The sequence below is a fragment of the Cherax quadricarinatus genome, chromosome 50 (assembly GCF_038502225.1).
Source record: "Cherax quadricarinatus isolate ZL_2023a chromosome 50, ASM3850222v1, whole genome shotgun sequence".
Classification (NCBI taxonomy): Eukaryota; Metazoa; Arthropoda; class Malacostraca; order Decapoda; family Parastacidae; genus Cherax; species Cherax quadricarinatus.
In genome coordinates this window covers 24,248,610-24,392,788 of record NC_091341.1, presented here as the reverse complement: position 1 = coordinate 24,392,788, position 144,179 = coordinate 24,248,610, and the positions used below count along the sequence as shown (strand labels likewise).

General features: G+C 40.9%; 4 protein-coding genes, 1 long non-coding RNA gene and 1 other non-coding gene across 17 annotated transcripts in view; 4 read left to right on the top strand and 2 right to left on the bottom strand.

Moving 5' to 3' along the window:
* Positions 1-15,606, top strand: part of LOC128684442 (uncharacterized) — a 39,296-nt gene extending 23,690 nt beyond the window's left edge. Inside the window, exons 4-5 of one of the 2 annotated variants that reach the window (XR_011393357.1) lie at positions 15,167-15,266; positions 15,450-15,606. This is a non-coding gene — a transcript (uncharacterized protein). Of the gene's footprint in view, positions 291-15,166; positions 15,267-15,449 lie in introns of those variants that run through there. The other variant, XR_011393358.1, reaches the window with a different exon arrangement.
* Positions 1-21,075, bottom strand: part of LOC128695279 (uncharacterized) — a 23,746-nt gene extending 2,671 nt beyond the window's left edge. Inside the window, exons 1-3 of one of the 4 annotated variants that reach the window (XR_011393355.1) lie at positions 20,786-21,075; positions 20,063-20,246; positions 2,494-2,612 (exon numbers count right to left, since the gene is read on the bottom strand). This is a non-coding gene — a long non-coding RNA (uncharacterized lncRNA). Of the gene's footprint in view, positions 1-2,493; positions 2,613-15,706; positions 16,312-20,052; positions 20,247-20,785 lie in introns of those variants that run through there. The other 3 variants (XR_008407979.2, XR_011393356.1, XR_011393354.1) reach the window with 3 other exon arrangements.
* Positions 21,076-41,165: 20,090 nt separating this feature from the next.
* LOC128695457 (erythroid differentiation-related factor 1) lies at positions 41,166-86,604 on the top strand. 4 transcript variants are annotated; one of them, XM_053786092.2, is made up of 19 exons: positions 41,166-41,865; positions 44,524-44,586; positions 45,210-45,518; positions 46,673-46,803; positions 47,771-48,026; positions 48,772-48,924; positions 49,759-49,972; positions 57,917-58,144; positions 61,888-62,141; positions 65,183-65,430; positions 66,273-66,683; positions 67,860-68,104; positions 68,779-68,952; positions 70,937-71,166; positions 71,512-71,658; positions 74,153-74,307; positions 74,616-74,764; positions 81,006-81,384; positions 85,559-86,604. In XM_053786092.2, the coding sequence occupies exons 3-19, from the start codon at positions 45,213-45,215 to the stop codon at positions 85,707-85,709; spliced, it is 3,831 nt and encodes a 1,276-aa protein (XP_053642067.1). In that variant the 5' UTR covers positions 41,166-41,865; positions 44,524-44,586; positions 45,210-45,212; the 3' UTR covers positions 85,710-86,604. The 4 variants fall into 4 exon arrangements, with proteins under 4 accessions (XP_053642067.1, XP_053642066.1, XP_053642062.1 ...); XM_053786087.2 differs by having other exon boundaries at positions 41,173-41,865; positions 85,556-86,604; XM_053786090.2 differs by lacking the exon at positions 41,166-41,865 and adding an exon at positions 42,680-42,933 and having other exon boundaries at positions 85,556-86,604.
* A 1,239-nt stretch (positions 86,605-87,843) lies between these two features.
* On the bottom strand, positions 87,844-110,629 carry LOC128695461 (uncharacterized). Its single transcript, XM_053786102.1, has 5 exons — positions 110,471-110,629; positions 99,672-99,808; positions 94,288-94,392; positions 93,620-93,789; positions 87,844-89,187 (listed from the first exon to the last, which is right to left on the bottom strand). Exons 2-5 carry the CDS (start codon positions 99,769-99,771, stop codon positions 89,101-89,103), a joined length of 462 nt encoding a protein of 153 aa, XP_053642077.1. The 5' UTR covers positions 99,772-99,808; positions 110,471-110,629; the 3' UTR covers positions 87,844-89,100.
* Positions 110,630-119,942: 9,313 nt separating this feature from the next.
* Positions 119,943-124,047, top strand: LOC128695460 (NPC intracellular cholesterol transporter 2). The gene is made up of 4 exons (XM_053786101.2): positions 119,943-120,108; positions 120,741-120,848; positions 122,730-122,899; positions 123,144-124,047. Exons 1-4 carry the CDS (start codon positions 120,006-120,008, stop codon positions 123,228-123,230), a joined length of 468 nt encoding a protein of 155 aa, XP_053642076.1. The 5' UTR covers positions 119,943-120,005; the 3' UTR covers positions 123,231-124,047.
* A 1,655-nt stretch (positions 124,048-125,702) lies between these two features.
* Positions 125,703-141,117, top strand: LOC128695459 (uncharacterized). Of its 5 annotated transcripts, none has more exons than XM_053786099.1 (6): positions 125,703-125,792; positions 132,141-132,292; positions 132,943-133,014; positions 136,171-136,284; positions 137,295-137,460; positions 138,480-141,117. In XM_053786099.1, the coding sequence occupies exons 2-6, from the start codon at positions 132,270-132,272 to the stop codon at positions 138,792-138,794; spliced, it is 690 nt and encodes a 229-aa protein (XP_053642074.1). In that variant the 5' UTR covers positions 125,703-125,792; positions 132,141-132,269; the 3' UTR covers positions 138,795-141,117. The 5 variants fall into 5 exon arrangements, with proteins under 5 accessions (XP_053642074.1, XP_053642073.1, XP_053642075.1 ...); XM_053786098.1 differs by having other exon boundaries at positions 125,721-125,803; XM_053786100.2 differs by lacking the exon at positions 125,703-125,792 and adding an exon at positions 126,692-126,783.
* Positions 141,118-144,179: the final 3,062 nt, after the last annotated feature.

Sequence of the window (144,179 nt, the reverse complement as noted above, 5' to 3'; positions counted from 1 at the left end):
TGGGTCAGTAGAAGTTGATACAGGTGGAACTGCAGAGGAGGCACGAGCATGTGTAAGGCAGTATTTTGTACAGTTGAGAGATCAACTTAACTAGCAGGAAACACAAGCAATGACCTACTAGACCACATCTGGATCAACACCATATCCCCTTTAAAATCAGGTATAATCACAGATAATACCCCAGACCACTACCCTACCTTCCTCATAACTAATCTAAGTAAATTACCCCAAGACACTACTAAAGTCACTTTCAGACTTCAATTAGGCAGCCATTAATAACTTCACAGCAGCAATGACAAACATCGACTGGCACTCTTGAGCTAGAAATCTTTACAGATACTGACGAATGTATTAATAATTTTCTAGAAAAGACCCAATACCTCTATAACAAGCACTGCCCTAAAAAACTAAACAGATGACAGCTAAGAGACTGAACAGTCCCTGGCTAATACCCAGCATCCTCAAATCCATAAATACAAAGCACCTATACAGAAAACAGTACAGAATGGGTCACATCACCAGAGACCAAACAAAATGTTACTCGTCAGTCCTAACCAGCCTGATAAGAAGGGCTAAAAAATTGTATTATGAGAACAGATTATCCAACTTAAAAGGTGATATAAAAAAGACCTGAAAAACCCTATCAGAAATACTAGAAACAAAAAAGATATCAGGAAATAACACAATTGAACTAACAAAACCAGATGAACTCCAACTCCCACCAACAGAAACAGCAAACAGACTCAATGATTTCTTCTCCATAGGAAAAAACCTTGCCAATAAAATCCCAAGCTGAAATACCACAACCCAATGACTACCTCACTGGCAACTACCCGAACACACTGTTCCTAGCTCCTACTAACCCAACAGGAGTCTCCCTTATTATCAACACACTAAAAAACAAGACAGAAGATTTAAATACCTTACCACCCTTTATATACAAAAAAGCGTCGCAAGTGCTGTCACCAATCATTGCAACACTCTTTAACAAATCCATCGAATTCTCTACCTTCCCTACAGTTCTCAAAATAGCGAGGGTCACCCCCATACATAAAGAAGGTGACCAAACAAACTTAAATAACTATAGGCCAGTATCCAACTTACACCCTCTCTCTAAAATCTTCGAAAAATTAATTCATAAGCGAATCTATTCCTACCTCATCTCCCACAACATACTCAACCCCTGTCAGTTTGGGTTCAGGCCTAATAAAAATACAAATGATGCTATTATACACATGCTAGAATAAATATACACTTCACTCGAGAAAAAAGAAGTCCCACCGGGGATCTTCATTTACTTACGTAAAGCTTTTGATACAGTTGACCATGATTTGCTCCACATAAAATTGTCACACTATGGTATAAGAGGGCACGCCCTCAACTACCTAAAGTCATATCTCAGCAACAGAAGCCAATATGTGTACACAAATGTGGCAAACTCTTCCGCACAGCCAATTACAGTTGGTGTCCCACAAGGAAGTGTCCTTGGCCCTCTTCTCTTTCTTGTTTACATAAACAACCTACCAAATGCATCACAACTACTCAAACCCACACTATTTGCAGATGACACTACATACGTCTTCTCTCACCCAAGCCCAGCCATGCTAGCCAATACTGTAAACACCGAATTACAGAAAATATCTACGTGGATGATGACTAACAAACTTACTCTCAACATTGACAAAACCTACTTCATTCAGTTTGGTAACAGAGCTACAGATGTCCCTCTTAACATAATGATAAACGAATCACCTATCACAAAGCTCACAGAGGGAAAATTCTTAGGAATCCACCTTGATAATAGATTCAAATTTCAAACACACATACCTGGAGTTTACCTGGAGAGAGTTCCGGGGGTCAACACCCCCGTGGCCCGGTCTGTGACCAGGCCTCCTGGTGGATCAGAGCCTGATCAACCAGGCTGTTACTGCTGGCTGCACACAAACCAACGTATGAGCCACAGCCCGGCTGGTCAGGTACTGACTTTAGGTGCTTGTCCAGTGCCAGCTTGAAGACTGCCAGGGGTCTATTGGTAATCCCCCTTATGTATGGTGGGAGGCAGTTGAACAGTCTCGGGCCCCTGACACTTATTGTATGGTCTCTTAACGTGTTAGTAACACCCCTGCTTTTCATTGGGGGATGTTGCATCGTCTGCCAAAAAAATTTCCAAGACCATAGGCATACTAATGAAGATACAGTACTACGTTCCACAGTCAGCCCTCCTGGCCCTATGTCACTCACTCATTTACCCCTATCTCACCTATGGAATTTGTGCATGGGGCTCAACAACAATAAATCATTAGATCATTAATTACCTAACAAAAGGCTGCAGTCAGAATGATAAATTCCCACTACAGGCAGCACACTCCACCAATATTCAAAACTCTAAACCTACTCACCGTACAAAACATCCATACTTATTATTGTACCTACTACATACATAGAACACTTAACCCGGATATAAACCTTCCCCTCAGATGTCTCCTTACCAACCTCAACAGAACACATGACCTTAACACAAGGCACAGATCACTCTTAGATGTTCCTCGTGTCCATCTCATGCTATGCAAACTCGATGCACATAAAAGGCCCAAAAATCTGGAATTCATTACCTGTGAATATAAAACACTGTCTGTTTATAAATTCAAGGCTCTTCTTAAAAACCACTTACTCACCCACAACTAAATAAATACAGAATAACTGTATCTCATAAATGTATAACCTATGACCCTATCAAACTTTGTTTTTTTAACTGCATTAACTAATAGAATACAGTACTCCATTCTATTGAATGCTCAGCAACTCAGCAAATGACCATATGACCTGTCTTTGAAATACTCATTTGTGCATAATTGTTATTTGTTTACTATAATTTTTACCACTGAATATATCATTGCTTAGTTAATCTAAAGTTAATTTTAAGCTGCCCATAATGCTCTGCATACAAGGGCCTTTTGGCATGTTACACTTAACCACTGTATTTCTTTGTATGTCTATGTATCATGTCCAAATTAATAACAAATAAATAAATAAAAAAGACTGTGCTCCATACTCCAGCAACAAGAAGATATGGCCACACTCTTATCTCAGGTACATTTGATTTGTTTTTGTATTAGGGTTCCTAATTTGAAATGCTTTGAGTAGCATTGTCACCCCGGTTGCATGGCTTCATGCATGGAAGGAGTGTGCATCATTGCATTACCACCTTTCTCACTCTGCACACTGACAGCTCATACACTACGTTCCTTGACCTTAAATCCGCTTTTGATGTAGCCAACAGACATGTAATCATTAGTGAACTTGCCAGAATGGATGTTGGAGGATGGCTTCTCCGCTGGATTAAAGGTTACCTGTCCAACAGAAAGTCGTCTGTGTTGTTCCAGGGACATAGAAGTGTAACTAAAGATTTTGAATTAGGAACCCCACAGGGAGGTGTGCTTAGTCCCACCCTTTTCAACATTTTGATTAATGCCTTACTTAATGCCATGCCTAGCCAGCCCCATCATTATATGGTTAGTTTTGCTGATGACATAATGATTCACACTACCGGATTCTCCAACACCCAAAACATTCTTAATCATGTACTAGCCTCGTGTCAGGACCTGGGGTTAATAATCTCAGGGGATAAAACAAAGATACTCAACAGGCGTCCTCCTCGGCAGAGAGGCACAGTTCGTCAGATCCAGTTGCATGATGGGTCTCTTCTAGAATATGTAAGCAGATACAGGTATCTAGGCTTTGAGTTTCCACTACTTGGACCTGTTGTAACGAGACTTTGTCGCCAATACAAAGAAAGGCTGAGAGCACTTAGAGTTGTGGCAGGTTTTCATCCCAGGTATGGTGCTAATGTTAAAATTGTGAAAATGATGTATCTTGCTTATATTAGATCATTGGTTGATTATGCAGCACCACTACTTGCACTCGTGTCTGACTGGAAGCTTGGAGGGCTAGAAAAACTGCAAAATGAAGCAATGAGGATCATCCTAGGATGCCCTCGTACTGCCAAAATTTTAAATATGCAGAAAGAACTTAATATTCCAAGCATTAGAGATCGTGTTACTGAAAGAAATATCCTTATTGGGGTCAATATGCTTAGGCTAGCCCATTCAAACCCCTGCACAGTAGCCCTCCAAACTTTCCTCAGCACTGGTAAACATCCTTCCAGATGGATCGAAAAAACTGGAACCGACCTCCGCATGAACCAGCTACATGATCTATATCAAGTTGGACAACAGAGACATTTCCCTGCTCCATGGGATATTACCCCATTCCAAACTACCATTCCTCCATTTCCCCCCAAAACTCTTCTTAAATCACAACCAAAGCTTCGTCTTGAAGCCAAACACGATGCCTTAAGCTGTATTGATAACTTAGTCACACAGAACAATCTTTCACAAATTATTTACGTCGATGGTTCTGTTCACCAGTCCACTGGTGCAGCTGGTAGTGCTGCTGTCACACAGTGATGGCTCTCATAAAGAAATTGGAGCACGCATCAATAACTGGGCCTCTACCCTTCAAACAGAACTGTTTGCCATACTCCTTGCACTCAAATGTGTCCATGTTCTAAGGTTGACACTTTAATTGTAACTGATTCTCTGTCATCCATAAATGCTCTCAACTCATTAAGTATAAATTGTGGCATGCTTTTGTCAGAAGCCAGACATAGATATGGTAAGATTGTGGACAGTGGAGTCAGAGTGCACATGCTGTGGATTCCATCTCACATTGGTCTTCAGATGCATGATAGAACTGATAAATTGGCTAAGCTGTATGCTTTCAAAGAGGGGGTAGATTACAATCTTGGGTTGTCATTTAGCAGTTTGAGAACAATAATACGAAAAGAACTTCAAATGAACTTTATTGACTTAAGACTTAGGGAGATTGACACAAGTCAGTCCATCTATCATCATTCCATCATGCAGGAGGAGCCACATGTCTATGGTGCATCCAACAAGATAAGCAGACTCTTGGATGTCACTACTGCCCGGCTCCGGCTGGGTTACAAGTATCTATGGCAGGTTAAATCACCACCAACAGATGTAGACCAAACGAAATGTAAACTTTGCCAGATGGACTATTGTCACACATTGCGTCATTATGTACTGGAGTGTGATAAATTTAATGAATTTAGAAACAACTCACTCAGAAATGTTCAAGAAATGGCAAAGTATTTTATCCACAGTGGTATATTGCAGACCATTCTGGAGAAATACCCTGACTTTGCTAGCTGTAAATAAAGCATTACCACATGTGTGCATGTGTGTGTGTGTGTGTGTGTGTGTGTGTGTGTGTGTGTGTGTGAGGGTGTGTGTGTGTGAGGGTGTGTGTGAGGGTGTGTGTGTGAGGGTGTGTGTGTGTGTGTGAGGGTGTGTGTGTGTGAGGGTGTGTGTGAGGGTGTGTGTGAGGGTGTGTGAGGGTGTGTGTGTGTGTGAGGGTGTGTGTGTGTGTGTGTGTGTGCGGGTGTGTGTGAGGGTGTGTGTGTGTGTGTGAGGGTGTGTGTGTGTGTGTGTGAGGGTGTGTGTGTGTGAGGGTGTGTGTGTGTGTGTGTGAGGGTGTGTGTGTGTGAGGGTGTGTGTGTGTGTGTGTGAGGGTGTGTGTGTGTGAGGGTGTGTGTGTGTGTGTGTGAGGGTGTGTGTGTGTGTGTGTGAGGGTGTGTGTGTGTGTGAGGGTGTGTGTGTGTGTGAGGGTGTGTGTGTGTGTGAGGGTGTGTGTGTGTGTGTGAGGGTGTGTGTGTGTGTGTGTGTGTGTGTGTGTGTGTGTGTGTGTGTGTGTGTGTGTGTGTGTGTGTGTGAGGGTGTGTGTGTGTGTGAGGGTGTGTGTGTGTGAGGGTGTGTGTGTGTGAGGGTGTGTGTGTGTGTGTGTGAGGGTGTGTGTGTGTGTGAGGGTGTGTGTGTGTGTGTGTGTGTGTGTGTGTGTGTGTGTGTGTGTGTGCGCATGTGCGTGTGTGTGCGTGTGCGTGTGTGGGTGTGGGTGTGGGTGTGTGGGTGTGTGTGTGTGTGTGTGGGTGTACTCACCTATTTGTACTCACCTATTTGTGGTTGCAGGGGTCGAGTCCTAGCTCCTGGCCCCGCCTCTTCACCGGTTGCTACTAGGCCCTCTCTCTCCCCGCTCCATGAGCTTTATCAAACCTCGTCTTAAAACTGTGTATGGTTTCTGCCTCCACTACGTCATTTTCTAGGCTATTCCACTGCCTTACAACTCTATGACTGAAGAAATACTTCCTACGATCTCTCTGACTCATTTGTGTCTTCAACTTCCAATTGTGGCCTCTTGTTTCTGTGTCCCCTCCCTGGAACATCCTGTCCTTGTCCACCTTGTCTATTCCACGCAGTATTTTATATGTCGTTATCATGTCTCCCCTGACCCTCCTGTCCTCCAGTGTCGTCAGGCCGATTTCCCTTAATCTTTCTTCATAGGACATTCCCCTTAGCTCTGGAACTAACCTTGTTGCAAACCTTTGTACTTTCTCTAGTTTCTTGACGTGCTTTATCAAGTGCGGGTTCCAAACAGGTGCTGCATACTCCAGTATGGGCCTGACATACACGGTGTACAGTGTCTTGAATGATTCCTTACTAAGGTATCGGAATGCTGTTCTCAGGTTTGCCAGGCGCCCATATGCTGCAGCAGTTATCTGATTGATGTGTGCTTCCGGAGACATGCTCGGTGTTATACTCACCCCAAGATCTTTCTCCTTGAGTGAGGTTTGCAGTCTTTGGCCACCTAGCCTATACTCTGTCTGTGGTCTTCTGTGCCCTTCCCCTATCTTCATGACTTTGCATTTGGCAGGATTAAATTCGAGAAGCCATTTGCTGGACCAGGTGTCCAGTCTGTCCAGGTCTCTTTGAAGTCCTGTCTGGTCCTCATCAGATTTAATTCTCCTCATTAACTTCACATCATCTGCAAACAGGGACACTTCTGAGTCTAACCCTTCCATCATGTCGTTCACATATACCAAAAATAGCACTGGTCCTAGGACCGACCCCTGTGGGACCCCGCTCGTCACAGGTGCCCACTGTGATACATTATTACGTACCATGACTCGTTGTTGCCTCCCTGTCAGGTATTCTCTGATCCATTGCAGTGCCCTTCCTGTTATATGCGCCTGATGCTCTAGCTTCTGCACTAATCTCTTGTGAGGAACTGTGTCAAAGGCCTTCTTGCAGTCCAAGAAGATGCAATCAACCCACCCCTCTCTCTCTTGTCTTACTTCTGTTATTTTATCATAAAACTCCAGAAGGTTTGTGACACATTATTATTATTATTATAATCAAAAAGAAGCGCTAAGCCACAAGGACTATACAGCGCTGCAGGGCAGGAAGGAAGCGAGGGCATCAGGTGGCAAAAGGGAGATGAATGAGTAATAGGTTACGGAAAACAGCGGGGCAGTGGATGGTGAAAGGGTAAAGGGCAGCAAGAGACTGAACTAGAAAGGGCTGAGGGGAGTGCGAAAAGTATCATCAGAGTTTGTGGAGTAAATCAGTCGTTGTCAAGAAGTCAATGAGAGAGTCAGGATTAAAGGAGGGTCCATCAGCAAGAAGGGAAGGTAAAGAGAGAGTAGTAGAACGAAGACGACGTTGGAGGTAAATTCTGCGTGCTCGTTGATAGAGAGGGCAGTCTAACAGAATGTGGCTAATCGATACTGGAACTTGACACTGCTCACAGAGAGGAGCAGGGTGCCTTTCCATGAGATACCCATGAGTAAGACGAGTGTGGCCAATGCGAAGGCGGGAGAGAGTGGTCTCCCAACCTCGGCACTGATGACAAGAAGACGGCCAGTAACCTATGCTCGGTTTAATAGAATGAAGTTTGTTACCGAGCAGAGTTGACCAACGTTGTTGCCAACGGGTGCGAAGGTGGGTAGCTATTGTAGCAAAATAGTCAAGAAATGGGACACCTCGATAGGAAATTGGTAGGTCATGTACTGCTGACCGCGCAGCAGTGTCTGCCTGTTCATTGCCCTGTATGTCGACATGACCAGGGACCCAACAAAAAACAATATCTTTATGTTTGGTAGAGATACGGCGTAGCCAAAGTTGGATACGGAGAACTAGGGGATGAGATGTATCAAATTTTCGTATAGCCTGTAGAGCACTAAGGGAGTCTGAGACTACTACAAATGATGACATAGGCATAGATGCGATACGAATAAGTGCTGCAAGAATGGCATACAGTTCAGCAGTAAAAATGCTAGCTGAAGATAGTAAATGTCCCCGCACGACGCTGTCCGGAAACACTGCTGCGAATCCGACGCCGTCTGAAGACTTAGAGCCATCTGTGTACACAGCAGTGGCATGAGAATGGGAATGGAAGTGATCAAGAAAAAGAGAGCGGGAAGCCACCGTAGGCAGTTGAGCTTTCGAGCAAGGGAGTGAGAAAGAACAGACCCGAACAGCTGGAACTTCCCAGGGGGGTAGGGAAAAGTGAGATGCTACATGAACATATAAAGGTGGTAACTGAAGGGAAGACAAGAGTGAATGTAGGCGAAGAGAAAAGGGACGGAGCAAACAGGGGCGGCGAACGAATAAAGAATGTCTACTAATATCGGTGACGATTCTATAAATGGAAGGATTGTGTAGATCGTGAGAGCGTACATAGTAGCGAAGGCAATGGGCATCACGGCGATCAGACAAGGATGGAACATTCGCTTCTGCATAGAGGCTCTCAACAGGGGAAGAGCGAAAAGCACCAAGGCACAAACGTAAACCTTGGTGATGGATAGAGTTAAGGCTAGAGAGAGTAGCAGGAGAGGCCGCGGAATAAATCTGGTCACCATAATCGAGTTTCGATAAAACGAGGGCTGAATGTAGGCGAAGCAGAGTTCGACGATCAGCTCCCCAGGAAAGATGAGCAAGGGTTTTAAGAAGGTTTAGCCGGCTGTGACAAATTGCCTTCAGAGAGGTTATGTGAGGTTTCCAGGACAACCGACGGTCAAAGAGAAGGCCTAGAAACCTGACTGTATCACGTTCGGGGATACGGGAGCCATAGAGGTACAAAGGATGATCGGAGATAACAGAGCGTCTAGTGAAAGTAATTTGGTGAGTTTTGGTACTTGAAAATTTAAACCCATGCGTGGTGGCCCAAGTGGAAACACGGTCGACCGCATGCTGGAGAGAAACTGCAATAAGATGACAGTCAGCGCCTGCACAAGCAATAGCGAAGTCATCAACATAGAGTGATGACCAAACATTGGGTGGAAGAACAGAGGCCAAATCATTTATAGCAAGGAGAAAAAGTGTTGTGCTTAGAACACATCCCTGAGGGACACCTTCAGCTTGGACGAAGTCCGGGGAAAGAACATTATTGACTCGAACACGGAAATGTCTGTCAGTTAAAAAGTTCTTAAGGAAGGATGGTAGATTGCCTCGGAGGCCTAAGGAATGGGCCTGGGCCAAAATATTATACCTCCAAGTTGTGTCATATGCCTTCTCAAGGTCAAAAAATATGGCAATAACTGAGTGATTATTCGCAAAGGCATTACGAACATACGTATCCAAGCGAAGTAAGGGGTCTATGGTAGAACGACCCTTACGAAAGCCATATTGACTAGCGGAGAGACTGTTGTGTGTCTCTAAATACCACATTAAACGTCGATTTACGAGACGTTCCATCACTTTGCAAACTGCACTAGTAAGAGCGATGGGGCGATAGTGGGAGGCATCATGTCCAGTAGTACCCGGTTTGCGGAAAGGAAGAACAATGGCAGATTTCCACAGCTGGGGAAGAACTCCTTGTGCCCAAATAAGATTGAAGAGGTGTAAGGGTTTGTGACACAGGATTTGCCTTCCGTGAATCCATGCTGGTTGGCATTTATACTCCTGTTCCGTTCCAGGTGCTCCACCACTCTCCTCCTGATAATCTTCTCCATAATTTTGCATACTATACACGTCAATGACACAGGTCTATAGTTTAGTGCCTCTTTTCTGTCTCCTTTTTTGAAAATGGGAACTACATTTGCCGTCTTCCATACCTCAGGTAGTTGCCCAGTTTCCAGGGATGTGTTGAAGATTGTGGTAAGGGGTACGCACAACATATCTGCTCCCTCTCTAAGGACCCACGGAGAGATGTTGTCCGGTCCCATTGCCTTTGAGGTATCGATGTCCCTTAGCAGTTTCTTCACCTCCTCCTCATCTGTATGTATGTCGTCCAACACTTGTTGGTGTATTCCTTGTTGGTGTCCCCATCTGGTCTGTCCCCCCAGAGTCCTTCCTGTCTCTACTGTAAATACTTCCTTAAATCTCGTGTTGAGCTCCTCACATACCTCTTGATCGTTTCTTGTGAGTTCTCCACCTTCTTTCCTCAGCCTTATCACCTGGTCCTTGACTGTTGTCTTCCTCCTAATGTGGCTATACAGCAGTTTCGGGTCAGATTTGACTTTCGATGCTATGTCGTTTTCATACTGTCGCTGGGCCTCCCTCCTTATCTGCGCATACTCGTTTCTGGCTCTTCTACTAATCTCCTTGTTTTCCTGGGTCCTATGCCTCCTGTACCTTTTCCATTCTCTGTTGCACTTAGTTTTTGCCTCCCTACACCTTCGAGTAAACCAAGGACTCGTTTTGGTCTTCCTATTATTTCTGTTTCCCTTGGGAACAAAACTTTCCTCTGCCTCCTTGCACTTTGTTGTCACATATTCCATCATCTCGTTTACTGATTTTCCTACCATTTCTCTGTCCCACTGAACCTCCTGCAGGAAGTTTCTCATACCTGTGTAGTCCCCCCTTTTATAGTTTGGCCTGTCCCCTTCAGTTCCTGTTACCTTCTCCACTTGTAACTCTACTATATAGTCAAAACTCAGAACCACATGATCGCTAGCTCCAAGGGGCCTCTCGTAAGTGATGTCCTCAATGTCTGAACTGCTCAGGGTGAACACAAGATCCAGTCTTGCTGGCTCATCCTCCCCTCTCTCTCTGGTTGTGTCCCTGACATGTTGATGCATGAGGTTTTCAAGTACCACATCCATCATCTTGGCTCTCCATGTTTCGGGACCCCCATGTGGCTCCAGGTTTTCCCAGTCGATCTCCCTGTGGTTGAAATCGCCCATTACCAGTAACTTTGCTCTGCTCGAGTGAGCTCTTCTTGCCACCTCAGCCAGTGTGTCCACCATCACCCTGTTGTTTTCTTCGTACTCCTCTCTTGGCCTCCTGCAGTTCTGTGGTGGGTTATACATCACTCCAATGACTACTTTATGTTCTCTGGACTGAATTGTACCTACAATGTAGTCTCTTTCTCCAATCATGTCCATGCCTTCCATTTCCTCAAATCCCCATTGGTGTTTTATGAGCAGTGCAACCCCTCCTCCCCCTCTACTCCTATCTTTCCTCAGGATCTGATATCCTGTTGGGAAGATTGTGTCTGTTATTGTCTCAGCGAGTTTTGTTTCTGTGACTGCTATGATGTCTGGGGATTTTTCACTGATTCTTTCATTCCACTCCTCATGTTTATTCGTTATTCCATCCGCGTTTGTGTACCAAACCTTTAATTTCTTTTCTATCATTGTGGTCATGCAAGTATATTGGGGTTGGGGGAGCGAGAGCCTTGGTGGGGGCCTATATGGGGCTGTGGTGTAGGTGGGGTTTGTGTTGATGGGGGTGGGGTCAGAATACCCATAAGGGACAGCTGTTGGGGTGAGGTTTGTGATATGGGGGTTGGTGGCAGAGGGAACAGTGAGTGGGTTGTAGTATAGGTTGCTCAGTTGCGTTGGGAATGTCGTGGGTGGAGTCTTTTGGTGGGAGATTCTGTGGGGTGTGTTTGCCCTTCCTCCTGTGTCTGGGTCCTGCTCATTTTCACCGCTTCTCGTTCCTCCTTGCGTCTCTGTACCCTCTCTTTCAGTATAGTCCTTTCTTCTTGTGTTCTGTCGCGGTCGAGGTATACTCTCTGGTACCCCTCTTTGTCCCTCAGTCTTGCTTTCTCTTGCAGAATCCTGGTTCGAACTGATTCTTCCTTGAAAGTTACTCTGACAGGCCGTATCCTTCCACTCGCAAACCACCCAATTCTCTGAAAATTTGTCACCTGGGTCATATTGCCCTCCCCTATTGTTTTCATGATGCCTTCAATCATTTTTTTTCCTCCTGTTTTATTTCTTCAAAGTTGGCCCCCTTGGCTTCTTGGAGCCCGTACACAAAAACTGACCTCGCCCTTTCCTCCTCCCACTGAGTCTCCATCTGCTTCCTCTGAGGCATTTTATTTCCTTCCATTGACATGTTCTTGCCTTCAGTCCCTGTCATATCTGAAACTTCTATTCTCAGTGAACTGTCTTTCCTGACCAGCTGTCCCTTGCTACTGCAGTTGGCTGTTAGAATCTCTGCATATAACAAACCTTCATTGTCTTCGGACCTGTCGCTTGATCTTAGTGTGCTCATCGTCTTTTCCCTGGCCCCCACGTGGGTCTGATAGGGCCTTCGTGTACGGCATGTCTCCGTTGTTGCTTACCATCCCCTTGTCTGCGCCTGACTTTGAATTTCCTGATGTCACATCTGAATTGTCATTTGTCTCTCTAATCTGTTTCAGGCTTTGCAGTTTCTCTTCTAAGCACTGTATCCTAGCTTCTGCTGCTAAGACCTGTACTTCCCACTTCCTGCACTCTTCAGCTATCCGCTCCTCCATTTTCTTACCAAGCTCTACTATCTTCCTTCCCCACTCTTCCTCCCTTTTTTGGAGCTCTAACTCCCAGTCTTTCCTCCCTGGTTCGTCTACCAGATCTCTAGTTTTCCGTCCTCTAAGGTGTGTGTGTACTCACCTATTTGTGGTTGCAGGGGTCGAGTCCTAGCTCCTGGCCCCGCTTCTTCACCGGTTGCTACTAGGCCCTCTCTCTCCCCGCTCCATGAGCTTTATCAAACCTCGTCTTAAAACTGTGTATGGTTCCTACCTCCACTACGTCATTTTCTAGGCTATTCCACTGCCTTACAACTCTATGACTGAAGAAATACTTCCTATCTCTCTGACTCATTTGTGTCTTCAACTTCCAATTGTGGCCTCTTGTTTCTGTGTCCCCTCCCTGGAACATCCTGTCTTTGTCCACCTTGTCTTCCACGCAGTATTTTATATGTCGTTATCATGTCTCCCCTGACCCTCCTGTCCTCCAGTGTGGTCAGGCCGATTTCCCTTAATCTTTCTTCATAGGACATTCCCCTTAGCTCTGGAACTAACCTTGTCGCAAACCTTTGTACTTTCTCTAGTTTCTTGACGTGCTTTATCAAGTGTGGGTTCCAAACAGGTGCTGCATACTCCAGTATGGGCCTGACATACACGGTGTACAGTGTCTTGAATGATTCCTTACTAAGGTATCGGAATGCTGTTCTCAGGTTTGCCAGGCGCCCATATGCTGCAGCAGTTATCTGATTGATATGTGCTTCCGGAGACATGCTCGGTGTTATACTCACCCCAAGATCTTTCTCCTCGAGTGAGGTTTGCAGTCTTTGGCCACCTAGCCTATACTCTGTCTGTGGTCTTCTGTGCCCCTCCCCCATCTTCATGACTTTGCATTTGGCAGGATTAAATTCGAGAAGCCATTTGCTGGACCAGGTGTGTGTGCGCGTGTGCGTGTGTGGGTGTGTGTGGGTGTGTGTGGGGGTGTGTGTGGGGGTGTGTGTGTGGGTGTGTGTGTGTGTGTGTGTGTGTGTGTGGGGGGGGGGGTGCGTCCTTGTGTGTATGCATATATTTGTACGCTCGTGTGCACATGTCCGTGCGTGCGCCCTCGTGTGTGTATGTGTGCGCGTGCGCTAGTGTGAGTGTATGATCCACTTAATATTTGTATTTATAACTCATTACAATTGTGACCAGGTGTGGACGTATCAGTGGCTCATTACTTCGTAATTTGTTCATGTCTGTAACCATGTATAGGAGTGAAGCTGATTCATTACCTTTGTAACTTGCCATGATTGTGACCAGATCTACCTGGAGTTCATTACTTTTGTAACTAGTTCAGCTATCATAACTTTGGGGTCCAGTCACTGGACCCATTATGTACCTTTGTAATCTTTTGACTACCGCCCACAGGATGGGTATGGGGTGCATAATAAACATATTAAACTAACTAAACTAGCCGACATGTACGTCGTTGCCCCGCATACGTTACATAGACTTAAGTCCGTAATTCCTTCAACACAACATATGAAGGAATAGGATGTCGTAGAGTCATTTTAACAGTATATGTACCTTCCAGCATACCTGCATACGGTCCAGTTGCCCATCTCCCTGCTGTGGCTACGCGAACAGTTCCATAATTATGCAGTTCACTGCTAATGTCAAAATCAGTCGCCTCAAAAGGCACATTCCTGATTTTCACCCAAGTGTATTGTCGAGATACATCATGGAGTCGCACCGACACATTATTATTATTATAATCAAGGGGAAGCGCTAAACCCGGAGGATTATACAGCGCCTGGGGGGGATGTGGAAGGCATTCAGGCTTAATTCGGGGAACTGGAGCACAGATCCAATTCCCTAAATCAAGAGCCCCTCACCAACATCAAGGAACCTTCCTTGAGGGGCGCACCGACACAGCTGTATTAACCGGTATGGTGGTCTCCTGATACTTGTCGACCACCGCCTCGTAGACTCGTGCAGACGTCATTTTAACGAAGTTTCTCGTCGTTCCATTGAGTGCGACACCACATATCTCCTCATTTGCTATACCATAGGTATCGCGAATGATCGCTGGTAGCAATAAATCCATGTTGGATCCCGTGACAGCCCCATGGATCATCTCAATGCAGACAGTATTGATTCGTCTTCTGCTATTCAGCGCCATGTTGGAGAAAATAAAGTTTCCACCAACCAACGCTAGGGGCAGCTCAGTCAGGTTATTATTATTATTATAATCAAGGGGGAAGCGCTAAACCCATAGGATTATACAGCGCCCAGGGGAGGGGGGGATGTGGAAGGCATTCAGGCTTAATTCGGGGAACTGGAGCACAGATCCAATTCCCTCACCAACATCAAGGAACCTTCCATGAGGGGTGCTCAGTCAGGTAAACTGCGCAAAAGCCAACTCAATCAGGAGCGTCTGCGCAGCAGGTCCGCACGGCCCGAGCGCGATGCGAACAATAGAGTAACAACTAACGACTCAACCCAAAATCCTCCACCAGCAGCCAACCCCCGACCCTTCCCCTAACGACCTTCCCACTCCCCACAAACAACCACTGACGTCATCACCCCCCTCCTCCAGGTCAATGGCGCCATTTAGCCATGGAGGTCAAGAATAGTGGCGCCACTAGTCACTCCTCTGCCATCCACCACACCAACACCTCCAGTTCCATCAACCTCTGGTAATTTAAAAAACTTGGATTACTCCAATTTCATGGTAATTTTTGATAGCTCAGCTTTGAAAAATATTTTAGCAATTTTTCTTACTATAAACTGCTGAAGGAAGCATTCTAAATACATAGACTTCAAACTATTGTTTACTGCAGTTCATAAATCTAGTAATGTCCATACTTTTATCTTTGCAGACATTTTTGGGCTGATGCTGCTAGTGATAACATCTCTGAAGACTTGTAGCTGCCCACAACACGGCCTTCACCACACAGCAACTGCCCACAACACGGCCTTCACCACACAGCAACTGCCCACAACACGGCCTTCACCACACAGCAACTGCCCACAACACGGCCTTCACCACACAGCAACTGCCCACAACACGGCCTTCACCACACAGCAACTGCCCACAACACGGCCTTCACCACACAGCAACTGCCCACAACACGGCCTTCACCACACAGCAACTGCCCACAACACGGCCTTCACCACACAGCAACTGCCCACAACACGGCCTTCACCACACAGCAACTGCCCACAACACGGACTTTACCACACAGCAGCTGGCTACAACACGGAGAATATCTTCAACCTACAAGATTCGATAAACTTTAGATTAATTAAACTGTAATACATAGTGTCTTTATCACAGTAAAGAAATATTCAAAGAACACACACTAAGGTGTTCAAGGAACACAAAAGAAATTAAGAAGTAACTGAGACAAGCCTCAACTGCTGTATTTGTCAGCAGGACGACAACATTCACACAATTCGGGAGCTTTAAGCTCGGGGAAAAAAAAAAAATACCTACCCCAACCCTACTAACAATAGTAATAATGAGGCGGACAGCCTCAATACTGCCATTATTAATAGTTTGAGGTATGATACATTTTTAAAATTTCATAATCTTGTTTGTATTGCCATAAAGCTAAGTGTTGTGACGCTGGGCAGTCATGTACAACACTATCTTCACTGCAAACACTTCCACGTGCACAAGTCTAACACAGGTTATTGTGATCACCTCTTGTCTTCAGTGTTGTCTTAATTGTCAGGATTCTGTGGCAATTAAAAAAAAGTTGGAGGATAACTCCCTAACATTACAACCTAGATAAACCTACGCCTATGTTTAAGGTACATAGCTGGAAAAAAAAATCTATCAACTTGCACTACTCTCCTCTGAAACCTGACTGACTTTAGGGGCCAGGTCAGCTTGTCTATACCGTCCCCCCCCCCCATTCAAACTATTTTACATACGTGCCCATTTGCCCAAATAAAATTTCATAAACCAAATATATTATCCATAAGGTTTATACACAGCTTGGGTAGTGTTAGGCAATCAGGTTTGATGCAAGAAATGGGATGGTACTTGCAACTGCTTGTATCAAGATACCTTCACTAATACAGCGACACCCCTTACCTGGAGTTTACCTGGAGAGAGTTCCGGGGGTTAACGCCCCCGTGGCCCGGTCTGTGACCAGGCCGCCTGATGGATCAGAGCCTGATCAACCAGGCTGTTATTGCTGGCTGCACGCAATCCAACGTACGAGCCACAGCCCGGCTGCTCAGGTACCGACTTTAGGTGCTTGTCCAGTGCCTGCTTGAAGACTACCAATAGACCCCTGGCTATCCCCCTTATGTATGCTGGGAGGCAGTTGAACAGTCTCGGGGCCCCTGACACTTATTGTATTGTCTCTTAACGTGCTAGTGACACCCCTGCTTTTCACTGGGGGATGTTGCATCGTCTGCCGAGTCTTTTGCTTTCGTTGTGAGTGATTTTCGTGTGCAAGTTCGGTACTAGTCCCTCTAGGATTTTCCAGGTGTATATAATCATGTATCTATCCCGCCTGCGTTCCAGGGACTACAGGTTCAGGAACTTCAAGCGCTCCCAGTAATTGAGGCGTTTTATCTCCGTTATGCGCGCCGTGAAGGTTCTCTGTACATTTTCTAGGTCAGCAATTTCACTTGCCTTGAAAGGTGCTGTTAGTGTGCAGCAATTTTCCAGCCTAGATAGAACAAGGGACCTGAAGTGTCATCATGGGCTTGGCATCCCTAGTTTTGAAGGTTCTCATTATCCATCCTGTCATTTTTCTAGCAGATGCGATTGATAATGTTATGGTCCTTGAAGGTGAAATCCTCCGACATGATCACTCCCAGGTCTTTGACATTGGTTTTTCGCTCTATTTTGTAGAAGGAATTTTTGTACTCTGAAGGGCATCCAAATATAACATTAAGGTAGTTAGGATCATTAAGACAACATTGTACACTTCCATGTCCCTCAGAGCACACTAGACTAAAAACCAGCACCATGGGTTATCTAACCAGTTGGAGACCTGCCATATACCAGTTTCCTAACACATACTACTATGCTAGCCTGAATTCATAACCTACCTTACCTGCCAGTTATGGCTGGCATCCTAGACAACCTGGGGACCACTACATTCAACTCTACCTCTATTTTTCTGTTACTAACCCAGCAGGATTAATAATCTTACTAATACCAATCTAAATCACCCCCTAACTATACTCATCAGCATCAGTCGGCAGAAAGTATTCACTAACATCTAACACTTCAATTCAGATCAGAGGTTTTCATTATTTTCATCATTAATATCTGCTGCCAGAAGCGTTAGACTTCACTACTTAAACTATCAACCAACTGCAATTCTGAACGATAATACTTTTATATTCATAGGAACCTGAACGTCGCTTAAATTTTCCAAAATGATGAATCAATATTTAACTTCACACAGTGTGGCCAAAGGCATAAAAAACGTAGAACACCCACCACAACCACTACCCAAAGCCCGAAACCCACCAACATCCCCACGGAAACCACGTGCAATAACAGATTTCACACAGCTACTGAAGGTCGTTGGTGGGTTCCCAGGCCAACAGTTCTACGTAATCTATGCCTTCAGGGGAGATTACTCTCCCCTGCTATATGCATTCATAATGCATATAGCAGATTCTCCAGTTCTATACCTTACCTATCCTACTTAACACCACACAATTCTATAACTTATTTTGATAGAAACTAAATAATTATAGGTCAAAGTTTTATATACACCACAACTATGCAGCATACTCCAGGTATAGGCCTTACTAATTTGCAGAGCAGTGGCGGCGCAAGGGGGGTGAAGGGAGGTAAAGGTAAGATCAAGGGGGGTCTAGGTAAGATCAAGGGGGGTCTAGGTAAGATCAAGGGGGGTCTAGGTAAGATCAAGGGGGGTCTAGGTAAGATCAAGGGGGGTCTAGGTAAGATCAAGGGGGGTCTAGGTAAGATCAAGGGGGGTCTAGGTAGGATCAAGGGGTCTACAAAGTCAATGTAAATATATACTGTATAACCCAGTTTCAAAACAAACGCTCCCCCCCCCCCTCCCCGAAGCAGCTCTAATACAGACTCTGGAGTCGTAAGCGCTAAACCCACAAAGTTGTAATACTAAAAATATTTTTGGGGCTTCAAAGCTATTGAACATAGGAAGATGTGGTTAATTCCCCATTTCAGAGGAACTGTTATTGATTTTTCTGGCTATAATATATTCTGCCTAAGGAAAATTTATCCCGTCATGTGAAGCTAAAACTTGGGCTGTGTAGTTTCAAAAATAGTTTAGACAAATGAGTGGTTCAGAGTTGGACCTGCCTAGCACGGGCCAATAGGTCTGCTCCAGTGCTCCTTATGTCTTAATAATGTATATGCCTGATTTAATAGGCTGCCCTAACACCCGGCATCAAGACCTCTACCATCACCCTCACCACACTCGACTATCTCGGTATAATTAACCCGGTAGATTAACACACAATTACACAATCACGTCAGGATGACATCTATGACATCTTTATTAGGGTATTTATGCTCCCCCAGGATGCGACCCCTACCAATAGGCCTGCTGCAGTGTTCCTTTGTGAACAGTGCCAATGAATTTAAGGGAACATGCCCACTTGTGCCCGGGATCGAATCAGGTTCTTCAGTTGATACCACTACCAACTGAGTCATGATATATCACTTACACATTTCATCTCTGCTTCCTACAATCTTGTAGGATGGGTATAGACTGCATAATAGATATTACACTAACAAACTTACTAAAATCTAATCAGTCTTCAATTCTAAGCTTTAAACCTATTTCTCCAATTTTTATCTCCACCCCAAACCTGTATTCCCTGGAACGCAGGAGGGAGAGATACATGATTATATACACCTGGAAAATCCTAGAGGGACTAGTACCGAACTTGCACACGAAAATCACTCACTACGAAAGCAAAAGACTTGGCAGACGATGCACCATCCCCCCAATGAAAAGCAGGGGTGTCACTAGCACGTTAAGAGACCATACAATAAGTGTCAGGGGCCCGAGACTGTTCAACTGCCTCCCAGCACACATAAGGGGGATTACCAACAGACCCCTGGCAGTCTTCAAGCTGGCACTGGACAAGCACCTAAAGTCAGTTCCTGATCAGCCGGGCTGTGGCTCGTACGTTGGTTTGCGTGCAGCCAGCAGCAACAGCCTGGTTGATCAGGGGCTGATCCACCAGGAGGCCTGGTCACAGACCGGGCCGCGGGGGCATTGACCCCCGAAACTCTCTCCAGGTAAACTCCAGGTAATTCAAGATAACCTATAGAATACATTCATTATCTCCCGACCAGAGATGAAATCTCTGGTCGGGAGATACAATACTTCTCACTAAGCTACTTCTGATATCAGTTGCTTACAGTCTTTCCTATACTCTCCCCACCACCTTTCCCACATAATTCATTTACTATCTGCTTCAATAACCAAACTTTAGTGGACTTATAACCTGGAAATACCTTACAAGTGGGCCCTGCCCACCTCTAACGACGTCTCCAACTGCTGCATCTCCATATAACACTATGTTATGGGTCAGACCATTTACTAATGTGGTTGTCTCCACCCCTCAGACTGGTCAAAGTTGCTGTGTTGATCAATGTTGCAGCAGACACAGCCAGGCACAGCACTCCTCAGTTACCACACCTGAAACAAAACACATTCACATTATAACCATGAACATTACACACATTTATAGGCAAACATTACCACGTAATATAAACTAGTAACATTACTACCTGACTGATATAACCATTAATGTTTAACATAGTAAAGCTATCTCTTTAATATTTCTTTCAGATAGATCTAATGACTAACAATGTTTACATGGAAATCTGTATCTGGATCACAAGGCCCAAGTTCCTTGGATCAAGAGACCTTCACTAAGTTATTTTTCAATACTGGAAAAAAAATAGTCCAGAACTGGATACACCATTATAGGTTATGTAGTGTGAGAGTTATTGTTTGACCAGAGGAAGAGGAGTAGCTCCAGTTCCCCGCATCAAAACCACCTCCACTAAAGTCAATCACCCCTCCCCCCCCCTCCAAGACATTATACCCCAAAGAAAATTAAACTGTGACTATTAAAACGTTAATAATTTGGTGACTAAACTGGTGGTGGGGACCAGGAGCAGCAGCTCAACTCTGCTGTTGTACTGACAAATACGTCACCAGACAATACTTACGTTATTTAGGTGTATTAAAAGGATGAGGAAGCGGTAAAGCCGGCGGGGGTTGGCAGGAGGAGGAGCAACACGCCCATTCTGTACGACCACTGAAGTTCAACTGACCTTTAGTGCCCTTGAGGTTGGTCACTGTCCTGACCTTCACTATAACACCATCACTGATAACCTGACTAACTCTTACTTGACTACCTCCACTAGATGGCACTACTACACCAACACTAGATGGCACTACTACACCACCACTACCACCACTAGATGGCACTACTAACCACCACTACCACCACTAGATGGCACTATTACACCACCACTACCACCACTAGATGGCACTACTACACCACCACTACCACCACTAGATGGCACTATTACACCACCACTAGATGGCATGCCACTTACACCCATACTGCGTGTGTCTAGTGAGGTGAATGTCCTTTCCTCGACTTTCCTATTCACCGGTATCCCTTAACTAGTCGCCATTATCTACATATGGGATAAGGGCGAGTTTAGCTGATCCAGGCTAAACAACGCTCCAAGCCAGCCAGTGAAGGCCAAGTTACACTGCAGCTACATCTGTTCTGAGTCCCAGAATGCCTTTGTGAACGTTCTACAGTGTTCCGGCCGTACCTTCGTTGTTGTGAGAATTAGTTCTTAGGTAGTGAAAATTTGTCTGTCATTCCAAGACACGTGTGCTAGATGTGTTAAGTGCTGCGGGTTTGGAGTAATTAACAAGTAGTACAGTGTTGGTAACTCTCGAGATGACTGTGGGCCCAGTGAATGACCTTTAAAATCGCACTGCGACCTGCAGGCCACTACACCCATATTGTCTGTGTCTAGCGAGGTGAATATCCCTTCCTTGTCCCTTCTCTCTTATGGAATAAAGGCGGTTTCGCTGACCCAAAAGTAACAGACTAACTCTTACACCTCAAGCAGCTGAACTAGAAGTGACCTATGGATGTGAACGAAGTAAATGATGGTGAAGGCGAATTCGTACGTTTTAGAAGTAAGGGAGCTTTGAAAAAAGGAAGAGGATTTCAAAGGAGGCTTGCTGCAAGAAACAACGAGAGCAACAACAACCATCGCAAAACGCTTAGGCTTGATTTCCCTGCTAACACTGAGTTTGAGGTCAAGTTTAGATGGTTTTACGAAGCTTCACTAGACAACCCAGAGGAAAACATTCGGATTCGCTTGCGTCATGGCGAGGATAATTACGTTTTTGTTACTAACGACCCAACATTCATAGAAAAACTTCTTACTCATAAATATGCTAACATCCAACTCCAAGCTGCCCCACCAAGATCACCTAAAGTGCTTATTGTTATCCACAATAAGTACTTGGATCCTAAATTCCTGTTGTCAGATCAAGTTGCAAACCCTCGTCGACTTCCAAATGATCTGATATTGGCTGAGTGGATTGGCCAAGGGATTCCACCATCATATATCTACTCTCGTGCTGCGCTTAACAGGAGTTATAAAATAGCTTTGTACAAACCACCTCACCGTAGATGCTACAAGTGTCAGCGCTGGGGTCACATTGCTTGGAAATGCCCATCTAAGTCACACTGGTGTGCAGTGTGTGCCAAGGCCCATCCTTCTCACCAGTGTTATGATATGATCAAGAAACACCAGACCGTTGCATTACAATGTATCAATTGTGATACTCAAGGAGTCACAGCTGCTCATGCTGACTGCAGAGCGAAAGCTGTTCACATCGCCAGCCGCAGGGCTCCCGCCTCACCCATCACCCCCCATGATGAGGCAGTAGGCCTACCAGATACTTCATGTCTGAATACTGACCCATGCCTGATTTCAGACAATATGGTTGAGCGAGTCACTCTGGGAGTACATCAACAGAGCACGATCACGTCTGCTATCAACACTAGTAATGCTGGTTTAGAAAGACACGTAAGCAAACACTATAACATATTTATTAGAAAACGTTTCGGTCCTGGGACCTTGATCACTTCTAACCGTGATCAAGGTCCCAGGACCGAAACGTTTTCTAATAAATATGTTATAGTGTTTGCTTACGTGTCTTTCTAAACCAACTTGTCGGTATTTATTACCAAGGTTTATACCACTAGTAATGCTGCTGGTGTTGACACCACCTGTCTGGCTGAGTCAGCTGTCAGTCAGCCACCTGACTCAGCTGATCGGGACTTCATACTTCCTGATGACGCTAGTCTTTCTGGGGTGGTACACAACATGCAGCTGCGCATAACAGTACTGGAGAAGCAACAATGGTGTTTGAAACAACAACTTGAGCACCACGAGGAAAAACTTAGAGGTTGCAAATGAGTACATCAACCCACAGATTGTCAGCCATTATGAAAATGAGTGTGGTGATGATGAACAAACTGATGATTGCAGTGGTGTTAATAATTACAAAAATGATGAATCTGATAGTGGTGTTTACAACCACAGTGAAGATGATAAGGGCAGTGAAGATCATCATGATAGTCAAACTGATGAGTGTAATGTATTGATAGATACTGAGTGTGGAGATGACCCGGTTGTTGATAATGGTGTATGTATCACTGGTCATAATGATGAGGGAAGTGATACATGTGATGATAGTGATGAGTGTAATAAAAGCGGAGAGTTGAGTGCGAGGGATAGTGTCACCTTCCATACATTCACAGACAAAGAGCGCTGTGTCCTCTGTGTACAAAGACTCCCAAGAGGTCTCACTAATGGAAGTGCACTTAGGAGACTCATGGATAAGGATAATACTGATGATATTGATATTGATTATGTCTGTTTGTTATTTAGTAAGTCTTTTCATTTTGCTGAGAAATTGAAATCTATCCCTGGACTTTTATAATGGAACCAAACTCGTATAAACTATCCATTTTAAGTTGGAATATTGCGTCACTTAGAAAAAGATTTTCTGAATCCATTGATATTGTGTGTCTACAAGAGTGCAGAGTCCCTGAAAAATCCCAACCCCCTAAATTGCAATCATTTGTTGCATATAATCTCAAATCTACTAATTCTTGTGTTCTATATATTAAAAAATCACTTCCCCATCAACTTCTTGCACATAAGAAAACAGAGGGGCTACAGTATCACGGTGTTAGTATTTATATTGGGAACTCTGCTCTCAACATATTTAACTTGTATGCTCCTGCTGATAAGTTTAATTACTTGGAGCTCCCAACTTGTGCTCAGTCTGAACCTACTCTCATTATTGGTGATTATAATGCAATACACAAAAGCATTGGAAACTCTCAGTTTGGTAATCGTAATGGCAATCAACTGTTGTCACTCTTAAACAGTCATGATAATGTGCAAATTGTAGGTGACCTTGAACCCACACATATCTATGGAGGTGTTCTTGATCTGTGCCTGGGCTTCAACATTACTTCTGCCAGCTGTGAGTCTTCCATTGTAACAGATATAGCGTCTGATCATTTCCCAAGGCTAACCTCTTTAGATATTGGTAATGCTATCCTCCCTGGTGGGATATTCAAACGGAAACGTCTTAATGTTTCCCCTGATCAACATGATGACTTTGTTGCACATGTGACTGACTGGTATAATTCCTATGAGTGTACCTCTGTCGAGACTTTTAACAATGACCTTGTGAGCAGTATTCAGAACTACTTAGAGCCGCCTCTGAAACCTCCTACTACTCTAAATCCAAATGACTTCCATAATAATCATAAGTCTTATAAAAACCATACCTATTACAATGATTCTAAACTTCGAACACTGAAACGTACTGCTCGCAGACTAGGCCTAGCCTATAGAAACCATCGTACCCCTGAAATGCTGAGCCTCTTCCAAACTGCCCTTGCTGCTGCCAGAGAGCGTATGACAGAGCTGCGGCAAACAGACTGGGAACAATTTGTCAATGGTCTCAATGCTCACACCCCACTTAGCCGGGCATGGAGGGACATAAATAGATTTTTTTTTTATATTTTATTGAAAAATGCAATACATAGTTATACATGTGGACAGTGTAAGCAATGAAACGTATCCATTATATATAACAAAAGAAAACTCCACATTCCCTACACCTGGAAAATCCTAGAGGGACTAGTACCGAACTTGCACACGAAAATCACTCACTACGAAAGCAAAAGACTTGGCAGACGATGCACCATCCCCCCAATGAAAAGCAGGGGTGTCACTAGCACGTTAAGAGACCATACAATAAGTGTCAGGGGCCCGAGACTGTTCAACTGCCTCCCAGCACACATAAGGGGGATTACCAACAGACCCCTGGCAGTCTTCAAGCTGGCACTGGACAAGCACCTAAAGTCAGTTCCTGATCAGCCGGGCTGTGGCTCGTACGTTGGTTTGCGTGCAGCCAGCAGCAACAGCCTGGTTGATCAGGGGCTGATCCACCAGGAGGCCTGGTCACAGACCGGGCCGCGGGGGCGTTGACCCCCGAAACTCTCTCCAGGTAAACCGTAGCACTAAACTTATACATAAGAACTAAACTAAAGACAGCCCACAGCTTCATATACAGGTGGGTTTATTACATCCAAAATTGCAGCCATAAACACAATATGCAATATAACCCAAAGAATGTCACAGGTATTGACATTTTACATAAAACTGTATGTACGAAGACACACTTACTATTGTTGTATATTAAACTTCAAATCAAATACATAATACGTAACACCCCAATAATTATGAAACAAATAAAGGTTAGAAAATAACAATCTCCACACCTCACCACAGAAAAACTAAACACAGTATAATATAACAAATGATTCGTCCCACCTCACTTCCACACACTACATTCATCCCACCTCACTTCCATACACTACATTCATCCCACCTCACTTCCACACACTACATTCATCCCACCTCACTTCCATACACTACATTCATCCCACCTCACTTCCACACACTACATTCATCCCACCTCACTTCCATACACTACATTCGTCCCACCTCACTTCCACACACTACATTCATCCCACCTCACTTCCATACACTACATTCATCCCACCTCACTTCCATACACTACATTCGTCCCACCTCACTTCCACACACTACATTCATCCCACCTCACTTCCATACACTACATTCGTCCCACCTCACTTCCACACACTACATTCATCCCACCTCACTTCCATACACTACATTCATCCCACCTCACTTCCATACACTACATTCGTCCCACCTCACTTCCACACACTACATTCATCCCACCTCACTTCCATACACTACATTCGTCCCACCTCACTTCCACACACTACATTCATCCCACCTCACTTCCATACACTACATTCGTCCCACCTCACTTCCATACACTACATTCGTCCCACCTCACTTCCATACACTACATTCGTCCCACCTCACTTCCACACACTACATTCATCCCACCTCACTTCCACACACTACATTCATCCCACCTCACTTCCATACACTACATTCGTCCCACCTCACTTCCATACACTACATTCGTCCCACCTCACTTCCATACACTACATTCGTCCCACCTCACTTCCATACACTACATTCGTCCCACCTCACTTCCATACACTACATTCGTCCCACCTCACTTCCATACACTACATTCGTCCCACCTCACTTCCATACACTACATTCGTCCCACCTCACTTCCATACACTACATTCGTCCCACCTCACTTCCATACACTACATTCGTCCCACCTCACTTCCATACACTACATTCGTCCCACCTCACTTCCATACACTACATTCGTCCCACCTCACTTCCATACACTACATTCGTCCCACCTCACTTCCATACACTACATTCGTCCCACCTCACTTCCATACACTACATTCGTCCCACCTCACTTCCATACACTACATTCGTCCCACCTCACTTCCATACACTACATTCGTCCCACCTCACTTCCATACACTACATTCGTCCCACCTCACTTCCATACACTACATTCATCCCACAAGCGAACTTACACAATCACGTATATTTAGTAATATTTTTCAAATATAATTTCCAGTTTTGAGTAACAAACTTCTTCTACCATATAATGAAATATACATAGTCATTACTATTAAACATTAACTTAAACGAGACTATATTCTTATTCTACAGACCTCAGCAGTTCTTGCCTCACCATCCTAACCCTACTTGACACATTGTACATCAACACATCCTTATATACCCAACACTCGTCATTAATATTCATTGAACTTCACCGAATACCAATATACAACCCATACTGAGTACATGAAATTCTCTCTTACATACTGCTATATACACTTGATGTATGATAAAAATCACACACATTACATTATCTCATTATTAGCAGTACATTTGGTACACAGACATATTTATCACGCCCGCATGTCCTTTGCTTTAATACAACCACCAATCCTGATAATACATTACAACATATTCCATAATTAACTTATCCATAACATACATCAGTATACCATTCTGAGTATGACCGTATACTTTTCACATGCACACAAATATTGCTCATTTCCATGTCCATAAAAATCTTAACAACTTTTCCCTTACGAACCACCACAAACTTACTTAAAACACACTCCACAACTACGCTGCCATTTCACACCATATCATGGAACTCCTCATACATTCCCAAATTCTGAGACGAGCCCGGTGCAACCCCTGAAAATCCAAACACATCCCCCCCCCCCTTTTTTTTTTTTTTTTTTTTTTCTTTCCTCACTCCGCCAACAAACCTCTGACATTCATACTTCGATATCCTCCAGGAAAAGCCCTTTCCCATCTACTTCCATATATCCCCCTATTACGACTAAGTGTTTTGTACATTGTTGCAGCCAATACCTTCTTTCGCACCATCCAATCCCCATTACCCCTCATGGCCCATGATACGAAAACAAAATCAGTTATGATGTACACCAAAGCACGCTGCACAGACTCTTCCACACCTCCCACATCTAAACTCAATGCCCTTAATACCGATATCCCTCCCCCACCCACCCTCCTCAAAATCCCACCCATCCACTCCCGTATACACTCCAAATTTTTACAAAAATATACTACATGAAAAGCTGTCTCCCTATCCCCACACGCCCTACATACGTCCTCCACCATCAACCCTCTCTCCCGAAGCACCACACCAGACGGCAATATTCCATGAAGGAAACGAAACATTACCTCTCTCACTCTTGGTCTGATGCGCACCAACCGCAACCTTACCCAAATGTCTCCCCATGCATACATTGGGTATATGCCCTCAACATTTGCAATCACCCTCACCCCTACAGCACGCTCCAGAACACCTACCCGTATCCTAGACGGATCTCTAACATACAATAAAGCTCGCAGCACATCCTCACACTCCCTCATCTCTGATCCCACCCACCACCTTCGTGCCTCCTCATATAATGCTTGCACACCCTTCCCCACACGACCTTCCACTCGGAGAAACCCCCTCTTCAAATATATACACTTAACCCTTAATCTTATATCTATTAAACCCAATCCACCTTTGTCAACCGGTAGCATAACATTTCTACCTAACCAATCACACCCAGAACCCCATATATATCGAAAAACCTTTTTTAGCATTCTAGTTATGTCCGGTCCTGCCAACGGATATACTGCTGCCACATGCCAGACCATACTATATAACATCACATTCACCACTATTACACGTTGATGTATCGTCAAATGCAAGGGTCTCAAAACATTTAACCTACCCACCAACCTATCCACTGCCCTCCCAGAATTAAGCATCCGTGCCTCCCCGGCATTCCCCATATAAATTATCCCACACACCTTTAGTCTATCCACCACACACCAACGCACAGCTGTTTCCCATCGCGCCCTCCCCACCCAATTCCCTAAGACCAATAATTTCGATTTCTCCACATTTACTTTTAAACCTGTAACACCTTCAAAACCACCAATTACATCCTCCACCTCATGTAAACTTTCCTCCCTGCTCATTAGAATTGTTGTATCATCCACATACCCTATTATTCCCATCCCACCATTCTCCACACCACGTACCACCCCTAAACATCGCCCCACTGCCCTATAAAAAGGGTCCTGTATACAAGCAAACAACAGTTGAGACAGAGGACAACCCTGCCTTATGCCTCTACCCATTGAAACCCACTCACCCAATTTCCCATTCACCTGCACACGTACACCTACCCTATTATACAAAGTCTCAATCCAACATACCATCTCTTCCCCAAAACCCTGCCTCCGTAAGATATGCCACAGTGCCTTTCGTTCTACGCAATCGTACGCAGCCTGCCAATCCAATGCTAAGACACCTCCCCCCTTTTATTCTCCCCCTCCATACTTTCCACAAAATTTTTTATTATTCCATGTCCCTCATACATCGTCCTTCCAGGCACCCCATACTGACCTCTCGCAACAACTCTATCACGCACTTCAGCCTGTTCCCCAAGATTTTTGCGAATATCTTATAATCAGCACATAACAACGACAACGCCCTGTAGTTCTGCACTGTAGTAGGGCCTTCCCCTTTTGGAATCAATACTACTACTGCAGTACGCTGCAACTCACCCATCCTCCCCTCACTTTTCATCACATTCATCAGGTTCACTAAAAAATCCTTCAACACACTCCAATGCTTCACATAGAATTCACAAGGTAACCCATCTATACCTGGCGCTTTACCTCTCGCCATATTCTCCAAAGCTCTCCATACCTCCCCCTCTTCAATATCCCCTCCCAATGCCATACGATCACTTCCACTCAGCAAACAAGATACATTCTCTCCCAATTTCTCTAAATCCTCACCGTTCACTCCTACACTCCGCAAATATTTTCCAAACCAACTATCCATAAAACCACTCATACCCTCAGTAGTTCGCAACTCCTGACCCTTCGTATACCCACCTAAGTTCTCGTGTACTACCAGCTTATCAATTTCCATTGCCAACTTGCATCTCCGCTGACCCCGTAACACACAGGCTGACGGCCTGTCACCCCAAATCGCCTCCTCTAACCCACCTTGCACCCTCGCCTCATCAAATCTCTCATTGTGCATATCTCTTATCTGCCACTTTAATGCTTCAATTTCCTCCATTGGATACACACCTGTCACAGCACCCCTCTGATAACAACCCTGCAACCGCCCCTCTAAATACTGTTGAAACCCGTATGTCATCCATGCCTCATTATTTCCCCTTCGCACATAATATTGCCTGATCCTCGTCTTCGCAACCCCATCCCACCACCCCAATAAATCGCTTGCACTCTTACCCCCACCCCATAAGTCCTCCCACAAACTTTCAAAATCCCCTCCCTCCACCCCCTCACCCAGTAGTCGTACATTCAGCTTCCAGTACCCCAAATATCTCTTAGGCAAACCGTCCCAATTTAAATCAGCATAAACCGCCCTATGATCTGAATAAACGACATTCACCGTCTGCACCCGCGTCACCCTCACTCCCCTTGTCACATACAACCTATCTAATCGTGCAGCATATCCCTTTCTATGAAATGTGTGCTCTATCTCGCAATCCCCTCCATCAGCTATATCCCTCAATCCCACACCTCTCAATAGATCCCCTAAACCTGCCAAAAAACACCCTGCCCCTCTCGGTTCCACATCCTTCCTGCGCACCACACAGTTCCAGTCGCCACCAACTATTGTCACTGACGGTAATGACCGCAAATAATATACCAATACGTTATTCACAAATTCATTCTTTACCCTTACATCATTCTCAGCCGGCACATACACACATACGACTGCCATCCACTCACCTCTCCACCACCCATCTATTCTTAACACACGACCCCCCCCCCCTTCACTCCTAAGAACAACAAATGGGCTTGTCTCTCGGATCAGGATTCCCACCCCTCCCTTCATTCGCTCCGAATACATCACAAACACTCTGTACCCATCCACCTCCAATTCCTTTCCCAGCTTGAAATTATGTTCCTGCACAAAAACAATGTCTATAGCATAACGTCTTAAAAATCCCTTTACCCACAGACGCTTCTCACTTGCACACAATCCATTAATATTCACTGTCATGCACCTGAAACCTACTTATGTGATTTCACCCTCTGCCCCTTTTCACCTTTCACTGACACGCTTTCAGTGTGTCTGCTTCATCCATGTTGTGATAGAAACACAGGCCTTATCTCTAGGCTTTATTGAACATAGAATCTTCATAGTACTTCTGCAACAACAAAATATAATGACTAGTACATCTAATAATGGCTTCTACAGGGATGGTGATGTCTTGCATATGTCAAGAGAAAAGTTATAACTACAGGCCACATATTTAAACTCACCATGTAATCTGCATCGCTGATAAATGGATAAAGTAGGAGAGAATCACACACCATGTGTTGGTGCCCATGACACACACCAAACTGTTGTTGTTGTTAAGGGCCCCTAGAGGTGGTGCAGTATTATCCTGCTGCTGCTCCCCACAGGACCAGTATCACTACAATCCACTTTTCTCTCCACTGCCCACTGGTGGCTTCCCCTGATCCAACACCGGACCAGGCGTACCTTTAGTGCTCCCACGCACCACATCAACCCACGGCTTTTTCCCCGGTCTCTGTGCCGGGGTCAAAACATCATCCGAGTCGGAATATGTCGCCGCCCTCTTTCGGTTGATACCTGGAGTTTACCTGGAGAGAGTTTCGGGGGTCAACGCCCCCGCGGCCCGGTCTGTGACCAGGCCTCCTGGTGGATCAGCGCCTGATCAACCAGGCTGTTGCTGCTGGCTGCACGCAAACCAACGTACGAGCCACAGCCCGGCTGATCAGGAACTGCCTTTAGGTGCTTGTCCAGTGCCAGCTTGAAGACTGCCAGGGGTCTGTTGGTAATCCCCCTTATGTGTGCTGGGAGGCAGTTGAACAGTCTCGGTCCCCTGACACTTATTGTATGGTCTCTTAACGTGCTAGTGACACCCCTGCTTTTCATTGGGGGGATGGTGCATCATCTGCCAAGTCTTTTGCTTTCGTAGTGAGTGATTTTCGTGTGCAAGTTCGGTACTAGTCCCTCTAGGATTTTCCAGGTGTATATAATCATGTATCTCTCCCTCCTGCGTTCCAGGGAATACAGGTTTAGAAACCTCAAGCGCTCCCAGTAATTGAGGTGTTTTATCTCCGTTATGCGCGCCGTGAAAGTTCTCTGTACATTTTCTAGGTCGGCAATTTCACCTGCCTTGAAAGGTGCTGTTAGAGTGCAGCAATATTCCAGCCTAGATAGAACAAGTGACCTGAAGAGTGTCATCATGGGCTTGGCCTCCCTAGTTTTGAAGGTTCTCATTATCCATCCTGTCATTTTTCTAGCAGATGCGATTGATACAATGTTATGGTCCTTGAAGGTGAGATCCTCCGACATAATCACTCCCAGGTCTTTGACGTTGGTGTTTCGCTCTATTTTGTGGCCAGAATTTGTTTTGTACTCTGATGAAGATTTAATTTCCTCATGTTTACCATATCTGAGTAATTGAAATTTCTCATCGTTGAACTTCATATTGTTTTCTGCAGCCCACTGAAAGATTTGGTTGATGTCCGCCTGGAGCCTTGCAGTGTCTGCAATGGAAGACACTGTCATGCAGATTCGGGTGTCATCTGCAAAGGAAGACACGGTGCTGTGGCTGACATCCTTGTCTATGTCGGATATGAGGATGAGGAACAAGATGGGAGCTAGTACTGTGCCTTGTGGAACAGAGCTTTTCACCGTAGCTGCCTCGGACTTTACTCTGTTGACGACTACTCTCTGTGTTCTGTTAGTGAGGAAATTATAGATCCATCGACCAACTTTTCCTGTTATTCCTTTAGCGCGCATTTTGTGCGCTATTACGCCATGGTCACACTTGTCGAAGGCTTTTGCAAAGTCTGTATATATTACATCTGCATTCTTTTTGTCTTCTAGTGCATTTAGGACCTTGTCGTAGTGATCCAGTAGTTGAGACAGACAGGAGCGACCTGTTCTAAACCCATGTTGCCCTGGGTTGTGTAACTGATGGGTTTCTAGATGGGTGGTGATCTTGCTTCTTAGGACCCTTTCAAAGATTTTTATGATATGGGATGTTAGTGCTATTGGTCTGTAGTTCTTTGCTGTTGCTTTACTGCCCCCTTTGTGGAGTGGGGCTATGTCTGTTGTTTTTAGTAACTGAGGGACGACCCCCGTGTCCATGCTCCCTCTCCATAGGATGGAAAAGGCTCGTGATAGGGGCTTCTTGCAGTTCTTGATGAACACAGAGTTCCATGAGTCTGGCCCTGGGGCAGAGTGCATGGGCATGCCATTTATCGCCTGTTCGAAGTCATTTGGCGTCAGGATAACATCGGATAGGCTTGTGTTAATCAAATTTTGTGGCTCTCTCATAAAAAATTCATTTTGATCTTCGACTCTCAGTCTGGTTAGCGGCTTGCTAAAAACTGAGTCATATTGGGACTTGAGTAGCTCACTCATTTCCTTGCTGTCATCTGTGTAGGACCCATCTTGTTTAAGTAGGGGCCCAATACTGGACGTTGTTCTCGATTTTGATTTGGCATAGGAGAAGAAATACTTTGGGTTTCTTTCGATTTCATTTATGGCTTTTAGTTCTTCCCGCGATTCCTGACTCCTAAAGGATTCTTTTAGCTTAAGTTCGATGCTTGCTATTTCTCTGACCAGTGTCTCCCTGCGCATTTCTGATATATTGACCTCTTTTAGCCGCTCTGTTATTCTTTTCCGTCGCCTGTAAAGGGAGCGCCTGTCTCTTTCTATTTTACATCTACTCCTCCTTTTTCTTAGAGGAATAAGCCTTGTGCATACATCGAGTGCCACCGAGTTAATCTGTTCTAGGCATAAGTTTGGGTCTGTGTTGCTTAGTATATCTTCCCAGCTTATATCGGTTAGGACTTGGTTTACTTGGTCCCACTTTATGTTTTTGTTATTGAAGTTGAATTTGGTGAATGCTCCCTCGTGACTAGTCTCATTTTGTCGGTCTGAGGCTCCACGCATACATGTCTGAACCTCAATTATGTTGTGATCTGAGTATATTGTTTTTGATATGGTGACATTTCTTATCAGATCATCATTGTTAGTGAAGATGAGGTCTAGTGTATTCTCCAGTCTAGTAGGCTCTATTATTTGCTGGTTTAAATTGAATTTTGTGCAGAGATTTAAAAGCTCGTGTGAGTGTGAGTTTTCATCAGAGCTGCCTCCTGGTGTTATTACTGCAACAATATTATTTGCTATATTCCTCCATTTTAGGTGCCTTAAGTTGAAATCCCCCAGGAGCAAGATGTTGGGTGCAGGAGCTGGAAGATTTTCCAGACAGTGGTCAATTTTTAACAGCTGTTCCTGGAATTGCTGGGATGTTGCATCCGGAGGCTTGTAGACTACCACAATGACTAGGTTTTGGTTCTCGACCTTTACTGCTAAAACTTCCACTACGTCATTTGAGGCATTAAGCAGTTCTGTGCAAACAAGTGACTCTGCAATGTACAGGCCAACACTCTGCATCCATTTCTAACTCACTGGATGCCTCCCTGTGAATCTCAGCATTCACCTCAATCACTTCCACCACTCCTGGCGAGTCATCTGCCATGTTTGCCAATCTTCCAAGTTGCTCATCTTCAATCTGAACAGTACTCCTCACCATACTCAAGTTATCCTCAGAAACCTGCTTCTCAAAGGATTTTTCCTGCACGTTCACCAGTAGACCTCCCTCTACCTGCACGTCACCAATCTGCACAGTCTTCCCGTTCTCCAAGTCAGATGCCTCACTTCCCACTAACTGTGACAGTGATGGGCTGGTACCCACCAGTGGCAGTTCACGCTCCACTTCCTCACTCCAGGAAGTGCCACTTCTATGTACAGGTGACTCATCAGCATGACCCACCTCTGGTTCTGTCTCTTTCACCATCTCACTACCTAGGTCCTTTCTCCGCTGCCATCTCCCACACTGGGCCGCCATATGGTCATATGCACCACATAACCTACACGTCTTCTGCTGCCCAGCGTAGGACACCATTACCTGTGTCCTAAATGTGTCCAGGATGACGTAAGACGGGATGGCATGCCTCAACGCCATCTTGATCGTGAACGTACCATCCGGCAAGCCGGCATACGCCCCATCCGTCCATTTACCAGCCATAGCCAGGTGTACAGGTCCATACTGTTCAAATACATACCGCAGATCAGTCTCGTCCGCCTCAAATGGCACATTTCGGACTTTCACCCATGTGTAATGCTTAGACACGTCGATTAGTCAAACACGTATCGCTGAATTAACGTCCACACTCCTGTCCTGGTACTTGTCAACCAGCCGTTCATACACTCCAGCTGATCTCAGCTTGACGAAAATACGATAGGCACCATTTAGTGCCACACCATACAGTTCTTGATCCGCAACACCATAGGTGTCACGGATAATTTGCGGTAAAAGCACTTGTGCAGACTGAGGCGTTATCACACCACGCAACAATTCAATGCACACCGTGTGCATACGCCTTCTCACAGACTGCGCCATGTTGTGAAAATATAAGTCTCCTCCAATGGCCAGCAGAGGGCAGTAGTCACACGTCCGCACTCTGCTCAGGTCAAGCGGCGAATGACATAAATAGAATTAAGGGTAACAGAACTGGGCAGATCGCGCACCCTCATCCCTTGCATAGGGCGAATGAGTTAGTCAGTGCTTGGGCTGCTACATCTAGCTATGATAGTCTTCCCAGTACCACACAGGAGAAATTAATGGACAAATATGATGCAAGGGAGAGACTTGTTTGCTTTATGCTCAGCAAGGCAGATGACTGCAACATTCCTTTCACTAATTATGAACTTGATGCAGCACTATCTAAGGGAAACTCCACGTCGCCTGGTGAGGATGGTATTACTTACAACATACTCAGATTGCTGTGTCGAGTACCAGGTAATCCTTTACTTGAATTATATAACATGAGTTATGTCACTGGGGAGCTCCCTAAATCATGGACCAATAGCCTCATTGTTCCCATTCCGAAGCCCAATCAACAAAACTCATTTCGCCCAATATCCCTTACTAGCTGCTTGTGTAAAACATTCGAAAGGATGATTCTTAATCGTCTTATGCACAGAATTAAGCAATTCTTGTCTCCCCGGTTGCATGGCTTCATGCATGGAAGGAGTGTGCATCATTGCATTACCACCTTTCTCACTCTGCACACTGACAGCTCATACACTACCTTCCTTGACCTTAAATCCGCTTTTGATGTAGCCAACCGACATGTAATCATTAGTGAACTTGCCAGAATGGATGTTGGAGGATGGCTTCTCCGCTGGATTAAAGGTTACCTGTCCAACAGAAAGTCGTCTGTGTTGTTCCAGGGACATAGAAGTGTAACTAAAGATTTTGAATTAGGAACCCCACAGGGAGGTGTGCTTAGTCCCACCCTTTTCAACATTTTGATTAATGCCTTACTTAATGCCATGCCTAGCCAGCCCCATCATTATATGGTTACTTTTGCTGATGACATAATGATTCACACCACCGGATTCTCCATGTGGAGAAATTTTCTCCAGGAGGGGGCTATCAGCCCCCTTCAGCCCCTTTCAGCCCTTTCAGCTCTGAGGGGCCCAGCCCTCTCAGAAGGGGCAAGCGTCTTGTTTACTGCTACAGTGTGTAATTGATCACAGATGCCGTACGAGTATGCGACGTGGTCAAGCGACCGTTGCTCCTTGCAGTCCAGTGTTGCAGAGTGTATTTTAATAAGAGACAGTTCATCTCTTACCTTAACAGGACAATTAAGGAAAATCCTGCTTCCACTTTATTACCATAGTAAAGATAGTGGACATTGTTGTCTATGCTTAAGACAGCAAGAATCAAACATTCTGCTTTGCTTCATCGAGGAAGTGGCAAGGAAGCAAAAGTACTATGTCAGCTTTTTTTTTGTGCAAGGGGCAGTGACGGCATGGGGCACTGTGGCGTCTTCAGATTACTTTTGACTCTACTGAGAGTGACACTGACGCCAGGATAACCAATAAAGAACGATCTGTGCATTAGTGTGAACAAAGTGTCTCACAAAACACAATAAACACTTAAGAGAAGTGTGATCAGCTTCTTTAGTGATAAGATTGTGAACAATAAAGACAAATCTTGTGGAACATAGTGTACCAGTGTGCATTTTCCTAGACTATGGAAGACGTGGACATCCAAGGACACTTCAGCTTCTATCAAGTCACCGATATCTGTCGAAGGTGTGAAGAACACCATAGCTCACGCTACAAGAGCAAGGTAGGTTACGAATTTCCTGTAGTATGGGGGACTGCGCAGTTCTTGAGTCGCAAGGAGTTTGTAATCAACCTATAGTCAGCAGTAAGGTGCGGACTTTTGAGTCCAAACAAGTATGTAATTTGTCAGCCATCAGTGAATGAAATATGCTGACATAACACCCCCTAGGGGTAATTTATAATCTTACAAATTATAAATCTTTACAGCCCGTTGAGAGATGACTTCGACAGCTTCTCAAGACCTCGCCTGCAGGGGCGGCTGTGCAGGCGATGAGTTGTCTTTCTAAGTTAAGTACAAACTCTTTAAACTTAACTGGTAATGCCATTTCTCAACACTCCAACAACCAAAACAGTCTTAATCATGTACTAGCCTCGTGTCAGGACCTGGGGTTAATAATCTCAGGGGATAAAACAAAGATACTCAACAGACGTCCTCCTCGGCAGAGAGGCACAGTTCATCAGATCCAGTTGCATGATGGGTCTTCTAGAACATGTAAGCAGATACAGGTATCTAGGCTTTGAGGTTCCACTACTTGGACCTGTTGTAACGAGACTTTGTCGCCAATACAAAGAATTCAAATTCAAATTCAAATTCAAAGTTTATTCTCTATAAGGATTACAATGCTGAGTTTACAGAAATTTGGTTATTGTTTGGTTTACATGTAGTAAAATTGTGATTACAGAGTGTACCACTAGAACGCTTAGCATGGCTAGGCATTTCGGGCATACTTAGTTTTATTCTTAATTGTAAAATATTACAAATTATGAGGTAAGTTGGTATTATGGCTAAGTGACTAAATACTAGTTTGTGAGTTTAGCAATGTGAATGCTTTTGTTTTGGCACAGTATATAGTTTTAGTATTGGAGTATCACAGGATTCATTATTTTAAGACTGAGATTAATATTTCTGTTTATGGTCAAATGAGTGAGCGAGTGTAAGTGTGAACCACCAGGTTGTATTCGTCTAGTTAGTTGACGGGGTGTATCAGGGAGATAAGATGTTTTCTAATGGTAGTTTTGAAGGTGATGAATGTGTCTGCAGTTCTAGAGTTCTCAGGTAGGGTATTCCAGATTTTAGGGCCTTTGACATACATTGAATTTTTGTAAAGGTTAAGTCGGACACGGGGAATGTCGTAGAGATGTTTGTTTCTGGTGTTATGCCTGTGGGTTCTGTCACAACTATCAAGAAAGCGTTTTAGGTCAAGGTTGATATTAGAGTTTAAGGCCCTGTAGATATAGATTGCACAGTAGTAAGTGTGGATGTACTGAACTGGGAGTAAGTTTAGATCTTTGAAGAGTGGGGGGGGGGGTGTGCTGCCAGGGATGGGATTTAGTGATTATTCTTACTGCAGCTTTTTGTTGGGTTATTATTGGCTTTAGGTGTGTTGCTGCAGTTGATCCCCAAGCACAAATAGCATAGGTGAGGTATGGATAAATAAGTGAGTGGTATAGTGTGAGAAGGGCATTTTGCGGCACGTAGTATCGTATCTTGGAGAGGATCCCAACCGTTTTGGATGCTGATCCACCAGGAGGCCTGGTCACAGACCGGGCCGCGGGGGCATTGACCCCCAAAACTCTCTCCAGGTAATACTTTTTTGGCTATATGCTGGATATGGGTGCTGAAATTCAGGTTGTTGTCAAGGTATAAGCATAGGAATTTTCCCCCATTATTTCTGGTAATTAGAGTGTTGTCAATCTTAATGTTAATTTGTGCATCTCCTGCTCTGCTACCAAACATAATGTAGTAAGTTTTGTCAGTGTTAAGCGTAAGTTTATTGGCTGTCATCCAAGTCGATATTTTAATCAGCTCCTCATTCACAATGGTGTTGAGGGTGGCAAGATTAGGGTGAGAGATGACATAAGTCGTGTCATCAGCAAAGAGAATGGGTTTCAGGTGTTGGGATACGTTTGGAAGGTCATTGATGTATATGAGGAAGAGCAGGGGACCAAGGACACTTCCCTGCGGTATTCCAGTATCAAGTGGCCGTGTTGCTGATGCTGTGTCTTTAATGGTGACATACTGATACCTATTAGTAATGTAAGATTTGAAATAAGCAAGCGCATGGCCTCTTATACCGTAATGATCAAGTTTGTGGAGTAGGATGTCGTGGTCTACTGTGTCAAAAGCTTTTCTTAGGTCAATAAAAATTCCTAGTGGATATTCCTTATTTTCCAATGCTGTGTAAAGCAGATCTAGCATTTTTATGATTGCATCATTAGTGCTTTTATTTTTCCTGAATCCAAATTGGCAGGGGTTGAGTATGTTTTGAGCCATTATAAATGAATACAGTCTCCTGTGCACGAGTTTCTCAAAGATTTTGGAAAGCAATGGTAAGTTAGATATTGGCCTATAGTTGTTTAAGTCTGTAGGGTCACCACCTTTATGTATTGGTGTAACCCTTGCCATCTTGAGTAGTTTCGGGAAGGTGCTAGTCTCTAGTGACTTGTTAAAAAGTAATGAAATAGCATGCAAAAGGACATGGGCCGCTCGCTTGTACAGTAATGGTGGGACATGAGACAGATTCCCCGAGTTATTTTTTAAGTGACTTTATAATCTCAGTGACTTCCGTGGGCTCAGTTGGTGCAAGATAGAAGGAATTAGGGAAATTCCCATCTAGGTAGTCCCCGGCATGGGCATTGGTATGTGGGATTTTACTGGCGAGATTAGATCCTATGGTTGAGAAGAAGTTGTTTATCTTGTTAGCTGTGTCAGTGGGATGTAGTGGTGTTTCATTAGGTTTAGTTAGGACAATATTTTTGGTTTTTCTCAGTTTGTGGGTCCCTAGAATCTGAGAGTGTTTTCCAGGTCTTTTTTATATCTCCTCTAGTGTCTGTGAATCTACTGGAGTAGTATAGTTGTTTGGCTTTCTTAATTACTTTGGTGAGAGCTGATGAATAGTGTTTAAGAATATCTTTGTGTATTAAGCCCTGTCTATATTGCTTTTCATATTGGTGTTTCTTGTCAATGGATTTCAGGATGGTGCTGGTTAGCCATGGGCAACCAAGCCGTTTGTTTGTGATCTGTTTTGTTTTTATAGGACAATGTTTGTTGTATAGTCTAAGTAAGATTTGGGTGATGTCCGCCTGGAGCTTTGCAGTGTCTGCATTGGAAGACACTGTCATGCAGATTCGGGTGTCATCTGCAAAGGAAGACACGGTGCTGTGGCTGACATCCTTGTCTATGTCAGATATGAGGATGAGGAACAAGATGGGAGCGAGTACTGTGCCTTGTGGAACAGAGCTTTTCACCGTAGCCTCCTCGAACTTGACTCTGTTGACTACTACTCTTTGTGTTCTATTTGTCAGGAAATTATAGATCCATATACCAACTTTTCTTGTTATTCCATTAGCACGCATTTTGTGCGCTGTTACGCCATGGTCACGCCTGTCGAAGGCTTTTGCAAAATCTGTGTATATTACATCTGCATTCGTTTTTTCTTCTAGTGCATTTAGAACCTTATCGTAGTGATCCAGTAGCTGAGACAGACAGGAGCGACCTGTTCTAAACCCATGTTGCCCTGGGTTGTGTAATTTATGGATTTCTAGATGGGTGGTGATATTGCTTCTTAGACCCTTTTCAAAGATTTTTATAATGTGGGATGTTAATGCTATCGGTCTGCAGTTCTTTGCTATTGCTTTACTGCCCCCTTTTTGGAGTGGGGCTATGTCTGTGGGACGACCCCCGTGTCCATGCTCCCTCTCCATAGGATGGAAAAGGCTCGTGATAGGGGCTTCTTGCAGTTCTTGATGAACACGGAGTTCCATGAGTCTGGCCCTGGGGCAGAGTGCATGGGCATGTCATTTATCGCCTGTTCGAAGTCATTTGGCGTCAGGATAACATCAGATAGGCTTGTGTTAACCAAATTCTGTGGCTCTCATAAAAAATTCATTTAGATCTTAGATTCTCAGTCTGGTTAGCGGCTTGCTAAAAACTGAGTCATATTGGGACTTGAGTAGCTCACTCATTCCCTTGCTGTATATAAGTGCTGAAGTGTATATAAGTGCAGAAGTGTATATAAGTGCAGAAGTGTATATAAGTGCAGAAGTGTATATAAGTGCAGAAGTGTATATAAGTGCAGAAGTGTATATAAGTGTGTAGAAATGTATACAAGTGTAGAAGTGTATATAAATGTGTAGAAGTGTATATAAGTGTGTAGAAGTGTATATAAGTGTGCAGAAGTATATAAGTTCAGAAGTGTATATAAGTGTGTAGAAGTGTATGTGTGTAGAAGTGTATATAAGTGTGTAGAAGTATATATAAGTGTAGAAGTGTATACAAGTGTGAAGAAGTGTATACAAGTGTAGAAGTGTATATAAGTGTGTAGAAGTGTATATAAGTGTGTAGAAGTGTGTAGAAGTGTATAGAAGTGTGTAGAAGTGTATAGAAGTGTACAGAATTGTATGGAAGTGAGTGGAATCAGATAGAAGTGTGGGAACGTTGTGTGACTGAGGACGGCAGCAGGAACCAACGTTTGTGTGAGGGAGCAGCTGCTCCAGCACACTACTCCAACAATCTTCGTTCACCACCACAAAGTCCTCCCACACCACAGCCTCAGTGAACTATAGTCTAGATCCTCCATAACCTGGGTCCTCCACCACAACCTTGATCCTCAGCAACCTCGGTCCTCAGCAACCTCAGTCCATTCAAAACCTCAGTTTACCACATCCTCAGTCTGCCACAACTTGAGTCCTTCACAACCTCATCCTCCACCATAACCTCATCCTCCACCACAACCTCATCCTCCACCATAACCTCATCCTCCACCATAACCTCATCCTCCACCATAACCTCATCCTCCACCACAGCCTCATCCTCCACCATAACCTCATCCTCCACCACAACCTCATCCTCCACCATAACCTCATCCTCCACCACAGCCTCATCCTCCACCATAACCTCAGTATATCATAACTGAATCATCACAACTTTGTAAGTAGTTTAAATGTAGATTGTATGTAATATACATTATATACAACTTAATATACAGTGTGTAATATACATTATATACAACTTAATATACAGTATGTAATATACATTATATACAACTTAATATACAGTGTGTAATATACATTATATACAACTTAATATACAGTATGTAATATACATTATATACAACTTAATATACAGTATGTAATATACATTATATACAACTTAATATACAGTATGTAATATACATTATATACAACTTAATATAGTGTATGTAATATAGAGTATATATATACAACTTGATATAGTGTATGTAATATTCAGTATACAACTTAATATAAGGTATGTAATATGTTATACAGGATATACAACTTAATATAATGTATATAATATACAGTATACATGTATACAACTTTGGGCAATAAATTTTCTTTTTGAGGGGTTATCCTAGGTAATTTACACATATGTTAAACTATGTATGATAATTGTACTTATGTATACCTGTACGTACCTAAATAACTTATTAGTGATGAGTTCATGATTCAGGGAAGTGGATCTGTTGTCCCCTTCCTCAGATCAAACATGATTGCCTCTTCCCCCCCCAGACCCCCCTCATGGAAGGTTCCTTGATGTTGGTGAGGGGCTCTTGATTTAGGGAATTAGATTTGTGCTCCAGTTCCCCGTATTAAGCCTGAATGCCTTCCACATCCCCCCCCCCCCTGGGCGCTGTATAATCCTACGGGTTTAGCGCTACCCCCTTGATTATAATAATAATAATAATTTCCCCCAGACCATAAGTGACTTTGACAGGTTTAACACTTCCCCCTAAATATAATAATAATGATATTCAGTATGATGAATAAATTTTAGATTTAGAAATCTTGAAAGAAAGTAAACTTTGGTTTGGTGATGAAGTTCCAGGTAATGGGTTTTATTTTGGTTTTTACATAAGTTTACATCATTAATGCAAACCCTTGTCAGTGCACCATCGAGGACTGTTGCCTTATTTCTATTTGGGTCCTTCAGTCTTGTCCCCCAGGATGTGACCCACACCAGTGGACTAATGCCCAGGTACCTACTTACTGCTAGGTGAACAGGGACAGTGACCTGCATCTCAAAGCCCCACAAATATGATAATGAGCTTTTTATACTTTTATCATTTGATATCAAAATGGATTAAGACCCCATTTTTAAAGGCACCTGGTTAAGTAAAACTTTAACAGAATTTATCAGAGGCTTCACAGGTCTTGCTATTTACCACAAAATTGCCCCTCACTAATGTCGTTCAGACATGGCAATTATTTTTATATAAATTGCAGTCAATACACATTGAGTTTAGCTGCTTGATGAAACAATGCCATTTCCCTTATTTTTTTTTTTTGTCATACAAACAAGGTACCCAGACCTTTGCAGTAATATTTATTTCTTAGACAAATTGTTATTTTAGGACATATTAACTGCATAAATACTATTACAAGAGGAAGATTGTATACAGTTAAGGTATGGTTAAATGCACACTGAACTCTACTGAGCAGCTAAACTTAGTATTGCCCTAAATTGCTGGTTCTGTACTGTATATTTTCTCATTCTTCTAAATTTCAGGGATGTATAAAGTAATAAAATAAAGCATAATTAGTACTAACTCCCAAACTAAGAAATAACAACATTGACAATATGAGACCAGCATAAAACATAATGCATATATAAATGAAAACGTGGAAGTATCATTAATAAGTAAGTAAGTTTATTTAGGCACAGGTGCACATAGGTACAATTATCATACCTAATGTAAATGACCTAGGATAACCCAAAATAGTCAAAGTGACTTATTTCCATTGAGGTCCTTGTGGTAAGTGGGATAAATGGTAGCATCACACTGATACTGTAATTGTAAATATAAACATCGCACACTTGAGCCAAGATGATAATGCTAGAGTTCTTGGGGGCCAGGTTAAATTGCAGATTTTTTAAGTCTAGGTTTAGGCTCAGGAATTAGTCTTTATAATTTCTTCCAATATAAATAACATGCATCTTGATGTGTGACATTGCTGGTTGCAATCCCGTTGAATATTCTTTGAGTTTGTTATTTGTATTTAGGATAGCTTGATCAGGATGAGGTCCTCAACCAGGATGAAACCCACAACATTTGACAAACTCCCAGATAATGGGCAATAGGTTTTAGGAGACTTATCCATATGTCTTGCCTCATAGTGGGGTTTATCTACTTGTTCTCTTGGGTATAAGCCAAGCCTGCTAACCAGTGCACTATGAGGATGTGCACATCAGTGACATATCAAATGCAAAAAGTATTAGTTTGAGTTTAGAAAAGATAAGAATTATTCAGATTAATTACTGTACCTGTTGCTGTAGAGACAATATTATATATTTGTACAGTGATTGCAATAAGCACATTGTTATGGGCATATGTTGGTTGTCAGTTTTGCAGATTTATTGTAAGATAACTTTATCAAGTCAGTACAGTTCTTTATGCTTCCAGTTTACTTGGAGGGTTCTCCTTCTGGCGACTGCACAGGATGTAATATATATGATGTCATACAGTGAAGCATCACTGGCTGGTGTTAAGATGTGATGCTTGTTCATTGTTTGTATCTTATTCAGGCATTTTTTACTGTTTTTTGTAATGCTATTCACACTTGACAGACTCACTCAAGTGAATCTGCAGAGGAAATGTCTCTCTCTACCCAGATAATGAAATAATATACGGTAAGGCACTTTTGTGTAATTGTGGTAGAGCATAGAAATATAGAATGCAGTATGTTTATACAGTATTTGAATATCACTCAAATTATGCTTTGTGTTTAACTTGATAAATTTAGTAAATACAGTTCATTATATGTATTTTCCTTAAGTTGGACTAGGTTATAATGAATGCATGATATTTGGCTTTACTGTATTATTATTATTTATGTTATGCCTGTGTTAGTTAGTCCCAGATACTTTCCTGGCTGTAACCACCACCTTACTCTCACAGTCTGGCTGTGAGAGTAAGGTGGTGGTTATGAGATTATCATTCTGAAGATGAAGCCTCCAACACACCTTGTACTGAATGATCTGCACAGGTTTAATGTCTCCTATAAGTACAGTATTGCAATAAATTCTGATGGCTGCACCTTTAATGCACACTGAGCATGATTTGACAGCCTCCAGTTTGCTACAAAATTACCACACTTCATCTGTGCTTAGAATATCAGTACCCCTTTTTTTCAACATTCACTCTTCACTTCCTCTTCCCCACACAGTACTGTACACCCAGATTGTTTTTATATTGTATACGTATTCTGTAATTAGCAAATTTGTAATATATACTGATACATTTCTCTTTCAAGGTTATGGAGTCCACTGATGGAGAAGCAGAAGCTACAAAAGTTAAAGATGAAGACGTGGAGGTAGCCCTTACTCCAAGAATGACAAATTCACTTGTCATCTCACCATCAAAGACTGTTGCAAGGGCTTCTCAAGCTTTGAGTCCCATACGAAAACCATCAAGAAACACTAGCCATGGAGAGTTTATCAGTCAGAGTAAGAGCCAAGAGCCATATAACCAAGCAAATATTGATGCCAGTGTATATGATGGAAACTTAAATGAAAACCAAGATTTACACATTCATTCTGCAGCAGTTGTCAAGAGTTCTGAAGTAAGTCAGTGATGATCTTTGGTTATTATGTTTTCTTTTAAACTTATGAGTTATATGGATATAGACTACTGTATCTGCAGATTTGGTTTCTGCTGTTTCAGTTATCCACAGTTTACTATGGCCCAAAAATAACCCTTAATTTTGCTTAATAATGGCTCCAGAGTGCAAAAGTAGTGATGCTACAGTTCTTCAAAGCCTAAGAGAGGCCATGAAGTGCTTCCCATCAGTGAACAGATGCTAATTCTCAACACACTGTGCATAATTTATCAGTTAAGCTTTATCATAGGTATGTATGTAAAGGAAAAACAACATACAGTGGACCCCCGCATAACGATCACCTCCGAATGCGAACAATTATGTAAGTGTATTTATGTAAGTGCGTTTGTATGTGTATGTTTGGGGCTCTGAAATGGACTAATCTACTTCACAATATTCCTTATGGGAACAAATTCGGTCAGTACTGGCACCTGAACATACTTCTGGAGTGAAAAAATATCGTTAACCGGGGGTCCACTGTATATAGGATTCACTACTATCCATGGTTTCGGGTATCCATGGTAGGTCTTGGAACGTATCCCCCATGGATACAGGGGTACTACTGTATATAGTTTTCTTCAAGACATTAACACTAACTAGCATGGTACTTAATCTCCAAAATACAGTGGACCCCTGCCTTACGATCAGCTCCCAACTCGAACAATTATGTAAGTGTATTTTTGTAAGTGCTTTTGTACGTGTATTTTTGGGGGTCTAAAACGGACTAATCTAATTTACGATATTCCTTATGGGAACAAATTCGTTCGGTAACAGCACCCGAACAGACTTCTGGAATGAATTAATATTGTAAGTCGGGGGTCCACTGTATTTCTTTCCTAGTTCCTCTGGTACAGTATTTAGGCAAGTTCAAGCATAAATGCTTACTGTTTTATAGATGTATTTGTATGTATGTATATGGATGCATGTTTGTATGTGGATGTATGTATGAATCAATTTATCTATATACGTATATGAATGTATGTGTGCATATATGTATGGATATGTGTGTGTTTCAACACCCTATCATTCACTTCTTTTACAACTCCTTCTATAAATACGTTTAACAACTGTATTATAGAAACAGTATATATTTATTTATATTGTCTAATAATTTTTAGGTGGAATTTCCCGTTCAGTTCCATGAACTTCAGTCAAACACGGATCTGAAGATGCCACCATCAAATTGGTTGCAGGAACATACTTCCATTCGACTACCTAACCCAACACAGAAACATGCAGATTTTTCAAGGTATTGTCTCTTGTTAAAGAAGGTTAAGTTGATAGAATGAGAGAAGTTAACCTGATTGTTTACAACTGCAAATCTTAATTGTTGAAAAAGATGCTAGACAAGCATCCTCAGGAAATAACATGTGTTGGTAAGAATTTTTTTTTTTTTTTTAAACACCCTGGCCATTTCCCACTGAGGCAGGGTGACCCAAAACACAATAAACATTTTCACCGTTGTTCACACTATCACTAAGTAATGTTGTACATAAAAGGATCAAATGTTTAATGGTAAATGTATTTGAAGATAAGGGTCAGGCTTTGATTTGCAAATTCAAGTAGACTTAATCTGCGAGTTCTTCATCTGCAGATTCATCCAATCACATATCAAAATTATTTGAAAAAAAAAAATCCAGAAAGTTCCTAAAGCAAAATTTGAATTTGCTGTATGCCAAGCACTACTCTGAAGCCATGCAAATAGAGTGATATGTAGGTGAACTGTGCTCATTGTTTGAGCATTGTTTGCTGCGTATCTTGTTCGTTTACTGTTTGTGTGTACCCTTTGTTTCTGTGAAAAAAATGTCTCTAAAAAGGGTTATCAAGAGAGAAGAATCAGGGTTTTGGCGAGCACCATCATTATTCCCTAAACAATACAGTATAACAACTATTAACATAATATTTACATTGTATTAAATATTAAAAATGATCTAGAGATGATTTAAAGTATGTATTTAGGAGGATGTGTGTAGGTTATATGCATATACTACACCATTTTATGTAAGGGACTTCAGCTACTGCAAATTTTAGTATTCACAGGGGCTCTGGAACCACTTCCCATGGATACCGAGGGATGACTGTATTCATATATTTATCTGTGCATGGTTATATCTGTATGGGTATACTGTATACACAGAAGAAATTGCATATGTATATATGTTTTTATTTTAAAAAGGGAGTGGCTACTGTACTTATATAAATTTTCATGCTTGCAGTTTTCTTATGGCCCATCAGTTCCCAGATTGCATTGGTGAAGTGGATGTCATATCAGATGCAGAAAACATTAAGAAACTACTAAAAATCCCCTATAATCCAAAATCTCATGTCAGCATGATGATTCATCGGGTGGGCAAGACCCTTCTGATAGATGAATTTGATGTTTACAAATACTTATTAAGACAGACTGAAAAAGAGTGGCATTGGCTTCGAAGATTCTTTTTCGAACATGTTCTTCAGTCTTTAACACACAAGGTAAGCTACAAGAAGCACCAATAATCAATAAAATGTCAATAGTATGTCATTCTGAGTATAGTCAGTCCTCCCCATTTATAACAGTAATGCGTTCCTGAAAATTGTTAGTCGATTGTTTAGAATTTGAAACATATTTTTCCATTGAGATCTGTATTACAGTATAATGAAAGATGCATTCCTGAGCCATAATTTATATGTAATTTCATTGATTTTTTAGAAATGGTTACCCAGTATTTTGTATTTTACATTCAGTACTTCTCCTTTTTCCCTTACAAATATTATTCAGCATGGTTTAAATATTGTATACTCTTCTCCTTTTCCACCTACCAGCCATATCCCACCGAGGTGGGGTGGCCCAAAAGGAAAAACGAAAGTTTCTCCTTTCAAATTTAGTAATACAGTGGACCCCCGGTTAACGATATTTTTTCACTCCAGAAGTATGTTCAGGTGCCAGTACTGACCGAATTTGTTCCCATAAGGAATATTGTGAAGTAGATTAGTCCATTTCACACCCCCAAACATACACGTACAAACGCACTTACATAAATACACTTACATAATTGGTTGCATTCGGAGGTAATCGTTATGCGGGGGTCCACTGTATATACAGGAGAAGGGGTTACTAGTCCCTTGCTTCCGGCATTTTAGTCACCTCTTACGACACGCATGGCTTACGGAGGAAGAATTCTGTTCCACTTCCCCATGGAGAAAATATTGTATACATGTTAATTAAATTTTCTATTAGGAGAATGTGCTAGTGCGCCCAAACAAGAGTCGAAATGTTGTCCAAAGTCGGAGCTTGCTTTCGAAGTTTTTATACCATAGCATAAATGAAGAAGCTAGACCTGCCAGTCCACCACCACAGCCAGTAACAGAAAGTCCTGTTTCTGTTCGAAGGGTAACTAATTTTTTGTGCTTTATAAGAACTTAAGTTGATGCTAGAGTAAACAGTACAGCATGATATATTTTCATTATTTTACATAAAGATAGTTCTTTCAGGCTTCTTATTTTTGTTGTTAACTAATTGATGACATAATGTTTTATAAAATATTTTTTATTCAAATTCAAATTCAAAGTTTATTCTCTATAAGGATTACAATGCTGAGTTTACAGAAATTTGGTTATTGTTTGGTTTACATGTAGTAAAATTGTGATTACAGAGTGTACCACTAGAACGCTTAGCATGGCTAGGCATTTCGGGCATACTTAGTTTTATTCTTAATTGTAAAATATTACAAATTATGAGGTAAGTTGGTATTATGGCTAAGTGACTAAATACTAGTTTGTGAGTTTAGCAATGTGAATGCTTTTGTTTTGGCACAGTATATAGTTTCAGTATTGGAGTATCACAGGATTCATTATTTTAAGACTGAGATTAATATTTCTGTTTATGGTCAAATGAGTGAGCGAGTGTAAGTGTGAACCACCAGGTGGTATTTGTGTAGTTAGTTGACGGGGTGTATCAGGGAGATAAGATGTTTTCTAATGGTAGTTTTGAAGGTGATGAATGTGTCTGCAGTTCTAGAGTTCTCAGGTAGGGTATTCCAGATTTTAGGGCCTTTGACATACATTGAATTTTTTTTTTTAATTTTTTTTTATGGTGCATGGGATATAGAAGTTTCATTGCTTGAAGTGAATATTCATGCCAGTTATAAATTACATTATATAATTAATGTATAAAATTCATATAAATCATAGTATTTTTTCTAATAAAAAATTATTTGCACTTTAGCCCTCCTTACCCATGAATGAAATGATGCCTGAACCTCCATTAGAAGAGCAGCTTCCTCAACCCTCTGGTCAATCATTTACTCGTAATGTTGTGTGGAATTTTGAAGATCTTCACATGCTGATTGGGACAGATCTACCCATTTTTGGTGGTGGAACTCATCCTTGCGTCTCATTAAGGCTCCGGGATATGAGCAAGCCCATCAACATATTAACGGGTGAGTAATTTAGTAGAAAAAATAATTATTTTAATATGAGAAGTTTTCTGGTCAAATTCAGGTTGCTTTCTGATATTGCCTTAGTATATGTTGTAATAATTGTTAGGAAGAATATTTGTTTGCATTGATAAATGTATTTATTAACCCTTCAACTGTCCAAACGTAGATCTACGTTTTCACGCTTAGCTCTCTGACCTTGATTTTCTCCATAAGAAAGCATGTAAAAAAAGCGTAGATCTACATTTGGACAGTTTAAGGGTTAAACTTGCTATTTCTAACTTTTTTTTTAAAGAATATACCCAGGGGTTCCAAGATTTTTCAATTATTTGTTACACTAGATATTTTCCACTAAGTCAGGGTGACCCAGAGCTCAGGCTTCTTTATTTAAAAAAAAAAAAAACTTTCATCATTATTCACACTGTCACTTGTTATCATGAAAATCCTTTCTATGTGATGAAACCATAGCAGTAACGTCTCTTCTGCTCCTTGAATTACATTTTTCGTGCCACCATACCTTTAAATATTTTATTGTTTGTATAAGACAGTGATTATGTGTGAGTGATGGTAAATGATGAAAGTTTTGTCTTTCTTTTTGGGTCACCCTGCCTCGGTGGGAAACGGCCAACGTGTTAAAAAAAAAAATCACACAACACTGGTATAGTCAAGTATCTTCTTGGCTTTGCTGTTCGCAGCAAGACATCATTACATTAGATTATTCCAAGGTCTTCCCCTTCATTTACCTCTGTGAGTGGTTTCCATATAAGTTATGCTACCTTATACAATAAAATTGTATCCAAAATACATTACAGTGGAACCTCAACTTATGAGTTTAATCGGTTCCGTGACCTAGCTCATAACTCAATTTGCTTGTACAGTGGTACCCCAAGTTTCGACCATAATTCATTCCAGAAGGCTGTTCCAGTGCCATTACCAAACGAATTTGTTCACATAAGGAATAATGTAAATTAGATTAATCCGTTTCAGACTCCCAAAAATACACTTACAAAAGCACTTACAATAATACACTTACATAATTATTCGAGTTGGGAGCTGTACAAAACTCGGGGTACCACTGTACAGTATATCAAATCAATTTTCCTTATTTAACTTAATTGAAATGCTATTAATCCATTACAGTGGAATTCCTGCTCTTGGGAGGTAGGACAAAATACTTCAATATAACAATAATATCACCTTTATGGCTTATTTATCTATCACAATTGATCTAATATGACATAATAAACAATATAAATAACATAGAAACATGATATATACTCTAGAATGAATAAAATGTTATGTGCTGGGGGATGTATCCTTCAGCTGCTATCACTTCTGCAAAAGTTTTGAGGAAATCCTCAGCTGCCATCACATCAGAGTTTGCTCCCTCACCATGCCTGATGACAGAGTGAATGCTGGCCTCCCTTTTAAAATTGTCAAACCAGCCCCGACTGGCTTTAAATGACTTTTCCAATGCCTCATCCATTGAGCACCTGGGGTCTCCTGCAGCAAATCAACGTAAATGCCTTGTGCCTTCTCACAGAGGATATGCTCAGTCACAGTATCTCCTGTGAGCTGCTTTTCCGTCAACCACATCGACAGCGGCTTCTCCATCTTTTCATGGACAGAGGTCTGCAGCTTAGAAATTATTGTAACGCTCTTGGCTGGCACTATCAACTCCTCCTGCTTTAGTATTGTACATATCATAGAAATACTACACTCGTACTGCCTGGCCAAGTCCACAACCTGCACACCTCGCTTGTGTTCATCTATGATTTCCATGCTTTAATTCCATGGACATCATCCTCTTTTTCTTCTCGGTACTGTCCTTTGCACTTACTTTCTTAGGACCCATGGCTAGAAAAAAGAAATTTGCCAAAATAACTGCACACAATGCAAGCAAAACACAAGAGAAATGCTTCCCAGGCAAGGTAACACATGCATTGCTGAGTGGATGTTGTGGCTTTCGCTGCGCCAACTAGTGGATGCATTCTGAAGCTCACTCGTTATTATTATTATTATTATTATGGGAAAGCGCTAAAGCTGTAGGATTATACAGGGGTTATGGGGGGAAGAGGATGGAAGGTCTTCAGACTTAATTTAGGGAACTGGAGCACAGATCCAATTCCCTAGATCAAGAGCCCCCTCACCAGTGTCATGGAACCTCCTTAGAGGGGAAAGCTCGCTCATAACGCAGATTTTGGCTCGTAACTTAGAGCAGAAAATCATTCGAGTGACGGCTCATATCTCGAAAAACTTGTATGTTGGGGCACTCGTAAGTCGAGGTTCCACTGCACTGCACCTCATACCTACTCGCCTCAAGGTTCATCCTCTGCTTTTCTAACCACTGCAACAGCTCCAAGTTTCTCTGAGTACATCGCTGAAAACATGCTGTCCGCTTCCTTATTTTGTAAAATTCATGAACTTTGCCATTTTGCACGTAAACCTTGTCTTCATCATTGATGTATCTCGGTGGTAAAAAGCAAGACCAGGAGCTAGAGCTCACACCGGTCAGTCACCTTGTATTCACACTCAGGCAATTTCTCTCACACACACACACACAGGCATGAGGAACTTCCTGCAAGATGTTCAGTGGGAGAGAGAACTGGCAAGAAAACCAGAAAAAGAAATGATGGACTATGTGACAACAAAATGCAAGGAGGCAGAAGAGAGGTTTGTTCCCAAGGGAAACAGAAATAATGGGAAGACCAGAATGAGTCCTTGGTTCACCCAAAGGTGTAGGGAGGCAAAAACTAGGTGCACTAGAGAATGGAAAAGGTACAGAAGACAAAGGACCCAGGAAAATAGAGAGATCAGCCGAAGAGCCAGAAACAAATATGTACAGATAAGAAGGGACGCTCGGTGACAATATGAAAATGACATAGCATCGAAAGTCAAGCGTTACCTGAAGCTGTTATATAGCCACATCAGAAGGAAAACAACACTCAAGGACCAGGTAATCAGGCTGAGGATGGATGGTGGGGAGTTCACAAGAAATGACCAAGAGGTATGTGAGGAACTCAACATGAGATTTAAAGAAGTATTTACAGTGGATATAGGTAGTAGGTTGGTAGACAGCAACCGCCCAGGGAGGTACTACCGTCCTGCCAAGTGAGTGTAAAACGAAAGCCTGTAATTGTTTTACATGATGGTAGGATTGCTGGTGTCCTTTTTTCTGTCTCATGAACATGCAAGATTTCAGGTACGTCTTGCTACTTCTACTTACACTTAGGTCACACTACACATACATGTACAAGCACATATATACACACCCCTCTGGGTTTTCTTCTATTTTCTTTCTAGTTCTTATTCTTGTTTATTTCCTCTTATCTCCATGGGGAAGTGGAACAGAATTCTTCCTCCGTAAGCCATGCGTGTTGTAAGAGGCAACTAAAATGCCGGGAGCAAGGGGCTAGTAACCTCTTCTCCTGTATATATTACTAAATGTAAAAGGAGAAACTTTCGTTTTTCCTTTTGGGCCACCCCGCCTCGGTGGGATACGGCCGGTGTGTTGAAAGAAAGAAGAAGAATAGGTAGTAGGTTGGTAGACAGCAACTGCCCAGGGAAGTACTACAGTCCTGCCAAGTGAATGTAAAATGAAAGCCTGTATTTGTTTTACATGATGATAGGATTGCTGGTGTCTTTTTTCTGTCTCATAAACATGCAAGATTTCAGGTACGTCTTGCTACTACTTCTTACACTTAGGTCACATTACACATACATGTACAAGCATATATATACACACCCCTCTGGGTTTTCTTCTATTTTATTTCTAGTTCTTGTTCTTGTTTATTTCCTCTTATCTCCATGGGGGAAGTGGAACAGAATTCTTCCTCTGTAAGCTATGTGTGTTGTAAGAGGCAACTAAAATGCCAGGAGCAAGGGGCTAGTAACCCCATCTCCTGTATAAATTACTAAATTTAAAAAGAGAAACTTTCATTTTTCTTTTTGGGCCACCCTGCCTTGGTGGGATACGGCTGGTTTGTTGAAAAAAAAATTACAGTAAAAACAGGTAGGACTTCAGGAATTCAGAACAGGGAGGTACACCAGCAAGTGCTGGATGAGGTGCACATAACTGAGGAGGAGGTGAAGCCGCTATGTGAACTTGATACCTCAAAGGCGGTGGGACCAGACAACATCTCTCCGTGGGTCCTTAGAGAGGGAGCAAAGATGCTGTGTGTCACTAACAAAGGTCTTCAACACATCCATTGAAATTGGGCAAATACCTGAGGTATGGAAGATGGCAAATGTAGTCCCAATTTTTAAAAAGAGACAGACATGAGGTATTAAACTACAGACCTGTCACTAACGTGTATAGTATGCAAAGTCATGGAGAAGATCATCAGGAGCATCTGGAAAGAAACAAGCATATAATTGACAACCAGCACGGTTTCGGGGAAGGAAAATCCTGTGTCACAAACCTACTGGAGTTTTATGACAAGGTGACAGAAGTAAGACAAGAGAGAGAGGGGTGGATAGACTGCATTTTCTTGGACTGCTAGAAGACCTTTGACACAGTTCCTCACAAGAGGTTAATGCAAAAGCTAGAGGATCAGGCACACATAACAGGAAAGGCACTGCAGTGGATCAGAGAATATCTGACAAGGAGTCAGCAACGAGTCATATGTGACGAGGTGTCAGAGTGGGCGCCTGTGACAAGCGGGATTCCACAGGGGTCAGTCCTAGGACTTGTGCTGTTTTTGGTATATGTGAATGACATAACAGAAGGGATAGACTTAGAAGTGTCCTTGTTTGCAGATGATGTGAAGTTAATGAGGAGAATCAAATCGGTCAAGGATCAGGCAGGACTACAAAGAGACCTGGACAGGCTACAAGCCTGGTCTGGCAACTGGCTCCTTGAATTTAACCCTGCCAAATGCAAAGTCATGAAGATTGGGGAAGGGCGAAGAAGACCACAGGTCTTCTTCGCCCAAAGACTGCAAACCTCACTCAAGGAAAAAGATCTTGGGGTGAGTATAATGCCGAGCACATCTGAGGTGCACGTCAGTCAGATAACTGCCGCAGCATATGGGCATCTGGCAAACCTAAAGATAGCATTCCGATACCTCAGTAAGGAATTGTTCAAGACTCTGTACAACATATATGTCAGGCCCATGCTGGAGTATGCTGCACCAGTAGGGAATCCATACCTGGTCAAGCACATCAAGAAATTAGGAAAAGTACAGAGGTTTGCATGCAACAAGACTAGTCCCAGAGCTACGGGGATTGTCCTATGAAGAAAGGTTAAGGGAAATTGGCCTGATGACACTGGAGGACAGGAGGGTCAGGGGAGACATGATAACAACATATAAAATACTGCACAGAATAGACAAGGTGGACAAAGACAGGATGTTCCAGAGATGGGACACAGAAACAAGGGGTCACAATTGGAAGTTGAAGACTCAGATAAGTCAAAGGGATGTTAGGAAGTATTTCTTCAGTCATAGAGTTGTCAGGCAGTGGGATAGCCTAGCAAGTGATGGACGTAGTGGAGACAGGAACCATACATAGTTTTAAGATGAGTTTTGATAAAGCTCATGGAGCAGGGAGAGAGACGACCTAATAGCAATCAGTGAAGAGGCAGGGCCAGGAGCTATGAATCGACCCCTGCAACCACAAATAGGTAAGTGCACACATACACACACACACATACACCAACCAGAGCTAAGGGGATTGTCCTACAATGAAAGGTTAAGGGAAGTTGGCCTGATGACACTGGAGAACAGGAGGGTCAGGGGAGACACGATAACAACATATAAAATACTGCACAGAATAGACAAGGTGGACAAAGACAGGATGTTCCAGAGATGGGACACAGAAACAAGGGGTCACAATTGGAAGTTGAAGACTCAGATAAGTCAAAGGGATGTTAGGAAGTATTTCTTCAGTCATAGAGTTGTCAGGCAGTGGAATAGCCTAGAAAGTGACAGACGTAGTGGAGGAGAGAACCATACATAGCTTTAAGACAAGGTATGATAAAGCTCATGGAGCAGGGAGAGGGAGGACCTAGTAGTGTTCAGTGAAGAGGCAGGGCCAGGAGCTGAGTCTCAACCCCTGCAACCACAATTAGGTGAGTACACACACACACACACACACACACACACACACCTCAGATGGAAAAAACTGGTACTTAAACATTTTAAGGAATTTCTTGAAAGTCAAAGGATTTGCTTTATTAGTATATGTATTTATTTCATTAAAGTAAAATATAATTTTTTTAGAAGTAATATGCATTAAAGGGAAAGGGGACAAAAGAGACTGTAAAAATTATAGAGGAATAAGCTTACTGAGTATACCAGGAAAAGTGTACGGTAGGGTTATAATTGAAAGAATTAGAGGTAAGACAGAATGTAGGATTGCGGATGAGCAAGGAGGTTTCAGAGTGGGTAGGGGATGTGTAGATCAAGTGTTTACATTGAAGCATATATGTGAACAGTATTTAGATAAAGGTAGGGAAGTTTTTATTGCATTTATGGATTTAGAAAAGGCATATGATAGAGTGGATAGAGGAGCAATGTGGCAGATGTTGCAAGTATATGGAATAGGTGGTAAGTTATTAAATGCTGTAAAGAGTTTTTATGAAGATAGTGAGGCTCAGGTTAGGGTGTGTAGAAGAGAGGGAGACTATTTCCCGGTAAAAGTAGGTCTTAGACAGGGATGTGTAATGTCACCATGGTTGTTTAATATATTTATAGATGGGGTTGTTAAGGAAGTAAATGCTAGGGTGTTTGGGAGAGGGGTGGGATTAAATTATGGGGAATCAAATTCAAAATGGGAATTGACACAGTTACTTTTTGCTGATGATACTGTGCTTATGGGAGATTCTAAAGAAAAATTGCAAAGGTTAGTGGATGAGTTTGGGAATGTGTGTAAAGGTAGAAAGTTGAAAGTGAACATAGAAAAGAGTAAGGTGATGAGGGTGTCAAATGATTTAGATAAAGAAAAATTGGATATCAAATTGGGGAGGAGGAGTATGGAAGAAGTGAATGTTTTCAGATACTTGGGAGTTGACGTGTCGGCGGATGGATTTATGAAGGATGAGGTTAATCATAGAATTGATGAGGGAAAAAAGGTGAGTGGTGCGTTGAGGTATATGTGGAGTCAAAAAACGTTATCTATGGAGGCAAAGAAGGGAATGTATGAAAGTATAGTAGTACCAACACTCTTATATGGGTGTGAAGCTTGGGTGGTAAATGCAGCAGCGAGGAGACGGTTGGAGGCAGTGGAGATGTCCTGTTTAAGGGCAATGTGTGGTGTAAATATTATGCAGAAAATTCGGAGTGTGGAAATTAGGAGGTGTGGAGTTAATAAAAGTATTAGTCAGAGGGCAGAAGAGGGGTTGTTGAGGTGGTTTGGTCATTTAGAGAGAATGGATCAAAGTAGAATGACATGGAAAGCATATAAATCTATAGGGGAAGGAAGGCGGGGTAGGGGTCGTCCTCGAAAGGGTTGGAGAGAGGGGGTAAAGGAGGTTTTGTGGGTAAGGGGCTTGGACTTCCAGCAAGCGTGCGTGAGCGTGTTAGATAGGAGTGAATGGAGACGAATGGTACTTGGGACCTGACGATCTGTTGGAGTGTGAGCAGGGTAATATTTAGTGAAGGGATTCAGGGAAACCGGTTATTTTCATATAGTCGGACTTGAGTCCTGGAAATGGGAAGTACAATGCCTGCACTTTAAAGGAGGGGTTTGGGATATTGGCAGTTTGGAGGGATATGTTGTGTATCTTTATATGTGTATGCTTCTAGACTGTTGTATTCTGAGCACCTCTGCAAAAACAGTGATAATGTGCGAGTGTGGTGAAAGTGTTGAATGATGATGAAAGTATTTTCTTTTTGGGGATTTTCTTTCTTTTTTGGGTCACCCTGCCTCGGTGGGAGACGGCCGACTTGTTGAAAAAAAAAAAAAAAAAAAAGTTTAATTATTAAAAACTCTCTTTCCTCCTACCAGGAATTGACTATTGGCTGGATAACCTTATGTGTAATGTACCTGAAGTAGTCATGTGCTACCACCTTGATGGAATTGTTCAAAAGTACGAGTTAATCAAGACTGAGGATTTGCCTCACATGTGTGATTGTCACTTTTCCCCTAGACTAGTGCGGGATGTGGCTCAGAATATTCTCTCATTTCTGAACAGTAAAGCAACAAAAGAGGGCCACACATATTGGCTCTTTAAAGGCAAGTATATTTTAAGTTGTATAATAATGTTTTATTCAGTTAGCTGCAAATTTTATCTAGCCTGGTTTAGCAATACTTGTGCTCACCGTGTATGTTATAGCCAATACAAAAAAAGATCCCTCCTAACTTTTTTTAAAACACACTGGCCATCTCCCACCAAGGAAGGGTGCCAGAAGTGTACTGACATCACAGTTCAGATGGCTTTTAACCCTTTGACTGTTTACGCCGTATAAATACGTCTTATGAGCCACTGTTTCTGACGTATATACGTATACAAACTCAATAATTCTAGCGGCTTCAAATCAAGCGGGAGAAAGCTGGTAGGCCCACATGTGAGAGAAAGGGTCTGTGTGGTCAGTGTGCACCACATAAAAAAAATCCTGCAGCACACAGTGCGCAATGAGAAAAATAAACTGATCGTTTTTTTTTATTAAAGCGCCGACTTTGAGGTGTATTTTCGTATAGTATTTATCATTGTATTCACGTTTTCATGGTCTTAGGTGATAAAATGGAAAACATATTACAGAAATAGAGATGATTTTCATTACTTTGACGATGAAAACGACCTTGAAACTGAGCTCAAAGTAGCGGAAATGTTCGATTTTTACCAATGTCCAGGAGTAAACAAATCACACCACACGTCCAATACACGTCAACTGGGGAGTCTAATATTCTTTCACTAGTGCACTGATATTATTTATACCATTTTTACAATAATGCAGTTGTCTGCATACCAGTAAATTTTGTATTTTTTTGTATGAATAAAAAATCAAAATAGAAAGCAATAATAATATAAGAGGGGCCTAGAGATGTGACTAATGAACAGAGGATATGTTGTTTTAGTGCCAAGAATGTCTACCTTGTTTATTCTGGACCCTATTTTGAAATTGGCATCTTTTTTAATTTGCATGAAATTGGCCAAATTGCCAATTTCTGACCACTATATTGGGTAGTTCAAATTGGTAAATGGGCAGTTTCTTGTACTCAGCTGATAGATAAAATGGAGTTCTATTGAAATAGCTATGAATTTGGTCAACTGGAACAAGGGAATTGGCTGAAAACAGGGCTCAAAGTTGGCAAAATCGCCGATACGCATATGTTGCCAAGACCGCTAATTTCGCGGGAGCGTAATTCCCTGAGTTTTCGACCAAATTTCGAACTTTTGGTGTCATTACCATCGGGAAAAGATTCTCTATTATTTCATAAGAAAAAAGTTTTTTTTTTTTTTCAAAAATTTATCGACATAGAATGACAGTTTCAGAAAGGGGCCTGCGACAGTCAAAGGGTTAAACTTCAGTGGGAGGTACAGTGCAGACACTGTACCTACCACATACAGAACTCAAGTCACACTAACCAGTTTCCATGAATCCTTTCATAAATGTTACCTTGTTCACATTCTACGTTTTCATAACTTCTACTTCAACCTCTTGTTACCATTAACAGTAAACTTGTCCAAGAAATATATTGCAACTTGCCAACTCTATATTATTATAGTAGCCAGTGTTGCATATTGCATTATTTATACTCTGAATATTGTATAAATCTAAATTTCTAGTTTCTGTATTAGCTTTAGTTATTCCTTAAATACTTATATACTATGGCCTAGGTAAGGTTCGTCAGGAAACTGGACAAGTGTTTCCTGGTGCAGGTTACAATCATTGATGACCTGCCACTGGAGCTTTTAGTCATCTGACCAAGACCTTCTGTTGACTTAATCTTCTTTCTTTCTTTCAACACACTGGCCGTATCCCACCGAGGCGGGGTGGCCCAGAAGGAAAAACAAAAGTTTCTCCTTTTACATTTAGTAATATATACAGGAGAAGAGGTTACTAGCCCCTTTCTCCTGGCATTTTAGTCGCCTCCTACAACACGCATGGCTTACGGAGGAAGAATTCTGTTCCACTTCCCCATGGGGGTAAGAGAAAATAAACAAGAACAAGAACTAGTAAGAAAATAGAAGAAAACCCAGAGGGGTGTGTGTATATATGTGCTTGTACACCTACCATCCGACTTACGACCGAGTTCGGTTCCGAGAAACCGGTCGTAAGTCAAAATGGTCGTAAGTCGAACTTTACTACTGAATATCAACAAAACATTTTTGTAATGACTTTATTTTATTGTTTTATTTTGATATTTCATGTTTTACTTAATACTGTCCTCAAATTGTTATAGTTTTTAAAAATTCATGGCTGCTTACTATGATCTCTCTCCCTCAAATAAATTTACCTCTCTGTTCTTAAAATATGAAATATGATCATTATGGTCCTAGGTAGTAGGTTGGTAAACAGCAACCACCCAGGGAGGTACTACCGTCCTGCCAAGTGAGTGTAAAACGAAAGCCTGTAATTGTTTTACATGATGGTAGGATTGCTGGTGTCTTTTGTCTGTCTCATAAATATGCAAGATTACAGGTAAGTCTTGCTACTTCTACTTACACTTAGGTCACACTACACATACATGTACAAGCATATATATACACACCCCTCTGGGTTTTCTTCTATTTTCTTTCTAATTCTTGTTCTTGTTTATTTCCTCTTATCTCCATGGGGAAGTGGAACAGAATTCTTCCTCTGTAAGCCATGCGTGTCGTAAGAGGCGACTAAAATGCCGGGAGCAAGGGGCTAGTAACCCCTTCTCCTGTATATTTTACTAAATTTAAAAGGAGAAACTTTAGTTTTTTCTTTTGGGCCACCCCACCTCGGTGGGATATGGCTGGTATGTTGAAAGAAGAAGAAGATGATCATTATGGTCCTAGGTAGTAGGTTGGTAAACAGCAACCGCCCAGGGAGGTACTACCATCCTGCCAAGTGAGTATACAACGAAAACCTGTAATTGTTTTACATGATGGTAGGATTGCTGGTGTCTTTTGTCTGTCTCATAAACATGCAAGATTTCAGGTATGTCTTGCTACTTCTACTTGCACTTAGGTCACACTACACATACATGTACAAGCATATACACCTACCATCCGACTTACGACCGAGTTCGGTTCCGAGAAACCAGTCGTAAGTTGAAATGGTTGTAAGTCGAACTTTACTACTGAATATCAACATAACATTTTTGTAATGACTTTATTTTATTGTTTTATTTTGGTATTTCATGTTTTACTTTACTTTTTATGCTGTTAGTGCTGTATTTTATACTGTAAGGTTTAGGATAAACACTGTGTACAACACAAACACTTGTTTACTTCCCAGAAATTTGGCATAAAAAACACGGTCGTAAGTCGAGTCGTCGTAAGTCGAGCAGGTCGTAAGTCAGATGGTAGGTGTATATACACATAATCCTCTGGGTTTTCTTCTATTTTTCTTTCTAGTTCTTGTTCTTGTTTATTTCCTCTTACCTCCATGGAGAAGTGGAACAGAATTCTTCCTCCGTAAACCATGCGTGTTGTAAGAGGCGACTAAAATGCCAGGAGCAAGGGGCTATTAACCCCTTCTCCTGTGTATATTACTAAACGTAAAAGGAGAAACTTTCGTTTTTCCTTTTGAGCCACCCTGCCTCGGTGGGATACGGCCGGTGTGTTGAAAGAAGAAAGAAAGATCATTATGGTATATCTAGGTAAAGTGAAGCAACAGTGTATGTATTAGTAATCTCTCTTCTGGACCAATATTTGTTTCAAAATTAATGATATAGAGGGAGTCTGAATCTAAAGCAGATTTTTTCATTTTTAATAATTAATAAAGCAGTGGCTGTCTGTATGTGTAATGCAGATGCTTAACACTTACATTTCTTTACCGCAGGCAAAGATGATGACATAGTAAAGCTCTATGATCTGACATCACTTTGTAGAGAGGGTCGAGTATCTGTTGATGGAACTGAAGAGGAGACCCAGACAGAAGACTCTGGGAACCCTTTCACTATTCCAGTTGCAATGCTTTTTTATCGTGTTGCTAAAAACATGCGTGCTTCAGAAGATGCTCACACTAAAATTGCTTCCATCAGAGCTCTGCTGAAGAATTGCCTTACATTACTAGATAAGAATGAATACCCAAAGGTGAGTTGATTTGGTACAGATTCTTTGTAAAAGTGTGTGTCAGAGATGTTTGCTTATATTTTATGTAGGGAAAGCTAAGTTTGGGCTATTATGTTTGCAGTATTTTTGTTATAGGTTATGTGCTGCCATCTAAGTATGGCAAGAACATTTGAGTACATAACAGGAGTCATACTTAAATTTCTTATGTGCAATTAAATCATGAATAGAAGATAAATCTTTAGATAAAGTTATGGTCTACCTAGAACCATTATCAGGATACAGTATCAATTGATTAGTGGTCCAGAAAAGACCAGAACATCATCTAAAAATTTATCTGCAGTTTGTAAGGTTTTGGAACCTTTTTTTTATATTTCTTTTAGTTTCTTAGATGACAGCTAGCTGGGAACCCCATCATGAAATTGTAAGAGACCCAATTTTAATTTCCATCCACAAAAATACATGCTGCATCTTGTGTGCATTTCTTCTTTTATCTATGATTAGCACATTAACACTTTTGTGTAAGCTAAAACTAATTCGTCTTTGTTACTAAGCTAACTTAGATCTCTTTCTTTCAACACATCAGCCGTATCCCACCGAGGCGTGGTAGCCCAAAAGGAAAAACGAAAGTTTCTCCTTTTCTTTCTTTCTTCTTTCAACACACCGGTCGTATCCCACCAAGGCGGGGTGGCCCAAAAGGAAAAACAAAAGTTTCTCCTTTTTTTTTTTTTTTTTTTTCAACAAACCGGCCGTATCCCACCAAGGCAGGGTGGCCCAAAAAGAAAAACGAAAGTTTCTCTTTTTAAATTTAGTAATTTATACGGGAGAAGGGGTTACTAGCCCCTTGCTCCTGGCATTTTAGTCGCCTCTTACAACACGCATGGCTTACGGAGGAAGAATTCTGTTCCACTTCCCCATGGAGATAAGAGGAAGTAAACAAGAACAAGAACTAGAAAGAAAATAGAAGAAAACCCAGAGGGGTGTGTATATATATGCTTGTACATGTATGTACAGTGTGACCTAAGTGTAAGTAGAAGTAGCAAGACATACCTGAAATCTTGCATGTGGATGAGACAGAAAAAAAAGACACCAGCAATCCTACCATCGTGTAAAACAATTATAGGCTTCCGTTTTACACTCACTTGGCAGGACGGTAGTATACCTCCCTGGGCGGTTGCTGTCTACCAACCTACTACCTATATCACTCGCCTTATGTTCAAATTTTCAAATCAGAATGCTTTCACACGACCTATAAGAAATTCCTACAACACTTGTAATATTCTGGATAATCTTGAATAGTCTTCTTTTTCAATGATAGCATCTGTTTTTGATATTGATAGACAACCAAAGCATTTATCATCAACTGACATTCATCCTGCATTGAATCGAGAAAACCCTTAAAAACACCGTCCAACCCACTACTTTGTCACCAGATGTTTGCTGAAGCATTTTGAGAGGTTCACAAACCATTTTACCAAGCTTAAAAAATTTCGTACACACACATAACGTGTTCTTTGAAAGATTTCAGTCTGTTACACAAAAAATTATCAACATGACACTGCCACCATATTTCACCCAAGAAGCTTGTGAAAATTGGAGTTGGGAACTTTTTGATAGCACCTTATATATAACCATCACAACAGGCGACTAGAAACTAGAATGACAGATTCATTCTACAATGAAAATATGTAGGAACACTCCTATTTTACACGTAACCAAGTTACCCCAAAAAATAAATAGACAGTTGAACACACTTTGCTATTCTTGTTGCTAACTTTTATGATACCAAAAATAAATAAGAAAAATACTTTGAAAAACTTTGCCAAAGTTTTCCTTGCACTATATGCATAACTGTGGGCTTTTTCTTGTAAGATAAACTGTATACTGTTATATTTAATGTATCTTCTTGGGAAATAAAATTATCTTATGTGGTCTAACAATTTTATTTCTTTAGTTTAGCCTCCAGTTGCAGGAACATGGATTTTTTTTTTTTTTCAACAAGTCGGCCGTCTCCCACCGAGGCAGGGTGACCCAAAAAGAAAGAAAATACTTTCATCATCATTCAACACTTTCACCTCACTCACACATAATCACTGTTTTTGCAGAGGTGCTCAGAACACAACAGTTTAGAAGCATATACGTATAAAGATACACAACATATCCCTCCAAACTGCTAATATCCCAAAACCCCTCCTTTAGAGTGCAGGCATTGTACTTCCCATTTCCAGGACTCAAGTCCGGCTATATAAAAATAACCGGTTTCCCTGAATCCCTTCACTAAATATTACCCTGCTCGCACTCCAACAGATCGTCAGGTCCCAAATACCATTCGTCTCCATTCACTCCTATCGAACACGCTCATGCACGCCTGCTGGAAGTCCAAGCCCCTCGCCCACAAAATCTCCCTTACCCCTTCCTTCCAACCTTTTCGAGGACGACCCCTACCCCGCCTTCCTTCTCCTACAGATTTAAATGCTCTCCATATCATTCTACTTTGATCCATTCTCTCTAAATGACCAAACCACCTCAACAACCCCTCTTCAGCCCTCTGACTAATACTTTTATTAACTCCATACCTCCTAATTTCCACACTCCGAATTTTCTGCATAATATTTACACCACACATTGCCCTTAGACAGGACATCTCCACTGCCTCCAACCGCCTCCTCGCTGCTGCATTCACAACCCAAGCTTCACACCCATATAAGAGTGTTGGTACTACTATACTTTCATACATTCCCTTCTTTGCCTCCATAGATAACATTTTTTGACTCCACATATACCTCATGGATATACAGTATAATGTGCAGTATATCTTCTTTACTCTAGGTATCTACTATGCCAGTATTTCAAGATAAAATCTGTGAGTTTAAACTGTCCTCCAAACTAAGCATTCATTTTTGCATGCCTGGATTTTTACACCATCTAAACAGCAACCAAAATTATATACAGTATCAGGTTTCTAAGTTAGGTTGAGTTATCTTATATTTACAGTGAATTTTATTCCATTTAAAATTATACTGTATCCTGATACATAATATTTTTTCAATCATTTGCCTCTGCAGATTGTATCTTCAGCACACTACATGCTGTCTGATTTATATGTACCACAAGACATTGACCCTGACTCTCCAGTTCTTGATGACTGCAGTGATGAAGATAGTGAATGGTCCTCCACAGTGGATAGTGATGATGAAGATTGTTGTTCAAAGCAAGACACTCAGTCAGTTACTCCTGCCAATCCCAGTTCAACTATTAAGGTGTCATCACTTTGTAAACCTCACACCAACAAAACACAGTCACATTATTATAAGTGAGTTTAAAATTCAATGATGTACATAATGAGATATATTGCATTTATTCTTTTTGATCCATCATATCATTTGAATGATAACATTTGTACTGATGAAGTTTCTTGCAAAATAAATAAAATATTTGTGAATGTTCACACGCACACATACACACATCTATTTTTTTTTTTATTATCCCATCGGCCATTTCCTGCCAAGGCAGGGTGGCCCAAAAAAGAAAACCTTTCATCACTCACTCCATCACTGTCTTGCCAGAGGCATGCTTACACTACAGTTATAAAACTGCAACGTTAACACCCCTCCTTCAGAGTGCAGACACTGTAGGTACTTCCCATCTCCAGGAAGCAAGTCTGGCCTGCCTGTTTCCCTGAATCCCTTCATAAATGTTACCTTGCTTACACTCCAACAGCATGTCAAGTCCTGAAAACCATGTCTCCATTCACTCCTATCTAACACGCTCATGCAAGCTTGCTGGAAGTCCAAGCCCCTCACACACAAAACCTCCTTTATTCCTTCTTTCCAACCTTTCCTAGGCTGACCCCTACCCCGCCTTCCCTCCACTACAGATTTATACACTCTCGAAGTCATTCTATTTCATTCCATCCTCTCGACATGTCCAAACCATCTCATTAACACACACATCTACTAGAAACTAAAATTGTGACATACTTAATTCTGAAGATAGTGCATTACAAGCATAGTTTTGCTCCTACTGGTACAAATAGGTCATCACAAGTAGGTACTCTCACAGTTGCATGAATGTACATACATAAAAACAACATTGTATACAGAAAAAATTATGTTGCTTTTTTTTGGTATGTGGTACAATTCAAATAACTTTCAGGGCTCCACCACTGTTAGGTACATTAGAGGAACGATGCCAGTGTGCCTTGAATCATGTTGTTGAAGCTCTCCAGTGTCTGCATACATCTAGTACCCGAGAACATGAGCGTTCTGGAACTAAGAGGAATAAAGCCACAGGAGTATCAAGGAGTCAAGATGAGCAGGAACCCAAAATGGCACGACCCTTCCATCCAATACCAATGCCTTATTCACCTCTGAATGGTAGTCCGGATAATGGAAAGAAGGCCTTAGTTGTAGCAAAAGAACGATCTGCTGATGACCACTTAACAGTTTCTGTGCTTTGTCAGCAGTACTCTGTTGCCAGCTGGTTGGACAAACTTAACATCTTGTTGCTCAGAAAAGCTTCTTTAGTTTATCTGGTTATGGCCAGAACAAATTTTAGTATGAAGAGGTGAGTGAAGCCCACTACAGTTGCTGCTAGCATATGTAGAGGTGGGTATAGAACTTTTTTTTGTGTGTGTGTCTTTGTGTGCATGTGAGTGTGTGTGCATGTGTTTGTGTGTGTTTGCATAGACATGCATATATACCTGGTATATCTGTGTTTGTGTATGTGTGTGCACATACATATATGTCTGGTATGTGTGTGTAGTATCAGGTTCTGCTGATATATTCATTTGGATTTTGTCATTACATATTAGTTATTTTGTCTGTGAAAATTAACATTCCATTTAGAGAAGGCTTTGGAGATAGAAATATAAAAATATGCCAAAGTTTATTCCCACTGAGATCTGTTAATTTTTCCAAAGATCATTGCCCCTACTACCCATTTCAAGACCAAAGATAAGTGTAGTCTGAATGTAAGTAAAAATTTTTAATGAAAAAATGTTTAACAGGCTTTCATTTGAGACATATGGCAGTACAGTAGTACCTTTTGAATGGCTGCAGTCTACCAACTTTTTACTGTACCTCTGGTGTTAAATCAGGCAGATGATACAAAAGGCTCTTAATTGTTAGGCTTTTTCCTGCAAGGACCTTGCCCCCTCTCCAGTGATCTTTTTTCTAAATTATTTTTTTTTGTGGCTGTTTTGGGCACAAGTGAACAATAAGACAATGCTGGTGGATAAGAAAAATAGGTGTTAAGTAGGAAAAGGCATAATGTAATTCCAGCTGGGGCCCCCATGATCTTTGATGCAGGTAAGTTTCTGTCATTATTCAAAACAGTCTTGTATATTTTCATAAAAAAACTAACACAGTATGTATGCAAGCATGTATAACTCCCATTACATCCAACATACATGTGATTGTGTTAAAGAAGAGTGAGTTGGAGACAAGTGGTTTTTATGATTTGTCATGCTATTGGAGTATGTGTAAGGTAACATTTATGAACGGATACTTGTTAACTGGACTAGAGTCCTGGAGGTTGGAAGGGCAGTGCCTCCACCTTGAAGGAAGAGTGGGGATGTTACAGTTTGGAGGGACATCTGACCTGTAATGTTATCATCCCTCTAGCAAGAGCATGATAAAAATGAGTGAAAGTGTTTCTTCTTTTTCGGATCACCTTATCTTGGTGGTAGTGACTGTTTTACTCTGTTTTACTTTTGCACTTATAATACTGTACATTTTTTAGGTATGGACTGGCTCTACGCTACATAAGATTCTCCCTCCATGCATGGCATGGCATGGCTTGTCGACTTGGCCTTGAGGAGAGTGATGTACCTATTCCTTGTCAAGCACTAACTCTGGCTGGTGACATATTTTACATGATATTGAAAGTGTGGGAAGAAGTTGCCAGTCACATAGATGACTATAACAGCATCACTGCAACTAATCAGGATATGCTTACACTTCTTGAAAGTATTTTACCAGCTCAAGGTCAGTGATAAATAAGTAAACATGACTTGTAAAGGAGTGGGTAGCTCATGTTTCATATATTTCAACACTTAAAAAACTCTTTAAACCTTCAGAATACCATAAAATATTATATTGACATCTGTTCTTTTGGCCTTCACACAAACACAACAGTTGCTCTTGTATACATTGAACTCTGGAGGTGTGAAGTAGAGTGCCTGTGCTCTGATGGATGGAAGGGAAAGTTGTTTTTTTTTCAGTGTATCACTCAAACTGTGTGGGCATCATCAGAGCCACTGCATATTCCAGTTTTGTGTAACATACCTTGTTCATGTCTTTTTCAGCTTTTCTCCATCCACATATTTGAAAGCCATTTGATAGTTCGCAGTTTGCTAGATAGACTTACTAAGGTCACTGGTATATAGTTAGGAGCTTCTGTACTGTAACCTTTCTTAAATATAGCAACCACATTTGATATTGTTCAATAATCTAACACTTTGCCCGTCATTAATGATTAGTTAAAGATCTGTACAAATAGCTTGCACAGCATTTCAGCTCTTAATATTTGTGCTGATATCCATCTGGTCCTTAAGCCTTTGATGTAACATTCCATGAGGAGTCCCCTCACTTATTATTGTTGATTAGCTGTCACAGGTACATATAATTATAAGCTAATGAAAATCCCTAATTATCAACAGAATGTAGCTGGACTATCAAATTGCCATGTGATACAGAAGAAGCTTTGGCATTAAGCTGTTTGAGTTTTGAAAAAGCACTCTCTGCTGCAGACCCTCAAGCAGCAATGGTTCTCTCACGCAGGCTGGGTAATGTCTGTAACGAATTAGGTGTAATGTACATGAACCAAGCAGCTAGTAAGTATGGTTTGTTTCTTTAGATAGATACAAAGAGTAGTCGGTTATCTGAAAATCATTGAAATAGTAGGATTTTCCTTGCACATTTCTGATTCAGCGATTTGTACCTCATGAACACATAGGCCTAAATGAACATGTTTTTTCTCTGTATACTTCATGCTTCATTCCCTCATTAACATCCCTTTTAGTGGACTGTTGGACAGAAAAACATCTAGGTAGCTCTTACTAAACATACTCTTCCAGCCTATTATATTTTCCTGATGTTCTCATATGACTTAGCTTTGTGTATTCTACTGCACTTTCATTTTCCATGATGGTTGCTTACTGATCACCAATGTGATCAGCAACTCTGTCTTTGTCATCTTCTCTTTTGGCCCAAATCATTGTAGAAACTTCCTATCTACTCATTCTATCCTACACCTCTTGTCTTTGCCCTTTGTCACCATATATGTACAATCCTGCATATCATTCCTTCCCATATACTAATATCCATTGCATTATCTAAATACTTAACTTCAGTAACCTAAATTTTAGATTTATCCATTCATTCTATTCATATCATCATTGTAACAATATGAGGAGGGAGGAATTGTATGGGCCTAGAGCAGGTGAGACATCACATACATGAGGTAACGTGCCTGACTTGTGCCTGTGGAGTCATTCAGTTACTGCCCTTGAAATACCTTCCACATAAGATATGGTATCTAGATTTTACATTACTTCTGAAGGGAAGTAGAAAGTCTTAGGGGAAGCAAAATATCAATGATATATAAAATCGGTTTAGGTAGTAGGTGGGTAGACACCAACCGCCCAGGGAGGTACTACCGTCCTGCTAAGTGAGTGTAAAACGAAAGCCTGTAATTGTTTTACATGATGGTAGGATTGCTGGTGTTTTTTTTTCTGTCTCATGAACATGCAAGATTTCAGGTACGTCTTGCTACTTCTACTTACACTTAGGTCACACTACACATACATGTACAAGCATATATATATACACACCCCTCTGGGTTTTCTGCTATTTTCTTTCTAGTTCTTGTTCTTGTTTATTTCCTTTTATCTCCATGGGGAAGTGGAACAGAATACTTCCTCCGTAAGCCATGCGTGTTGTAAGAGGCGACTAAAATGCCGGGAGCAAGGGGTTAGTAACCCCTTCTCCTGTATAAATTACTAAATTTAAAAAAGAGAAACTTTTGTTTTTCTTTTTGGGCCTCCCTGCCTCGGTGGGATACGGCCGGTTTGTTGAAAAAAAAAAAAGTAAATGGAGAAACTTTCGTTTTTCCTTTTGGACCACCCCGCCTCGGTGGGATACAGCCGGTGTGTTGAAAGAAGAATATAAAATCGCTAATGGCAGAGACAACCAGAGGTGTTATTCTTTGTGCCCCCCCTCATGAGAAGTTCCTTGAAGTCAGTTCCTGATCAGCCGGGCTGTGGCTCGTACGTTGGTTTGCGTGCAGCCAGCAGCAACAGCCTGGTTGATCAGGCTCTGATCCACCAGGAGGCCTGGTCACAGACCGGGCCGCGGGGGCGTTGACCCCCGGAACTCTCTCCAGGTAAACTCTCCAGGTAAGGGGCTCTTGATGCAAGGAACTGGACATGCTCTCCATTGACTTGGATCAAACCTGAATGCTTCTTATTCCCTTATGGGTTTAGTGCTCCCCTCTTAAATATAATAAATATAATACAGTCTCCGCAAAAAAAAATGTTTGTCACAAAAGTGTTTGGAGAAGGATGAATAAAACAGACAGTTTAATAAGCTTTATTAGTGAACTTGGAAAATACTTAACATCAGTATCTGGTCATTTAACCTTTTGCTTTCATTACCATTTTAATCCTTCCTCTGTCTATTACTAGATTGGTGACTTTTTTTTTTTTAAACCCCAAAGAGAAGTGATTTTTTGTGCATAACCTGAAGATGTTGGGTTAAAGCCTGAGTTAATAATACTCTCTCTCTCTCTCTCTCTCTCTCTCTCTCTCTCTCTGTTAGAAATGTGTGAGGAAAAAAATATTGGCTTTCAAGATACAGAAGAACTCTGGCAAAGAAGTGCAGAAATTTTGAACCGGGGCATTGAGTATTTTTCCCGTGTCAGTGATGTGGCAAATATAGCTCTGTTGCATTCTAACACGGGTCGTCTGCTGAGACTTTGTGCCTTCTACTGTGTGCCCAAAGCTGGTCCAAGGGAGTTCGTAAATCCAGAGAGGTATTATTATGACCAGGTAAGAGTTTAGATAATACATTTAAAGGTGAAACATTTTAACAGTTTTAGAATTTCTGTTTTAATCTATTTTTGCCATAGTTATTTAATGCACTGTAATATTTCTGATGTACAGTGCCTGCACGTGTTGTAAGGGGCGACTAAAATGCCGGAAGCAAGGGGCTAGTAACCCCTTCTCCTATATAAATTACTAAATTTAAAAAGAGAAACTTTCATTTTTCTTTTTGGGCCACCCTGCCTCGGTGGGATACAGCTGGTTTGTTGAAAAAAAAAAAATACAGTATAACTACCACAAAATATAATTTCCCAGTAGAGTAGATATTAATTTTTTTTATCTCGACTACAGGCAATAAAAGAATACCAGAAAGCATTGGAGATTTTGAAATCCAGGAAAAGAAGCATGGAGATATGGGATTTAGTTGTTTGGGAGTATGGTACAACCCTGTACACTATGGCTTCATTACTACAGGATCATCCTCCACTAGTAACAGCGGTTAGTTTAACGTAATAATGTTAACAATAGTAATAATAATTTGGGATGTTGTCATTCTTGAGCATGTGTTCTTTCAATAAATTCAAAAGCACTTGCAAACCAAGCTTCAGTTACTTTTTCCTAAAGATATATTGTATATGTATTGTATATATAAGTGTGGGGGAGGTACGTGAGGCATTACGTAGAATGAAAGGGGGTAAAGCAGCTGGAACTGATGGGATCATGACAGAAATGTTAAAAGCAGGGGATGATATAGTGTTGGAGTGGTTGGTACTTTTGTTTAATAAATGTATGAAAGAGGGGAAGGTACCTAGGGATTGGCGGAGAGCATGTATAGTCCCTTTATATAAAGGGAAAGGGGACAAAAGAGACTGTAAAAATTATAGAGGAATAAGTTTACTGAGTATACCAGGAAAAGTGTATGGTAGGGTTATAATTGAAAGAATTAGAGGTAAGACAGAATGTAGGATTGCGGATGAGCAAGGAGGTTTCAGAGTGGGTAGGGGATGTGTAGATCAAGTGTTTACATTGAAGCATATATGTGAACAGTATTTAGATAAAGGTAGGGAAGTTTTTATTGCATTTATGGATTTAGAAAAGGCATATGATAGAGTGGATAGAGGAGCAATGTGGCAGATGTTGCAAGTATATGGAATAGGTGGTAAGTTATTAAATGCTGTAAAGAGTTTTTATGAGGATAGTGAGGCTCAGGTTAGGGTGTGTAGAAGAGAGGGAGACTTCTTCCCGGTAAAAGTAGGTCTTAGACAGGGATGTGTAATGTCACCATGGTTGTTTAATATATTTATAGATGGGGTTGTAAAGGAAGTAAATGCTAGGGTGTTCGGGAGAGGGGTGGGATTAAATTTTGGGGAATCAAATTCAAAATGGGAATTGACACAGTTACTTTTTGCTGATGATACTGTGCTTATGGGAGATTCTAAAGAAAAATTGCAAAGGTTAGTGGATGAGTTTGGGAATGTGTGTGAAGGTAGAAAGATGAAAGTGAACATAGAAAAGAGTAAGGTGATGAGGGTATCAAATGATTTAGATAAAGAAAAATTGGATATCAAATTAGGGAGGAGGAGTATGGTAGAAGTGAATGTTTTCAGATACTTGGGAGTTGACGTGTCGGCGGATGGATTTATGAAGGCTGAGGTTAATCATAGAATTGATGAGGAAAAAAAGGTGAGTGGTGTGTTGAGGTATATGTGGAGTCAAAAAACGTTATCTATGGAGGCAAAGAAAGGAATGTATGAAAGTATAGTAGTACCAACACTCTTATATGGGTGTGAAGCTTGGGTGGTAAATGCAGCAGCGAGGAGACGGTTGGAGGCAGTGGAGATGTCCTGTTTAAGGGCAATGTGTGGTGTAAATATTATGCAGAAAATTCGGAGTATGGAAATTAGGAAAAGGTGTGGCGTTAATAAAAGTATTAGTCAGAGGGCAGAAGAGGGGTTGTTGAGGTGGTTTGGTCATTTAGAGAGAATGGATCAAAGTAGAATGACATGGAAAGCATATAAATCTATAGGGGAAGGAAGGCGGGACAGGGGTCGTCCTCGAAAGGGTTGGAGAGAGGGGGTAAAGGAGGTTTTGTGGGCAAGGGGCTTGGACTTCCAGCAAGCATGCGTGAGCGTGTTAGATAGGAGTGAATGGAGACGAATGGCACTTGGGACCTGACGATCTGTTGGAGTGTGAGCAGGGTAATATTTAGTGAAGGGATTCAGGGAAACCGGTTATTTTCATATAGTCGGACTTGAGTCCTGGAAATGGGAAGTACAATGCCTGCACTTTAAAGGAGGGGTTTGGGATATTGGCAGTTTGGAGGGATATGTTGTGGATCTTTATATGTATATGCTTCTAAACTGTGTATTCTGAGCACCTCTGCAAAAACAGTGATAATGTGCGAGTGTGGTGAAAGTGTTGAATGATGAAAGTATTTTCTTTTTGGGGATTTTCTTTCTTTTTTGGGTCACCCTGCCTCGGTGGGAGACAACCGACTTGTTGAAAAAAAAAAATGAAACCATGAAACTTATGCATATAGTCTTTATAAAGCATCAGGCTTATCTTTATCTGTATTATTACAAAAAGTACACACCAAAAAAAACAGCTTGTTCAATAATATCATTATTTTTCACTCTAAGGTGTATAATTAGTAGTTTATTTAGTATTCTGTGTATATTTTATGTGCAAGACATTATATCACATCTATATGTTGCAGTATGTATTCATATCTTATTTATTTATAGTAAAATTAAGAAATTATGCTAAAAAAAATGTATTGTTCTAGAGTTGGGATAGTCTTCACTCTGGGAAGCAGGTGGCAGCACATCTGCTCCTGTTAGATCTTAGCAGGCAATGTGAGGTATTCAAAAAATTTTGGTGGCTAGAGTGAAAATGCAACTTATTCAGTACTGTACAGTGTAGACATTGCACCATGTACTGCAAATTTGTAACATGTAGTTAAAGGGGTGTTTAATGAGGCATTATTCTGTAGGCTGGAGAAGATGTTGCTCGGGAAGTTTTGGATCTTCTCACAAAGGCTCTTAAGTACTGCGATGTGAAAATTCCAGGAGTTCGGCAGCCACTTTATCAGTACAGAGCTGCTGTTATATATATGCGAATAGCAGGCATATATCACAATGCTGTTAGGTAAGGAAAAGTTTTTATTCTTTGTAACTTTCTCTAAATGAATTTAGAAAAATAGCATACAATATATCAAGTATATTTTCAGTTTCCCTGCTCAGTAAATTGATCAAGAATAACTGAAGAGTATACACAATATAATAAATTATTTAACTAGCAGTTCAGTTAATCCATCTGTCATAATCCAGAAAAATTGAAGGAGATTGACTAAAAATTTAGTTCATGAGTTGTCCCCGAGTTTTTTCCAAAGTTCATTGTGTTATGAATTTTGTCATGGTACCTCTGTAGAATTATATATAACTTTTTTTCCTCAGACAAGGGGAAGGTGAGATGAAAAATACAAAGCACTTGGCACAGCTGAATTACAGTAAAGCAGCTACCTTGTTCATGCAGCTGGAGAATCCCACTGATATATTAAAAGTGCAACTGGATCAAGCGGTCCTGATAGAAGATCAGTTACAAGGTATTTATTCACTCAGATAAAAATGGAGGGGTTATGCACGTAGAGGCCTCACAATAATTGAATTTGCAAATTCATCAAAATTATGTCCATACATTGCAATAAAAATATCACTCAAATATGGGAAATATTTACATTCATAAATATGACCATAAAGAAAAGATATTCTAGGCACATTTTGAACAAAATCCTATAATTAGTTTTCAATTTAAGGATCATGTGCAAAGAAAAAAAAATGGCCATCTCCAAGCAGCTGTCCAGAGTCACAGTACTTTTATCAAAATTCACTAATTCTTATTATTCAGCATTTTTACTGAATGGTCTCTTATGAATTATTTGGAGTATGTATTTGCATTTTTTAGTGGTTCCCATTTTATTTTGGCTTCGTACAATCTCTAAACTAAAAACCAACCATTGTATTCTTTTTGAAGATGTGCTCAGTGGTTTTCTTGTATCCAAATATCTAATCATGCTAAATGCTTTTTCTCTTGAATGTCAGTGTTTATGAAGTTAGAGCAGTATAAAAAGAGATTTGGCCTCTGAAGCACAAAGCAATACTGTATCTGTTTTACAGACAAGACTTAGTAATATTGTATTAGCAGTTTCTGAATTTATGTGGACTTTAAGAAATGTAATGTCTCCAGGTTTAGAGCATTGATTGTACTGCTTTGTCAACAGGGATAGAATGATCTTATAACAGTGTACCTGTGTTAATTGATGGTTTCAGTATGATTTAACCATTATTACCTGGTATCTATAATGTCTAGGTAGTAGGTTGGTAGACAGCAACCACCCAGGGAGGTACTACTGTCCTGCCATGTGAATGTAAAATGGAAACCTGTAATTGTTTTACATGATGGTAGGATTGCTGGTGTCTCTTTTCTGTCTCATAAACATACAGGATTTCAGGTACGTCTTGCTACTTCTACTTACGCTTAGGTCACACTACACATACATTTTTTTTTTTTTTTTTTTTTTTTCAACAAGTCGGCCATCTCCCACTGAGGCAGGGTGACCCAAAAAAGAAAGAAAATCCCCAAAAAGAAAATACTTTCATCATCATTCAACACTTTCACCACACTCACACATTATCACTGTTTTTGCAGAGGTGCTCAGAATACACAGTTTAGAAGCATATACATATAAAGATACACAACATATCCCTCCAAACTGCCAATATCCCAAACCCCTCCTTTAAAGTGCAGGCATTGTACTTCCCATTTCCAGGACTCAAGTCCGACTATATGAAAATAACCGGTTTCCCTGAATCCCTTCACTAAATATTACCCTGCTCACACTCCAACGGATCGTCAGTTCCCAAGTACCATTCGTCTCCATTCACTCCTATCTAACACGCTCACGCACGCTTGCTGGAAGTCCAAGCCCCTTGCCCACAAAACCTCCTTTACCCCCTCTCTCCACCCCTTTCGAGGACGACCCCTACCCCGCCTTCCTTCCCCTATAGATTTATATGCTTTCCATGTCATTCTACTTTGATCCATTCTCTCTAAATGACCAAACCACCTCAACAACCCCTCTTCTGCCCTCTGACTAATACTTTTATTAACTCCACACCTTTTCCTAATTTCCACACTCCGAATTTTCTGCATAATATTTACACCACACATTGCCCTTAAACAGGACATCTCCACTGCCTCCAACCCGTCTCCTCGCTGCTGCATTTACCACCCAAGCTTCACACCCATGTAAGAGTGTTGGTACTACTATACTTTCATACATTCCCTTCTTTGCCTCCATAGATAACGTTTTTTGACTCCACATATACCTCAACGCACCACTCACCTTTTTTCCCTCATCAATTCTATGATTAACCTCATCCTTCATAAATCCATCCGTCGACACGTCAACTCCCAAGTACAGTGGACCCCCGGTTAACGATTTTAATCCGTGCAAGAGGGCTCATCGTTATGCGAAATAATCGTTATGCGAATGAATTTTCCCCATAAGAAATAATGGAAATAAAATTAATCCGTGCAAGACGCCCAAAAGTATGAAAAAAATTTTTTTTTACCACATGAAATGTTAATTTTAATACACACAAACTGAAAAAGGCATGCACAATTACATGACACTTACTTTTATTGAAGATCTGGTGATGATTGATGGGATGGGAGGAGGGGAGAGCATTATCTTCTTACTGTTTAGAAGGGGAATCCCCTTCCATTATGACTTGAGGTAGCAAGTCCTTTTCCGGGGTTACTTCCCTTCTTCTTTTAATGCCACTAGGACCAGCTTGAGAGTCACTGGACCTCTGTCACACAACAAATCTGTCCATAGAGCTCTGTACCTCCCGTTCCTTTACGATTTGTCTAAAATGGGCCACAACATTGTCATTGAAATAGTCACCAGCACGGCTTGCAACAGCTGTGTCAGGGTGATTTTCATCTATAAAGGTTTGCAGTTCAACCCACTGTGCACACATTTCCTTAATCTTTGAAGTAGGCACAATGGATTCCACAACTGGCATAGGCTTCTCAGGGTTAGCCCCAAACCCTTCAAAATCTTTCTTAATTTCCATACTAATTCTCACCCTTTTTACCACAGGGTTGGCACTAGAAGCTTTCTTGGGGCCCATGGTCACTTATTTTCCAGAAACAGCACCGAAAACACTGTAATAATACGAAATATTCCGAGTGTATGCTTGGATGTTACCGCGGAGGCTGGCTGGTAAACAATGGGACGGCCGGCACATGTGAGGCTGGCTGAGGGCACATTGGACGCGTCTCGGACGAAAATCGGTAAGCGGGTTTTTAATCGGTATGCGCGGCAAAAATTTTGCGATAAAAGTAATCGGTATGCGGAAAAATCGCTATGTGATGCCATCGTTATGCGGGGGTCCACTGTATCTGAAAACATTCACTTCTTCCATACTCCTCCTCCCCAATTTGATATCCAATTTTTCTTTATTTAAATCATTTGATACCCTCATCACCTTACTCTTTTCTATGTTCACTTTCAACTTTCTACCTTTACACACATTCCCAAACTCATCCACTAACCTTTGCAGTTTTTCTTTAGAATCTCCCATAAGCACAGTATCATCAGCAAAAAGTAACTGTGTCAATTCCCATTTTGAATTTGATTCCCCAAAATTTAATCCCACCTCTCTCCCAAACACCCTAGCATTTACTTCCTTTACAACCCCATCTATAAATATATTAAACAACCATGGTGACATTACACATCCCTGTCTAAGACCTACTTTTAACGGGAAGTAATCTCCCTCTCTTCTACGCACCCTAACCTGAGTCTCACTATCCTCATAAAAACTCTTTACAGCATTTAATAACTTACCACCTATTCCATATACTTGCAACATCTGCCACATTGCTCCTCTATCCACTCTATCATATTTTTTTTTTTTTTTTCCCAACAAGTTGGTCGTCTCCCACCGAGGCAGGGTGACCCAAAAAAAGAAAGAAAATCCCCAAAAAGAAAATACTTTCATCATCATTCAACACTTTCACCACACACATTATCACTGCTTTTGCAGAGGTGCCCAGAATACAACAGTTTAGAAGCATATACGTATAGAGATACACAACATATCCCTCCAAACTGCCAATATCCCAAACCACTCCTTTAAAGTGCAGGCATTGTACTTCCCATTTCCAGGACTCAAGTCCGACTATATGAAAATAAATCTTAATCTAAATCTAAATCCATAAATGCAATAAAAACTTCCCTACCTTTATCTAAATACTGTTCACATATATGCTTCAATGTAAACACTTGATCTACACATCCCCTACCCCCTCTGAAACCTCCTTGCTCATCCGCAATCCTACATTCTGTCTTACCTCTAATTCTTTCAATTATAACCCTACCGTACACTTTTCCTGGTATACTCAGTAAACTTATTCCTCTATAATTTTTACAGTCTCTTTTGTCCCCTTTCCCTTTATATAAAGGGACTACACATGCTCTCCGCCAATCCCTAGGTACCTTCCCCTCTTTCATACATTTATTAAACAAAAGTACCAACCACTCCAACACTATATCCCCCCCCCCTGCTTTTAACATTTCTGTCATGATCCCATCAGTTCCAGCTGCTTTACCCCCTTTCATTCTACGTAATGCCTCATGTACCTCCCCCACACTTAAATTCTGCTCTTCTTCACTCCTAAAAGATGGTATACCTCCCTGACCAGTGCATGAAATTACTGCCTCTCTTTCTTCCTTAACATTTAAAAGTTCCTCAAAATATTCTTGCCATCTACCTAATACCTCCATCTCCCCATCTACTAACTCCCCTACTCTGTTTTTAACTGCCAAATCCATACTTTCCCTAGGCTTTCTTAACTTGTTTAACTCCAAAATTTTTTCTTATTTTCATTAAAATTTCTTGACAGTGCCTCTCCCACTCTATCATCTGCTCTCCTTTTGCATTCTCTCACCACTCTCTTTACCTTTCTTTTACTCTCCATATACTCTGCTCTTCTTATAACACTTCTGCTTTGTAAAAACCTCTCATAAGCTACCTTTTTCTCTTTTATCACACCCTTTACTTCATCATTCCACCAATCACTCCTCTTTCCACCTGCCCACACCCTCCTATAACCACAAACTTCTGCCCCACATTCTAATACTGCATTTTTTAAACTATTCCAACCCTCTTCAACCCCCCCACTACTCATCTTTGCACTAGCCCACCTTTCTGCCAATAGTCGCTTATATCTCACCCGAACTTCCTCCTCCCTTAGTTTATACACTTTCACCTCCCTCTTACTTGTTGTTTCCACCTTCCTCTTTTCCCATCTACCTCTTACTCTAACTGTAGCTACAACTAAATAATGATCCGATATATCAGTTGCCCCTCTATAAACATGTACATCCTGGAGCCTACCCATCAACCTTTTATCCACCAATACATAATCTAATAAACTACTTTCATTACGTGCTACATCATACCTTGTATATTTATTTATCCTCTTTTTCATAAAATATGTATTACTTATTACCAAATCTCTTTCTACACATAGCTCAATTAAAGGCTCCCCATTTACATTTACCCCTGGCACCCCAAATTTACCTACTACTCCCTCCATAACATTTTTACCCACTTTAGCATTGAAATCCCCAACCACCATTACTCTCACACTTGATTCAAAACTCCCCACGCATTCACTCAACATTTCCCAAAATCTCTCTCTCTCTCCTTTACACTTCTCTCTTCTCCAGGTGCATACATGCTTATTATAACCCACTTTTCACATCCAATCTTTATTTTACTCCACATAATCCTTGAATTAATACACTTATAGTCCCTCTTTTCCTGCCATAGCTTATCCTTCAACATTATTGCTACTCCTTCTTTAGCTCTAACTCTTTTTGAAACCCCTGACCTAATCCCATTTATTCCTCTCCATTGAAACTCTCCCACCCCCTTCAGCTTTGTTTCACTTAAAGCCAGGACATCCAGCTTCTTCGCATACATGTACAAGCATATATATATACACACACCCCTCTGGGTTTTCTTCTATTTTCTTTCTAGTTCTTGTTCTTGTTTATTTCCTCTTACCTCCATGGGAAAGTGGAACAGAATTCTTCCTCCGTAAGCCATGCGTGTTGTAAGAGGTGACTAAAATGCCGGGAGCAAGCGGCTAGTAACCCCTTCTCCTGTATATATTACTAAATGTAAAAGGAGAAACTTTCGTTTTTTCTTTTGGGCCACCCTGCCTCGGTGGGATACGGCCGGTTTGTTGAAAAAAAAAATATATACATATCCTTCTGGGTTTTCTTCTACTATATTTTCTTACTGGTTCTTGTTCTTGTTTATTTCCCCTTGTCTCCATGGGAAAGTGGAACAGAATTCTTCCTCCATAAGCCATGCTGGGATCAAGGAGCTAGTAACCACTTCTCCTGTATACATTACTAAAGTTTAAAAGAGAAACTTTTGTTTTTCTTTTTGAGTCACCCTGATATTTGGAGTGACATCTAAACTGTTGTATCTGAGCACCTCTGCAAAGACAGTGATTAGGTGTGAATGATGGTGAAAGTAGTACGTATTTCTTTTTTGGGTTACCCTGCCTCAGTGGGAGATGGCCAACGCGTTGAAAAAAAAAATTAAAACCGGCTGTCTCCCACCAAGGCAGGGTGATGCAAAAAAGAAGAAAAAAAGTTTTTCTTTATACATTTAGTAATTTATACAGAAGGGATTACTAGCCCCTTGCTCCCTGCATTATATTGTATGATTTCACTGTTTTTTTTTTTTCTTCTTCAGGAATATCAAATCAGCAAATCCTTATTAAACTTCATCTGTCCATTCTTCAACTGCTGGTAGACTGTGTTCCAGCTCTCAAGAGCAGTGAGGCTTCTGCTGTAGCCAAAGTCAACCAAACCAGCACTGATAATATGCCGAAAATTAGCTCATGCAGCCACAATCAGAATAAACAAGTGGGTGCGAACATGGATGACAGGAGCAAATATAGAGAGAATAATAATGCATGTAGTGAAGAAATTAGCTGTCAGAATGAATATCTAACATATGAGGATGAGGAAAGTCAGGAAAAAATAAGGGCCTTGTTAGTTGTGTTTGAGAAAAAAATTCAAAATTCCCTTATGGCCCTTATAAAGATATATTCTTCGAAATCCAAAAAGAGGTAAGTCTAAATGTTTCTCTAAAATACTGCCATAGGTCATTATACCTTCCTTATAATCTAGTCATTCCTGCTGTTTTATTATTTTTCCTTTGCCTGTAGCCTCCTGTCTGATACAGATAACTGCATTTCCATGTGTAAGCCTAAACATAATATATACACATAGAAAACTTGCTCTCTTAATAGAGAAAGTTAATATACAGGTCATTGGGCTTACTGATGTGGTAGCCTGGCATCACATCAAACTTGTTTGAGGAAGTTAATATACAGGTCATTGGGCTTACTGATGTGGTAGCCTGGCATCACATCAAACTTGTTTGAGAAAGCTAATATACAGGTCATTGGACTTACTGATGTGGTAGCCTGGCATCACATCAAACTTGTTTGAGAAAGCTAATATACAGGTCATTGGACTTACTGATGTGGTAGCCTGGCATCACATCAAACTTGTTTGAGAAAGCTAATATACAGGTCATTGGACTTACTGATGTGGTAGCCTGGCATCACATCAAACTTGTTTGAGAAAGCTAATATACAGGTCATTGGACTTACTGATGTGGTAGCCTGGCATCACATCAAACTTGTTTGAGAAAGCTAATATACAGGTCATTGGACTTACTGATGTGGTAGCCTGGCATCACATCAAACTTGTTTGCATTAATCATGACTACATAAGAAAAGTCAGTTAAAATATCCATGAGGGGTATGACAGGAGAAAAATTGCTATATAATAATAATTAGGAGTTGTTAGAGAAGATTGAAAAGGATATGAACTACTGTTTGCCTGGAAAGCTGTGTTAGTGAAGTTTGGAGAAATACTCTAAAAACTGATAATTACATATGTTAGGCATTATTTTGCATGCCTCTTTGGATGGGGAAGAACAGTTAGTCAAAGTATAGTTCATCTGGGGGTGGAAATGTTGGCAGTGAGGAGCAATGTTGTGAAAGGTTTTCATATCCGACAGATATAATGCATTGGTACCTCAGGATACGAACAGCTCAAAACGTGAACAGTTATGTAGGTGTATTTATGTAAGTGCTTTTGTAAATGTATTTTTGGGGGTTCTGAAACAGATTAATCTAATTTACATTATTCCTTATGAACAAATTTGTTCAGTATCAGCACTCGAACAGCTATCTGGAACGAAATAAGTTCGTATCCCGAGGTATCACTGTAATTGTAATACAGTGGACCCCCGCATAACGATATTAATCCGTTCATGAGAGCTCATTGTTATGCGAAATTATCGTTATGCGAATGAATTTTCCCCATAAGAAATAATGGAAATCAAATTAATCCGTGCAAGACACTCCAAAGTATGAAAAACAAATATTTTTACCACATGAAATATTAATTTTAATACACACAAACTGAAAAAGGCATGCACAATTACATGACACTTACCTTTATTGAAGATCTGGTGATGATTGATGGGATGGGAGGAGGAGAGAGTCTTAGTGTTTAGAAGGGGAATCCCCTTCCATTAAGTAAATAACAAAAAGGCACAATACCGTGACTGGAACGATACACAAATAACCCGCACATAAAAGAGAGAAGCTTACGACGACGTCGTAAGCTTCTCTCTTTTATGTGCGGGTTATTTGTGTACCCTTCCATTAAGACTTGGTGTCAAGTCCTTTTCTGGGGTTACTTCCCTTCTTCTTTTAATGCCACTAGGACCAGCTTCAGAGTCACTGGACTTCTGTCACACAACATATCTGTCCATAGTGGCCTGTACCTCTCATTCCTTTATGATTTCCCTAAAGTGTTTCACAACATTGTCAGTGTAATAGTCACCAGCACGGCTTGCAATAGCTGTGTGAGGGTGATTTTCATCCATAAAGGTTTGCACTTTCAGCCACATTGCACAGATTTCCTTAATCTTTGTAGTAGGCAACTTCTTCAATTTCTCTCTCCCCTCCTCCGAACCAGTTTCCTCAGGTCTGGCCTCTTGCTGTTGAAGTTGATCTATCAGCTCATCAGTGGTTAGTTCTTCATTGTCCTCCTCCACCAACTCTTCCACATCATCCCCACTAACCTCCAACCCCAAGGACTTCCCCAATGCCACAATTGATTCCTCAACTGGCATAGGATTCCTAGGGTTAGCCTCAAACCCTTCAAAATCCCTTTGGTCTACACATTCTGGCCACAGTTTCTTCCAAGCAGAGTTCAAGGTCCTCTTAGTCACTCCCTCCCAAGCCTTACCTATAAGGTTTACACAATTGAGGATATTAAAGTGCTCTCTCCAAAACTCTCTTAGAGTCAGTTGAGTTTCTGAGTTCACTACAAAGCACCTTTCAAACAGAGCTTTTGTGTACAGTTTTTTGAAGTTTGCAATAACCTGCTGGTCCATGGGCTGCAGGAGAGGAGTGGTATTAGGAGGCAAAAACTTCACCTTAATGAAGCTCATGTCCCCATAAAGTCGCTCTGCCACGTCTGTAGGATGACCAGGGGCATTGTCTAACACCAGGAGGCACTTAAGGTCTAATTTCTTTTCAGTTAGGTAATCTTTCACATTGGGGGCAAATGCATGGTGTAACCAGTCATAGAAAAAGTCCCTAGTGACCCATGCCTTACTGTTTGCCCTCCACAGCACACACAAATTAGCCTTGAGGATATTCTTTTGCCTGAACGCTCTGGGAGTTTCTGAGTGATACACTAATAAAGGCTTCACTTTGCAATCACCACTAGCATTGGAACACATCAACAGAGTAAGCCTGTCTTTCATAGGCTTATGTCCTGGGAGTGCCTTTTCCTCCTGAGTAATGTAGGTCCTGCTTGGCATTTTCTTCCAAAACAGGCCTGTTTCATCACAATTAAACACTTGTTCAGGTTTCAGTCCTTCACTGTCTATGTACTCCTTGAATTCCTGCACAAATTTTTCAGCTGCTTTGTGGTCCGAACTGGCAGCCTCACCATGCCTTATCACACTATGTATGCCACTACGCTTTTTAAATCTCTCAAACCAACCTTTGCTGGCCTTAAATTCACTCACATCATCACTAGTTGCAGGCATTTTTTTTATTAAATCCTGATGCAACTTCCTAGCCTTTTCACTTATGATCACTTGAGAGATGCTATCTCCTGCTATCTGTTTTTCATTTATCCACACCAATAAGAGTCTCTCAACATCTTCCATCACTTGCGATCTCTGTTTCGAAAACACAGTTGAACCTTTGGCAAGAACAGCTTCCTTGATTGCCTTTTTGTTGCCCACAATAGTAGCAATGGTTGATTGGGGTTTATTATACAACCTGGCCAGCTCGGAGACACGCACTCCACTTTCATACTTATCAGTGATCTCTTTCTTCATCTCTGTAGTAATTCTCACCCTTATTCCTGTAGGGTTGGCACTAGAAGCTTTCTTGGGGCCCATGGTCACTTATTTTGCAGATAAAATCACCAAAAACACTGTAATAATACGAAATGTTCCGATTGTATGCTTGGATGTTACCGTGGAGGCTGGCTGGTAAACAATGCCACTGGCGGAACATGTGAGGCTGGCTAAGGCCGCACATTAGACGCGTCTCGGACGAACAGTGTTGAGCGGGTTTTTTAGCGGTATGCGAGGAAAAATCTTAGCAATAAAATGTATCGGTATACGGATTTAACGTTATGTAAGGCCAACGGTATGCGGGGGTCCACTGTACTTTGATGATCTGGACATATTAAGATTATAGTACCCTAATGGATTTACATAAGCATTAATGAAAAGTGTTCTTTGGCTTCAATTTTCTACTTTGTTAATGTATACATGATGAAACTTAAAAAAAGACTACATGCAAAATGAAAAGTAGCAGTACTGCATGTATGTCAGATTGGTATTACTATAGAAAAATGAAAGAGGCTTTAGTTGTAAGGTGAAATATGCAGTACTGGTGTAATACTCCTCTTGCCTTCCATTTCATTTTCTCCATGTGGGCTTGCTTATGCTGAGCATGCATGTAAGGTTCTTGACACCTAATGTATGCTCGTTATATCATGAATGGCAGTGTATTGGATGAAGATAGATGACACTAGAAATTATAAGTAAGAAAAATGTAATTTAGTATATTTGTGATTTTTTTGAAATATTTTGAAGAGTTTCTGATTGTGCAAACCTATTCTTACTTAAGACATGAAAATTAAGAGAGTAAGAGTATTTAACACAAAATTACTTGTTTCCTTTGACAGCAGTCATCTTGGAAATGATGTGAGCCTACTTCGAGAAATGTACAGTTTGAGCCTCAACATGCAGTCCCTACCACTGGCCACACATCTGCTAAATGCCACAACTGCCATTACTCCATTGCTGAGTCAGTTACGCACTCGAAAACGACAACTTTAATCAGTCATTTTGCTGCCCATTAATTTTGGAGGAACTTATTTTGAAAATTGCAGTATTCAAAAATGCCACAATAACTTGAGCATATTTTGGTTATTTTTTTCTTTTTAACTTTTTCATCAAGAGTTTAGATGTGTATGTTTAAAGTGATTATACTGTATACCAGTTTTGACTCTTTTCAAGGGTATGAAATATGTACATATACTGAATATTTGTTGTATATTTATTTGTAACGTAGATTCTTGAATAATGTGCCAGGTGAGAGTTAAGTTTGGCAATGTTGTAGTCATTGGTCAGTTTACATTTAATGAGTTATAGTACGGAATATGCCTCACTCGAACCATAATTCTGTGTATGAACCATTTTTCTCGTTACCTTGGAAAAGTAAAATGTTTGTGTTGGTAATAAATGTTCACCTAGCAATATATAGGCATCAGGGTGCAAGACTTGCGAGTCACATCTTGGCCATAGCAAGACTTATAAACAAGTCTCCATAAGCTTGCTGCCTGTTTGCCTAACAGTAATTATCTGATTTTTTAGTTGCCTGTTGCTGATTGCATCCTGCTTGGTTGAACTTTTACCTCTTATAGGGCTGGGATTTGAAATGAGCTACACTCCAGTAAGAAGAAAAAGTTGCTCTTTGGTCAACCTGAATATTGAATCTTCAGAATTGTCATACATCAATATTTTGTAACAAAAAAAAATAAAAGAAATTAATAGATCATTTCTAAGCTCTCATGTCTGAGTGCTTCTGCAAAGACAGTGATTATGTATGAGTGATGATGAAAGTGTTGAATGATGAAGAAAGTTTTTTTCTTTCCTTTTGGGCCACCCTGCCTCGGTGGGAAATGGCTGACATGTTAAAAAAAAAAAAAAAGAAATTAAGCACACTGTTTATTACTAGGAACATTTTTATGCATAAGTTGGTTTCTTTTGTGCTTGTTTACCACTGTTTATGATGGCTAACATGACAAGGGATATCATGAAGAAATTGAAGGCATCATTTGACCAAGTATTATTTAACCACCATTAATAATTAATTTAGAGTGCTTGTACTCTAAAGTAGAAGTGAGGGTTATCTGAATTGTGATGTCAACACAAATCTGGCATGACAGCAGTTCTATGAATGACTGAAAATGCTTCCTCCTTTTTCGGGTCATGCTACCTTGGTGGGGGACGGCTGGTGCATTACAAAATACTGTAGTAGTACAATAAAATATAGCATATGATCTTGTTTACAGCCAGCTTAGTTGCTATATCATAAAAAAGTTTGTATACTTTCTATAAAATAATGCAGTAAGCTGGTTAAGGGTTACTGATGCGAGGAGATGGAGCCCTCTGTCCTTTTAGTCCTAAATGTCTCGCATTTCCTTGGCATTGTATGACCCCATAAAGATTTAATTAATACTTCCTCATCAATGTAGTAATAATTATACAAGTTATGGAAGATCATCTCTTGGAGGGGAAGTGGAATGATATGACTCTTGATCTAGGGAAATGAGTTACCCTTCCCTTCCTTGGTTTAAATTTGATTAGTTCCCATTCCTGTGATTTTAGAACTTTGCTGTGAATTTAATAATGTGAAAGCTTTACCCATCAAGGAAGGTGCCACAGTCCCATTGAGCATTATTATTATATTCATGGGAGAGTATTAATCATTATTATTATTATATTCATGGGAGAATGCAAGGCATTCAGGCTTGATTCAAGGAATTGGGTTATTGGTCTAATTCCTTAGATCAGGAACCCCTCACCAGCATCATTGAGCCTCTCTTAAGGGGTTGATCCCTATGAGGGGGCTATTAATCCAAGGAATTGGACCTGTTCTCCCCTTTCCTTGGATTGAACCTCATTGCCTCATTTCTTTAGGTGATATGACCCTACAGGTTAGGCACTTCCCAGTGACTAATAATAATTAGGCTGCTTTTAAATTATGTTCTTTTTACTTTGTCTATGTTGACCATTTCCAGAGCACACTCATGCTTAAACATGGAACACCATTTCATAGCTTACCTCTACTCACTGATGCTGGTTGAATCTTCTACTATTAAATATATGTTATTCAGTATACATAAACAACAAAACTAAATTAAAACAAATAAAAGCCATTTCACAAAGATGTTAAGGATATTGAAAGTTTTGTCTTAATTCAATTTTACTATAAAAAGATACATTCTACATTTTCATAAAACATTACTTCATACAAAATTTTTAAATTATATACTGTACATCACTGTACATGCACCAAAAGATGTATGTTTTTTTTTTTTTTTTTTTTTCAACAAGTCGGCCGTCTCCCACCGAGGCAGGGTGACCCAAAAAAGAAAGAAAATCCCCAAAAAGAAAATACTTTCATCATCATTCAACACTTTCACCACACTCGCACATTATCACTGTTTTTGCAGAGGTGCTCAGAATACAACAGTCTAGAAGCATAAACATATAAAGATACACAACATATGTATGTACAGTTGTGTAAATACACTGCTTATTTTAACTCCTATTTTAGGATGAAAGTATTTTTGTTAGTGTACAGGTAAAATCTTGCCTAAATGACCCAAATGCAACCTATAGGCAAACTTTCTTTAAAATTTGTATCTAAATCATACAGATTTACTGCATTTAAGAAAAAAACTGGAGAGAAACCCAAACTAAATCATTTTCTTATATTGAACAATGGGAGTTAGGAATGTTTAAGGTACAAAACTGTACCTATGCAAAACTTTACTCTGAATACAAAAGAGATAAGATTGATACCTATTTCAGTAATATCAGTTTGTCAGGTGAAAGTTGAGATAGCCTAGTAGCTGTGTAAAGGATAATACTATAATGCAGCATAGAATATGTCACTGGTACCATAAGAGTTAAACATAATTACTATTCTGTATAATATATACATGAAGTTTCAATTGGCTTTATGCCTAGCCAGACAATCTATTTCTTGCTCTATGGAAATAGACCTACCCTCCCCTTCCTTGGATTGAACTTAAATGTCTCCCATTCCTCCAGGCACTGTATGACTCCTGTGGGATTAGCACCCTGTTATATGCCATATAGTATAGTATTTTGAACAACCCTACAGGGAAAGGAGGCCTTGGCTAGGAAAGGGCTCTTAATCCAAGGAATTGGAGCTACCCTTCCTTGAATCAAACTAAATTACCTCCTGTTCCCCAGGCACTATGACACCAATGGGTTTATCATTTCTTTATGAATGTAATAATAATGATTTCTTCACATAATATTCTAACCCTATCTCATTTACTTTTTTTATCTTGTTGTCTTACGACGTTTAAGAGGTAATGGCTTTAAATTTAAGCAAGTGAGGTCAAGACCAGCACTGGCAGGATGGCTATCATGCAGACAACCAGGCGGTGCTGAGGTGGCAGCTGCTGCTCTACACAATATTGATCTTGAATTTGAAGCACACAAGCGATTCATCGGTGTTCCTGTCACTCAGTGTCCATATCACAGGGTATTCATCCTACCAGTACAAACAAGTACCATTAGAGAAGCCACAAGATAGTGAATGAGATTGGGAGAGAATGAGAAATTATATTACTGCAATTATTTATATAAATCTATCCAGTATACTAAAGTCCTGTACAATAAATAAACTCTGTAGACATACCGAGAGAGAGAAACCAAAGTTTTCAGTGTGCACAAGTTATTAAAGGGCAAATTTATTATGTGTCTTAATTGCTTAAGTGAGATTTGCAGTTTCTTTGTATGGTAAATCCAACATTTTTAAGATAAATTTCCATCTCAAATATCTCCATCTAACATCCTACCACTGTCACTGTTTACTGACAAATCCTAGGCACTACTTGACTATATAGCCTCTTCTCACTTAGAGACGGAGTTTCGTTCCTGAGACCACGTCGTTAAACGAATTCATCAGTAAGTGAGGAGCATACTATAATGGTAGTGAGTTTGTGTCAACCATCCTTGATATTGTCTTAATGTCACCAATGCACCATTTATAACATTTCTGGTATATTTTTAAATGTTTATACAGTAGTGTACTGTATACTTAAGTAAACAGAACAGAGGAAATCAGCTCTAATATACATTATTTATGTATGAATGCTGGTCAGAGAGCCCATCGTAAGTCTGAGGCGTCGGTAAACAAGCATGTACATCGCTAAGTGAAGAGAGGGTGTATTAAGGCTTACTTTATCTCCTAAACAGTATCCTAGCAAAATCTGTTGACAATAACTTCCCCATTCTCATACTGGCTCCACTTACTGTCCTTCACTTCACACATAATCAGTCTTTGCAGAAGCGCTCAGATACGACAGTTCAGATGTCACTCCAAACCCCTCCTTTAAAGTGCAGGCATTGTACTTTCCACTTCCAGGACTCAAATCCTACTAATCAGTTTCCCCTGAATCCTTCACAAAATACTACCCTTCTCACACTCCAACAGCTTGTCAAGTCCCCAAAACCATTCATCTCCACTCCATCTAACATGCTCACATGTGTCTGCTGTGTCCAAGCCTCTTGCACACAAAACTTCTTTTACCCTCTCCCTCCATCCTTTCCTAGGATGACCCCTACCCCTCCTTCCCTCCACTACAGATTTATACACCCACAAAGTCATCATATTTTGTTCCATCCTCTCTAAATGACCAAACCACATCAACAACCTCTCTTCAGCCCTCTGAATAATATTTTTAGTAACCCCACACCTCTTCTAATTTCCACACTATGAATTCTCTGCATAATATTTACACCATACATTGCCCTTAAACATGGTATCTCTCCTGCCTCCAGCTTCCTCCTTGCTGCAGCATTTGCAACCCATGCTTCACACCCATATAAGAGTGTTGGTACCACTATACTTTCATACATTCCCTTCTTTGCCTCCATGGATAAAGTTTCTTGTCTGCACAGATACCTCAATGCACCACTTACCTTTTTTTCTTCATTAATTCTATGGTTAACCTCGTTCTTCATAAACCCATCCACTGACAAGTCTACTCCCAAATATCCGAACACATTCACTTCTTCCTTACTCCCTCCCCTCCAGGTGTGTATGATGTATATCGTGTGTCATATATATCATGTAATGTGTGTGATGTACTATATCACACACACATTACAATATTTTTCTTATTAAAAAACTTTATACTTTACAGTTTTCTTCCTTGCCATCCAATATACCTCTTCATTCCACCATCTTTCTTCCTCCCTCGTGCAACCACCCTCATATAACCATACATCTCTGCTAGACATATTAGCATTGCATTCTTTAACCCACACCATACCAGCTTGACCTTTTTATGTCTCTCACTCTAGCCCACCTTACTCCCAACAGTTTCTCATACCTCTTAGTCCCCTTCATTAATTCACTCACTTCTATTTTACAAACTGACTATTCTCCTTTTACTCCACCTTCCTCTTGTTGCAACTAGAGGTGGTACCTCCCTACATTAATCTTAAAGTATGTATAATAAATACAGAAGTTTAACCTTTTATCCACCTAAATGTATAATCTAACAAACTGCTCTGTTACCCATTGTACCATACCTTTTATACTTACATACAGCTAGCCCTCCACTTTCGTGAGCTTTGAACATTCGCGAATGCCCAGTTCATTATTTGTTATTAAACCATAACAAATAATGAAGAATTTTTTATGATGTCTTCGTGTGTTTTATGATTGTTCATGATTCAATAGGTTAAGGAAGCAGTAATGTTAGGCTAAGTAAATGCTATTATTATATTTCCCTAAAATATATTTGCACATCAAAACATTTGCAAATGCTATAGTACAGTATTATTATATTTCCCTACATCATATTTATGCACCAAACATTCACAAACTTTCAAGATTTGCAAGGTTCTTGATCCCCTAACCCTCGCGAATGTGGATGGCCTCCTGTATTCTCCTCTTACTACAGTACATACATGCATTACCTATTTTATTATTATTATTATTATTATTATCACACTGGCCGATTCCCACCAAGGCAGGGTGGCCCGAAAAAGAAAAACTTTCACCATCATTCGCTCCATCACTGTCTTGCCAGAAGGGTGCTTTACACTACAGTTTTTAAACTGCAACATTAACACCCCTCCTTCAGAGTGCAGGCACTGTACTTCCCATCTCCAGGACTCAAGTCCGGCCTGCCGGTTTCCCTGAATCCCTTCATAAATGTTACTTTGCTCACACTCCAACAGCACGTCAAGTATTAAAAACCATTTGTCTCCATTCACTCCTATCAAACACGCTCACGCATGCCTGCTGGAAGTCCAAGCCCCTCGCACACAAAACCTCCTTTACCCCCTCACTCCAACCCTTCCTAGGCCGACCCCTACCCCGCCTTCCTTCCACTACAGACTGATACACTCTTGAAGTCATTCTGTTTCGCTCCATTCTCTCTACATGTCCGAACCACCTCAACAACCCTTCCTCAGCCCTCTGGACAACAGTTTTGGTAATCCCGCACCTCCTCCTAACTTCCAAACTACGAATTCTCTGCATTATATTCACACCACACATTGCCCTCAGACATGACATCTCCACTGCCTCCAGCCTTCTCCTCGCTGCAACATTCATCACCCATGCTTCACACCCATATAAGAGCGTTGGTAAAACTATACTCTCGTACATTCCCCTCTTTGCCTCCAAGGACAAAGTTCTTTGTCTCCACAGACTCCTAAGTGCACCACTCACTCTTTTTCCCTCATCAATTCTATGATTCACCTCATCTTTCATAGACCCATCTAGATTTTATAAATAGAAATGTTACAATGTTACATTCAATTCAAAATTTTTATTTTCTTTGCATAGCATACAATGTGTAGTTTACATGTAATAAAATATTGTTAAGCACAAAGAAAGCCACTAGCATGCATGAGTATTTCAGGCAAAATTAATGGTAATGCTTACAGACTACTTACACTAGACACAAGTTGCTGAATGGTAAATTTTAATTGTGTATTATTATTATTATTATCAAAAAGAAGTGCTAAACCTACAAGGGTCATGTATTATTATTAAAAGAGAGATAGAGATGAGAGTACAAAAAAGAAGATTTACTATTTAAGTGATAAATATCTTCAATATACAAAACTGCCCAATACTGGGCTTAATATTAAGATAGAAATTAAATAAAATGATCAGGAAATGATAAATTTACTATGGAGGCAGCAAAATACACTAATATACAGACTCGTGGGCTCTTTCATACCTGCCTTTGCCACCCCAACACACACTAATCAACCTCTTCACTGAAAGTTCCACTTTTGATGCAGACTCTCTCCGACTTTTTAACAGGCACTCGCCAATTGCTCCAACTTTGATAAAGATTTTGCTCGTGCTCTTCTCTACCCTCGCTGAACCCTATTTTTGCACACTCCTGCCCCTCACTACCCCGTCCTTCAAACGTCCCTCCTTGAAATGTTGTATGACTCTGTGTTTAGTGCTTAACCTGATCATGTTGTTGTACCTGTTCATAATACTGTACTATTCATGGAATCTTCTTCCAACATTCCTTTGTCACTTCCTGACTATCCAGTGCTGAAGAAATACTTCGTAACATCCCTGTGACTCAACCAGCAACTCTCTCGAGTACCTGTTTCCTGCCTTTCCAACAGCCTGTCCCTATTTGCCCAATGAATTCCTCAGTATTTTATGTTTTTATTGTGTCTTCCTTGGTGTTTCTTTCATCCAGTGTCATTAGATTCAGTTCCATTAAACTCTCTTCATAGCTCATACCCTTTGTCTGGACCTAGTCTTGTTGCATACTTCTGCAATTTCTTCAGTTTCTTAACATGTTTTTTTATGTGTGGGTTCCTTGCCAGTGCTGCATGCTTAAAAATGGGCCTGACATATGTGTAAGAATAGAGAGAAGGAAGCAGAGGCAAAAGGATTATGGAGGCCTTGCTTCCTCCTGGAATGTGCTTACCCTAGGCCAGAAATCCTGGATGTCAAGGGAGTAGGTGAAACGTGTAACGTGACCTTTGATGACTGGGCAGCGTAGGCTGCCATCACAGGCATTCCGCTCCTGTCCCGGCAGTGGCACCTCGAACCACGAGTTCCAGCGAACGTATGAGTCCACATCAGTCGCATTCGTGTCTGTAGACCATCATATGTGGTAATTTGTGAGAAAAGAGAATGCCTAATGTGATAATTCATCCCTTTAAGGTTACTTTAATGCTGAAGGGTTCTTGATACATATAGGGAATTGGAGTTACCCTCCACTTCCTTAGCTCAGACCTCATTACTGCTCAGTACCCAGGCACTGTAACAACCCTATGGGTTCAGTGTTTTCCCTAAATATATTACATTATTAGACCTTGTATTACCCATATGCAGTATGACCCCCTACGGATTTAGCACTTTCCGCTTAATATAAAAGTTATAATCACAGTTGAGGGAGATACTCTGATTACACTTAATGGACTCTGTGATAGGGTTTTAGATGACTTTAAATTTTTACATATCTAAACAGTGGGAGGGGTCTGATGGAAGGCTTAATTACATTCTTTGATAGGTTATTCACAAATAATCAAACGAGAGTTACACAAGAAGGGGAAGCTCCAGAAGTAATAAAAAGTATGTGTAATTACAGACCTGATAAAAAGACTGCTTGCAGATTATGGGTATTGCCTACCCTCACCTCACACACACCACGACGGTTGGCACACGTCATGAACACTGCCCGGGGCATCTTCTCTTCTAACAAAAAAAAAAAAAGATCAAATCCAGTGACCAATGTGTTTTATATGTACAGTGCAGTAAAAAAAATAAGTCAGCATGATTTTATACACAAAAAATTATACGATATTATACAGTACTGTGTACACAAAATGTACCAAACTTACAAGGCTGTGGGAAGCTCGCAGGATGGGTACAGAGTGCATAATAAGCATATTAAACTAACTGTGGGAGGCTATCCGTAAAGTAGTGGGAAGAGTAAGATCATCATGCATTTACAAGGAGAGTTAAAGGTGGCATAAGTCAATTTGGGTCAAAAAGTGAGTCTTAATAGAAATTTGATGAGTTTGTTTACTTGGAGAGAGTTCCGGGGGTCAACGCCCCCGCGGCCCGGTCTGTGACCAGGCCTCCTGGTGGATCAGAGCCTGATCAACCAGGCTGTTGCTGCACGCAAACCAACGTACGAGCCACAGCCCGGCTGGTCAGGAACCGACTTTAGGTGCTTGTCCAGTGCCAGCTTGAAGACTGCCAGGGGTCTGTTGATAATCCCCCTTATGTATGCTGGGAGGCAGTTGAACAGTCTCGGGCCCCTGACACTTATTGTATGGTCTCTTAACGTGCTAGTGACACCCCTGCTTTTCATTGGGGAGATGTTGCATCGTCTGCCAAGTCTTCTGCTTTCGTAGTGAGTGATTTTCGTGTGCAAGTTCGGTACTAGTCCCTCTAGGATTTTCCAGGTGTATATAATCATGTATCTCTCCCACCTGCATTCCAGGGAATACAGGTTCAGGAACCTCAAGCACTCCCAGTAATTGAGGTGCTTTATCTCAGTTATGCGCGCCGTGAAGGTTCTCTGTACATTTTCTAGGTCAGCAATTTCACCTGCCTTGAAAGGTGCTGTTAGTGTGCAGCAATATTCCAGCCTAGATAGAACAAGTGACCTGAAGAGTGTCGTCATGGGCTTGGCCTCCCTAGTTTTGAAGGTTCTCATTATCCATCCTGTCATTTTTCTAGCAGATGCGATTGATACAATGTTATGGTCCTTGAAGGTGAGATCCTCCGACATTCACTACCAGGTCTTTGACGTTGGTGTTTCACTCTATTTTGTGGCCAGAATTTGTTTTGTACTCTGATGAAGATTTAATTTCCTCGTGTTTACCATATCTGAGTAATTGAAATTTCTCATCGTTGAACTTTATATTGTTTTCTGCAGCCCACTGAAAGATTCGGTTGATGTCCGCCTGAAGCCTTGCAGTGTCTGCAATGGAAGACACTGTCATGCAGATTCGGGTGTCATCTGCAAAGGAAGACACGGTGCTGTGGCTGACATCCTTGTCTATGTCATATATGAGGATGAGGAACAAGATGGGAGCGAGTACTGTGCCTTGTGAAACAGAGCTTTTCACCGTAGCTGCCTCGGACTTTACTCTGTTGACGACTGCTCTCTGTGTTCTGTTAGTGAGGAAATTATAGATCCATCGACCGACTTTTCCTGTTATCCCTTTAGCACGCATTTTGTGCGCTATTACGCCATGGTCACACTTGTCGAAGGCTTTTGCAAAGTCTGTATATATTACATCTGCATTCTTTTTATCTTCTAGTGCATTTAGGACCTTGTCGTAGTGATCCAATAGTTGAGACAGACAGGAGCGACCTGTTCTAAACCCATGTTGCCCTGGGTTGTGTAACTGATGGGTTTCTAGATGGGTGGTGATCTTGCTTCTTAGGACCCTTTCAAAGATTTTTATGATATGGGATGTTAGTGCTATCGGTCTGTAGTTCTTTGCTGTTGCTTTACTGCCCCCTTTGTGGAGTGGGGCTATGTCTGTTGTTTTTAGTAACTGTGGGACGACCCCCGTGTCCATGCTCCCTCTCCATAGGATGGAAAAGGCTCGTGATAGGGGCTTCTTGCAGTTCTTGATGAACACGGAGTTCCATGAGTCTGGCCCTGGGGCAGAGTGCATGGGCATGTCATTTATCGCCTGTTCGAAGTCATTTGGCGTCAGGATAACATCGGATAGGCTTGTGTTAACCAAATTTTGTGGCTCTCTCATAAAAAATTCATTTTGATCTTCGACTCTCAGTCTGGTTAGCGGCTTGCTAAAAACTGAGTCATATTGGGACTTGAGTAGCTCACTCATTTCCTTGCTGTCATCTGTGTAGGACCCATCTTGTTTAAGTAGGGGCCCAATACTGGATGTTGTTCTCGACTTTGATTTGGCATAGGAGAAGAAATACTTTGGGTTTCTTTCGATTTCATTTATGGCTTTTAGTTCTTCCCGCGATTCCTGACTCCTATAAGATTCCTTTAGCTTGAGTTCGATGCTTGCTATTTCTCTGACCAGTGTCTCCCTACGCATTTCAGATATATTGACTGTTATTCTTTTCCGTCGCCTGTAAAGGGAGCGCCTGTCTCTTTCTATTTTACATCTACTCCTTTTTCTTAGAGGAATAAGCCTTGTGCATACATCGAGTGCCACCAAGTTAATCTGTTCTAGGCATACGTTGGGGTCTGTGTTGCTTAGTATATCTTCCCAGCTTATATTGGTTAGGACTTGGTTTACTTGGTCCCACTTTATGTTTTTATTATTGAAGTTGAATTTGGTGAATGCTCCCTCGTGACTAGTCTCATTATGTCGGTCTGGGGCTCCACGCATACATGTCTGAACCTCAATTATGTTGTGATCTGAGTACTGTATATTGTTTTTGATATGGTGACATTTCTTATCAGATCATCATTGTTAGTGAAGATGAGGTCTAGTGTATTCTCCAGTCTAGTAGGCTCTATTATTTGCTGGTTTAAATTGAATTTTGTGCAGAGATTTAAAAGCTCGTGTGAGTGTGAGTTTTCATCAGAGCTGCCTCCTGGTGTTATTACTGCAACAATATTATTTGCTATATTCCTCCATTTTAGGTGCCTTAAGTTGAAATCCCCCAGGAGCAAGATGTTGGGTGCAGGAGCTGGAAGATTTTCCAGACAGTGGTCAATTTTTAACAGCTGTTCCTGGAATTGCTGGGATGTTGCATCCGGAGGCTTGTAGACTACCACAATGACTAGGTTTTGGTTCTCGACCTTAACTGCTAAAACTTCCACTACATTTGAGGCATTTAGCAGTTCTGTGCAAACAAGTGACTCTGCAATGTACAGGCCAACCCCCCCCAACCTTTTGCCTGTTCACTCTGTCACATCTGTATAGGTTGTAACCTGGGATCCATATTTTGTTGTCCAAGTGATCCTTTATGTGGGTCTCAGTGAAAGCCGCGAACATTGCCTTTGCCTCTGCAAGCAGTCCACGGATGAAAGGTATTTTGTTGTTTGTTGCTGGCTTTAGACCCTGTATATTTACAAAGAAGAATGTCATCGGACTGGTGGTATTGTTGGTACTGGGGAGGGATTTTTTTTCCGGGATTAGTATCTGTATCTGTTGGTTTGGAGTGGAGGCCATCGACTGTGGTTCCACTCCAGGAATGACTGGATTTGGTGTACGATTTCTGCCATTTCCTGTCATTTTTTTTTCCTTCCTGGCACTAAAAAACCTCTCCCTCTTGAGTGGCTGTGGCTACCCATGTTTTCCCATGGCCTGGATGTTTTGTATCTTTTTGTACCCTTTAGATGGTGTGCCTGGCAATTTAAGTTATAGCACAGTCTTTCCTGTACTGAAGAGGTACACAGTTCAGGGTGAAAAAGCTTACAGGAAGGGAGTTTGCATTTTTCTGTTGTCATATGGGCATGGCATTTTCTAGGGTGGTCATAGTTGCACGTCCCGTCTGTTTTTCCAGATTTCCCATGTCTGCAGATACGAAGTGCATAGTATGTGCACAGGCTTGGTTTCCTTTTGCCTTGGGTTTCTGTGACTGTATTCCCTGTTGGTGCATGTTTCCCTGTCTTATTCCTATCCTCCCTAGCACCAACAATGGAGCTCCCACCAGTTGTTTTTGGTAATATATCCTCACTATAGCTAGTGGAGTCCTCTTTTTGCTATTTCCTGTGGTATTTCTAGTTTGCAATATTGGTTTTATCTTATCTTTGACTACACTTGTTTCCCCACTACGGCTCCTGTCCCCTATGAGGTCATTTATATGTATTCCTTCCTGCGTATAATTCCCGACTACCTGGACAAAATCTCCAGCCTCACCATTACTGTCTCCCAGGACAGCACCTCCAGCTTCACCATTACTGTCTCCCAGGACAGCACCTCCAGCTTCACCATTACTGTCTCCCAGGACAGCACCTCCAGCTTCACCATTACTGTCTCCCAGGACAGCACCTCCAGCTTCACCATTACTGTCTCCCAGGACAGCACTATCAGCCCCACATTTACTGACTACCAGGACTTCATCTCCAGCCTTACAGTTTCTGACTACATGGCCAGTATCAAGGGCAGTACCATTCAGCCCAGACTTTTTATGTTCCCATCTGTTGTAGAAAGCTTCCAGGTTGTCTATGAAAGCAGCTTTGATGTTATCCTCTTTTAATACCCTTGTGGTTTAGCGCTTGGTTTTGATTATAATATTAATAAAAATATTTAGCGCTTCTTTTTTTTTATTACAATAATAATAATGGAAATAGAAAACTGAACATTTTGAAAAAACAAAGTGAAAAGAGACCAGAAATTAATTTTATTTGTTCTTTGATAAAATAAAAAAATGTGGGACTGTCAATAAGACCTGACGGAGTTGCAAAGAGGAGTAAGGGGCTTCAGTGTGTGTCTTGTGTGGCCAGTAAGTAGTCACACAAGAACTATTTCCAAACAAGGCAACAAAAAAAAAAAAAAAGTCATCCAAGAAGTGGCTAATTTGATTAATAAAAGCGTGTTATCCTCTAACCCGATCCAATGACGCTCCCACCTATCCTGAATGCTTGAACCCCTCAAGGAAGGTTCCTTGATGTTGGTGAGGGGCTCTTGATTTAGGGAATTGGATCTGTGCTCCAGTTCCCCGAATTAAGCCTGAATGCCTTCCACATCCCCCCCCCCCAGGCGCTGTATAATCCTCCGGGTTTAGCGCTTCCCCCTTGATTATAATAATAATAATAATGAATGCTTGAAGAGAAAACTGTAAAATAGCCTGAAAAGGGCAGAGATTGATAATCCTGAACCACAAAAAGTGCAGAAGAGTGTGTAAGTTCATTGCCCTGAACACCACAATGACCAGAGACTCAGCAAAAGACGATGTTAATAACAGCAAAGTAAAGCATATAATTACGAAATTCCTCTAAACACTGCAGAAGGACTAAACATTTTAAGGTATATTCATGAAAAGCGCTGAACCTAAGGATAAAGACCAGGAGAGTGAGGTACCTGCTGTGCAGCGAGCAAACATGATGCGTCGAGGCTGGAAGGCCAGAGAGGGTGCCACCGTCAGTGCCACCGTCAGTGCCACCACCACCCACGTCCTCATCCTCACACACCAGCACTTCAATGGCTGACACTACTCACTAAACAGGAAAGAAAAAATACATAAAGAACAAATTATTATTATTGCATTCATGGGGAAGTGCAAAACCTGGTAAGGTCTTACAATACATTGGGAAGAGGAAGTAATCAAGCTCGATCAAAGGAAGGGAAGGGAAGGGAAGCTTCACTTCTTTGGACCAAAAGTCTTTCACCAGTGTCAAGGAAACCGTCCTGAAGGAAAACCAAAGTAAAATATGAGGTAATCAGGTTTGATCCAAGGAACCGAAGGGTAGTAAACTTATGCATAATGTATGAGTGCACGTATATATATACATATAGGTATACGTACTCAACTAGTTGTACTCACCTAGTTGAGGTTGCGGGGGTCGAGTCCGAGCTCCTGGCCCCGCCTCTTCACTGATCGCTACTAGGTCACTCTCCCTGAGCCGTGAGCTTTATCATACCTCTGCTTAAAGCTATGTATGGATCCTGCCTCCACTACATCGCTTCCCAAACTATTCCACTTCCTGACTACTCTGTGGCTGAAGAAATACTTCCTAACATCCCTGTGATTCATCTGTGTCTTCAACTTCCAACTGTGTCCCCTTGTTACTGTGTCCAATCTCTGGAACATCCTGTCTTTGTCCACCTTGTCAATTCCTCTCAGTATTTTGTATGTCGTTATCATGTCCCCCCTATCTCTCCTGTCCTCCAGTGTCGTCAGGTTGATTTCCCTTAACCTCTCCTCGTAGGACATACCTCTTAGCTCTGGGACTAGTCTTGTTGCAAACCTATGCACTTTCTCTAGTTTCTTTACGTGCTTGGCTAGGTGTGGGTTCCAAACTGGTGCCGCATACTCCAATATGGGCCTAACGTACACGGTGTACAGGGTCCTGAATGATTCCTTAATAAGAGGTCGGAATGCTGTTCTGAGGTTTGCTAGGCGCCCATATGCTGCAGCAGTTATTTGGTTGATGTGCGCTTCAGGAGATGTGCCTGGTGTTATACTCACCCCAAGATATTTTTCCTTGAGTGAGGTTTGTAGTCTCTGGCCCCCTAGACTGTACTCCGTCTGCGGTCTTCTTTGCCCTTCCCCAATCTTCATGACTTTGCACTTGGTGGGATTGAACTCCAGGAGCCAATTGCTGGACCAGGTCTGCAGCCTGTCCAGATCCCTTTGTAGTTCTGCCTGGTCTTCGATCGAGTGAATTCTTCTCATCAACTTCACGTCATCCGCAAACAGGGACACCTCAGAGTCTATTCCTTCCGTCATGTCGTTCACAAATACCAGAAACAGCACTGGTCCTAGGACTGACCCCTGTGGGACCCCGCTGGTCACAGGTGCCCACTCTGACACCTCGCCACGTACCATGACTCGCTGCTGTCTTCCTGACAAGTATTCCCTGATCCATTGTAGTACCTTCCCTGTTATCCCTGCTTGGTCCTCCAGTTTTTGCACCAATCTCTTGTGTGGAACTGTGTCAAACGCCTTCTTGCAGTCCAAGAAAATGCAATCCACCCACCCCTCTCTCTCTTGTCTTACTGCTGTCACCATGTCATAGAACTCCAGTAGGTTTGTGACACAGGATTTCCCGTCCCTGAAACCATGTTGGCTGTTGGTGATGAGATCATTCCTTTCTAGGTGTTCCACCATTCTTCTGATAATCTTCTCCATGATCTTGCATACTATACATGTCAGTGACACTGGTCTGTAGTTTAATGCTTCATGTCTGTCTCCTTTTTTAAAGATTGGGACTACATTTGCTGTCTTCCATGCCTCAGGCAATCTCCCTGTTTCGATAGATGTATTGAATATTGTTGTTAGGGGTACACATAGTGCCTCTGCTCCCTCTCTCAATACCCATGGGGAGATGTTATCTGGCCCCTTTGCCTTTGAGGTATCTAGCTCACTCAGAAGCCTCTTCACTTCTTCCTCGGTTGTGTGCACTGTGTCCAGTACATGGTGGTGTGCCCCACCTCTCCGTCTTTCTGGAGCCCCTTCTGACTCCTCTGTGACCACTTCTTTGAATCTCTTGTTGAGTTCCTCACATACTTCACGGTCATTTCTTGTTGTCTCTCCTCCTTCCTTCCTTAGCCTGATTACCTGGTCCTTGACTGTTGTTTTCCTCCTGATGTGGCTGTACAACAGTTTCGGGTCAGATTTGGCTTTTGCTGCTCTGTCGTTTTCATATTGTCTTTGGGCCTCCCTTCTTATCTGTGCATATTCGTTTCTGGCTCTACGACTGCTCTCCTTATTCTCCTGGGTCCTTTGCCTTCTATATTTCTTCCATTCCCTAGCACACTTGGTTTTTGCCTCCCTGCACCTTTGGGTAAACCATGGGCTCATCCTGGCTTTTTCATTATTCCTGTTACCCTTGGGTACAAACCTCTCCTCAGCCTCCTTGCATTTTGTTGCTACATATTCCATCATCTCATTAACTGGCTTCCCTGCCAGTTCTCTGTCCCACTGTGTGCATAAGTATGCATATTTATACAGTATATGCCTACTCACTCATCTATTTATGGTTGTAAGGGTCGATTCTCAGCTCCTGGCCTTGCTGTAGAGTTATAGGACTTAGAAAAAATGTTCAGTGTCTCTAAGATTGATTTTCAGAGGTTTGTACATCCATTTATATCCCGAAAACCAATATTGATCTTACTGAAACTCACGTTATTATTCTGTGAAAGGATGCATAGTGGACCATAGCACTGTAAAAAATATATATAAATATCGTATTGAAAATTCAGCTTAATATTTAATATTTTTCATAGGTTTTGGATAAAAAATATCTAAACGGCTAAAGGGAATTGCAAAAAAGATTTACATGGTGAGGTTTGAAATGTTGTAAAGGTCTGTTCAATTTATTAGCTTGATAACCTAAGATTTTAGTGGTCCAGAAGAGTATGATACTCCAAAAATTATATTAATCAAATTAGAAAATTGAAGGCTGCAAAACCCACTAAAAAAATAAATCTTTCTCCTTGGTTAATTCAAAAATTTCTGATATTAACCTAACACCACAGATTTTAGATTTTGCCACCGAAGTAGCTAGTTTATTGTGCACCCCATATCCATCCTGTGGATGGTAGCGCGAGAGCATATGGATACACAAAAGGCCCAGGAACTAGGCCCCAAAGGGTTAATAGGAATACATATGGATTTATATCTACATATCTATAGTTCACTTATCTGTTACAAGCAAATTTAGGAAATTTGCTTAGTATATCTTGTATCTTATTTTCATTAATAAGATATCTTGACATGTCACATAGGTTATTATACTGTCTGTCTCTGTATTCCTCAATAAGTGGACAATTAAGCACATAGTGTTCAAGACAGTGATCATATGCCTGATCACATAATTTACATTTAGTCTGATCATCATCTGTGTGTCTCCCAAACTGCCAGAAGTACTTGTAACCAAGACTAAGTCTGGCCACTACAACATCAGTCAGTACTTGTAGCCAAGTCTAATTAGCATTGCCACTATACAACATCAGTCAGTACTTGTAACCAAGACTAAGTCTGGCCACTACAACATCAGTCAGTACTTGTAGCCAAGTCTAATTAGCATTGCCACTATACAACATCAGTCAGTACTTGTAACCAAGACTAAGCCTGGCCACTACAACATCAGTCTGTTCACATTGCTCCATAAACATACTTATCTACGTTCATGTTATCATAGTGGGTTATAGATCTACTCAGGCTTCTAATTGCATTCCTATAACAATTATTTTCATTATTTACCTCTCTCCTAATATTATTCCTAATGCTAGACACAGTTATACCAAAGTTATATTCTACATTCTCCTTCTGGGTACTCTTCTTGGCTAACATATCAACTTTATCATGAAGGAGTAATCCAATGTGTGATGGGATCCATAGCAACTGTACATTAATTCCTTTGTCCCTGATTTTTGAGTATCTATACCTGGCTTCTCCAATGAGCATGTTGTTGGAGTCATTATATGAGTCAAGAGCCTTCAATGATGACATAGAATCAGCAATGATGATAGTCAAGCTCAGTGTCATTAGGATTGCAAACAATTCAGTTTGCAGTGTAGACGCTCAGTTGTTAATTCTTATGCCTAACTCAACAAATTTATTATGGTTCTTAACTAGGGAGGTGGCAACAAGAGTAGATGCAGCCCTGCCAGAAGACTCCTGTTTAGATCCATCAGTGCATATAACTTGTGATAACTTAATACTACCAGCTAGGCGAGAAATTTCTTCTTTAGCAGTTGCTTTAACAAGTGATTTAAGGAAGGGATTGCTAGCAATGAGCTTCTTGGGAGGGACTTGCAGGTATGTGATATTAAATGAACACATCTTCCATGGAGGGGTGAAATGCTCTTGTTGCCTACAGTGATACACCACAGGACTTTGAAAAAGCAATAAATGACATGCTCATGCACTGTGCCCCAGGCCCAGACTCGTGGAACTCCGTGTTCATCAAGAACTACAAGAAGCCCCTTTCACATGCCTAAGTATTCTATGGAGAGGGAGCATGGAAACAGGAGTCATCCCACAGTCACTAAAAACAACAGACACAGCCCCACTCCACAAAGGTGGCAGTAAAGCAGTTGCAAAGAATTACAGACCAATAGCACTAACGTCCCATATCATAAAAATCTTTGAAAGGGTCTAAGAAGCAAGATCGCCACCCACTTAGATACCCATCAGTTGCATAACCCAGGGCAGCATGGGTTTAGAGCAGGTCGCTCCTGCTTATCCCAACTACTGGACCACTATGACATGGTCTTGGATGCTCTGGAGGACAAATAAAATGCAGATATAGTATATACAGACTTTGCGAAAGCCTTCGACAAGTGCGATCATGGTGTCATAGCACATAAATGCATGATAAAGGAATAACAGGAAAAGTTGGTAGATGGATCAATAACTTCCTAACAAATAAAACACAAAGAGTAACAGTTAACAGTGTAAAGGTAGAGGCGGCTACAGTGAAAAGCTCTGTTCCACAAGGCACAATACTCTTTCTCATCCTGTTCCTCATTCTCATACCTGACACTGACAAATGTAAGTCACAGCACCGTATCTTCCTTTGCGGATGACACCCGAATTTGCGAGACACTTGCAGTGTCTGATGGACATCAACCAAATCTTTAAATGGGTCGCAGAAAACAATATGAAGCTCATTGAAGACAAATTTCAATTACTCCTCTGTGGAAAACTCGAAGAAATTAAAACTGTATCGGAGTTTTAACCACACAATACAGCGAAAAAGTAATGTGCAGGACCTGAGAGTGATGTCAGAGAATCTCACATTCAAAGATCACAACAATGTATCTACCACATCTGCTAGGAAAATGACAGCATGGATAATGAGAACCTTCAGAACTAGGGATACCAAGCCCATGATGACTCTTCAAATCACTTGTTCTCTCTAGGCTGGAATATTGCTATACAATAACGGCCCTTTCAAGGCAGGCGAAACTGCAGACCTGGAGAATATACAAAGAACTTCCACGGCACGTAAAAGTACGATAAAGCACCTAACTTACTGGGAACGGTTGAAGTCCCTTGATTTATACTCCCTGGAACGCAGGCGAGAAAGATACATGATAATATACACTTGGAAAATCCTAGAAGAACTAGTCTGAAATCTGCACACAAAAATTACTCCCTACGAAAGCAAAAGATTCAGCAGATGCAACATCCCTCCAATGAAAAGCAGGGGCGCCACAAGTACGCTATGAGACAACACAATAAGTGTAAGGGGCCCAAAACTGTTCAACTGCCTCCCAGCACACACAATGGGAATTGCTAATAGAATCCCGGCTGCCTTCAAGAAGGTGCCCCTTAAGGGGGGTTCCTTGACGCTGGTGAGGGGCTCCTGATCTAGAGAATTGAATCTGTGCTCCAGTTCCCTGAATTGACCCTGAACACCTTCCATTCCCCATCCCACCAGTCATACAGAATCAATAATTTCAAATGATGTTAACTACCTGGAATTACCTGAAGAGGGTTTCGGGGGGTCAACGCCCCCGCGGCCCGGTCTGAGACCAGGCCTCGTGGTGGGTCAGGGTCTGATCAACCAGACCCTACAAATTTGCATCCACATAGCCTAAAACTGTAGATTGTCATCCTCATATGATGCGTCAGTGTTAAAAATTTGAAGTCGATCAAATGAGGCATTCTCTAGTTACTGAATGGGAATACCACAATTTGTTTAATAAAATTTGCAAATTAGGACCTATGCGGCCCAAAAACACTTGAGTCCATTCCGTTGAGCAAATCACATCAGCGCTGAATGTTTAAGCTGACCAGAAGAAGCATTCTAGTTATCTGCATGCAATAGAATACTTTAGTTTTTCACTACGTCTGTATATTAGTAAATTTGTAACTACAGAGCCTGAACTTACAGAACATCCTTTTCATAAGAAGCATCACCCATTTACAACTAAAGCAATTTCAATAGGAATTGTGAAGGTATTACATGAACAAATAATGCGATACCAACCTAGGATACACCAGTATGGAAAGGCTTTCTCAAGTTATCACATGGAACCCAAAATTGAGAATGGTGTAACACTAGCCAGTTGCACGAGCCTTTTCCTGCTTACATACAGGCTACTATAGCGTAGGATATTTGAAGTCGGTCGGATTAGGCGTTCTCAAGTTATAAACAAAAAACAATCAAGAAACCACTAAGATACAGACCACTTTGGGGATAACCTTAAAAATATAAGAGTTTAAGAATACACTAACCCCGTGTAAATTATTGACGGCATCCATTTGAAAGATGTAGTAATTAATGGTCAAATTACTTTATTATAGCTGCCATGTAAGATACCGAGAGACTGTGAAAGAGGTCGGCTTGTGTCATGCATTAAGGATGATTAAGGACCTAATATAAGTCCTGTCCTCTTTACTAGCTGTGCACAAGGTATAAAAACAGAGATGCGAGGCGTGAAAGTTTACTATAAACCTCTTATGCAGTCGACAGAAAACAACCATGTCCATGTGCTAATCAGATATAATCTGTAAAAAGAAAATTACCCAGAGTGATACATCGCACACTTGTTTCTTTTATAGCTAATACATTGTAGTGAAAAAGAACTACTGAAATGGCTTGACGTGCAACTTGCTGGACGTAATAAGACCTTGACTATAAGAGTAACACTCAGTTCACCAGCAAGAGTCCTTGACACAGTTATAAATAACTCTTCTTTAACTCCAGATACAGTACAACGTTAACGTTGTAAAGAAAATAGCCCAAGAGAAGTCACGATAATTTAAGCTGAAGCATTTAAATGTTGCCATTTTAACATTCAGTAGTCTCATCCAGGAGCAAGTGAATTTAAATAAACAAATAGATATATACTATAGACCTCAATAACAGCTCTTGCTCTAAAAAGGCAGTAAATTATAATACTGATGTACTGTACATGTTTATGAGAGTACTTAATGTAGTCTAAGTTTATTCAGGTACAGGTACACATAAATACAGTTACACAAATTATCATACATAGCAGCATATGAGTAGATTAAACAGAATAACCCCTCCTCCCCCCCCCCCAAAAAAAAAATAGTGACTAATTTCCATTGGGATCCTTGTCTCAAGCTGTGATGGTTAGACAGGGTTTATGGCTGTGGTCTGCCAGGCTGCTGTAATTGTCTAAATATTGCTTATTACCAAAACTGGTTACACTTGACAGTGTGAGTACTCTGATTTATGTCTTGCAAGACTAGTGCAAGGACTATTAAACGTCCATCACGCGGGAGTTTTGTTCCTTAAACATCACGAGTTTTTCTTTCAATCCCATTACACACGAGGGTTTCCCTATCATATCCTGCTACAAAATCCGGTTTTCCTCCCATATTACATCACACAGGATGGGTGTCCTGTCATATACCATCACACAGGATGGGTGTCCTGTCATGTACCATCACACAGGATGGGTGTCCTGTCATATACCATCACACAGGATGGGTGTCCTGTCATACACCATCACACGGGATGGGTGTCCTGTCATACACCATCACACGGGATGGGTGTCCTGTCATACACCATCACACAGGATGGGTGTCCTGTCATACACCATCACACAGGATGGGTGTCCTGTCATACACCATCACACGGGATGGGTGTCCTGTCATACACCATCACACGGGATGGGTTTCCTGTCATACACCATCACACGGGATGGGTGTCCTGTCATACACCATCACACGGGATGGGTGTCCTGTCATACACCATCACACAGGATGGGTGTCCTGTCATACACCACACGGGATGGGTTTCCTGTCATACACCATCACACGGGATGGGTGTCCTGTCATACACCATCACACGGGATGGGTGTCCTGTCATACACCATCACACAGGATGGGTGTCCTGTCATACACCACACGGGATGGGTGTCCTGTCATACACCATCACACGGGATGGGTGTCCTGTCATACACCATCACGGGATGGGTGTCCTGTCATACACCATCACACAGGATGGGTGTCCTGTCATACACCATCACACGGGATGGGTGTCCTGTCATACACCATCACACAGGATGGGTGTCCTGTCATACACCATCACACAGGATGGGTGTCCTGTCATACACCATCACACAGGATGGGTGTCCTGTCATACACCATCACACGGGATGGGTGTCCTGTCATACACCATCACACGGGATGGGTTTCCTGTCATACACCATCACACGGGATGGGTGTCCTGTCATACACCATCACACGGGATGGGTGTCCTGTCATACACCATCACACAGGATGGGTGTCCTGTCATACACCACACGGGATGGGTTTCCTGTCATACACCATCACACGGGATGGGTGTCCTGTCATACACCATCACACGGGATGGGTGTCCTGTCATACACCATCACACAGGATGGGTGTCCTGTCATACACCACACGGGATGGGTGTCCTGTCATACACCATCACACGGGATGGGTGTCCTGTCATACACCATCACGGGATGGGTGTCCTGTCATACACCATCACACAGGATGGGTGTCCTGTCATACACCATCACACGGGATGGGTGTCCTGTCATACACCATCACACAGGATGGGTGTCCTGTCATACACCATCACACGGGATGGGTGTCCTGTCATACACCATCACACGGGATGGGTGTCCTGTCATACACCACACGGGATGGGTGTCCTGTCATACACCATCACACGGGATGGGTGTCCTGTCATACACCATCACACGGGATGGGTGTCCTGTCATACACACGGGATGGGTGTCCTGTCATACACACGGGATGGGTGTCCTGTCATACACCATCACACGGGATGGGTGTCCTGTCATACACCATCACACGGAATGGGTATCCTGTCATACACCACACGGGATGGGTGTCCTGTCATACACCATCACACGGGATGGGTGTCCTGTCATACACCATCGCACGGGATGGGTGTCCTGTCATACACCATCACATGGGATGGGTGTCCTGTCATACACCATCACACGGGATGGGTGTCCTGTCATACACCATCACACGGGATGGGTGTCCTGTCATATACCATCACACGGGATGGGTGTCCTGTCATACATCACACGGGATTGGTGTCCTGTCACACACCATCACACGATGGGTGTCCTGTCATACACCACACGAGATGGGTGTCCTGTCATACACCATCACACGGGATGGGTGTCCTGTCATACACCATCACACGGGCTGGGTGTCCTGTCATACACCATCACACGGGATGGGTGTCCTGTCATACACCATCACACAGGATGAATCTTGTGTCACAATCTGTCACACAAGGTGGATTCCCTGTTATATTTCATCACATATGATGGGTTGCTTGTCATATTCCATTACACATTTAAATGTTTATATCCTTCTTGGGAAATTTATTCAAATTATTAAGTCTGAGGGTTAGTTACCCCAGGATAACCCAAGAAAGACAATCAATGTAGCTTATTTTCACTGGGGTTCTTTTGGTCCTCTCTTCCCAGGATACGATTCACAAGTCGGCTGATACCGATATACAGTACCTAATTCCTGTTGGGTGAAAAGGAGCAACAGGTGTAAGGAAACATGTCCAATGTTTCCACTCGCCTCAGTATCGATCCCGGGCCCTTCGATTGTGAGCCGATGGTACTACTATTACTACTACTGAGATCTATTCAACTTCTTTTAAGGCTTGAGACTCGTACGTTTTTATCGTAATAAAATCGGGAGAACCTCCCCAAAAATAAACGTATTTTGAGCATTTTTTTTAAAATAGTCTAGTTTTAATTAGGAACGCTGTGAGTAAAAATGTGTACATTCAAAGGAGTCGAGCAGCCCTGATGATGAATCATTTCCTGAAGATAAGTAGTGGTGCGACCCTCAGCCCCACCCATATACACCACTACTGTACTTCCCACACCCTTCATCCTCATATCTTACTCTCTCCTACAAGGACGAGGTAGGAATATTTCTTGATCACAGGTGCCTTATGAGTTGTCAAAAAAAATGTAACCTCTTATATAAATCTTAGAAGCACAAAGGCAGTGTACCTACATGTAACACAAAACAAAAACAAAAAGACATCTCAATGAATGCTTCCCTTCATGCGTATTCGTACTCTTCTGGGTATTACCCAAAAAAAAAATGCCACACTCTCTCCTCACACAAGATAATGCTCCGCTCTTCTTGTTTACAGAATGAAACATTTATTTTATATTTTTAACTAGTTAAAACTAACCTTTCAGAATGCAAGCGTGTAGGTGAGGTAGGTATGAGTGGTGGGAGAGTGGGAGATAACTCTACTGGCCGCCAGCCACTGAATCACTGATGGGTCACGAGTGGCTCTAAGCAGCCGGCACACATCACACTCAACTCAACCCAACATTTACATCCCATCAGCATTTTCCGCAACTTGCAAATCAACCTGCTCTACATATTAAATAAAGTTATTGGTTTCTAAATACATCAGTGTATTTGCTGAGGCCGTAATACTTATGTATTACGAGGGGAAAGGGTGAGCCTGTGACAAGTGCCTTGTGTACTCCCTGCATTGCTGCCTCTCAGCTCACGTTACATTACGTCCTATTTCTCTTAACACTGGCCTCCTTACCGTCTTTGCTCCAAAAAATTTACTTCTTTGTAACCTAAACTGAATACATCAATGTGAGGCATTTATGTAAATGACTTTCTTGAGCTTGAGTTCTCTTAGCTGCGAGAAGGATGCCTTGTTGCTAGAGAAGGGGCTTTTGATTCGAGGAACTGAAGCTGTCCTACCCTAAGATTAAACCTAATTACCTCCTGCTCCATGAACCTGAGCTCTTCTCCAGGCTGAGGGACTGACCACCTCAAATACTTTTTCTCGAAGGTTGATGGACTGATTACATCATCTTCATTTCATTTTTACCGCTCCCTTTGTATTTGACTGAAGAAGTCTACTGGGTAGGCGAAATGTTTCATCAATAAAGACATCCAACTGTTGCACATGTGTCTTAATCTTCGACTTGTCGGTATTTTATAAAAATTTCAACAATAATCCGGATTATTAGTACATAGCTGGTATTTAGCCTTAATTAGCACGTGTAGTAGACAAGTTTTAAATCTAACAAACCACTAACTAAACTAGATGGAGCGCATTTTAAAACTAAAATGTATGTAGGTCGCACTCAACGGCCTCACAGATCAAAGGGCCTCTCGTTTTTCTGCAAAACTTCATCAGTCTCTCTCACCATTGATATGTGATCAAGTTATGATTATTTATGCTATATCACCTGTCTTACATTTTAAGTTACCCATATTCAGTGTTTTTTTTTCCTATCTGACATATTCCACAGTTTTCGAGTAGTATTTATTTCATGAGAAACTCATGCTTCACTCCGAGTTGTTGATTTTGCGTGCACTGTCCTGAGGGGACAAGACTTATAGGATCTGGGAATGAAATTCATTTAGTATTAATTAGGTATCACCAGGGGCGGTTCTGCTGAGAAACTAATGAAGCTTAAGCTTCAGGGCCTCTAATCCAGGAGGGGCCCCAAAAGAGGCTTTAGTCCCTATTGCTATGAGAAGGGTTGCGAAAGGGGCCCCATAACAGTTCAAGCTTCAGGCCCCCTGAAATGTAGGTCCGCCACTTGGTATCACACTATGTTATCCTAGTTTATGTGAAATAAATTTTTTTTAATCATTTGCACTACATTCTACAGATATAATATTTGTTAAGTGAACCTACGAAGATCTGAAAGCAGAAATGGGACTTGTAAATATTGGTATTTTACAGCTTCAGACACCTCCAAATGTATTAACTTGCTAGATAAAATAACACCAACTTTGTAACATGTTCACAGTAAGTTTTATCATTATTCTTACAGTCACATACAGCCCCTAGGGAATGGGAGGCAATCAGGTTTGATACAAGGAAGGGGAGGGGAGCCCATTTCATTATAATAAGAGCCCTTCACCTGAGGGGAAAGAAAAGATAATTCCAATTCCTGGGACCAAGTCCTTCAGTTCCTGGGATCAAGAGTCCTTCAATTCCTCGGATCAAGGGTCCTTCAGTTCTTGGGATCAAGGGCCCTTCAATTCTTGGGATAAAGGGCCCTTCAGTTCTTGGGATCAAGGGCCCTTCAATTCTTGGGATTAAGGGCCCTCCAGTTCCTGGGATCAAGGGCTCTTCAATTCCTGGGATCAAGGGCCTTTCAGTTCTTGGGATCAAGGGTCCTTCAGTTCCTGGGATCAAGGGCTCTTCAATTTCTGTTATCAAGAGCCCTTCACTACCATCAATCATCCACCGTGACAACCCATCGTTTACTAACGTTCGTCAACAGACGACGCCGACGTTACTCAACCATCCTCTAATTCGTTTAAAAACATTTTTAAATTAGGACAGTCTGAGTGACAAGATTGTGGGAGCAAAAACATATCATTAATCATAAATAAGCAAATTGCAAACAGCAGCCGTGATACCTCTGACAACGAAGTGACGCTTGTCACTGTGTGTGATTATGGTGACGTGTAGGCTACACATGCCATTTATTTCACAAATGTCAACACTTGACAAGTACGTGATAAGAAGTTCCCACAGGAACGTGAGTCATCATTCTAGTGTGAAGAAAAATGGCTTTTCCATGCATGAGTTTATGGGAGAGGCCATATGTGTGTGCTCCAGCTGTATCAACATCCTGAAGCAGTAACACCTATCCTCTCATGCCCTGGCACACCCGTCCACGACCATCTACACCTATACACATCCACTCACACAAACCAGTCCACACCCTACACCGACACGTCCACCTACACCCACGCATACCCACCTACACCTATGCACACCAGTCTACACCCACGCACACCCACCGACACCTATGCACACCAGTCTACACCCACGCACACCCACCTACACGTCGCACATCAGTCTACACCTACGCACGCACCCATCTTCACCAACTCACACCCAATTTCATATTACACTGAAGCCACTGAGACATTTCACAAATTAAAATCTCATACACAAATAACCCGCACATACGAAGAGGAGCTTACGACGACGTTTCGGTCTGACTTGGACCGAAACGTCGTCGTAAGCTCCTCTCTTCTATGTGAGGGTTATTTGTGTATCGTTCCAGTCACGGTATTGTGCTATCGTTCCAGTCACGGTATTGTGCTTTTGTCTTTATAAAATCTCATATAATAGTTAATAAATCTAGCTCATGCAAAACAAAGTGGTCTCAGAATTTCGCACACCTCTGAACCAACAATGACGCTATATGCTATTTCTTGTAGGATTTATATGGACTTTGGGCACTGATACTAGCACAGTCTAGGTAACAAATCAACCACAATTAAATATCCAACACTAGGAACTATCCCACTCCCGCACTATTTCAATGACCAGTTTTGAGAATTTTTTATTTTATTTAAAACTTTATATTTCTTGACTGGGAATTTAGAGTCTAATGACTTCTTAAGAGGTAGTTCAAGATTATTTTTTAAAGCAGTTTGTTACAGAACCTACAAGGGAAAGTAACCTGTTTAAGGTTAATTTTTTTATGTACTTAAAGCAATACAGGTGTTATAGGAAAATCCACACAGTGAACAAGAATACTCAGAATGTGTTGCAATCCTTGGAATTTTACCTGGTAGATGATTTTCAAGAGATTTGCAACATAATGATAGGGAATATACAACAATGTATAATCATTAACTATCAGGGAATACCATGAAACATGACAGTGTGACTTGCTGTTTCTTCTTGGAATTGTTTGTGTTTTTCTACACGAGTCTGTGTGAGGAACATTTTGTAGCTTAGCGGTGTTGAGTACAGAGTATGTGGAGGTTACTTGTGCCTGACGCAGTAAAAGAGAGAAGTATTCCCGGTGTCCAAGCACTATCAAATAATATAGTTTTATGAAATTATCTTCAACAATATTGCATTGTCTCCCATATGTCTCTGTATTTCCGTCTGTCTCTCACTCGCTTTCATTGTCAGTATTTCTGTCACTACGGTAGATTAGGTCAGTATTTGTAGCTACAAGAGCAGAGCTATTTATGTCCGTGGTGTCTTGTCTTCAATAATTCATTCATATATATATATATATATATATATATATATATATATATATATATATATATATATATATATATATATATATATATATATATATATATATATATATATATATATATATATATATATATATATATATATATATATATATATATATATATATATATATATATATATATGTGTGTGTGTGTGTGTGTGTGTGTGTGTGTGTGTGTGTGTGTGTGTGTGTGTGTGTGTGTGTGTGTGTGTGTGTGTGTGTACTCACCTATTTGTGGTTGCAGGGGTCGATCCACAGCTCCTGGCCCCGCTTCTTCGCTGATTGCTACTAGATCCTCTCTCTCCCTGCCCCATGAGCTCTATCATACCTCGCCTTAAAACTATGTATGGTTCCCGCCTCCACTACGTCACTTTCTAGGCTATTCCACTGCCTGACTACTCTATGACTGAAGAAATACTTCCTAACATCCCTTTGATTCATCTGAGTCTTCAACTTCCAATTGTGACCTCTTGTGTCTGTGTCCCTTCTCTGGAACATCCCGTCTTTGTCCATCTTGTCTATTCCGCGCAGTATTTTATATGTCGTTATCATGTCTCCCCTGACCCTCCTGTCCTCCAGTGTCGTCAGGCCGATTTCCCTCAACCTTTCTTCGTAGGACAATCCCCGTAGCTCTGGGACTAGTCTTGTTGCAAACATTTGCACTTTCTCTAATTTCTTGACGTGCTTGACTAGGTGTGGATTCCAAACTGGTGCTGCATACTCCAGTATGGGCCTGACGTAAATGGTATACAGAGTCTTAAACGAATCCTTACAGAGGTATCGGAACGCTATCCGTAGGTTTGCCAGGCGCCCGTATGCTGCAGCAGTTATCTGATTGATGTGCGCCTCAGGAGATATGCTCGGTGTTATACTCACCCCCAGATCTTTTTCCTTGAGTGAGGTTTGCAGTCTTTGGCCATCTAAACTATATTGTGTCTGCGGTCTTCTTTGCCCTTCCCCAATCTTCATGACTTTGCATTTGGCAGGGTTAAATTCAAGGAGCCAGTTGCTGGACCAGGCTTGTAGCCTGTCCAGGTCTCTTTGTAGTCCTGCCTGATCCTGTGTGTGTGTGTGTGTGTGTGTGTGTGTGTGTGTGTGTGTGTGTGTGTGTGTGTGTGTGTGTGTGTGTGTGTGTGTGTGTGTGTGTGTGTGTGTGTGTGTGTTTCATTCCATTCATGTACCAGTCTGTGAAAAAACTTTCCTGGTATTCCATTTGTTCTCAGTTTACAACTGTTGTCTCTTGTTATCACTGCTGCGGGAACGAAAAAAAATTCTCTATCTAATCTTTCATGTCCCTTTATGACCTTATCCAGTATGTTGTTATCGTGTCTCCAATCTTCAATCGGCCAGAGTGGGCATCTTATGTCCTTCCAGCCTTTTATTATAACTCATATTGTACCTCTGGTAACTATTTAGTAGTTCTTTGTACTCTTCCTAACTTATCCAATCTTTTCTGGCTTGGTTGAATGAGCGGCACCAAGAGTGACATTACTCTCTCATCCCACAGCCACAGAAGCTTTCGTAGTACACCTCTTCTCATACCCTTCAAAGCCAGATATTCCATAAACCCAAAATAACTGTAAGAAGCTTCTTTTCTTATATTCAACAGTATTCATTATGTTACACAAGTGCACCGTGTGTTGTGTTTTCATTTTGTGTGTTTCTACACGCATAAGAAGTTTCTGCATCATACTGGCAGCCAAATGTATGGTCGGGTGTGGGCTGTTTTATTTTGTTATCTAGAAGTATCAAGATCTTGAAGTATCTAGGTGGGGAAGGGGGAGGGGGAGTATCAATCAGACATTGTGATGAGTGTTCACAATTGCATGGTTATTTTTTGGGGGGGTTGGAACCTGGGGTTTGGTGTATGTTATCTTTTCTATTTGTTCACGTCTTTGGAACTGTGTTAAGCATAACTGTGCACCATGTACTGTGTTTTTTTCAATATAAAAAAACAAAATAAGTCGTAATGAACGACTGTCATTGAAGAAACAGAATTTTGGGCGAGGACTGGAATTGGGGTTTTTGTACTTACCAAGCCCAACACTAACCACTTAGTTCCGTGGTTGAGTGATAACAGATCTCTCAGTCATGTTTATTTATTATAAAGGAGTGTTATAATTCTAGCTTGTAACAGATTATAGATAACTATAATAGTAATTATTTTTTCTGCGTCTCGTGGCCCGGTAGACTACGCCCTCGTTTCGCACATTGAGTGTCAGTGGTTCAGTCTCCGGCCGGGTGGTAACATTGGACGTGTTTCCTTACACCTGCTGTCCCCGTTCACCTAGCAAACAAGTAGGTACCTGGATGTTAGATGACTGGTGTAGGTGGCATCCTGGGGGACAAGACTGAAGGACCCCAGTGGAAATAAGAGAATCGTCGATGACGCACTGACTTTCATGGGTTATCTTGGGTGGCTATCCCTCTGAGTTAAAAATTCCAACAAAAATCTTATCTTTCTCATAGGTTGTAGGTCTTGCCCTCGTTTGGGATCGACATCCGGTGGTGTAGTGCGTCCCAAGACGATTGATGGCGCCAGCATGGGTTGTATGTGTTGTGTATCCTGTTGATGTTTTCCTGCTTATATGTGTGCCTCACTTGTTGCTTCATTGTTGTGTCTTCTGCTTTACTCTCTCATCGTCTTCCATCCATTTATACCACATTCTCTCCCGTCTGCTACCCCACCCTAACCCCCCCCCCTTTTCTCTTTCTCGAAGTAGCTAATTACATGTGATGAGTTCTGGGTATTTTTGTTGACTATAGATAGATATATCGCAGAGTCCATCGAAGTGACAAATTTCCACCTACATAGCCTAAATATACAAGATATCCGGGGAAGCACCTGGCAAGGTATTACTCAGTGTTTGAGAAATGGGGGTAATTACTGTAGGCTTGATCCAGGGAAGAGAAAGCAGCTCTGATTCCTCAGATCATAATTCCTACACCAGCGTCAAGGAAACCTACCCTGGAAGGGTTGAGGCTTAACAGCTGGGCTGTGTGGAGATCATCATTTACATCCTGTCTCACACAAGAATGTCCCTCTTAAGTTTGTCTAGTAACCAAGTGATCTCTTATTGTATCCATTACAATTTTCAATTTAACTTTGACCTCTTATACTGTCCAGTCGATCATTATTTAATTTTTGCCATAATGTTCAGTCAAATTTGTGTCCAGTGAATTATTAATCACAATCAAATTCTTCAGTATCATCTGTTATACAGTTTAGTGATAAACAAGCAAAGGCAGCTTTTGTTTATGAAAATATTGCATTAAAATATTTAACCTCTATAATTATGAATCATTCTACACAATTGAGTCATACACTTATAGACAGAATTTTTTGGGCATTTGAATTTACTGATAAATCTCCTCAAACACAGTACTGGAAAACAGAATTTTGCCATATAATTTAATAAAGAGCTTACTTTTGTTATTTATATTGCTCCTTATAATCTCAAGAATTCTATTAATAATATTTCATAAACTTTAATATAACACTGCTGTCTTGGCTTCAGACTCTTGATAACCAAAATGTTCGGGTCTTTTGCTCATCCGGTAGTCAAATTCTTCACAGTTGTCGAGATAATTTTGATTCTCAAATAATAGACTATTTACATGTCCACAAGAATTGCATCCAGGCACTCCCACCACAAAATTAACTTTTCCAAATCAGTAGACCCTCAGAGGATTAATAATCCAAAATAACACAAGAAAGACGAGCAGTGTGGCTTATTTCTGCCGGGGTAGCACCTAAGTTTACCTGGAGAGGGTTTCGGGGGTCAACGCCCCCGCGGCTCGGTCTGAGACTACGCCTCATGGTGGATCAGGGTCTGATCAACCAGGCTGTTACCGCTGGCCGCACGCAAGCTGACGTACGAACCACAGCCCGGTTGGTCAGGTACTGACTTTAGGTGCCTGTCCTGTGCCTTCTTGAAGACAGCCAGGGGTCTATTGGTAATCCCCCTTATGTATGCTGGGAGGCAGTTGAACAGTCTTGGGCCCCAGACACTTATTGTGTTCTCTCTCAATGTATTCGTAGCGCCCCTGCTTTTCATCGGGGACATGTTGCATCTCCTGCCGAGTCTTTTGCTTTCATAGGGAGTGATTTTCGTGTGCAGGTACTCAACAGGATGACACCCACAGCAGCCGACTAACCTCTAGGTACCTATTGATTGCTAGGGTTACAAGTGCAGCAGCTGTAATGAGACTTACCCTTCTGTCTCAGTGTTCGGAATAAAAAGGTCACAGAAAATGTCATAATTTTGGCTAGGAAAGAAAAAGTCACCGGAAAAAGTCTCATTTTATTTAAATACCATAAACAAAGTAATAAAACAAAAAATATTTCAAAGACAATTTATATATGATGGCATTACATATACGTAAAAAAAATAAAGTTTTATTCAATTTCTTAAGCAAAGTAAGGCAATGAAACAAAAAAAAATTAGGCTAGGTTAAGTTGTGATTTTTTTTTCTTGGTTCCTCTGTCTCACACCACCTAGAGGCACGTCGAGCATATTAGTCTAAATGTAAACATAATTAACCCACAATTATATACACCCAGAGATGTATGTCTATCACTGCATATATATTGCGTGTTTATTTTAATCCCTATCACTGAAGTAGGCTTCACTGGTGGTTACATGCAACCTTACCAACCCTCGTGTAATTAATAGGCTTTAAATGTAATTAATCAACCATGGTCACTTTGACTTTTTTTTATTATCCTAGGTAATTTACACCTGCTATTATGCACAACAACAACAGGGGGGGTGATAGATCTAGGCCTTTCGTGTTGCAATCAACACATCAGGAGCTTGCAGTGTTGCAGATTATTATAATCAAAACGCAGTGTTGCAGAAAAGAGGAGGTCCAAGCAGATACGAACACAGAGAGCGCCTTTCGGAGCAAAGACGCTCCCTGTGTTCGTATCTGCTTAGACCACCTCATTTCTGCAACACTGCTAGCTCCTGATGTGTTGATTGCAACACGAAAGGCCTAGATCTATCATTCAACTTCATCCCCCTCCCCCCGTGGTTGTTTTGCATCTTGTATCGCGTGTTCGCGATTTTTGCTTATGCTCCTGTATGATAATTTGTGAATCTGTATTCATGTGTACCTATACCTAAATAAACTTACTAACCTTGTCAAACAAGATCAGGGTAGCAGTGTGCGGTTATACCTTATTATATTAATAAAATCTAAATTAGTGAAGACAAGGCAAATAAGGGCTCAGTATTATGTTCAATACACTCGCGTGGATACAATGAACATTGCTGGCTACGGATAGGACTGAACACACTGGGATAGGATTGAAGACACTGACTTCATCTAAACTTCCTCCGGAAGGAGCATTACCATTGGCTGACCAACAAACACCTACGTCATTGTGTGTTTTCTGTCTATGACTTTGACTCAATCTTCATCAAAATGCAACAAAATTTTACAACCCTACTTATTTTCTGTTTTTTACACAATATGAAAAACGTATACTTTTAATACTAAGCAAATAAACCTAAGGAATATTATTTGAATTCATATTATTGCTGTTATATTAAATATGGAAAAGGTTTCGGATGCAAGGAGAACTTAAGATGTGCCTAAGCACAGCTGACACACCATCAGCTTGACCAGTCAAGAGTTGGAGGTGACTGTAAGTGGACGTTAGAGGTACACTCGCTCATGTCTCCGGCAACAATGGGGTTCATGTATATTTTCTTAGTTGCCTGTACAGTTACGGTGACTTGGGCTACGATATACGACATCCCGTTCAGAAGCTGCAGAGGTATTGTAATTATTATTTTTAATGAGTTGGTTGGTCACGCCCCTCTTCTAAGGGGGCTTCCTAGGCAGTGGTGATGCACTCTTGATCCAAAGAATTGGACCTGACTTTGTTCCTTAGATCTAACCTAACTCCAAATTCTCTTAGGCGTTGTAATTTTTAGTTTAGCGCTTCCTGAATAAAATTGGGAATGTGAGGAAAATTTGGCGTTCCCGGTGAAGCTTTTGATCGAAGAAATCATACTTTACCTCTTTCCTTGGATTGAACCTGACTACCTCCTATTTTCCCCAGGTGATAGGACTTGTACAGTTATCCTAGAAAGTACAATTTCTTAGATCGAAGATCCCTTTACCACCTGATAAGCATACGACAGTAACAAGCGTACTGATACATGGTGAGAATTTATCCTGGCACCATTGCCTAGAATCACTTTTCTAGACGCCACTCTATATATATATATATATATATATATATATATATATATATATATATATAGAGAGAGAGAGAGAGAACTGTGGCCAGGTTAACCTCCTACGTTGTAGGATGACCTTGCATACTATACATCTGACCTTCCTTCCACATGTATTTTTCTAATTTTGTCTAATGCACGACTTCAATGCGTATTTTTTTGGCAGGTATACCGGGACCCAGTGCCATAAAGGTTAATTGCAGCAGCTTTGAGAGAGAGACCTGTACATTAACTAAGGGGCAGACTTACAGCATATGGGCAAACTTCACACCCCGTAAGTTCGGTCTTGTTAGGCCAAAATTCTTCTTGTATTGCTGTATATATCGGTTAGCACCAAGTTCTATCCACTGGAAGTGTTACACAATAAAAAGTATCTGTTATTTGATTAAAATTAATAAATTCGGATAACTCGCTCAGAAATGTTAGATATGTCAAAGTATTTTATCCACAGTGGTACATTACAAACCATTCTGGGGAAAAATACCCTGACTGCTCACTGTAATAAAGCTAATTGCATTAAAAACTCATTGCCATTGTAATCAGCTGCAGATGTGTGAATGGTTAATTACCTTTATAACTTAGGCTATCAAAACTTTGCGGCCCAGTCCCTGGACCCATTATGCACCTCTGTAATTTTTTGACTACCGCCTACAGGGTGGGTATAGGGTACATAAGATATTAAACTATACTAATTGATATTTAAGTAAATGTAATTTGTATAGAAAGGATAAATTGCTAGAATGAGAGCCGTTTTGAGTAACTGCTGGTTTTGAAAATTATAATCAAAGAATAGCAACTTAGGGTTTTTGTATATATTGAGCAATCTGAAAACTTGGGGCCTTGTTATATTTAGGTTGGAAACCAAGAGCCAAATTAGACTACTTTTAACTAAGTAGCATAGAGAGTAAATATTGGCTCGGGGAAAAAATGGGGACCGAAGACCTGGAAATGAAGATACAAGGCTCTGGTGGCTAAAGCTCTCGCTGCACACGCGAGGGTCTGGCTTCGATTCCTAGCCAGGGTAGAAACATTCGGCGCGTTTCTTCACACCTGTTTGTTCATCCATCAGTACAATGGATACCTGGGTGTTAGTCGACTGGTGTAGTCGCCTATTTGTGGTTGCAGGGGTCGAGTTCTAGTTCCTGGCCCCGCCTCTTCTCTGGTTGCTACTGGGTCCTCTCTCTTCCTGCTCCATGAGCTTGATCAAACCTCGTCTTAAAACTATGTATGGTTCCCGCCTCCGCTACGTCACTTTCTAGGCTATTCCACTGCCTGACATCTGACTGAAGAAATACTTCCTAACATCCCTTTGACTCGTCCGAGTCTTCAACTTCCAATTGTAACCTATTGTTTGTGTCCCCTCCCTGGAACATCCTGTTTTTGTCCACCTTGTCTATTCCGCGCAGTATTTTATGTCGTTACGTCTCCCCTGACCCTCCTGTCCTCCATTGTCGTCAGGCCGATTTCCCTTACCCTTTCTTCATAGGATATTCCTCTTAGCTCTGGAACTAACCTTGTCGCAAACCTTTGCACTTTCTCTAATTTCTTGACGTGCTTGATAGTGTGGGTGTGGGTCGCATCCTGGGACATTGACCTAATTTGCCCGAAATGCTCAGCATCACAAGGACTTTCTATATAGCAAAATGTCATTGATGTCGGCTAGGCATGTATACCTTTTACATTTACTTGTAGTAAATATTATATTAGGAATAAATTTATTTAAATTCTCGTGGTAGAAATCCATAGTTTTGTTCGGGCTTTTAGCCCGGAGAGTTAGCCACCCAGGATAACCCAAGTCGGGTGTTCCGTAAGGGGCTATTTCCATGGGGATGCCTTAATCTGTCCCTGAGGATGCGACCCAGAACAGTGTTAACAGTTGCATATTTTATTGCTAGAACAGAGACAGTAGGTGTTTAAGGAAACTCCAAGGTTTCCACCAATGCTGGGGATCGAATTGAGCCACAGTATGCCTTAGTTAAATCATGGTGTTTACATTCTTGTTTAATAATCAAACATGGTTGCTATAAAATACAAATTATTAGGACGGGGGGGAGGCATCTGCTACACAAAGGTGTGAATGTGGAAATGAATTAGTTATAATATTTCTACTAAATACTCTACTTTCAAAAATATAATGCACAATGATTTTAATCAGAAATCAACGTGAATGCAGTGCAGAGCAGTGTGGCCTGGAAGACTTGGGTCGAAATGCCCTTACCTGGCCAAGATGCCGATGGCTGCAATGGTTACCTCGAGTGTCCCTTAGCACAAAACACACCCACAACCTTCACCTATCCCCTGCAAATTCAGAATTTTTGGATGAGGGTAATTTTGCATGCTATCTTAAGTTTTTTATAATTTCTATTAAAGCTTTCGACTAATTGAGAACTAGATCCTGTCTACGAAACTTGTGTAGGCTCGCATCACCTACAGTGCTCTATTGTTACATTTATCACTAGCATTTAGTTTCGGTGAATTTGTTTTGTAACATATATAAAAATTAATTCCTAAATTCAATCCTTTGGCATATTGAGTTAATGATTTAATATTTTTTTCATTACCTTTGCAGAGGCGGTATCCAATTGTGTGGAGGCTGAAAGATGCAAATACTGATATTAAAATTCTCTGTTTCACCTTCAAGATATTAATAACCTAGAAAGATAACTGGTATGAAAGCCTAAACGTAGTATACTTTGAATTATTAGTTTTATATAGTACTATGTAGTATAGCCCTAAACTATTAATACCCACTAAAACAAAATTCCAGAGTTATACCACAAAATATTAATTGGCAAATAATCATTTTTAGTGTCTTTGCAGCTATTTTGCCTAAACTATTAAAATAATTTATTACCGAATCTCTTCAAGCAGTTACTGCTCCCCCAAGTATGGCAATTTGATGGCTGGTCATGCCATACTTGTGCTATGGGTGTTAAGTTTGGGTGCAATAAAGTAAAAGAAATGGAAAATACACCAGTTAGGATTTTAGGTTTGGCAATTTTAATGCATTTCGCTTTTTTTTTTTCTTGTATACCATCATTGTCTAGTAATCATTGTTAAAGGCAGCTAATACCAATATTATTTTATTCTAATTCATAGTGTAAGGCTTAAGGAAACACTTGGAAAGTGTTCCATAGGCATCTGAAAAGTCTAGTATCCGAAGAATGATTTAGAAAGTCTTTTAATTGCTTTACGCAAGAAATACTTCATGGAATTTTAATTTTACACTTAAGAAATTTTTAAATATTTATCATTTTTATGGTTAAATATGGAGCTTAATGTTAAACTGTAGTAAGAGTAGCAAATGTTAAATTAGTCATAAAAAAATATTCTATTGATAATCCCCTGTTCATGTGTAATTATAGGAAAATTTAAGCAATGACTACATTTTAAGTAACTTGTTTGTTGTATTCTTGGATGTTTAACAGACATGTGCAATATTTGCAATGTGCCATTAAATATTTTAAATAGCTTGTTTGAATCTCATTAACAATATCCTGTAAAAACTAAGCACCGAGAAGAGGTGCTCGGTGCTATAATTTTTTTGATGTATAAATTAATAACCAACTGTACAAATTTAATAACGTATTTGAATAATTCTTAAACATTTTAATGATGGGTAATGATAATTATACACATTCTAGCTATGAAATGCTTAAACAGGAAAGAAATTTAGTTAATGAATTCCGGACTATAAGGTACGAAAATTTGAGAATCTTGTGGGAGGAAAGGGGGGGGGCCTACTTTTTTTTTTTTTTTAACGCCCAAGTGTTGAATGTAAACTATGTACAACTTTTTAATAGCTCTGTAACTATCACTGTACAGATGGATAATAGATCGGTTCCCGCCGATCTCTGGTTGGTGGGAATTTGAGCCAAGAGTCCATAACAATGATAATAATCACTCGAGCATCACTACCAAAAACAAAGATGGAGGACAAGAGTTTTTAATAATGTGTTTGCATTTCAGCGTACAAAGATACCGGCTTGACTCGGGACGTTCTGATAAGATATTGTTCCACAGGAAGGTCACTAAAGCTACTTGAGGTACTATATTGCTCTTGATCCAGGGAATTGGCCCTACCCTCTATCGTCGGATCAAACTTGTGCTCGTTATCCATGGGATGGGAGCTGTGACCTTATGGGTTTAGCGCTGTTTATTTTTGTAAGTACATTATTTTTAATTAAAACTGCTCTGTACGACCCTTTTGGGTTTAGCGCTTTCATTATTTAATTTCCACCGACTGTGCCCCTCAAGGGAGGTTCCTTGACGCTGGTGAGGGGCTCTTGATCTAAGGAATTGGATCTGTGCTCCGGTTCCCTGAAACGATCCTGAATACCTTCCATCCCCCCCCTCCAACGTGCGCTGTGTAATCCTACGGGTTTAGCGCTCCCCCATTATTATAATCCACAGTGAGTGACCCAGCGCGCCCCGGAATTGAATAAAATTCGGACAAGTTTCCTTGCCGCTGTTCACATAACAGTAAGTAGGTACCTGGACGTTGTGAGACGCACTCTGGGGATGGGGCATGATTAAAGGACGCCAATGGTAATAAGACTGCCCTCCCCTCATACGCGGACTTTGGGTTATCTTCTGTGGATAACTCTTGGGTTAAAAACTGCAATAAAATCTTTGATTGGCCAGACGTGTCACGTGACTAAGTACTCTCCCATGATTGGCCAGCCCAGCGCTTAAGTGCTTTCAAGTATGCATGAAGTTGTAAAAATATAATTTCAATTATAATAGTTAATTTCTAAGTACATGATAATTTTTTACAGACCAGGCTGACAGTCTCTAATATTAATTTGCACAAGGAATAATTTGGGGGGTTATGTATTGTAATATCGCTGACCCTGGTAGGTTTGGCGCTTAGTTCTGATTATAATAATTGCTTGTAATAACTTTGTAAAGCTTAATTTGGTTGTATTTAAGAGTTCAGACCAGGTTCTAACTTGTCAAACTGTACTATACTTCTTTTAGCTCTTAATTTTGACTGATCTCTACCTGTATACTAGAGATTATAATTTGACTGTATCACTAAACAGGATACGGTCAAATTTGTCTTCAGTTTGATCGCAGAATGACCTTAACCATAATTTTTAAAGGGTGGACTGGTATGTTGGAACTTATTCGGTCCGAGAAGTCCCAACGGGGAAAAACACACCGTTCGAGGGCCCTTACACCCACCCAAAACAAACGCTCATCCGGGTTGGCGAAGGTGGTTGGAGGGTACTAATTGATAGATTTAAGATAAGATTTCGTTCGGATTTTTAACCCCGGAGGGTTAGCCACCCAGGATAACCCAAGAAAGTCAGTGCGTCATCGAGGACTGTCTAACTTATTTCCATTGGGGTCCTTAATCTTGTCCCCCAGGATGCGACCCACACCAGTCGACTAACACCCAGGTACCTATTTGCTGCTAGGTGAACAGGACAACAGGTGTAAGGAAACGTGTCGAAATGTTTCCACCCGCCGGGAATCGAACCCGGGCCCTCCGTGTGTGAAGCGGGAGCTTTAGCCACCGGGCCACCTTCAGGGAAGAAGTAGGTAGTATATACTGTTAGTACACTAATATCAGGATTGAGGCAACTGTAGATAATAATAATAATGTAGACCTAAGACCTTAACACAAGTACTAATAGGCCAAATGTAGGCAAACACTAGTTAAGTTAGCTAGGGAGAGCTGGCAGGCCAAGTTTGAAAGACGAGGCGCGGGTCTCGAAGACGCCAGAGCTTTCTTCTGACTAGACACCATCTGAGCAACACGTGCCGTGATCAGCAGGTGGCACCCCCACGTGTCTTCACATGTGATACCTGGGGAAATCTGGTGGAGGCACCTCGACGTACCGTAGATGTCCTCCTCCGTGAGGTCCATACAGTAAGAAAAGACCTCCACTTTTTTCTTAGGATTCTGGCCAGTCTGGGGAAAGTTGCGAGTGAGTTGAGCTGTAGTCCTTTGTGCAGCCGGCAGTTCATGACTAGCACGTACTTTCTCTTGTCAACCTAGAAGCTAGTGTCCGTTTCTGCATAGTTATACTAGGGAATACACACCCTCTTGGATACAGGAATTTCTGAGGTGCAGGCAGGTCACTAATATCGATTGAATATTGCAGGAACTAAGGCTCCCGGTTGCACGTGGTTTCTGAGGGGAAGTCCAAAGGGGCTAAGCTTAGGGAGGTTGAAGACCCGAATAGACTCTACATCACCAAGTAAGTTAGCCCTTTAAACGTGCATGCAGGCGAGATTTCTTGCAACATCAGTCATTTATGAAAATCTGTCCTATAAGCCACTTGTGAGGCTGAGGTACCGACCTCAGAGCTCGGTGTCAACAGAGTTTGCCAGGGTAGGCGACTCACTTGGAGGCAGTCCATACAAATTTTAACACGGTAAGCCAGCGGAAGGCCTATATCAGTTGACCAAAAGCTCCAGCTGTGGGTCATCATATGTCAGACCCACGTCAAGAAACTGGTTTTCCTGTTTCCTGACGAACCTTACTTAACCTAGCCTAAGCAGAATGTCCTGGACACATGACCACAACACAGATCTCTTTTTGATATACCTCGTGTCCATATCACACTAAAAAAAACTATGCACATAAAGGGCCCCAAAATATGGAATTCATTACCAGAAGATATTAAAGTAACCCAGTCTGAAAATCAATTTAAAACTCTTCTCAAAAGCCACTTAATCACCCTAGACTAAATGCTAAATACTCAGTATACATTTACTCACCTATGTACTCCCACATCATAACTTCAACAATCACTTTGAACCTTTTATCCATTGTTGACAGGAATATAATTGAATCATTGTTTTCACAAAAAGCATTTTAGAATATAAATATATCTTGTACAAATTTTGATTAATTTATAATTAATATTCTACTGTACAACTATGAAATAATTATTATCCTATTGTACAACTATGATATACTCCTTAGTGTTAATCTTGTCCCCCAGGATGCGACCCACACCAGTCGACTAACACCCAGGTACCTATTTGCTGCTAGGTGAACCTGGAGTTTACCTGGAGAGAGTTCCGGGGGTCAACGCCCCCGCGGCCCGGTCTGAGACCAGGCCTCCTGGTGGATCAGAGCCTGATCAACCAGGCTGTTGCTGCTGGCTGCACGCAAACCAACATACGAGCCACAGCCCGGCTGATCCGGAACTGACTTTAGGTGCTTGTCCAGTGCCAGCTTGAAGACTGCCAGGGGTCTGTTGGTAATCCCCCTTATGTGTGCTGGGAGGCAGTTGAACAGTCTCGGGCCCCTGACACAGGTGTAAGGAAACGTGTCGAAATGTTTCCACCCGCCGGGAATCGAACCCGGGCCCTCCGTGTGTGAAGCGGGAGCTTTAGCCACCAGGCCACCGGGCCGTAAACTTCTTTACGTGCGGGTTATTTGTGTATTATGGAGCAACTTGCAATGTTTATTGAGCAACTTGCAATGTGAACAGACAGACTGATGATGTGGCCAGGCTTAGGCTTGGTTACAAGTACTTCTGGCAGTTTGAGAGAGACAGATGACCAATTATTATTATAATAAAAAAGAAGCGCTAAGCCACAAGGGCTATACAGCACAGATAACCAAACTAAATGCAAATTATATGATCAGGCATATGGTCACTCTTGAACACTGTCTCATCTAATCTAATCTTGTGTATTGTTCCAGTCACGTCATTGTGACTTTGTTCTAAATTAAGGGAAGCCAAGAGAATACAGAGAGGAAAGGGGGGGAGATGATTTAAGCAGCCTTAACATCTGTTATCGTCCTATATGTGGAAAGATAGTGAGAACGGACAATATCTATCATGCTGGTCTGGTGAAGGGCTGCTCGCCTCTATACTGTGGCGAAGAACAGAAACCACCAGATAGACATCCTGTGATGAATGTAAGTTTAGAAAGTAATGTGGGAGGCTGAATAATATAGGTGGTCAGTCACCGTAGTCTAGGTAAGACGAGGGTGGAATGAAGGGGGAGTATTTCTGCCCGTAAAGTTAGTCTTATACCTTATCATTTCACGTACACTTTTTAAATTACACCAAAGTGGTTGGGCCACTTACCTTTTATATCCTACCTCTCTCCCCCCTCCCACCCTTTTCCAAAATTTCTATCCTTACCCATCCTTCTTCCTTACCCATCTCACCAAAGCTCTGGTCTGGACAAGAACAAGAGATCGGCTAGAATAAGGTTTCAAGTGAGCGTGATATGCACCTTTAACGGGAGGCTATAAGAAGCTTATTTTATTTATTTATTTATTTTATGTCTTTGCAAACAGTACATTGATATTTTGTATTTACAATAGTGGGTTGCAATGCAAAGAGAGCCTCTATTATGCCTAGGCATTATGGGCCAACTTAACATTATTGGCTTACAGTCTACTTAAGGACCCCAATGGAAATAAGTTAGACAGTCCTCGATGACGCACTGACTTTCTTGGGTTATCCTGGGTGGCTAACCCTCCGGGGTTAAAAATCCGAGCGAAATCTCTCATGTCTCTCAAGGAAGGGTAGCTGCGCACCTCACTATATATACCCTCTCTCCCTGTATTGTTAGATCAAATGGTTTTAACTATTGCCATAATTTTTAAAGGGGTGGAGGGGTAAGCCAGTGGAAGGTCTCGGTCAAATGACCAAAAGCTCCAGCTACGGGTCCAGACCCCTCAAGGAAGGCTCCTTGACGCTGGTGAGGGGCTCTTGATCTAGGGAATTGGATCTGTGCTCCAGTTCCCTGAATTAAGCCTGAATGCCTTCCATCCCCCCATAGGCGCTGTATAATCCTACGGGTTTAGTGCTTCCCCCTTGATTATAATAATAATAATAATACGGGTCCAGAGCGGAGTCAGGAAACACTTGTCCTGTTTCCAGACGAACCTTACCTAACCTAACCTACACTGTTTGCAACACCTTGATAAAGCTCCTGGAGAGCGAAACATTGCCACAGTAAAATGTCACAGTTGTACTTGTGTCCTTTTACCTAACATATTGTCTGTAATCAAGGACCCCAATGGAAATAAGTCAATCTTGACTTTTTTAGGGTTATCCTGGGTGATCTACACATATGCTATGTATGATAGTACTTGTAACTGTATTTAAGTGTTCCTGTCCCCTCAAGGAAGGTTCCTTGATGTTGGTGAGGGGCTCTTGATTTAGGGAACTGGATCTGTGTTCCAGTTCCCCGAATTAAGCCTGAATGCCTTCCACATCCCCCTCCCCAGGCGCTGTATAATCCTCCGGGTTTAGCGCTTCCCCTTGATTATAATAATAATACGTGTTCCTGTACCTGAATAAACTTACCTGGATTATTATATTATTACATATTTGAAGGCAGCGGGAGACAGCTGGTTGATACACCTGTCTTCCTCCACTATCATCCTCTATAAAACAACAACTGTTTTGAGCAGTTTCTTCTGGTGAGTTTTTATTTAGGCCTTGATACTTTTTTTACGGTGGTCTTCAGGGCTTACACATAATTTGGCTACATAAAAAGGATTTGTAAATTTAGCTAGAATTACCCAGTGGTCACTACGTTGTTAAACATGTTAATTAACATTCTGTCAATTATATTATCCTTAATATTAACTCTACTAAGTAAAAAAAAAGTATTCCTGGTGTATTTTCCATTAATGTTAATTAACAAAAATTGGTCATGGTTTCCTCTAATATTATTAAGCTTATCTAGGTACAGTTATAAAGTTTTGGATAATTACAATTATCTGCATAGTAACATGTGTAAATTATGTAGTATAACCCCCAAATTTATTTATTTCCATTGGGGACCATTGGGATTAGTGGAAACTGTTTATTTGGGTAATAAAAGCCAAAGTAAAATTTTCATTTATGCAGGTTCTTTTTTTTTCATTAAATAGGTGTGTTGTGATTTTTGACAGGTTTTTGGGTAAATGAAATGTAGCTTTAGCTTAAGATAAGATTTTCTTAGGAATTTTAACCCCGGAGGGTTAGCCACCCAGGATAACCCAAGAAAGTCAGTACGTCATCGAGGACTGTCTTATTTCCATTGGGGTCCTCAGTCTTGTCCCCCAGGATGCGACCCACACCAGTCAACTAACACCCAGATACCCATTTGCTGCTAGGTGAACATGACAACTCGTGTAAGGAAATGCGTCGAAATGTTTCCACCCCGCCGAGAATCGAACCCGGGCCCTCTGTGTGTGAAGCGAGAACTTTAGCCACCAGGGCTTTATTTTGATAAATGAATTTAATAACCCTACCTATACCAGTCATAAAATAGTTGGTTAGGTCAGGTAGTATTAGGTTAGGTTAAGTTAGGTCAGGTAATATTAGGTTAGGTCGGGTAGTATTAGGTTAGGTTGTATGCAGAACATTTTTTTTTCAATAGGCACAATGTATGCACATCTCCATTGCACAATGCACTTAATGCTGAAGAATTTACATAATAAAACATACCAAGATTAAACATTGACTGGATTTTTCTTTGCGCTGCAGCTTTATAAATTATTCTTGAGCTCTAGTCTCAAGTTAAACAAAGATTGACCTTGACATGATCATTTAACCCATGTCATTTATTGCTCTATAATAGTGTTTGAGATTTAGAAACCTCTTGTGGGTACTCCAAAATTATGTTCACTTGCTAGTACAATGTTGATTTTTGGTTTATCAGAATATGAAAAATGGTATTCTGGACACTAGTTAACAATTTGGTGCTACTTTAGCATGCAGTCTACTGCAATATTCATAGTCTCCACTGAGAACTGACTTTTAACATGCGGTCTACCTAACCTAACCTGGTTAAGTTAGGTTAGGTTAAGTGTAAAAGTGCTGGTAGACTGCATGCTAAAGTAGCACCAACAATTTTATATGCATAGTTTAATTTTGCCTACCTTACTGTCACTTTCAGCTTTTCTAGTTTTGGCAGTTTGTGGTCTACATGCTCTCTTGGACCAAGGTCCAGAGTGAATCTTGCCAACTTGTGTACATGACACAACTTATACTGACTAGCTTACATCAGTGACCTACTGTATAGAAAGCCCCTTGTTATGCAGAGCATTTTGGGCAACTTAGGTTAATTTTGTCCCCAGGATGTGACCCATACCAGTTGATAAACACCCAGGTTACTAGTGACCTTCTTTGTAATTAATAATTTAAAATATGTAAACCACACATTGTAAGCCTTACAAGGAAATAAACATTTTTATTTTGATTTTTGGTTTTGTGAAAAGGGAGAGCAGGTATCCTTAGGAAACACATCCTATGTTTTCACCCATACTGAGGATCAAACCATGGACCTCAGTGTATAGAGCAGAGTACCATGATGAACAGTAGCATTGTGTGAGAGCTAGATGTAGGATCTTAGATACCTGACCTGGTAGGAACTGTGCTTCTGTATAGAGGAACTTAACCCAGAATTTACTTTATTTACTGCATTGCAGGCATCAAGGGATATTCCCAGACACTTAAGAAACTATAGAGATAGGTTACATGTGACTCGGTACCCTGAAAATTTTAGACTAAATAATAACATGTATGCACTGCATTTTATCACCTAGATCTGAGAATTTGTTTTATGACAATATTTCTATTTTTTTCAGAAAACTATGTGGTATCTTACAAAACAAAGAGACTGACAAATAAGTTAAAAACTGAACTTTGGATGTCTAAAGCACAGGATGAGGGGATATTCCACATTCTTCATCACTTTGTACCTGTAACCCTCAAAGATGGAGAAAACTGAATCCCATATGTAAGATATTAATTTTTTTTTTTTATGGACAAAGCAGAATGCTGAGTCCATAAAACAGGAAAACAGTGGTATAGATCTGGTATAAGCTTGGTTATGTATGGGGAAAATATATTTGTTGTCAGGGAGGTAAGCAACACAAGTAGTATGTTTAATAAACGAGGTTAATAATAGACTAATTGATAAGTGGTTTGGTTAATCATAAATATATTAAATTCAAATATTTTAATGACTGTGAAGGATATTACAGTGGTACCTCAGCATACGAACAGCTCCCAACTCGAACAATTATGTAAGGGTCTGAAATGGATTAATCTAATTTACGTTATTCCTTATGCGAACAAATTCTTTCAGTATCGGCACTCGAACAGCCTTCTGGAACAAATTAAATTCGTAACCCGAGGTACCACTGTATTTGCAATTGTTTCCAAGGATGAATGTGGTCAGATAACTGTTTAAATGTGGGACATATTGTATTATTACTATAATCATAACCCAGTGCTAAACCCATAAGGGGACATAATTGATTCTAAGACAAGGAAAAAAGTATTTGTGCTCTTTATTGTTGAAATTGTATGCTCATTTTAATGTGATTCATCTTATTACCTCTTAATCTTTCAGTTTTTTTGTATAGGACAAATCTTCTTTTTCAGCACAACCGAAAAAACAAGCGAGTCTCCTGCCACCACCAGCTGGGAAAAGAGGAGAAGAGAGCACCTTGCCAGGCAGGTTTTGGTGATGTGTGTTTATAATTCTCTATTCATAGTTACAGGAGCAGAACTTTGCTAGTGGTGTCCTGTTTGCAATTAGTGAAGCAACAAAAGTAATGGTGTGTATCTTAACTGGACAGAGACTGTTGTTGTAGTTAGTGGATGTAAGACTGAGCCACCACCATTCCTTGTACTGAGTAACCCATATGCATTTTGCACTTTGTGAAATACAATACAGTGCAGTCATAGTTCCTCATCTCTTAATGAACAGCTTATCACACAATTCTTAAGCAAATTTCATTAGTTGTAACTCATATTACCCCCATCTTGTATACCATTCCAGTATCCTGCCACTATTTTTGAAGAAAAATTAATAGTATTCTTTTCTTCTCAGTTTACAGTTGTCCTTATGCTCTCAGCAGTAACGATACTAAGAAAATGACAGTTTCTATTTTCTCGTATCTTTTTATATTCTTATATAGTGCATAGTTATGTCTACTGCTCTTATCAGTTTTCTACATAATTTTATTTTTTGGCCCCAGGCACCAATTTTATAGAATATCTTGAATGATTCTGTCTCATTCATACTTTTTTGGCCTAACTTATGTTGTAATTTTTATTTTATTTTATGTTTGTATTTCTTAATCATACTGTATTTGCCTTGGGGAATCACATTTATAGGTTGCAAGAAGATACAATTATCACTTTAAAATAATTGCACACAGCTACAAGATCTAGTATCTAACTAAACAAATACAATAACCAAACTAGAAACTATGCAAAACTGCCCAATAAGATTAAGCTGCCTGGGCCACTAAGCATGAATCCAAACATATCCAGGATCTTAACACAAAACAAAAAAGAAATAGCCATCCAGCAAAGAGATGTAATGGAGCAATTACAGCTTAGTAACTGTTTGGAAGAAGAGCTTTGTTTTTCGTTCCTAAGAGCCAAGTGAAAATTTAAAAAAAAAAAAACATACCACGGGTGGGATTAGAACCTGCGATCAGAATCTCAAAACTCCAGACCGTCGCATTAGCCACTGGGCCAGCTAGCTTCAATAAGATTCATTTAACTTTCCTGTGGTGTATAAATATACCTAGTTGGATGAATCTTATTGAAGCTAGCTGGCCCAGTGGCTAACGCGACGGTCTTGAGTTTTGAGACTCTGATCATGGGTTCTAATCCCACCCATGGTATGGTTTGTTTGCAATCATGTCATTACGATTTCATGAGTCGTGAAAACTTAATACATGTACAGTACAACATGAATCCTGCACATATTAGAGAGACACATTCAGTATTCTTTCTTCCTTTCAACACATCGGCTGTATCCCACTGAAGCGGGGTGGCCCAAAAGGAAAATCGAAAGTTTCTCCTTTTACATTTAGTAATATATACAGGAGAAGGGGTTACTAACCCCTTGCTCCTGGCATTTTAGTCGCCTCTTACAACATGCATGGCTTACAGAGGAAGAATTCTGATCCACTTCCCCATGGAGATAACAGGAAATAAACAAAAACAAGAACTAGTAAGAAAATAGAAGAAAACCCAGAGGGGTGTATGTACAGTGGACCCCCGCATAACGATCACCTCCGAATGCGACCAATTATGTAAGTGTATTTATGTAAGTGCGTTTGAACGTGTATGTTTGGGGGTCTGAAATGGACTAATCTACTTCACAATATTCCTTATGGGAACAAATTCGGTCAGTACTGGCACCTGAACATACTTCTGGAGAGAAAAAATATCGTTAACCGGGGGTCCACTGTATATATATATATGCTTGTACATGTATATGTAGTGTGACCTAAGTGTAAGAAGTAGTAGCAAGACGTACCTGAAATCTTGCATGTTTATGAGACAGAAAAAAGACACCAGCAATCCTACCATCATGTAAAACAATTAGAGGTTTTCGTTTTACGCTCACTGGGCAGGACGGTAGTACCTCCCTGGGCGGTTGCTGTCTACCAACCTACTACCTACACATACAGTATTATTAACATCATTATATTCAAGGGGAAACACTAAACCTGTAGAGAGCCATACAGCACCTACAGGAATGGGAGGACAGATCTAATTTCTTGCATCGACAGCCCCCTTACCATCACAAAGTAACCTCCCTTCAGGAAAGAGGAGCATGTAAATTAAGCAAACCAGTGGCTAGTTCCTAATGGCACCATAAAAAAAAGTCCTTGTCAAGGCTGCCATATGAATAAACAAGAATTCATTTGAATAAGTGGCTAAAATTAAAAAAAAAAATAAACCACCAGGACTTGTTTTACTCACTGTGAGAAAAGTGCAGACTAAATCTAGGTAATTTCAGCCATTGCTGAGTTCAAGATGGCAAAATAATAGGTAAACCTCTTAGCTTACTTAGTAGGCATAATATACACTGTAAAAGACATTAATAAACTTTCTACACAAAAATTCAAAACCTATCCAGTAAACAAACTAAACAGGTCACATAAAGAAACTAAATACATCATGACTAACCCACAGCATCCTCAGAACTATTGACAAAAAACATAATTATGAGAAACAATATAGGTTAGACTTAATGCCCAAAGAATTGGCACAATAATATGCATCATCCATCCTGCATCACCTAACAGCACATGTGTCGTCCACCTCAGACTACCCTTCCACGTCATGAACTGGGGAGTAGCTCAGCAATTGTTTTAGGAGGATAGAATGAAATAGAATCCTGGTGGCAGCCATTCATCTTACTGAGACATTTGAGCAAAACAGTGTAATGTGCATGCCTGCTGGACCCAATATAAACATCCATGATTCTTATATTAATAGTGTTACCCATCCCTGGTCCCCCTCACCTTATTGCTCTGAAATTACCCCTGGACCTTTCCCTTTACCTCACCTTTGACCTCCCCTGTAACTGCTCTCGAGCTTGACCTCAGGGTGCTTGTTTGCTTTACAAGATAGTGATATCTGCTTGCTTTTTGTATAATTGATAAAGTCCAGCCCTGGATAAAGCATTGTAGCAGTAATAAAGATGTCCCTGTAGTATATTGAAGGATGATGTGTTGCCCTTCTGGAAAGACAGCTAAGAAGCAAGTAATAGTGGAAAATGGCCACTGTAGTGTAAATAATATACAAAGTTTATAATGTACATATTTTATATTTTGTATTTATATTTTAATTTCCTTTCAGATTGTTTGTAAAAGGTCTACCAAAGAACACAACCGAGAGAGATTTAATCAACTCTTTTAACAAAGCCAAAAGTGTTAAAATAGTTAAATATATGCAAGGAAATAAATGTGTAAGGTAGGTATTACCAACATTCCTATATTTGGCATCAAAATCTTAGATCTTTTTTTAGCACTGTTGTCACATGTGCAGAAATTGCTCCTAAGATAATCTTGAGCCTTGTATTAAAAGTTACACTGTGCTTTTTCACTCACCACATTTACAGTTCTTGTTTTCAAGATCTTTACAGTTAGCATTTTCACATTCTGGTACTATATGGTACTATTGATGTTATTTCCAGAATCTTCTTCTTTCAGCATACCAGCCGTATCCCACTGAGGTGGGGTGGCCCAAAAGGAAAAACGAAAGTTTCTCCTGTCAAATTTGGTAATATATACAGGAGAAGGGGTTACTAGCCCCTTGCGCCCAACATTTTAGTCGCCTCTTACGACACGCATGGCTTACGGAGGAAGAATGCTGTTCCACTTCCCCATGGAGATAAGAGGAAATAAACAAGAACAAGAACTAGAAAGAAAATAGAAGAAAACCCAGAGGGGTATATATATACAGTGGACCCCCGGTTAACGAACTTTTTTCATTCCAGTAGTATGTTCAGGTGCCAGTACTGACCGAATTTTTTCCCATAAGGAATATTGTGAAGTAGATTAGTCCATTTCAGACCCCCAAACATACACGTACAAACGCACTTACATAAATACACTTACATAATTGGTCGCATTTGGAGGTGATCGTTAAGCGGGGGTCCACTGTATATGCTTGTACATGTATGTGTAGTGTGACCTAAGTGTAAGTAGAAGTAGCAAGATGTACCTGAAATCTTGCATGTTTATGAGACAGAAAAAAGACACCAGCAATCCTACCATCATGTAAAACAATTACAGGCTTCCATTTTACACTCACTTGCCAGGATGGTAGTACCTCCCTGGGTGGTTGCTGTCTACCAACCTACTACCTAGTATTTCCAGAATATTGTGGCATTTTATTTTGTTTTCCATTTCAATTATTATATAGCTAGTAAACTGCCTACTGTATTTTCATCACACATTTGATCTCCCATTTTTTTTCAGTACTGGACATATAACATTTGCTAATTTAGTTGATGCCAATGAAGCTTTGGCTGTTAAAAATTACTGTATCCAAGGAGAGAATATTGAAGTCACAAAGGACAACTTTACAGTTAAGAAGAAACCAGTCGACCAAAGTGCATGCAGCTCACTTGAAAGACAAATAAAAGTATGTATTAGTCTAATTTTGCTTTTTAGTGGATTTAACACTTTGAAACAATTTAGATTGTGTATAAAGTGTATACTGTATATGCACAGGCAGAGGAAATTTTCTGGTATTAAAGCCAGTACTGGATGGGGTAGAAAGTCACTTAGCCAGGCAGTTATGTAATAGGAAATGTGTTGCTCCTGTGTGATCTTTATCCTTGTTAATTAACTTTATTTTACCCCACTTGTTAGTAGTTTGCTATTATTGAAAACAAACATTTGAATTTCAGAAAGTACATAATTGTCACAAAATTCTTCTTTCTTTCAACTCACTGGCCATAACCCACTGAGTCAGGGTGACCCAAAAAGAAAAATGAAAGTTTTCCATTTTTTTAAATTTAGCAATTTATACAGAAAGGGTTACTAGCACCTTGTTCCCAACATTTTAGTCACTTCTTACAACACACATGGCTTACAGATGAAGAATTCTTCTCCACTTTCCCATGAGGAAATTAGGTGACATTATTTTATGATTTTAAAAGCCCCTGGTTATTCAGAGCATTTTGAGCACTAAAACTAGAACTTAAAATTGTTTGCATGTATAGTTGAAGTTCAGGCGTTTGAATGCTAAATTTAATATCATTAATTTGTCTGAAGAAAAGATTATAGTATTATGAAACAACTTGACACCTAACCTGCCTCATGAATATCAAAATTAGGAAGGATATCAAATACTTGTGAAATTATCTTTTCTCTAATATTCAATCACAGTACTACCTGGGGTTCTCTTGGTGGACATGAAGGTTATATGAGAAATTATCAAGTGCAGTTATAACTCAGTATTTTGAGAATGGAATAATGTTGATAAATAATTTGTGAGATATCTGTGACTACATATCCATAAATGTGTATTGTTCTGAATGCTGACTTTTACCTGTAGTTCAATTTTCTGGTAGAATATTTGAATCATACATTATAAAGTATTGTGCAGCTCAGTATATGTCTTAGTTTTAACTACTATTTTCTATTTCATTATTGAAGCTGGATGGAGAGAGACAAGCAGCTTTGGAAGATGAAGGTACCAAGCATAATGGTACTAAGGAGGAAGAAAGCATTGATAGTTGCACTGGGAAGCATCTAAGTGATAATGAAAGAAACGATGACACCAAAGACAAAGATGGTGATGACAGTGATGAATTTGGCAATGACAGTAATGAGGGTAAGAGCGACAGTGATGAAGATGACAATGATGAGGCTAAAAATGTTTGTAGTGATGAAAAGGCTGAGAATTATGATGTGAAAATTGATAATCTAGCTGAAGGTGATGGCAGTATGGTAGGTAAGAATTGTGATTAGAAATAAAAAAGAAATACTTAAATTTACCATAAATATATGTTCCTTTCGTAAAGTAAGTTCAGAACATAAATATTGCACAGTATTTGGTTACAAAGTGGATATTTAGATAAGAGAAGGGGCACCTATGTTATCACATATCTTATAGGTGCTAATATAACACCATCAATGTGAAGAAAATGAGGATAGTCTGCCAACAGCATTATGGTATTTGATACGATATTAATATTTCATTTCTTCATTTTGGTGTTCATATATCACCCAGGCTTTTTGGTGGTATGTAGAAAATTAATTAACACGATTTTTTTTCATGGGCATTAGCAGGGGGTCTCTCCCAAAATGTTTTAGTGTTGAAAAAATTTTTAGGGTAGCAAGTTTGTATGAAGTGGGTTTGAATAGTTAGTCATATGGAGTTTGAGTAGGGTAACATTTTGTGAAGGGATTGAGGGAAACCGGTTAGCTGGACCCGAGTCCTGGAGGTGGGAAGTACAATGCCTGCACTCTAAAGAAGGGGTGGGGCTATTTGCTATTTGGATTGTCATCTGAACTGTTGTATCTGCTCGCCTTTGGCAAGATGGTAATAGTGTAAATGATGGTGAAAGTGTTTATTTTTCACGTCACCCTACCTCCTTGGGAGATGGCCAATTTTAAAAAAAAATCATAAAAGAGCATGGGTTGTTCAGTGCTGCTCATTAAAATTATACACAGGTATGATGAAAAGTTCCTTTTTTTTTTTATCACACCAGCTGTCTCCCAACAAGTTAGGGTAACTCAAAAGAATGGGAAACACATTCACCATTAATGATTGAATACCTATCTTGCCACAAGTGTGCAGACATAATTCAAATGAAATATCTTCAGGACTCAAAGTCTGTCTAATCAGTTTTCCCTGAATCCTTTTATAAATGATACTTTGCTTACACTCCAACAGCACATCAGGCCATAAAAACTGTCTTGCTTCAATCTAACACTCACACATGCTTGCTGGCTAATCAAACACCCAGATATTTAAAACTTTTACCCTTCTCTCTCACCATTCCTGGAATGACCCTTATCCCTTTGTCATTGTATTCTGCTCCATTAATATTCATACTTATTGAGATCCCTATTTATGTTCTCTCAAAAATAATTCTTTTTTTTTTTTTTTTTTTTCAACAAGTCGGCCGTCTCCCACCGAGTTAAATTTTCTACATAACACAAAAGCTTATAAGGAGTTTTGGAATATTGAAAAGCCTAATTTTCAAATAGAGTTGCATTTGGGTTAAAAATGGCTAAGTTTATAGTTAGGTTTATTAACTAAGTTTGTTTTGTATAATGTTAAGATTTCTTTTTTAAATTAGTGTCTTAAGAAACCAAGTGCATCTTAAAACATGTTATGTATAATTTTATGGAATCTAATGCATATGGTGTCATGTTCTATGGTGAATAAATCTTTTAGATACAAATGCTTTATTTAAATGTGTCCATAACTTAATTATATCATACCATGATTTTGATTTACATGTCTCTTATTAATAATTGTTATATTTGATACATTGAAAAAAAAATACTTTTAAAATTAGTTTATCCTAATGGATGTAGTGTTATATACTGGTAGACTTTTTGGTGGTGGAAGGATTGCTGGCATGTGAAGTCATTAGTTGTGGCTTCCCATGCCAACATGACTTAAGTACAAACAAGTTCCGAGGTTTGTTTATCCCATCATACAATGCATGAAGGAGGATTTTTTTTTAATATACTGTAATCACCTATTGCAAAGATCCATTTTCTCATGTCTAGGCCATGATTTACTGCTCAGAGCATATTTGAGGATGCTGTGATTAAAACAGATCTATGTGAACAGCACTGGCATCAATACCTTAGGCCTATGTGGGAGACGGTTAAAAGGTGAGCAAGGTAACTTTTATGAAGAGATTAAGGGAAATAAATTAGCCTGTGATTTCTTGAGACTCTTCAATTCTTGCTTATGAAGGTAAGAGTCTGAGTGCAAATGCCTGATATCCTTGCTCTGGTTTCAGAATCCCAGGTCTATGAGCAAGCACATGATAGAGCTCCCATGGGAAGACCTGAACTAAGGAAAGCATAAGCTTGACTTATAAGCTGGAGCAATGAGGAGTCAAGGACTTAGGGGAGAGCCTGTGCGAGGTCCTGGGATCTGGGGCTAGGGGTCTGACTGATCTACTAGATTTTGGGGTTTATAGTATTCCCCCATCTCGAATATCTTGTATGGTATCTTTCCTGATATCTTAGTATCAAACCCCTTTCTAATTAACCAAATACACTTTTGTAATAAGTAATTAAGTATTAATAAATTGTGACTGTGAAAGATAGTATTCACTTTTTCCTTCTTAAAACTGTATAAGAGTGAATAATGTATTACTGTACCAAAGTGGTGAGTATCTAGTTAAGGGGAAATGATTCAAGAGTCCCCCCAAGAGTGAGTTGTGAGGAGAGATGGCGTACCACTGTTTTACTTCATTACTTTTCCATATTGCAGGTATGAAGGGTATCCTTTCACACCTGTGATATGACAAGCTGGACTTGAGTCCTGAAGGAGGGATGAGGATGTTATAGTTGGAAGTTAAACTTATTGTGATGTTAGCTCTTCTTGTTTCCTTTTAAGGCAATAACAAGAAGTTGCACGTTAAGAGACCATACAATAAGTGTCAGGGGCCCGAGACTGTTCAACTGCCTCCCAGCATACATAAGGGGGATTACCAACAGACCCCTGGCAGTCTTCAAGCTGGCACTGGACAAGCACCTAAAGTCGGTTCCTGATCAGCCAGGCTGTGGCTCGTACGTTGGTTTGTGTGCAGCCAGCAGCAACAGCCTGATTGATCAGGCTCTGATCCACCAGGAGGCCTGGTCACAGACCGGGCCACGGGGGCATTGACCCCCGGAACTCTCTCCAGGTAAACTCCAGGTACTACTCGACCTGCCCATGATACAGAGAGAGTAATATATTATAGCACATAAAATATGGACATGAATGTATAGGTTGAAACCAGAGCTGCTGAGGCCTGGAACTGTAGTTTGTCTTTTTTTTTTTTTAGTTAAAATTCTGGCATAGGCAGAGTAAAACCTTGGGCAATAAGTAGAAGAGAAAGTGTTCAACTGTATCATCTTGCATAGGGCACCAAGGGCAGTTCAGGCTGTTAATCAGGTGAAACTGGAAGAGATGTCCTGCCAGCTGGGTGCATCCAATACATAGATGCACCATGGCAGCATTAAGTAGACAATCTTCAGCACCAGCACATGTACTAGCTTCATCACAATCATGAATAAGTCCCACCTCAGTGGATTCAAGAGTGGGTAAGTGTATATAGGTACAATTACACAATTTTTGGATTGGTTGGTTATGATTGTCTTACAAGGTATCATATGTGTAAATTACCTAGAATAATCCAAATGAGTCAAACAGACTAATTTCCACTGGGATCACTGTGTCTTAGTGCTGAGTGTGACAGGGTTGCTGTCAGCACTCTAGATGAGCATAGTTCTGAGCATGTCACCTGAAGCACACATCAACCATATGACTGCTTCAGCAAACATGAGACTGGCACATTTAATTAAAGAATAACTTTCAGGAACATTTACAAGGAGGCATTCACGACCTTATACACGGCATATGTCAGGCTCATCTTGGAGTATGCACCCCGGTATGGAACCCACATCTGGTTCTGATAAAACTGCAAAGGATTGCAACAAAACTAGTTCCAGAGCTGAGGGGTATGAACTATGAAGAGAGGCTAGAGGAGCTAAACCTGACGACACTAGAGGACAGAAGGACAAGAAGTGACTTGATTATGACATACCAAATAGTGGTACCTCAGGTTACGAACAGCTCAAAACTCGAACAATTATGTATGTGTATTTATGTAAGTGCTTTTGTATGTGTATTTTTGGGGGTCTGAAACAGACTAATCTAATTTACATTATTTCTTATGAGAAGAAATTCATTCGGTATCAGCACTCGAACAGCCTTCTGGAATGAAAAAAGTTCATATCCCGAGGTACCACTGTACTCAGAGGAATTGACAGGGTGGCCAGGGAGTCTGAGAGATGGGTCTCGGGTACACAAGGTCATAGCTGGAAGTTGAAAACACAAATGAGTCACAGTGATATTAAGAAATACAACTTTAGCATTGGGTAATCAGGTGTAACAACCCAGACAGTGAAATACGTAGTAGAGGCAGAATACATACATAGTTTAGAGAATAAGTATAATGGGACTCATACAGCCAGGAGAAAAACCAGTAGTGGCCAACAGAGCCCCATGGCGAGGAGCTGAGACTTAACCCCCTGCAATCACAATTAGGTGAGTACGTTTCACATAACCTTCCAAAGATCAGTAGTGACTATTGTTCACTTAGCTACCTCACTTTTTGTACATTTAAAAAACTTCTACTCAATAACCTATGTCTAGTTCTTAAATAGTTTATAAGCATTAGTTAGGATTAGTCTACCTGAAATGCACCATTTATTAGTGACTTTCTTTTGTGCTTAACAATATTTCATTACACGTAAACTACATTTTGTATACTGCATAAAAAAATAGATGTATTGTGCAGAATAAGCCAATTGCAGATGGAAATCTTTAGCTCTAGATCTTTCGCACTCATGTCATCAGGAGCTATGCAATGTTGAAAGTCAGCAACAGATAGGAGGGGAAATTTTCTGAAGCAAGGTAAAAGGCATTAGTAGAGGCTCATGTCTGTGACATGAGCCATGATTTTGCATAGCTCCTGACGAAGCAAGAGAGTGCGAAAGATCTAGAGCTGAAGATTTCCATCCCCATGGGCGACTCCATTGTAACAGATGATCCATTCACTGCACCACATATTTATTTCCTACACCTGAGTTATAGAAACCATACATATACATGGTATGCTACACAAGGATATATTTGTAAGCTTACAACAATAAGGCTGATCTGAAACATAACGAACACTTAACACACCCTAATATAGGGACAGATCAGCTTTGCTATACCTCTATGAGTTTAGCGCTTCCCAATGATTAAAAACTAAAATTCCTTTGATTAATAAGAGCCCGTGAAAACTAAATCCCTTTGAAGGGAATGAGCACGTGTAGAGCTCTTGATCCAAAGAACTGGAGCTACCCTCCCTTTTCTCAGATCGAATATGATTGCCTCTCATTCCCAAGGCGCTATATAACCCTTAGGGTTTATTGCTTCCCCCTGAAATAAAGGTAATATCACAGCAGGAAGCCGCACTTTACGGATATACTATTTTTTAAATAATAGATTTGTGTATAAATTCAATCTCTATCTGGGATTAAATAATAAAATGTTATTTATTGCCATTGAATTTCAATTCAGTGTTTTCTACACAGTTTTTTTTTAATTATAATTAGTTTTAGCTTGAT

Bases quoted from the DNA above. Each gene is read 5' to 3' on its own strand.
- LOC128695457 (XM_053786091.2), top strand. From the start codon at position 45,213: ATGGAGTCCACTGATGGAGAAGCAGAAGCTACAAAAGTTAAAGATGAA. The intron at 68,953-70,936 runs GTAAGTATGGTT...TCTCTCTGTTAG, and splicing joins GTACATGAACCAAGCAGCTA to AAATGTGTGAGGAAAAAAAT. The intron at 81,385-85,555 runs GTAAGTCTAAAT...TTCCTTTGACAG, and splicing joins TCTTCGAAATCCAAAAAGAG to CAGTCATCTTGGAAATGATG.
- LOC128695461 (XM_053786102.1), bottom strand. From the start codon at position 99,771: ATGAGGACGTGGGTGGTGGTGGCACTGACGGTGGCACTGACGGTGGCA. The intron at 93,790-94,287 runs GTCTGTAATTAC...GATGGTCTACAG, and splicing joins GCAAGCAGTCTTTTTATCAG to ACACGAATGCGACTGATGTG. The intron at 89,188-93,619 runs GTAAGCACATTC...TTGTACTGGTAG, and splicing joins TCCAGGATTTCTGGCCTAGG to GATGAATACCCTGTGATATG.
- LOC128695460 (XM_053786101.2), top strand. From the start codon at position 120,006: ATGTCTCCGGCAACAATGGGGTTCATGTATATTTTCTTAGTTGCCTGT. The intron at 120,109-120,740 runs GTATTGTAATTA...TTTTTTTGGCAG, and splicing joins CCCGTTCAGAAGCTGCAGAG to GTATACCGGGACCCAGTGCC. The intron at 122,900-123,143 runs GTAATTTTGCAT...TTACCTTTGCAG, and splicing joins TTCAGAATTTTTGGATGAGG to AGGCGGTATCCAATTGTGTG.
- LOC128695459 (XM_053786099.1), top strand. From the start codon at position 132,270: ATGGAGAAAACTGAATCCCATAT. The intron at 133,015-136,170 runs GCAGGTTTTGGT...ATTTCCTTTCAG, and splicing joins AGAAGAGAGCACCTTGCCAG to ATTGTTTGTAAAAGGTCTAC. The intron at 136,285-137,294 runs GTAGGTATTACC...ATTTTTTTTCAG, and splicing joins CAAGGAAATAAATGTGTAAG to TACTGGACATATAACATTTG.